Here is a 128,389-nt window from a genome sequence, read left to right on the forward strand (position 1 = left end):
AGTCAACAATATCCACAACTGAAAAGATGAAAGATAGCTCTGAGCGGGTGTTAGTCCACATAGCTTTCAATTACTTCAAATTAGCTACACCAGTGCAGAGCATGCCAAAGACCTTGCCCATTTTTGTTTCCAGCAGCAACAGCCTACAAAAACCCAAATCTTCTGCTGCCCCTCTACTGCATCCTGATGCAAAGACTTGCATCAAGAGCCTGACAGTTGTTGAAGATAAGTTGGCAGTGGTCAATAATTCACATCACCTAAAACCAGTCTTGACACCAAAACTGACGGACAGTACAGGGATACTCTAACATATTATGGATATTAAATTATTTTATGATTTTCATGAAACTTCAGGTCAGCAGTCAGAATATCCCTCATAGCTTCCCAAGTACCCTCCACACATCTCTACTTTTGCTGTGTTGTTCTTTCGTTTCATAAAGCTCATTAAGATACAGTATATATTAGTCTTAGATAGGAGATGATAATTTCATAGAAAGCAGGCAGCCTTCCCAGTATTTGCCAGATAAAGGTATGGTTTGGCTGGAGTTCAATTCCTCAACTGGTGAAGCTCTTCTCTCCTGCCACTGCTGACGACATGCAGCCCTTTGTCCATAACACATCATTCTGCCATGCATCTGGACGACTACAGAATCACAGATTCACTAAGATTGGAACAGACTTCCAAGATCATCCAGTCCAACTGTCCACTTACCAATAATACTTCCCCACTAAACCACGTTCTTTAGTACAACATCCAAATGTTTCTTGAACACCTCCAGAGACTCTACCACCTCCCTGGGCAGCCCATTCCAGCAACCTGACCACCCTTTCAGAGAAGAAATTTTTCCTAAGCATCAGCTTCAGCTTTATTAGGAAACTCTAGCAATATGGGAAGGAAATTCAGGCCCTGTGGTCAGCTCACTGAACTGACACTCTTGTTTTGCTGAGTTCTTCCTCTAACTTGTTGAGTGGTTATGGCCAAATATCTGCAGATGATATTTTTCCTGTGCTTGCAGAGTCAGTACACATTCTGTGACATCCACCAGCACTGAAGGCACTGCCTTTCCAAATCGCAGCTATTTCTCAATCCAGGGACAAACTGTAGATATGTAGTTCCAACAGCGTGAAATCCAGCTTAGGAAATAATAACTGAAATAGCTGTTCAATTGTGGGTGGCTGTCCACAGAGTGCTAATAAAGATGTGATGCGAACTGACAACAAGTTTAAAGAAAGCCTTACTACAAAAGGCTTCTGGAAATTAAATCTACTCAGTTTAGTAAAGGAAAGGGGAAGGATGTAGTAGGGAACCAGCCAAAGAAGGATCCTCAGCCACACAGAGCTAGAAGCTGTCTGTTGCAAGAAGCAGCAACTGCATGCGTGCAGGCTAGGGACATGGCACGTATTTTTAATAGCAAGAAGCGGTCATGAGTGAGACAAATGAGTGAAGCAACAGAGTGAACTCTGCTTTGGAAAATTAGGAGTTTTTTGCAGAGGCAGTTCAAGAGCCTATATTGATTTGAAGAGGAAATGTAAATACCTGTGTAATACGGAGATCGGTCAAAGTGATCATAACCTTTTCTTCTGAACAAAAGAATTCCCATGACTCAGTTAACATTCAAACTTATCAGCTCTGTCTGATTGTGCAATATTTATTCCTCTTTATTGTACAAATGAAACAAAGTAAGCACTCTGTGCTACATCTTAGCACATACAATTACTTCTTAAGATACAACTCAGCTACTCCTGGGGCAGGAAAATCAGATGCTGATTAAAACTTGCTCTTTAGAAACAAATCTTCTGGGGGATATTCCCTGTACTGTCCTGTACGCAATAGAGCAAATAATTCTGAGCCAAACAGGAACATAAGATCTGCCCTCTAGAACTGTATGGGTGTGAGCAAGGAACTGAATCATCCTTGGGCAGAGGAATGGGACAGAGCAATGGCAACCCAACTGGGCAGGTGGCTGGGAGGGTCTTCTCTCATGCAACCCAGAAGAGAACTTGAGAATAAATCTGAATCTCACTCCACTAAAGGGGGAAAACATGGAAGGTCAGTGATGAGAGCAGGGATGGCTGCAGAGGCTAAGTCTTCCCTGTCACCGATGAGCCCAAAAAATCAAATATTCAGGGAAATGCTTGTCCCCCTGTTAATGCCTCTTCTTCTTCTCAAGTTCCTCTTTTCTCCTTTTTTTTTTTTGTCATTTGCCTGAGGAGAAAACATCAGGGTTTCTCCTCTACTTGTAAAGCCAAAGGGGCTGGGGAGTATTTTCCTATTTTCACTACCACTAATGGTGTTTTATAGTTCAAGTGCCCTCTTCTGTGACCAAGCACTGTGAGGAAGGACAGAGACAACAGAGCCTCCTGAGTCTCTGCCAGAGCATTCTGCAGTGAACGTCTCCCAGTCGATAAAGAAGTCACTGCAACCGGGAAGACAGCAAAGGTGCTGGAGCTGAGAAGGCAAGTTACATACTGGCCATCAGCCATCCAGCCAAGACACATGCCACTGACTTTTCAATCTTGTTAAATATTACCTTTAAATGTGCATCATCTCATATCTATCACTCAGTTGAGTGCACGACCCACTTCAGAGAGAGCTGATCCTTTCATGTTTGCCCTGAAGTGATCTTGGGAGTGGACACCGCAGGACCTTAGAAGCGTGACCTCAGGGACACATCTGTTCAAGCCATGGCTAAGGATGCAGTGAAACAACTCACAGGCCACACACAAGAAGGTCTCTTTCTAGTGAATGCTGACTGGCTGAAAAGGGAGCAGGGAGTAGAACAGGAGAAAATAAGTAGTTTGGTATTTGCTCATACTTGCTTCCTTACTAGTGACAGTGTTACCTTTAACCTCCTCACCTCATTCTACAGTCTCTGCTGCAGTTAAATCAGGTTGCTGTTATCAGCCTTGAAAGCTGCACAATGAATTCCCCAAACTTCCCCTCAGACCCAGCTCCACAGGGTGGCATGCAAGGGAACAGTCAAGAGACCAGCCCTCAGATTGTCTTTCTATATTTTTCCCAGGAAAGTTCTTGACTGTGAAGATCATTATCATAGGAAGGTTGAGGCAATATGACATTCACCACATGCAGGGGAAGAATATGAGCAAGGGGGGTGAACTGGATATATTGCATCAGCTTGTTGTGAAATTCAGCTGAGCTTTTTTTTTTTTTTTTTTTGTGGTTCGCATGCTATGGTCTCTAGTCCTCTGGCTGTCTTCCAGCACCACTCACAATCGCATGCCTTGGTGCCTGCAGCCATCATTCTCATGGGCTGTGGTAAGAGGAAAACACACAAGTCATAAGCGTACTTCCTCAAGAGAAGGAAGTGGTCTCACTGTCCACATTTTTGCTGAAGCTCTTTCACTGGTAGAAGAAAAAGGGAATCAGACTACCATCAAGGGTCTAAAATACTTGTCCTTTCCAAGTCTGTATTTCATATGAAACACGAAGGACACTTTAGCACCAATCTTATTTGAAACTCACACAAGTGACAGAAATAACTGTATTTTCTCAATGTACAGGAGCTTCATTTCTCTACACAGCACCTTATGTTCTTTATATAAACCTTATATTCCTAACAAGTTTTCCAAAACATAGAGCATTAGAAAGTGAATTAAGAAATAAAATCTAGATTTTCTTGTTCAGTTCTGTTTTATTAGCAAAAGCAGCTTTCTCATCTATTTAAAAAACAAACAACAAAACAAACACTGCAGGCTTACACCACTAGTACAAAAAATCTGGGAAAAATAATCCAGAAGTGTTATTAATTAAACTACTACTCTTAAGTTTCCCAAACCTCACTTCTCCCTTTTGTTACCTCTGTGACTCCCAGTCTTAAACCAAAGCCCAGATACTTGAGCCTGATCATCTCTGAATATAACAGACACAACTCGGATGTCTCTAAGGTGGAACAGATTATACTTAATTAGTCAAATCCAAGGATCCTTCTTAGAAGCCATCATTTGACCTTTCTCCATAACCTTTATAGAAAGTAGCCTTTTCTTCCCTTCCAGAACAAAAGAAGCTGCCCACAGTGCCCAGCCTTCTCAACAATGAAACTGAGAATAACCACTGCTAAGTCTGTATTTGTTACTGTGCTAAGCAAAACATTTGCCATGCATATCAGTGACAGAAAACTCTTGTGGCAGATGCAGAAACAAACTTTACTAGTTTCATGTAGAAAATATATAGGTACATAAAGGTAAAAAAAATCATTTCCTATAAACCAGATTTTCTCATTTTAGATGAGAAAAGTGACTTCGCTGTAAGAAGGTGATAAAAACTCTTGTCTGTGTTACAGAAATGTTCTGCTTTTACCTTCATCCTGGCTGGGGCATACAAAGTTGCAGTGAAAATATTTAACTTAAGTTTTTAAATCAGATTATAAACACCACACAAACTTGAAAGACTATGAATTCAAGTCCTGAGCATCATCTATTAAAAATAGGAAGCATTTAAAAGATATGACCTGTTTATTGCTCCTGATACTATTTTCATTGAATCAGATGAGCGAAATGAGGATACGAAGACACCCATCTTCATCCACTTTCACTGCTATGTCCAATGGTTTCTTTGTTTTGACTGGGAAAAGGAAAGCTAACACTAATGCAGGTATTGATTCTAAGATTAATACAAAAATCTTGGTGATATAAGCTTGTAACAAATTTGACCTAAGTAGTCGCCAGCTAAACTGTGTGCAAGATTTGTCATAGTTAAATGTGCTTTGAAAGCCAAAATAGAGTAAGGGTCAGCTCTGATGGAGAGAGCATGTTTGTTATTTTACAAATTTCTTAAAGGCCTGTATTGAGAACCATATGTAACAGGAAGCATTCACTGGTTTTATGCTCCGCTGAGCTCTCCCTGTTGCTCAAACAGCAACACTGTTGGGAATGCGATCTGGGGACAGGTAGTAGTAAGGGAGCTTTTTGTTCTTGTTGCGCTCGGTGATGGCACTGATGATCTCATCCAGATTCTTGCGGAATTTTGCCATAGCCTCTTTCACTGGCTTCTCCACAAAATGTTCATCTGGATACATGCCCAGAAACAGCTAGTTGAAAAAAAACAGCAAGAAATCATGCTTTGAGTTAAAAAAGAAAAAAAAAAAAAAGACTGTTCTGTCTCAATGCTATGTCATCCAGCAGAACAACACCCTGAGCTTTAGGAGTGCTACTATTATGCCCAATCAATATTTAAGCTAGCCTACACTATCACTGCCAATGAAAGATGTGTCCTGCCCACCCTCCATCCCTGGCTGCTGCTTCTCATCCATGGATGCTCAAATCAAACACAGCACTACAATCGCATGAGTTAGAGTGGTCCTGCCATAGCTCTCATTATCTCCCTACATCCCCCACTTCCTGGAGAAAGGTCAACTTACTTCATTGTCCTGGAACTGGCTCAAGGCCCAGACAGCTCCCAGATGCCAACAAGAACGTCCTCTGTCTGGCAGACTCTCCACAATCTGCTCGATGGTGACTGTCCCCTTTTCTGTCGGAGGAGGGCAGCGCATTGTTGGTGGGGCATTGGGAATCCAGGAACACCAGTCATACTGCACAAGGCAAGAAAGCACAGTGAAAATCTACAGTGACAGGTATTCAGGAATGTTTCAAAGGAAATGATGAAATTTGGCACTGGGGAGTCTGTTTCTGTAATCGGAATTCCTCAAAATGAGGAGATACTAATGAAACTAAAGGACAGAGAGATGCACTTGTGAAGCACTGCAGGAGGTAAGAAAGTCCCTACTGTCTTTCCCAGGAGGATCTCACAGGGGAGAGAGTGGAGTCACCTCCATAGGAGCAGTTATTCTGCTGACCACAGACACAGATTCACTGGTCAGGCAAAGAATTTAGCTATTTTAATAAGCAAAGATCTCTTCAAAGTTTGAGGTTATCTCTGATAAAACCACTAAAGTGGGTAAATTTTCCTTATCTCCAATTGCTCTATTCTGCAAAACCTGCTCTAAGAACATGCCCATGGTGCTGCAGTAAAAAAAGCTTGCAGTTTTTATTGTGTTTGGAGGATACATTTGCTGTTCTCCAGTCATATTGCATCATTCTTAAATCACCAGATTTGGTGACATTCCATTATTGGGGTTGTAATTCCCTATGCCAGATCTCTAAGCTTGCACGTGCACTTTTTGTTGGGGCATTGTCAAAGGCCTGCATGGCTCTGATACCTCAACAGGCACCCATCAGTGCAAGCCATGGCCACCTGCTAGTATTTCCTTGCCAGGCTGCTGGGTAAAGGTGGTAGGAGAGGCGACTGATGGCAAACATGCCATGTACATGTGGCTCTGGTGAGCACTGGACTGGGAACACAGAGATGTAGTGGGTGTCTGGTCCCTGGAGACATACAAGGTCAGGCTGGATGGGGCTCTGAGCACCTTATTGAGCTGTAGGTGTTCCTGTTCATTGCAGGAGAGTTGGACTAGATGGTCTCTAAGAGTCCCTTCCAATTAAAATAATTCTAACTCAAAATCACTTCTGGGATACTTCAGAGCTGCAGAATGGTGATGCCTCATCTTGCCTCAGTTACCATCCTGAGTTTTGCCACCATCTGAGATGCTGCAGTTACCATTAACCTTTCTTTTCAAAGTAATTTTTCCTTACTTTCATATATATGTCTGCCTATCCTGCCTGATGGATACCTACTAGACACCACAGAGGATCTGGAGCCCATCCTACTGGCTTTAATACAATTTCACCTTGTAGCAGCTTATCTATGCCGCCTCAGAAAGCAGAAGTACAACTCCCACAGGCATGTGTAAGGCAATTTTCAACTTTGGTAAATGCTCTAGCAGGCCAGCTAGATCGCTGTACTGCTGGCACTAAACTGCTGAAACACCCAGCTGAGCCAACTCAAAGACAGACAGCGTACACAGCTACATGTGCTGCAGTCACAGCACCGAGCTGAGATGTATATGCTCCCTAAGCCACATCTGAAGATGGGATATATACTGCTTTGGCACTGCCAAATTTGCACAGCTTACAACAGCAGTTCTTGGTAGTCGCCCATGCACCCATTCGCAGCGAATACAAAGCAAAGCCTTTTAGCATAACTCATTGCATTTTGTTGCAGAATGAGCCACAAACTACCGGCATGTATTCAGGCAGTTCAGGTGATGTCTGGAAGGCATGGGGCTGCGGTATCCAGACTGTGCACCTGATCCCCTCAGCATTACCAAAGTGGGTTTTAGAAACCCATTTAAATGCTTTAAAACAGAATTTTTCCACGTAATAAAATGAATGAAACAAAAATATACAAGGTATAACACCCAAACCCGAGTTTCTGTGCCTATCTAGTATTCAAAATTATTCCAAATGTTTCAAAAATCAGTGTTTCCATAGTCCTCATGGGGATTTGCAGATGACACTGCAGTTAGTTCAGCCAGAAAGAGCAATGTAATGTCTGCTTATCTACCAAACAGCACTTCTCAGACTGTGCCATGGTGGGTACATGTCCCAGCCCAAAAGGATGAACAGAACTTCCTACCTGACCAAAATTCACAGCTGCGTGCTGGGCTGATGCGGTGAATATTATCACTGTGAGATATTCTGCTAGTTTCTCCCTTGTCTTGATCACCTTAGGAAACCCTGAATGAGGGAGAACAAAAGAATAAGTACAAACATGAAACAACACAGTTATCCAGTAGTCATTGGTTGAAGGTGTGAATTGGAGGACCATGCAACAGTCACCGAAGAGCAGGACATTTTCCTTCTGACTCTATTACTAGTTCTGCCATGTGCTCTAACAGCAGTTAATCAAGCTCTGTGTCTTGGCTGTTCAGCCATAAAAGCAGAGTGATCCTGTTTTTACCTCATACAGATTCGTAAGGCATCATCATTGTCTGCAAAGCAAGTGGCATTCCTTAGGAGAAAGGCAAAGCATAATTACACCTTTAAAATATATGGCATGTCTGTCCTCACACCTAACCTGCGGCAAGGAACCCAGAGAGTCCCTTTTTCTTCCGCAATGCAAGCAGGGAAAGTTCACATCAAAGAGCAAATGGCTGTCTGCTTGTATTTATAAATGTCTGAGGCTCAGCAATCAAGTGCGCTGTGAGAACAAGTGCGGGGAGAGCTTATTTGCTGAGACAATAAGTGAGGAAATGAGAACTTCTGAACCAAAAACAACAGAATGAGGAACAGAAATAGTTGAATCCAGCAGTCTTTGAGGGGGAGTAATCACACAGAGCTATTTAAAGAAAGAATAGTCAGGGACAGGGGAAATATTTTATCACCAAAGCACATTTGAGCCTGCATCTTTCCTGCCCCAACATTACAGTCCTGCTTTCCACTCCCTGTCCCTGTCCCAGCCCAGCATGATGACAGGTCCCATGATAACTAGAGATCTGACAGCACCTTGGGGTGAGCTGCCTCTGTGCCAGCCGCTGCCATGTCTGCACCATGAATCTGCTGCAGATGCAAACTCAACCTGGCAGGGGCAAGAAGACATGGTAGCTCTGGTCAAGCACCAAGCCCAAAGAGGAGAGGATACACACCCATTCCTGCACCCTCCTGTCCTCAACACACTGTGCTCATCTTGTAAAGAAACTCAGCATGCTCCTGGTCAGAGCAGTGCTCCCACGGCAGGAGTGGAGACAGCAGGGGAAGGCCAGCTGTCCCCCACTTATGCCCTTCCTATTCTTTACAGATGCAGGTCGTCCTACTTGCTCTGTCCCAGCCCTTGTGGTGACAGCAGTGCAGAGAAGTGACGCAGGCTGGGCAGGTTTTCAGCCCATATGGGCAGTCCATAAAACTGAGTCTCTGGGCCAAGAAGGGAGGAGGTCACCAACAGTTCAAGACGTGCAGTGCACGCAGCCTTGCCATCTCTAGAGACTTGGGAAGCTGCAGAGCTGGCCAGGCCATCATATCTTACCTGAGGCCTTCACGCCCCTCATCCCATACATGTAAATATCTTTGACGAAGGCCTGGAATTCCACATCTTCACACACCACCTCATCACTCTCGTAGTAGATTTGAATCACATCCTCTGCAAAACTGCAGACAGAGGAACAAATGAAAAAAAGAAAACAAAAAGTAAAAAGAAATCTTACTGAAGACCTTCTGCTGAGCTTACAGAGAGAATACACCTCGTGAGGAAGAGTGGGGGGCAAGATCAAGGCTCAACACCCTCCCACAAGCGGTGGGAATGCAATTATTTCTAACTGCAGTATCACTGCTCCACCATCAGAAGTACGTTGGACCACAGTCATAGAAACATAGAATATCCCAAGTTGGAAGGGAGCTAAAAGGACAGGCTGGGGATAGAAGTCATTTCACCAAAGAGCAGATACTGACACTCCTTCAGAGAAAAGTAGGCTGTGGTTACACACATGTGAGTGGGCTCAGGTGTGAGGACACCCAGTGCTCGGAAGGTCACTGCTCACACTATTTATAAACCAAGTACTTACAATGAATCTCTCAGCCAAGTCTGAAGCCGTGTAATATCCTCCTCCAGCTAACACTGACAAACAGTCAAACTCAATTGAGTTTACTATCTGGTATTTGAAAAGATATCCTATCTCAATTAGCACAAGAAAGCACAGGAAAGAAAAGAAGGGCAGGAACAAGCACACACAGGCAGGGAAAATATGTCAAGCAACCACAGAGAAGTAAAAATTTCCTTTTCTCTCAAATGGACACTAACAATTGTAGGAAATATGGAAAGATATTCCCTGCGCCAAAATCATAGGAGACAAAGACATAAACAACATTCTAAACATTAGTCTTGTGTTATAAATACCCTATATTCTGAAAAGGACGTATGTTTCAGTCTTGCAAGACCTCTCCAGACACAAATCTGCTGCCCTTCTTGGCAAAATCTGGTCCTTTCAATTGTAAGGCACTTTAAGAAAGGTTTAGTTCAAATAAGTGCTTCAGTTTACTGGGCTTCAAAACACAGCTCTCTCGTGTGAGCCACATTTAACGTTTCTGCTTCCACAAGACCCCCAGTGAGCTCACGTGGGTGGCTCAGGCTGCTGTGTTCTCTCTCGGTTTGTGCATAGCTTAAAAAGCTAATTAAATTCCCTTTGCAGGGCTAAATTCATAGAATCGTTTGAGTTGAAAGGGCCCATTAAAGGTTTGGATCAACTCTCCTGCATTGAACAGGGACAATTACTGTGAAATCCTACAGATGAATACATACTTATCCAGGGGCTTCTGAAATGTAGAATGAAAGAATATAGGCCTGGAAAGGGCAGGAATCAAACATCTCTGAACAGGAAACCGAGCAGGAGCTGAAAGTTAGTAACTGTTCTTCCAGATGGGTTCACAACACTCTCCTTCACTCATGTGATGGCATTTATTCTCTATGCTAGGTCAGGATCATTTCAATCTATAACACTTGAGGAAATTATTTCTTTTAAATGGTACTGGAAGCCCCCACCCCTGGGGACTCCACAGGCTCTCAAAATGATCTGTTCTATCTATCAAATGGTAATTTGACTAAAGGCTACCCAACATCTTTTTTATTGTAATTTTAGCCTTCGATTTCTTGAAGGCTAAAGAGACTGTGTCTACAGATAAAGGGAAAAATTCTTTCTTTCTGATGAAACATTTTATCTTTCTCAAAACTCCCACCTCTGCCTTCTCTCCTCTACACCTAAACAATGCTAACTCTTGGACAACTTCAGCTCCTGTACCATTGGCCCCAGTCATTCTGAAAACATGCTGTCCAATTCATGATTCAGCCTCATTGCTGACAAGAGAGAGAAGAAGGATCATAAACAAGTTCCACTAGCAGCAGACACATTAGAGGAAACACACAAACCACATACACTAGAGGGGAGCACCAGGCACCGAACAGTATGACTGATCCCCTCCTATCACAAAAATACGCCATGTGATCAAACAGCCCAAGCTGTATTCACAAGAATGTGACGTAGAGCAGAGACAAAACTGAGTGGTGTCTCTGGGACAAAGACTTCTTTGGCCCTTTCCAGAACTACAGCCTCTTACCTCTTTATTGCCTCCCAAACTCTAATGCCATCATCTCTGTAATAGTAGTAGGGGATATCCTCTTTGCTGTCCATCCCCTTAGCTTTGATATCTTCAGGGAAGCAGAGTGAGCTGTAAGTCAGATCCTTCATTGCTTTCTGAACCATTTGCACGTGTCCTCCTCCACCTGTAGCATTTGCCTGCGGGAACAACAGCAAGATATGAGCAGTGGGAGATAAATTAGGCTCACTGTGCCAAGACTGGCTGTCCAAATTCCCAGGAGATGTGTTATTACCAGGAGAAAAAAGCACATCTCCACACAAATAAGTGTTAAACTGCAGAGGTCTACTGCAGTTCTGCATTTTGACCTCAGAGTTTTCACACCTTTTCCATGGACCACAGATAACAGATCCAGATCTCCATGGGCACATCTTATGTATCACCTTGAAATAATATAATGGAACACAGTAATAAAGTAATAGAATTACTGAATGCAGAGCACTTTCTGCCAGCTCCATGCTCCAGAATGAGTGCATGTGTGAAGGAGGGCAGCCAGGAGTCTGTCAGACCAGAGCTCTTGCTAAACCACCAAGTGCTGCTGTGGAGTGGTTTAGGATTGATAATAGGTGGTGGTTAGGATTGGAAGCTACTCTTAGGCACCCTGGGATTTAAGCCAGGACAACAGTCCTGTTGGATGTTTGAGTGGGAAAACACAGCATGTTCACTACAAACAACACTGCAAAATCCTTTAGATAATCACTGCTCAGAAGCTCCCAAATTTTGCTTCGTGGTGCTTGCACTGTAGCAGTATGCAGCTTACACTTACTCTCTCCTGTCTGGCTGTACATTTACACTGAAACCAACAATTCTGGAACTGCATGATCCTCATTAGCAGGTCTTAGCAACACACTCATCCCACATGCATGGGGTACAGATGCTGTCCTTTGACTCAGTCGACAGGAACATCTCCAAGCCTCCACAGTTAGCAGAGGAGCAGAGACGACAAGGAAAGAATCTGCAATTAACTTCTCTTTTCTATGAAGGCAGAAAAACTTTGGAGCATGGAAGTTTTTTGTTTTTTTTTTCCTGGTGCCAGAGGTATATGAGGAACATGTCTTAGTTGCAGCTAGCACATTTCCACAGAGAGGGCAGCTTGCCAACCTGTTGTGGTTCCTAGATGTGGCATGCTGTTTCTGGGGTAGCAAGGAGATGAAGAGCTGTTATCACAGTAAACACTATTACAGTCGGGTTTAGATGTTTGGATATCATACAAACATTCTGAACTGGTTACTTAGAGGTGAAAGATACCATCGTTAGCACAACAGGAAGTGAATTAACTGAAGTCTGTGTCTCAGACGATGCTGTTTATGTTTGTGCTTTAGCAGAAAGTCAAGAAATAACACAGTATGTGACAAATAAAGAATTAAAACACATAGGGACCCATGAAAAATAACAAAGATTTGCAAAGGGGATTACTTACCTTGTCAAAAAGGCCACATTCACAAATGAGCTGTTCTCGAGCTTTGGTGTTGATGGCTATTGTGAATCGCATGTGTGGCACCAACAGCTGCGAAATATGACAAAATAGCAGAGCACAAATTCATTGATTGAATTCAACCATGTGTAGAGTTTCAAGTCCTTGATGAGAGCTAGCTCTACACTGCCTTGCCAGACAGCTGGTCAAACCATTCCAACTGAGCTACCACCAGGATGTACTTTTGGTTTGTCAAGCCAAAAAGAAAACCCCCCTGACTTCCCCAGAACCCCTTCACGGAAAGACCAACCTTGAAGAGGGGATGTACAGCAGGCAGCTGCCGGAACATGGCAATGCTGAACACCTCTGAGACAAGGTGTGTCCTTAAGAGATGGGTCACTGTCTGGTGGATGTGGAAATCAGATGAGCGAACCCAAATTTTGGCCAGCAACCAGTCATAGGTAGCATCTGAAGGAAGGAAAATGGGATTTTCTGGCCCAGGCTTTTGACCAAGCTGAAAGAGATGAAAACAGTACAATCCCCAAATTCATGTGTGTTTACGAGGAGACAATAAGCAATGTGCCCCTTTAAACACTCTGATAGCAAGCTCACCTGGATTGCAATGGGTACTATTTTATTCTCCAGATTCTTGTACAGCAAACAGATGGGTGCAGCCAAGTACTGTATCGTGCATGGGTCTGTCTTATTGGCATCCACGCCATCCAGCAGTTCATAGTCCACAATGAAAATGTTCCCTTGCTGGAAAAAAAGTGAAAAGGGTTTGGTGTGTTTTAACAGACAGAGGGAAAGATGAAAGAACACAGCAAATAGTGTTTGTGGTGGGAAGGACGGAAAAAGAGCAAGGCAGCAGCTAAAAGGCAGATAAGTGAGGAAGAAGACAGCAATTCTGAGAGGTTAAGAAAGAAAAGCAGAAAGGCAGAAGCAGTGAGGCTCAGAACTAAGACTGGGGAGTCTTGGTAAGGGGCTGGTTCATGCCCTGCAGTTACAGATTGCTGCTAGCCCACCCTTGCTCATGGAAGCCCAGAAGTGATGTTCGCCATTGGGACAGCAAGCACCTCCACACAAGCTACCTGACTTGTGTCTGCTGACCCTGACAACAAATCTCTCAGCAGGGAGAGACTATTTGGCATTCATGCAGTGACACTGAGGTGCAAACAAGTTTCACACTATTCCACACCCCATGCTCATTGTAGAGACAAAAGGAATGTACCATCTTCCTAGTCCTTCTTCAGCATTATAGTTCAGCTTTGTGGGTGACAGAGGGTACCGTCCTTCTGGGAAAGGGTAGGATGCTTCCCACTTCTGACACTCCCTATCCTTTGAGACAAAAGCACTGTGAAGGACCCTTCACCTCCAATGGTATCCCTTTAACTGGACCTGGAAAAGGGCCTGGCCTGCAGCTGGAGTTTGGAGATGTGGCTGAAATGTAGCTAGAACAGGGAGTGGAGGTCAGAGAACACAAGGAGGAGCAGATGGAATCCAACTTCACCCCAACCCCTACCTTCACTTCTTCTTCCAGGGTCAAGTTCCTCTCCAGGCTGCATTCTACCATATCCATGGTCACTGGCAACTTCTTGGGAATCTCTGTGCATCGCCGGATCAGCACAGGATTGCAGCCATTCAGGAACTGGTAGCCAAACATAAAATCTTCTTTCCAGTGCTGCATCACATATTCTAAAGGAAAACAAGTTGGCAGCATCAATATCACTGTATTTCAGATTTCTCTGTTTCTCTCCCATTCCTTTTGTTACACTGCACTGAAACATTCAACTTCTATGAAAAATATGCTCTCCAAATGCAAACCACCTCCTTATGTCTTCCATGATATTCTTCAGTCTTAGTCTCCAAATTCCTGGGGTTTGTTATACAGACAGGTAAGCCCCAAAACAGTGGCACAGGCAGGGGAAGGGAAATACCCAAGGTGGGAAGGGAAAAAACAGCAGTGACTGGAGCTAAGTGAGAGGTTCCTGGAGAATGTTGACTTTGGGCTTCTCATTAACACTGCTCGTTGGTTGTTTTTTTTTTATTTCTTTTTTTTTTCTTTTTCCTGTTCATTTTTCAATTGTTAATACAAAGCCAATTAATAACTTCTGAATAAAACAATAGTGTTGGGGACTCCACCTCCTTATTACATCTTTAGTAGTACTGTGTGCTTTCCACACTGCAGTTCTTTGCTTCCTAATATCATTATTGCCACTTCAAACTACAAGTTGAAAGTCAGAAAACATGTGATTAAAGGAAAACAAAACCCCACTGATGCCGACAGGGCAGCTGCATGACTGAAAAACATGAACCTGCTTCTGCCAAGTCTTGCCAATAATCAGATTGAGAGGTGCACTCACAGCTGAGATCCATTCTTATAGTATAAAACTCACAGAATTAGAGCTTTCCTCATGGGTATAAAAATATTATCAATGAAATTAAATGTAGATTATATCTAATCCTTGTGCTTTAGGAAGAAATCTTATTAAATATAACTAATTGATGTAATTAGTTTCTAATAGCTCCAGCCTCCTTATGTGCTTTGCTTCATACTTGAAATCATAGAAATGCCTCCTATTTCTGTTAACTGGTCCTTTTGTCAGCCTAAAGAGGGGCAAAACTCCAGAGCAGGAAGGAAAAATATGTTCCTTTGCAGAGCCAGAATGAGTAAATCTACACATACTTTAGGGGCCACATGCTAACTGAATAATATCATCTGTGTATCTATTATATCCATTACTACAGTAAAATAATATCAAATAATATAACTGCAGGCCACAGTAGCAGGTTAGGTCTGGCTCACAGATCAAAGGCTTCCCAGCCCCACTTTACAGAAATGACTCCATCGCCCCATCTCCATCTGCAACTCTTTTACCTGGCTTTCAAATAACTGCTAAGATTTCACATGAAAAGGATTGAGGAAATAAGAATTCTGTCTTTGTCTTTTAATACTACATGAGTAGAGTTTTTATCAGTACAAAGGATTTTCCAGATACCAAATACTCCAAAGCAAAAAACTGAAACTCAGACTCTTACAGATATATATCTTTTCGTGGTAAGATGTGAGCACCGAATGGTAAACACGTCACCATGTTTACTATAGTGCATATAATAAATTCCAGCATGTTTTTGGAAAGAGATGACATTTGGGATAGATGCTGTGAGCTCTTTTAAGCACTAACTTGCACTCATTCCCAGCAAGAATTACAGTTCCTCCAGTTCTGGTCAGATGGACTACTTTGTCTGCAGCAGGACCAGGTGAAGAAGTTACAGCTCCCAGCTCATTCTCAGTGCCTTTGCAACATGTCCCCAGACTTACCAGCCTGACAGCTTGCAAGTTTTGTCAAAACGACTCATTGCAACAACTTGTGAAACCAAAAACATCCAAGCCATGGGCAGACAATTGGAACTGGAGGGTCTTTAAGGTCCCTTCCAACCCAAGCCATTCTATGTTTCTATTGTAACTTTGCTTTGTGGTCTTGTGGGTTGTTGTATGATCAGCAGTCTAAGATTACTGCCTGTTTATGGTAAATGATGTTCAAGCAGAAGTGTAGGTCAGCCTCTTCCTTCCTAATCAGATATATTCAAGACAGAAAATCGATCATTTGATGATGAAAATGTGAGAAAATGCTGACAAACTCACCAGAGATTGTGTTACTGATTCTCACAAAGATCTTCTCAAAATCTGCAAAGTCACTCCAGGAAGACTGGAACATGTGCATAAAACGGTTGATATAAAGATTCTCCATCCTAAAAACAAAGCCTTATACTGTTACATAAATGGTAGCTTTGTTGTTATTAAATAGAAAACATTTATTTTGAATACATGTCAGTGGATTTAGAATCAGGTTTTCCTTCCACTAGCATCTTCAAATGTACAAAGACATACACTGCACAAAGATGGGGAGAACAGTTAACAGGACAAAGAAATGTCACAGTGTCACAGCAAATCCTCCCAAACAGAATTTAAGGGGGGAATTCCAGAGGACTGCAGCTGTAAATTATAAACTAAGACTGAGAGACCTTAAAATGAACTGTATTAGAAGTGGTCAAAGAGGACAAGAAACCCGCAAAGACAGCAAGTGGCACTGTGAAAGAGGATTCCCATCAGCATAACCAGAAAATCAGACAAGAGACATGTAAAACGGCTGCTTCTGCTGCTGCAGATAGCAGTCAAGATAAGAAGAGGTGCCTTGAGGAAGCATCTTGAGCAATTAGCTAGCCTGGGCCTGGAGACAACCTCTTTGGAGGTCTCATCACCCCTGATGGAGCACAGAAGGATTATACAAGGAGCTCGGAATGGCCTTTCCTGAGTATCAGGAGATGGAGGGAGTATTGGGTAGGACCTCCTGGACAGACAGTAAGTAGCTGAATATCAGATGAACTTCTATAGGAAGCATGATCATGTAAGGTTTCAGCCATGTCAGGTCACTAAATGGACTCAGATAAGAAAGTATTCATTGTTATTAGGAGCTGCAGCTTTCTTAGAATGGCTGTAAAACCTGCTAGTTCTCTTATCAACCTATACTTGATGATATAATCCCCATCTGATCAATGAAACACTGAGAGGAATATCTTTCCAAAAAATGGAGGGACCAGCATGTTATCAGAATCATAGAATCATAGAATTACTCAGGTTGGAAGGGACCTCAAGGATCATCAAGTCCAACCACAGCCTAACCATAGTACCCTAACTCTAACAACCCTCTGCTAAATCATATCTCCGAGCACCACGTCCAAACAGCTCTTAGAGTAATCAGAGTCACAGATGTAGGAACTGTGGATGATCTCAAAGCAGCCTTGCCTCATTTCCTTTTTTCCCACCATTTGATAAAGTATGACATGGCTCAGGCTTGTGAGACAGCTCAGAAGCAGACTCACAGTGCAGAGGTTTTCTCTTCTCCCATTAATTTTGTACTATCCTGCTGGGCAGGATTTTTCAGGCTCACCCAGTGTCTAGGACTGTTTTTTCAGTGACATGTCAAGTTCAGGTGTGATAGTGACTTTGATGTCTGCAGCAGATTACTCTCAGATGTGGTTAACTGATGAACTTAACCTACATTGGATGGGAATAGCTTTTCTTCAGCAGAGTCTCAAATATGCATTGACACCACTTTTTGGTACCTGATTGAAAGGCCTAATTTTCCCTAATAGCCAGAGGAGAGAAGCATCTTCAGGGGGCATCACTGAACACAGCCAGATGCGTAAGGCAGTAGTTGTCAATAACTCTCCTTTCCACGCTTTTCAGAGGTCTTTCCTCATTCTGCCTGCAGCCAAACAGTGTCCAATGAGAATGCAGAGGATCAGCAAGTTCCAAGAGTGAAAAGCTCAAAACATCAATTAAAACAAAACGAAGATATTTTTTCCTTTTTTTTTTTTTTTTTTTCCCTGCTTTGTTTAATCACAGGTGCAGATGAGAGAAAAGACTCCAATTCTGAGATTCAGTGAAACCTATAATGTGGTCACATCCTTATTCTGCACAAAAAAGTTTTTTGCAAATTCCCGAAGCACCACAAACACTCACGCTTTGGAGTAGTTCAGAATGAAGTCGATTCCTTTCTCATTGTCAAACTGGATGTCACGGGGCAGTTCACTGTGACAGTGGGCATCAATGCTCAATGGAAAGCCAGGATGCCACTCCTTCCAGCTGAGAAAAGAGAAGTTGGATCAACCGTATAACTTCACCAGCACAAGAGCTCCATCATTCTTTTACCTATGCTGCTTGCATCAGATTCACTTGGGGCAAAAATACTGACTTATACTACAATAAAACCTACCAGTAACCTACAGCTACATGAAGTAGAACAGAAGGTATCTACTTGGCCAACTACCATCACAAAACTTGAAGTATCTTAATACCTGTGATATTTCCGAATGCCTGTCACAATTGGTTGGAATTGGCAGTAACTACAAATTTACTGGGAAGTGAAACGGGCAGAAAGACAGATGTACAATGCACACTGTTTGGTCACATCAACCTCATTCTTGAGGCTACAGTTCTGCAGAACTAAAACACAGCCATAACTGGGTGAAACAAACAGCCTGAGATTTGGAGTAAACAGCAATGTGGTATCATTTTGTTCATCATATTTGTGCAATGGACAGAGAGAGAAACACAGGTTTTGTAAGTGACTTGCACCCTGTCACAAGTCTCTGGTGTACAAAGGCATGCTCAGACAGCTACCTCCCCAAGGTAAGTGTGCTCTACCCAATTGGCATTGCAGAAGTCACTGGGCAGGAAAACCATCTGTCCCACATTTGCAAAAAATACTGTGAAATTACTAGCAGCTCAAAGTGTCAGGCAAGTGTCTCATTTCCTCCAAAAGCCAATGCTACCAGAGGTGCGTGCAGCCTGAGCTCAGCTCCTGAGCCTGCCTCCTGATGGCCATGGTACTCAAGCTCTGCTATGTATGATCTCCTACGGTACCTCGTTTTTAACTCAAATGAAAAAAAGGCAATTTGTAATGGGGAGAATTTCAGCAGTGTTTCCAAATTGCCTGCCACACACAGACTGCATTGTGCACTATAAGTTAAACATTTGAATTGTAAATTACTATTTTCCTGGAATTAACAATGGTTTTGCCTTCCTTTTTGCATATGTAAACAAGATTTTGTGCCACCTATCTTTTTATCTAGATTTTCCTCTGCTGTTTGCCATTATTTGTGATCAAGATCGTTTCTTAGTCAAATTATATCAACAATACATACGCCAAACCTCAATCTGTCAGTTCTGAATGAAACCTCTGTTATTCTCATCCTCTTTCTCCTGATAAGAAGAGGGAAGCAAGAAAAACTTTCCTCCTTTTAACAGAAAGTATGTTCCTATAAAAAGGAAATGTATGACGTCTTCTGGAATTACCTACTGATAAAAGGTTTTCCTGTTGTGACCTTCTCTTACTTAGGAAAAAGTTTATCACTCTATGGAGATGGATAACACCACTGTGTTTTGATGGTACATTCCAGTCTGCTCAAGCAAGGTCAAATCTTCCACTGCACCCTGGTTCAAGAAGTGACTAAAACTCATTACAGCAGCCACAAAGCTCCAGAATAAGATTACGTGTTGATATCACACTCCAAAACTGGAGTCCAGCTTGTAAAAGACAAACAAAATCTATTTTTTATCTTTTCTTGAAAGCATGCCTGTAGGCCAGAGGAGTCATATAGAGACTGTACCACTGAATTTCACCTTACATCTTCTAGACAGGCTTATCTGGGATTCAAGTATCTTGTAATGCAACCACGTGCAGCAGGATGACCATCATTCACAACGAACCCCATCTAAGTAAAAAAGCACATATAGCCAACACGCAAACTTTCAGTTTTGTTTTACCAGCAGTTCAGTACTTAGAGCAATATGAGTATCTGAACATGCTCTGCCAACTCCTGACCTGAGGACAACAGGCCCTGGACTTTTGGGGAGCTGTGAGGGACTCACCGGTACATTTTTTGACGATTCTCAAGCTCTTTGCGTCTGTGCTGCTTGAGTATCTGGGTCTTGTCATCCCGGGGGAGCTTTGCTATGAATGGGAGAAAGAAACAGGGTCATGAGGTTCCTTTATCATCACCCAGGTCTTGAGAAGGAAACCAGTGTTTCAAAGCCTTCCAACTTCTGTCCTAAACCTTTACAAAATTTCTGTGGGAAAAGCTCACGCAATCCAGTTTAGTACCTTCAGCTTCTAATGTGGTGCCTCAAGGAGAAAACTGGTTAAGCTAAGAGCAACTATCTCATCTCTATAGAAAACCTGAGTTCCTAAGGTAGACACTTGGAGTTAGATGGCCTCAGTAGGGTCATGGGACTTAATTTTATTTTTCAGCATCTAGAAGAATTTTCATCAATCAAAGAAATAATAGTATTGCCTTGGACAATGTTGTAAGTTAAACTACAACACTAGGAAATATCTCCCATCCTCTCTCCTTGAGCTGTACTCTCCCCTGCCAGCCGGAGGCAATAAGCACATTTTCCTGCCACGAGAGCAGAAAAACAACACAGTGAGGCTTCAGTTCCAGACAACTTGCTCTCCTGACCACGTACACACCATAATGCTAAATAACAGAGACCTCCTTAGTGATGAAGAGAAAGCACAAGGTACGTGACTTGCTTTACATAGGCAAATAGAAAGGCAGATAAAGCTAGCAGGAGTTTTACGGGAATAGCTATTTTGGGTTGGAAATACTGGAGGTAATACAACCAATTATATATATATATATATATGGCTAACAGTTTCCAGCTGGCTGTGTTTACGGTACCAACATTGTTTCACTTGCTTTTATCCTTTATCTGACCATATTCTGAATATGGTCATGGAAGTCTGGGATGTACACAGGGAAAGAGGAAGGAGAGGTGGGAGAATTCTAGCTGCTGCACAGGATGTTTCTTATGGCGCTCACCTCTTCCATCTCGAAGGACAACTTCTTTTTCATCTGTAATCCAACGGTAACATGGGAATTCCAGATAATCGCCCAGTGGTGTTTTGACAGTGACGTGCTTAAGGTACCAGTCATCTTGGTACCAATATTTTCGTTTCTCAATTTTTATTAGCTGAATTTCTCCAAGGTCTTCTTCCACCGTCACATCATAGGAGTCAACCTACAGAGCAGAAATAGTCACTGATACACTGCACTTGTGGAAAGCAAAGCCAGCACTGTACAAGGACACCTGGCCTTCCTTGTAGCCAGTATGGCATGGGTGCATAAAGTAGTTTCCTGCTTCCAGTGAGGGACAAGTACAAGGAGAACGACAAGGTCAGAAGAGAATTATATGATTGCAGTACAACTGAAAGGTAAATGAAATAAATGAGACCATGTAAAGCACTACAAAAATGGGGAAATATTTTGTATCTAATCCAAAGATGGTATCACCCCTTGAAATGTTTGCAAATCTGAGAAAAATCTGCAGCCCATGATAGCTTTTGCTACTGCAATAGCCCATAAAGAGGTATTGATTCAGCAAACCTATTCACACTGCTGCACCGGAAGGATAATCATAGGTTAACACACTGGATGGTGAACTCTTGACTCAAGGATGGATACTTCAGTCCCCTCACAAGGCTGGGGCTAACCTTTCAGTGACCTGTGTGATCTCCTGCTGCATGCAAGAACAGCACTGAGCAAGCTGCAGTTCTGGTGGTAATTGCACTACTAGGTAATATCAGAACAGGAAGAAATGAATAATCATTCTGCACATGGCCAGTAAGGCACAGTGCAGTGCTAAGCAACTCAGGGAAACTGACTCTCAATTTCTAACAATGCAAACAGTTCAGGGCAAAGGAGAGCAGTCAGGCGCTCACTGTAAAAGCTGAACTGCCACAAAAATCCTGAGAGCAGCAGCCACAGCCTGCTCAGATGATCCTGCTAAGCATAAGATGGTTACAAAAAGAGACTGTATTCTCTTGTGGTTTTTCTCAGCACAGACAACAACCGTAGAAACACTAAGTAGCTGCTGATACCCGGAGGGTGAGATTCACTTCCACTATATGCTACAGTGTCTGCAAGACCCTCCTGCCCAGGTGAGTCTCCTCATTAGGCTCCTGGCCCAGACATCACACCCTGCTTGATGTCTTCAGGAGCGCTCCCCAGCCTATTGCTATATATCCACTGTTACTGTCTTATTTGCTAGGGAGAAAAAAAAAAAAAAAAAAAAAGCTATTTCAAATAAGGACCAAAACTGAAAAGTGAAGCAAGATTAAATTCTGGAGAGGTAGAAGGAAAAAAGTACGGAGCTTGAAATGCCTCTGGATGGCACCTATTAACCTCAACAATTACAAAAGAAAGATACATAGCAACTTGCATCTATATGATTAGAAGAACACATACGCTAAGAAGGATCCCTGAGTATTTCTTTTTTTCCCATTTCAATACCAGCTTCCTATGTTATTAGCACAAAGTACCCTTTCCACAAGCTATGCATGTGATGATCATTTTAGGATCTTAGGCACTTATGTCCACCAGAGCTTGTGATGACAGGCTGAAACTACCACCTTTCATGTCTCATCTAATTGACTCATACAAGTGAGAGAAAAAAGAAGAAGGAAAGAAACAAAGAAAGACTTTGAAATCCATGCTGCAGATAACAAAACCTTGCCTTCGCCCATCTTTCCCCATGATGTTCATCAATCAACTTTGAAACTGTTCAGGCTATGCATCTCCAATGAGGTTACTTCATATCAACAAAGACAGAGGGATTTCTTCTAACATTCACCCTAACTTCACTTAAACTCAAATATTTAAAATCAGTCTTGGCATCACTTACTTTGATTCACTGAGACTTAACAGACTAATCTCAGCCTGAGCTATATTCTTTCCTACACTGTTCTTTCCTATATACTTTCCTACTAAAGCCAAAGCCATTGAACAGTTTCTATCAAAAAGGAGACTCATCCAGTCTTAAACCAGAATTTGCAATGCTGATGTCAACAGCATACCTATCCATACAAGGTGGTAGCACATGGGGGAACTGTGCTTCACAAAAACAGCACGGCTGTTTTTGGCAAGCCTGGCATGACAGCATCTGCCTGCCAGACAGGAGCTGGGAGATGAAAATCACATAGCTAAGATTTCAACTGACATATTAAAATGGTGTCTCTGACTTTTCCTTGCATAGCCAAGCAGAACAGAAGTAGTTCGCTCAGTAGAGCCAATACATACACTCATTTTGAGAGTTTACGCTGCTGAATCTTCAACCCTCCCACCCCCCTCACTCACAGTATCCCAGAACAGCTAGAAGGATGATGTACACATGTAAATTCATTCCCTCGGTGTTTCAAAAGTTTGGATCAGCTCTGGAGACTGAAAAAACACCGACTAGCTTTTCCCAGAGATCACCACAGTAGTGTTGTGAGCCTCCACTATGGCAGACAGTGACTGTAGGATGTAATCTGTGATCTTGCCCAACATGCCTGACTATATTTTAAAATTTCTCTTCTTCAAACGTTTAGCTAGCTTCCATTAAAAAAAAAATATATATCAAAATCCTCATTTACACATATCTATTTATACTGTTTCTATAATTTACAAAACCTTACTTTACACAAACTGACATAAATATATCTAGAATTAGAGGCAGTGAAGGTGCAGTAAAGGTGTGGCAAGCTGTGCAGATGGTGCCAGGTTCAAAGCAGCAGGTTATTTTTTGTTGTTGTTGCTCAATGGTTTTGTTGCATTCATGTTAGGAGGCATCCTGTTAAACTACACTGCACCCCAGTGTCTGTGCAGTAAACCATAGAAGCTGGGAGTTTTTAAATAATTGGCTTCAGGGGGAGAGAACAGAGTGAATGAAGGCCGTAAGACTGTCCAAAGTCCCTTAGCATCCCGTCTGAGCGATTTACCCTTCTGCAAAACCCAAGCTCTTTCCGGCAGAGGAGCACCTCCTACTGACCAGCCTGATGCTGCAAAAGGAGCAACAAACCAGCACGTTCTGCACGCACAGAGCCCAAAGCCACACACAACTGTTTTCCTTCTGGAAGTACTGTTGAGTGCGTTTCAGCAAAAAGCAGATGGAAGGGTAACAGGAAGCAGACAGAGAACTGAGGGACACCGTGCACTCACATTGAAATTGCTTTGCACCAACAGGAACTTACTCAAAAGATAGTGAGTGAAGAAAAGCAGCTCCAGCTTTCTAAATTGCCCATGTCCAGTGCTTGGAGTATGTCAGACTGAAACTAAAAGTACACTGCCATTGTGAAAGCTCCTTCTGGTTTTCCCACATCCCTTCCCTTCTATCAATATTTGGCACGCAGATCTGCTCAGAGCTGGCTGGAACCCTCATCCAGCATATCTAGGAAAACTCACCATTTGCATTAATTCAAATGAAGCCATTCCCAGGATAATGGCACTACTGAAACCAGCCCAACATTTAGTAAAGAAACTGGGAAGTGACAAAGCCTTATAAAATAGTACTGTGGAATTCTGGTTATCTGTGAAAAAAGTACTTTATTATTATTATTATTTTTAAAATGTGATCACATTAATTATTTGGAAGAAAAAGAAAATTATAGGGATGCTATCAAAATGCCAGAGGCAAAACTGGCTTCAACTGTCACATTTTACAAAGCAACCAACCTGAAAGTCTTACAGTGAGCTTCAGTATTATTTGCTGGTTTGCTTTTTGTTCCATATCACTACTTTTTCTTCTCTTTCCTTCTTTGCACAGTGCATCAGTGAGACCCATGGTGTTCTGGGCACAGTGTTACCTGAACAGTGCCTGGAGGAATGCACGGCACTGCCCAAGGAAACACTGCCTGCAACAGCACAACACACACATCAAACATCCCTAAGGCAGCCATCTTACAGAACGCACTACGGAAGGACTGCATATGGAAATAATTTGGATAGTAGAAAAAGTCAAGAATTAGTCACGGATTTTTGCACCTGGAAAAAAGTTTGACAAAAAAGAGAAAAAAAGAGATTGTCCGTGTCTCAGCTTGCTTACCTAATAATACATTTTGTATAGAATATTGGTCAAGCTATTCGTACAGGTAAAGACTTTCAGATCCACCTAGAAGCTGCATTCCTAAGGAATATGTGCTTCCAGGTGCACATATTGCCTGCTGCAGGGCTGCTGCGCTGCACAAAGCCCGGCTCCTCCCGCTCTCATCCAGCAGAGCCCAGCACTCTGGACCCCCATTTGCAGCCTGAGGATGGGAGCAGGGTGCCCAAGCACTGGAAATCTGGAGCCAAACAGGGCCCTGTCCTCCTAGGAGCACAGTCTCAACCTGAGCAATGCAGAACACCCTGAGGTTTTCTTCCATCACTCTCACTAACGTTGTTAAGATTTGCTTATATTCACCAGATAAAATAAGAAGAGGGGGGTTGGACCTTGATGATCTTCAAGGTCCCTTCCAACTTAAGCCATTCTATGATTCCACAAAGAAGGTGTGGATGCCCTTTAGGGAGATCAAGGGTGACGAGATCTCTGTGCAACTAATGCTTAATCATGAAAGAAAGTAATTTCAACAGCAGCAACAGGGAGGAACCCACACCTCTGAAATTGCTTTTCTCAGGATGTTTATCCACACATATTTGGGGGCCATATCTGCACACACCATCAACACTAATTTAAAATGCTGTCATCTGCAAACCATATCTGAGATGCCCTATCAAGGAAGGCCGGATAGCTGGCTCAGGCTGTGCACCCCATGGGTAAAATTACCCATAGGCAAGGCAGCACTGTGATGGTGGAGCCCATCTCCAAAGTGAGTTAAGGGCGCTTATAAAAAACTTTTAAAGTCCCTTAAATCTCCTTAGGTCTCTTGGGAGCTGTGAGTTAGGGCTACAAATAAAATACACATTAAAAAAATATATATATCAGAGTCTATTATTTTGAAGTCGGACAATAAACAAATGAGCACCGTGCTGAAAGGGTGGTCGGCATACAGGAGATGATAGCAGCTGGACGGCCTGGGCACAGCACAGTGCACGCGACGGGGTGAGCCCGAGCAGCTCCGCTGACAGCCCAGCCCAGCCCTGCGCCTGGTGCTGTTTCCCAGCTACCACTTAAAGTTGCGATGGAGAGCTCCGAGCCCCGGCTCGCCTGCCCCAATGCCCACCCCCAGCCCGGCAGCAGCGGGACGGGCACTGCCGGCTGAGCGGGGACCGTGATGGCACTCACCGCGCCGCGCTCAAAGTCGTTGTAGAAGGGTTTGTCCAGGAGGTGCCTCTCGCTGCAGCCCGCAGTGCCCTCCAGGCTCAGGTACACATAGTCGTCGGTGCCCGCGAACCACTGGCTGCCCGTAGCCACGGTGACGGTGTAGGACGGCATGGTCCCACCGGCACGGCACGACACGGCCGAGCCCCACCGCTAAGCCTTGCCCGGTCCCCGCCGAGCACCGCCCCGCTGCCCGGCCCGACCCAGCCCTGCCCACCCGCGCTGTTCCTCTTTATTACTGAATCTCTCCGATCTTGTCAGGCCCCCGCTGCCTTCGCACAGCCGCCTGCAACACGAACTGCGCGCACACACACACACACACACACACACACACACACACACACAGCGTTTCCACCAAGCACCGTAAGGATCCCACTTTTTCACACTCCCCACCCTGAGTGCAGCGAGTGCCGAACCTGTTTTAATAAAGATGCTAACGCTCAGATAAGATCTGCCAGTGCTTCTCTCACTCTCAGCCTACCCCAAGGAGAAGAGCCCCAGAGCACTGATGCTATACATGGCACCAATGCAACAAGCCCACCAATGGCACACTCCCGTATTTTCATTAGGCACAAAGCAGGCCCCCCCTTAACTCTGTCACACTGCTGCACAGCCCCAGATTGGAAAGAGCCAGGATGGGGCTTCTGCAGATCCCACTGTACAGCTGCAAAGTTGTTATCTGAGGCTCTGCTTCAGCCTCTAACACTACACCTGCCTGTGATGGGTTGTGGCTTGTTCGGTGTGGTCATTGGTGGTGACAGCCTGCAACATCCTCCTCTTTCTCAGAAGCATGGCAATACTCATCAGCACTCACTCAGTCTCATTGGAGGTCTCCTGTGTCTCTTCTGTACAGAGACAGCTGCTTGCTATTCTGTGACACCATCAGATATCGAGGCTCCCCCCACATTCAAGATATGTATTTACATACAGGCGTATAGAAAGTGCCTTCATTGGCTCTGCAGAATTGCTCAGCACAAGTCTCCAGCCTGCTGCTGCTTTTTAAATAGCACCAGCAGCGCAATGCTGCTGCTGCTGCAAGGCACACCCGCGGCAGCTGAGCTCCAATCTGCCATCCTGAGGCTCAGCCTGCAAAGGGCCTTCCTGCCACCCCTCCCAGGGACACTCACCCCACAAAAATCCACTGCAAACTCTTAACCCCTTCCTTGTTCTTGCTTTTTCCTTTTGAAAAGCCACCTGTTTCAGATGGCAACAAATTTATGCTCATACACCTTTCACTGCAAGAGTTACCTGAAACCTGTTTAGGCAGTGGTGCTTCACCTGTCAGACACAGGGCCACCTTCTGGGCCCCTTCTGTTTTGCTGCAGGTATAGAGCAAAGCACTGTGTAAACCTCACTTGGTGGTTTTCCACGTCTCTTTGTGAATCAGTTCCTTCATCCTGCTCCCCTGGATGTGCAGCTCTGTCTCCTGCTGGGCAGTTCCCTGCAGCACAGCGACTCTTCTTACCAACTCACTAAAGAAAAGGCTCAGTAAGCTCAGTGCTGGACACGACACTTGTAGGAGTGTCCTCCTTCCAGCCCTTTCACAACTCACCCTATTTTTAGTCTATTCCTTTAGTACCTTTTGATTTTACCTTGACTTCCACCTTCCAGTGATTTATTGCTAATGGTATTTAATATTGGTGGAATTATCAGATGCTTCATATCAGGAACCTGCCAAACAAAACAGAGCCTTTTTCCAAGAAAAGAAAAAAATCCACAACAAAAACCAACCAACCAACCAAAAAAAAAAAACCAAAAAACAAAAAACCCCACAACCCCCCCCCCCCCCAAAACCAAAAAAACAACCCAACCCCAAACAGCCCTTTTACTAAGGGACTACATTACTTCTACCTGTGCCTGGAAGTCTTGTTCTTGAAAGCCAGGGAAATTGCCTGGAAATGTGAAATAAAAGAAGGAGGGAGCTACCATGATGGACTTAGCGGCTCCAGTGGGTTCAGAGAATGGGCTGAGGGAGGAGGGCACAGGGTGCCATGGGACAGGATGGTTATTCACAGGTCCCCTCCCTCTAGGCACTGCTCATGTTCACTGCACTGAACTTGTCAGGGGAAGGCCACTGCCATCCCTCTCAACCTCCTCACTATGCCAGTGACAAGCAAGGTTATGCTGTGAGGATGTCGCATCCCTTACAGCTCCCCTGAGGCTACAGATGATTTGGATAGGCAGATGGCTCCTGGAGTATGCTAATAAAGGATCAGGGATGGAGAGTAATGATGTAACATGGTAATTACCAGCAATGGAGTTGATTAGCAAAGCCTACAGAATTTTCCAGGCTACATAAATAATCTAAGGGACACGGTCTTGATAGCTGAGAACATATGGGTGCTAATTGTGGCCTCTCCAGCAGAGCAGAAAGCAGCAGCTCCTTACTTGCAGACCTGCTGCCATCCCTGCTTGGAGGGTCCACAGATCTCCAGGAGCATGAAGCTGAGCACAGTGCCCTCGCTCTGCCAGCCAGGAGAAGCAGTAAGGGACAGACATTTGCCTGGTGAAAATGCCCCAAACCCTGGCTGCATGGGCAGAGTTTGTGCAGCATCAGCTCCAATCTGAAGCCAAGCAGGTCCAAATTCATCCCTGAAGTAACACCTTTAACTTTTGCCACCACTTGTTTTGACTCAGCTTTGCCAGAAGGCTGATGAAGAGTTGGATTTAATCTTCATCTGATTTTGCTGGTGTGTATCAACTGCTCAGGAGTGGCCACAAATGTTGCATGGTCCTGAAAGCACTCTTTGGGGATAAAACAAACTGCTCTTGCTGGCAGGAGAAACACTGACTTAAGTAATCCTGTAGTCCTGGAAAAGAATCAGTTTCCTTTAGCACAGCACATTCAGAAGCAGGAAGTTAAGCACAAGGACAAGACAAGGGGTAAGCCAGATTCCAGGGGAACCTCAGTGCATCCTCAAGAAGGGAACAACAGTGCTTTGTGAGTTAATTTGGGGTGCACAGGAATAAGGCACATGCGAAACACTTCATACATTGCCTAAAGCAGTTGTGCTTTTCCAGTTGGGATCAAGTCTTCAGCCAGAGACATTTCCTACTCTCTCCAAACCCATATGATAACCATTCCCCTTGAAAAGGTAAGCGCTGTTCCCAGTGATGAATTCTCCTAAGCTTGCCTGGCCTGCCCTGTTTGCAGGTGGCCTTTGAGGAAAGGAGAATGAGAGCAAACCAGCACGGCAAGGGGTTCCCATCAAAAATGACTGGGAGGTTAATTTTAGTGAAGTCTTAAAATGTTAGGAATAGCCAGCCTGATTCCTTGAGCCTCAGAGATTTAGCAAGCACACCCTGAGAAGCAATCTCCCTCCTCTGCTCAGTGCAGCCTCCTGGTTGTTTTATTCTGTTACTTCAAATCCTCTGATGTTAAAGCCTTTGAGACAACTTCATTCAGTCCCTTAGCCCTCTCAGCTGAGGTCTCCTCTCTATTTCCAGCTACCAATGCCTCTGTTGCCAACCTTGCCTTTTCCCTAGAATACACTTTAAAAGAGTATTCTTGAGATTTGCCACCACTTGACCCTCTCTGAGCAATGTTACATTTCCAATTATTCTGCCTTGAGTAATGCACTGAACTTGGTCCATTTCTTTTATCCAGGGCCCTACTGATTTTTTATTTTTACTTTTTCAAACATTCCCTGCCTCCCTCCTGAATTACGTCCAACCCCTGACCCCTGTTTTCGGGTATGATTAATTATTTTCTTTTTCTGTTTGATTCTTATTCTATAATGAGATATTCTTGTCTGATTTTCTGATGTCATCCACGCCCCCCCAATGCTGTGAATAAACATCTTCTGACTGTTTTGTGGTAACACTGTACCCCATAAATCCCAAAACATCCTACACATCAGAGAATGTAGCCAGATACAAGATTTCCAGGAAAAATTGGGATGGCAGGTTGACACTGAGCTTTAATTGCACAGTGTCAGGTTTGGATATTTCCACAGTCATCTTTATGAATCACACAGTGGTATATAATTCAGTTCCTCCCAGCTCAGTCTTCTCTGTTCTGTCTTGCCAGAGGCAAACTGAACACTGAGAAAACAATGACAACAGTCAAAGGGAAGGTGTGAAGAGAAGATGGACATTTGGGTTCCATTTGGTAGAGTGAATGGGAAGAGGCACGATGGGTGAACAGGCAGAGGATGGACAAATGTGGTGAGTGGCCCACAGGGCAGCTGTGGGAAGAGGGCTGCTGGAGGAGGCACAGTCCCTGCACAGTGGGCAATACATTGTGCTTCTCATAGCTACTGGTTATATGTGGTCTTTAAAGGCCTGTGCCTGCAGCAGGCTTCATCCTTGGGGAAGCTCAGCCTCAAGCCCTCTGTGCTATGCTACCAGCCTCCCCAAGAGCCTACCTGCTATTTCCATGCAATGTAGGGCTCCTTCTCTACAACCTCCCCTCGGCTGTGGACTCCAAAGGCCTGGACACAGCCACCACCATCACAGCTCCCTCCCCTGGATTCCTGATGCTGCCCTTACAGAGAAGTGATCTCCTCTTCATCCTGTGGGCCCACACATCTGACACCTCCATTGCCTCCAGAAGGCACCCAGTGGATCTTACAACTCCTGCTGCTGCCCTCCTGCCTTGTGCAGCCTCTCATTCCCGGTCCAGCCCACCACATGACAGTAGCTACTCACCTCATTGCTTCAGCTGCTGGAGTCGGCTAGAAAATTCAGCTCCTGGAGTCACAGCTGTGCCATCTGCATTAAGCCCGGCTCTGCCTCAAGATGGATACTTCATATGGTGACAGCAAGACTCCCTCAGAGCAAAGTGACGTTTGCAAGAGGGAACAAGCTATTTCATAATTAACTTGAGATGCCTGAACCCAAGATGAGGAACAGTTTTTAACCAGAGGCCAGACAGTTCTACAGTCTCTGTTTATCAAGTAGCCTGTCAACGTTCCATCCCAGAGTGTCAAATAGCAGGCCCTGGAAATCATCTTACCATCTCTCCAGGAAGGTATTTTTGTATGCAGGTCCTGCTGGTGCACTTAGCAAGCTTTATACAAATACCTTTGTGTATTACAACCAGGCTTCCTTCACTAAGAAATAGCTTTTTCACTTTGCATTGGAAACACCTCCCTGTGGTCGCAGTATTAAAATTCCCTCCCATTTCCTACCTGAATTAAAATTCAAAACTAGTTACTTACTAAAAATAAAGATAAAAGAGCTTCTTTGAGACCCACTGTGTCTGCTGCAGACAACTTTGCAGATCTTATTTGCTCTTTAGCGTTCACACGTTTGTTACAAGCTGTCTCACAGCAGTGCAGATAGCAGTTTTCTTTGATTTATTGGTGGTAGAAATCTGTTTATGAAAAACTACTGAAGTCTTCACATGCTGGGGCTCAGCCCTGGAATGGAAGCACATGTAACGCTATAATCATGCTTAGCAGGCAGCAATGAAGGGTTATCGTAGTTGCACTGCTCCGCACTTACACAAAATTAGTTTTTCTTAGACATCAATCAGTGTAATGAGCATCATGTGCTCTACACCAATGCCCTGAGAAATGCCAACATCAGACATGAAGCGTTCAAGGCAACACTCAGCATCGATGCAAGAAACTCCATGCATTTCAAGGCCTATGGGAATCTTCTCTGCACTTCCTGCATGGCACAAGCCCCAAACCTCTCCCATGATTCCCACACCTGACCCCAAAGCACCTGCACAAAGTCATGTCTTCTCACTGCAATGATAGAATCACCCACTTATTCTTCATGGTTAACTACTCCTTTATGATTCATGACATCAAATTGTCACGGATCCTACTGTGTGTTGGCATGCTACACTGAAGAGCCATGCAGTCCCGTGTTTACTCCAGTAAAAGTAACTTGCTTTATTTGATCATCCCACTATGGGGAGCTCAGCTTTTCTCCAGACTGGGCCACTAACACCTTCTGAAACAAAATGGATACTATGCTGCTTTTGTTTTGTTCCATTTTTTTATAGAAACACTTTATTGCTGCAGTCAATAACCCTGTGTATCACACACAAATAACCAATTACAGTTTAAGAAACTAAAAATAATTCTGCAAGTGGTAATACTGAGAATAATAACATACATGAAAGGATACAAAACTATACATTTAAGTTACTAGAAATTTACTAACTAAAAAATCCTGCAGAACTGTGAAGTGTCTTGTATAAACTATACAACACATGCCAGTGTAAAGTTGTTTAACGTTATACAATTACCTATCTACAAATGTTTTACCTAAATACAAGATCAGCTGCAATTTTTAAACAGTTATCTTCTATACAAAGACAAGTGCTTTCAGTACTTCATTGGAATATACACACACCGCAATACCTCCAAACTAAAAAATAATCACAAAATAGAAGTCTTGTTTAGAAGTTTTCTTTGCATATCCAATATAATGCAGTGAAAACCCAGCCAGCAATAGCTGTGCTTTTGTATTTGCCCTGTTTCACCCCGTATTTGCAAGGGACCCAACCCAGACTCACAGACCTCCTTTTCAGCACTGACCACGACCTACACCAGAAACCTCTGTTAATATGCCCCAGCCTAGGGGAAATTTGGATCGGAGTCTCACTTTTAACATACTTAGCCGGCCAAACGCAGGGCAGAGGAACTTGCTGCTGATGCAGTACCAGCACACAAGATCAGGTGCTCTGATCAGTGCAGGGAAGTGGCAGGAGGGATGGACGAGTTACCTCTGTACCTCTGTGTAACCTCTGTTGAATCCCTCCTGCTGAAGCAAAGCCAACCTCAATGACATTCAACCCGATGACTCTGTCTCCAGGTCTGGCCACCTCTTCAGTCAGAATATCGGTTTATGGTCAAAAAAGTCCTGAGAATTCATAGGAATTTAACATCTCATGATCTCTTAGAGTGGAGCAATCTTCTGCAGCACATGCTGTGCTTCTAACATAACGCATGGTCATGACCTGGCAGATGCACTGAAGGGAGATTTCCTTGACATAATCAGTGCTTTTCTGGACAGGATGTAAGTCCATAGCATGGGAGTTTGGTCAAATCTCTAGAGCAAAGACTCTGGCAATCTACAGAAAGGGCTATGGTAGCTGGTACTAAGTCCATATTCCCTCCTATTTTAATTCTTGTCCCAGAAAAGTGCCAGGTAATCTAAACTAATGTTGGCCAAGGTACAAGGACCAAAACAAGCCACACTTTGTTTCAGTCATTGCAAAAGCTGCCAAAAGGAAGTTCTGGAATGTGATGGGAATGGTGTTTTCCATTACCAACATCCAGGTGGGCAGCACGGAGCTCACCCAAGCTAGCACACGTGCCTTGCAGCTGGAAGCTGAGCACAAGTCAACAGAATCTCCTTAGAGAAACAAGAAGGAAAAAGCACCATTCAGCCTTCTTATACCATTTGATAGCACCATGTAGGAGCAGAGGACTGAAGCTCCAGAAGCTCCCTGTTAACATTAAGCTAGAATCAGCTCAAGTATGACCAGCTTAAATGACAAGTCCTGGCAGATGCATCTCTTCTGCAGCCCTTCCTGGTATGAGCAATCCTCACCAGTTAAGAGAATTTAAGTACTAGGCATTATTTTCATTCGGGTAAGAGCTACTGGAGAAAGGGGATGGTTAGTAGTAGCACTGGCTAAAACAGTTTTATCTGCAATTATTTTTCCCCAGATGATTTTAATAGAGATGTTTTTTCTTCCTAGGATACACAGGGCCACAGCAAAAACATTCAGTGTCCTGAATATACTGAACACAAATTGGTATATACTGCACAGACCTTCCAAAATGCCAAATGAGATTTCACAATATTTCATCAAGAATCATTTATGACAGTGATTAAAACAGGACAAGCATGTTACAATATGCCTAAGTGGCACTGTCAGAACACCAGTCAGACACCACTGCCTGTCAGATGCAAACTGCAGCACAAACAGGTTTCATACCAGGACTTGTCCACTTCCATTTCCTCCAGTCCACAGACCAGATGAGAATGCATACAGCTGATTCTGTGCATCTTGCAGACATGAAAGCCTTGTGCACTGGGCATTTCAGAACAAAATTATGAAGGTACATAAGACCTGATATTAACCTACCTGAGTTTATCCAATAAATCTTTTTCACAGATCAAAAAAAGAAAACAAAACAAGACTGAATGTTATCCGGGTTCTCAGAACAGGATTATTCATAGCAAAGGGTCTTAGTAATTGCACTTTAAAACATGGCAGGCGTAGACAACAAGCTCTACACACATATGGTCATGAAGACTGCTGTCCAGTAAGGTGTGCAGGGCTTGTCTGCCTACGTCACATAAGCATGGTATGTCCTGACAACTAGCACAGCATGCAAACCCATACCAGTGCAGCTTTGCTAAGACTGCCTAGAGGTCTGTTTTTCAAGAACAAGGTACTGTGTTGTTCACAAAGAACACAGCCAGGAAGCTTCAAACATGAGACCATACAGAGGCATGCATGCACACTCTACTATCAACAACTCATCGAGTGTGTTCTCTTACCTTAGTTCCACCTCAGGCATTTTTCAAAAAGATTAACACAGAAATAAATAAATAGTATATTATCAGAAAAAAAAAAAAAAAGGAAAAATCAATGATCTCTTATTTTTTGGGATACATTAAAGCAACCACTTTTATTACAAAAAGGTCATGCCCAGTGATGTTGTACTTGAAAAGGATAAAGTAAAACCTGAACTGGACCTAGGGATTTAATTCAGCATCTCAACAAGTAAGTAGAGGCTTTTACGTAGCAGAGAAGTCCGGGAGATTCCTACCAACATCATTCAGAAAATTATCACTGACTTTACAGAGATTCAGACTGGGCTCAGGTAGAGAAAGTTAGCATTCATACACAGAAGCCCCATGTACTGAGTTTCAGTGGGACTTTTTGTCCACCCCAGTCACATTGATGTGAGACTTTGGTTGAACAAGAGCTTGAAGCTGGACAGTGAAGCAAACTGGTCAAGTGAATTGACAGCAGACATCCCAGGCTTTGGGCAACTCTGTCTAAAGCTCTGCAAACAGATTTTAAAATTGTCCCTCTTTTCATTAAGGCTGACAGATTAAATAGCCAGTCCCAAATTCAAAGCAACAGACAAAACTATTCTCTGACCATGTAATGCATCACATCAGGACTAAAACAGGCAAGTATTTTTTTTAATTCATCCGCTTAATGCAATACTTACTTCCTAAATTTTGATCTTAGCACCTCCTCTCACAATGTCAAATTCTTGGGTAATTCACACAATGACACAGTACTAAAGAAAGAAAACCAATTTCAGCTGTATTGACTAAATATCTTTCTTCCACAACAGCTCACATTTTCACCAGTATACCAGCAAACCTTTTACCAACGATCTGGAATGACAGTTACATTAGGTATACATATGGAGATTTGTTGATGGTCTGACCTGTTCAAAACAAAACAAAAAAGCAAAACCAATCCCTAAAATAGAGCATTGAAACCCTTGTTCATTGAAAATGAACACTGTACACATCCACATGTCACAAGTGCAATATTCTTCAAAAAGAATTGCTCCTCAAAGGAAACCCAAAGAGGCAGATTTTTAGTGTTATGTTTAGTAGGATAATGTGGGCATGTGTTGAAAATCATGCATTGGAATTTGTTTATTTTTATTTTTTAAATAAGGCAAGAGGCTTACGTTCTAGTAGAATGGATGGGTTAAAGAACGAAGAAATGTTCTGCAAATGACACATTCTTTCAAGTTTCATTCTCATTGGACATACACATTATAAAATAAAGATTTTTAAAAGTGCTATATGCCTTGTGAGTCTCATCACAATATGTAAAGCGTAATGTTACACCTGCTGCCTAAGACAAAATGTTAGTGGCAGTGTTAGCAGTAGATTAGACTCTAGCTCTCTCATTTCCTGCAGCGTCTGGGACAACCTCCTTCATTATGCTTAAGAAAAACAAACAAACAAACAAAACCAACCGAACCATACTCTACATGTCTTCCACAATCATTCAGAGTCATATTCTAAAGTAACAGACTCCATATGCAGTTGATGACAGTCCACTAGTGGCTTGCTTGATACCACAACCGAGGTTCGTTCTACCCAGCTACTGTGGCTCTTTGATCAGCCAGCATGTGAGACACAATGTTGAGAGGTATGCAACCATGATAACATTGACAGATATGCTGAAGGGGTTTTAAAAAATTCCAACGAAACACAAATGTAAAAAAAGTCATCCGCCAGCCCTCAGCAGTTAGCCGATTTTAAAAAGGTAGAGCAGCTTGCAGTAAACAATGATATTTTAAATCTTCAAGGACATACAGAATCACTCCTCCCACCCAGTAATCAGACGTGAAGGATTTCTGCAGCACAGTCTTCTGGCTCTGTGTAATGTGAAGAGTTTGTATCTGAATGGTGAACCCCAAGCATTTCCTTACTTTCGAAGTTTGGCTCCATTAGTGCAGGTTTTTCAAAAATGTTCTTTTTACTAGTTTCTGGACAGTTTTGTACATATATTACTCGGTTATAAGCTTTAAGTCTCTTCCACAGCTGTACGTACACTTTGCATTGTACATACATGAACAGAAGTCCTCCAGTGAAACCAATAGCCACAACAACCAGCTTAGTCCAAAATGGCCATTCTAGAATCCCTGGAAGAAAGGGAAGAAAAAAAAAAAGGAATAGAGAAAATGTCAGGTCAATACTGAGTCTCTTAAGAACACCCCTTAAAAGTTCTTACTTTGCTGTTTTTCTTGTTCTCCCTTTTTTTCTCCCTTCAGGTTTAACACAAGTAGACTTCTAAACTTGTTGAGTTCACATAACATATCGCTCCTCAAAGAGAAAAAAACCCACAAAAACACTTGATCCTTTATGACTGAGCTGTTGTGCAGCACAATCAAGGCAACAGCCAGTAATAAACTTTAAGTCCTTTTATACCTGTTTTTAAAAGAAAATTAATCAGATTATGAATGGACTTCTATGGCATGCTTTCCTCTTGATAGTAAGATATTCAGAGACCTGTTCCACTCCGTGATCACGCAGTACACACAGCCATAATCTTTGAAGGGAACCATTGTCACCATTCAGCTTGAGACATTCCTGACACAAAACTGACAATTTGATTACCTGCATGAGACCCAGTAGCTCGTAGTTGAACTACAGCATCTCTTCTGATGCAAAGTGGCAAGTGTTGGAGATGCTGAAGCATTCTGGCAAACTCATTTAACGTGTGTCAAAAATGACCACCACTACTTTTCCTGAATATGCCAGATTTGAACTCCTAGCCACTGGATCTCGTTACATCCCTATAACCTACTTTTAAATGAGAAATGACTAATTTTATACATCTTCTGCTTATAAACATCCTTTATCCATCCAGTCTCTCTCCTTTTGAAAGATAACCATCCCAAGATGGATATGAAATCATGCTGAACTACTCCCTTTCAGGTTTCTCAGAGAATTAGCAGTGCAACAGAATCATAGCTAAGTCTTCAAAGTTTTCACAAGATACAGGCCACTGTTCTTTTGGAAATGCACAGCAGTGTAGGACAAATGAAAATATTTTAGTCTCCAAGCCCAAAGAGCACTGCAACATGACTACTGATGAAATCCCACTACTGATGAATACCTGAACCTCTGATTCACAGGGGAGCTATCTGATGCCATCTGGAGGCAGCAATAGCCTACGCTTTGCTGTGCAGACGTGAGTGCATAAACACATGCACGCTCCATACATGCACTCCAGCTCCTCAGAGCATCCCTCAGATTTAGAATCCAAATGAAGGAAGCAAAGAAAGCAGAGTAACAAGTATTGTGCAGTCATGCTATTCTTAGTCGTGTTCATCAAACGTATTGAATAAAATAACGAGGATACGATAAATCTTTGAGAACAAGTGCTTTTCTTTATCATATGGAAACCTTACACTGAAAGAACAATTTGCACCATACATTCCACACACAGAAAAGATGGTGTTGGATGGAACAGAAACTACAAACTTTCATTCACAGCAGCTTCCTGACTGAAACTATGAACAATCACAACACAGCTAAACTGAACAAATGACAGCAAAGCTGTCTGAAGTGTGACTCTGCTCTACAGAGACTGTAAGAGCTCTGTGGATTTGCAGGTTTATAGATGCTCAACTCTTCAAACCCAAGCCAAACATTTCCCAACTGCATATGAGGTTGGCATTCAGTGCTCTGCTCTGTGAGTAAGGACAGTCTGCCTTAAAACTCAGCCTAGGTGCACAGCCTGTTACTCCAATCCCCACCTTCAGGGGGAGCTCAGCTGCCTGAAAAAAAAGTTCTGCAAGAGCTGCAAATTCACAGCCCGGCACTCCAAAGTCAACCCATTTCAACTTGGTAAGCTCACAGAGCTCACAGCTGGCACACTGAAGGAAACCTGCTACCCTGGAAGTTAAGACATTCGTGTAGTGGGGTGGCAACCACTGCATCAATTGCAGTGCACCTCATCTCGGCTGTGCGAATTGGAATTCTAAGAATGAACCTGAATTTCTCTGCTCCCTGCACAACCACTCTAATTTCTGCAGTCAAACGTGTTTCCCGCAGAAAAGTTGTGCTAATGTGTCTCAAAGATAGCTGAATAGAAAAAATAATCCTGTTAGTTTAGCTCAGAGGTTTGGATTTTGGTTCCTCTTCCTTCTTTTCTTTTTTTAAATTGTTCTCTTTCTACACAGCTAAAGGTAGTCATAGCAGCAAACAAATGCTTACATGCTTGTCATCTCAGTAAGTGTTCCAGCTTAGAACTAAATTAGCAAAGCCAGTGCAATTTTGTGTTTGGCTACAGTGGCTTCCTCTTGTATCTGTGCATTTCGCAAGTGCAAAATTGACATGTAATAGACTTAAAAGCACCCACAGACAAATTTACACCAATTTAACTAAATCACTTTAGAACTGTTCTTTTAAACCAACTCAATCTCTGCCTAAAGCTGACTGATCTAAGAAAAAGCATTACCTGCACTCTCAGGCTTTGCATCCTCTCTGCATTCAGGATAAAGAATAATTCCAAATGAGTAAGTAGGAAGATAACCAAGTAACGTACCAGTAGTCTGTCCCTGTTTAATCTCTTCAGCAGTCCTGTCTATGAGGACATACAGAGACCACACAACGCAGGTGATGGCAATGATATGGAATGTTACAGAGCACATGATCTTCCTTCTCTCGCTGGCTGTCATCTGCAGCTTCTCCCACTGGCAAGAAACCCAGAAGCAGAACAAGAAATTAAGTGTTTATCACAGTTACCAGAGAGTATAAAGAGAAAACACCAATCAAAACCAAAAGTAGGCAAAGAACCAGTTTCCCCCTAAGTTTTGTAAGTCACACTATTCTTTCTCTGACCACAGTGCATGCAGCTGGCAGCTTGCTCTGCCACAATGGGTGAAATCACTCCTGGTGCAGGGGGGGATAACAGCACTCAGCTCCATCCAGAGCTGCAGCACCGAGTTATCCCACAGGGATCCTAGCACAGCACAAGCAAGTCTATTCTTTAGTGTATTCGCAAAGCAATGAACAGCAAGCACCCACAGTCAGAAATGAGCATCATGAAGGGCAAAAGGGTGCCATTGCTCAGGCAGCCATTCAGTAACACACTGCAGTAGGAGTGGTGCACAATCCAATCGCCCAGTATGTGTATGGCATCTCACTGTGGGCCGTTAGAGTACCCCAGTGTGCAGTCAGAGCTGTTTAGCACTCAGCTCAAGGCTGTTTAGTTCTCACCTCCCACCTCTGGAAGCTTCATTCAATCTTCACGTATATTTAGCAATACTTAGCAGCAACATGGATTTTATTTTCAGTATTTCAAGTACACTTAAATACGTGCCCTAAGAGTATACAGCAGAACGGGGATGACAGCTTTTACAATTGAAAGGATGTAGCAAATTAAACCCCCAGACCTGCACCTGTCATAATGTTTATACAGCCCCAGGAGAAACCACAACATCAGGTCACTGTTGTTTAAAAAGGTCACAAAGAAAGTAGACAGTTATTACAGGTGCTTCAAGTATACAGGGAATTTTTCAGAATCAGCTTTTCTTTACTTTTCTACCAATGGCACCAGGAAATTGTTGGGCTTTTTTTCTTTTTCTTTTTGTTTCCAAAGCAATTTATCTGTACGAAGAAAACTTTTGCAGGTGTGTTACACATCCCTCATCATATTTGCATGAAACAGTGTTAAGACAAGCTTTTCCTGTATTTCCACAAACTGCATACAGGGGCACATCAGCTTCTCATACATACCCAAGTGTTTTAGAGAGGTGCATTTGGTGTCACCTAGAATAACTTGCAGAAAAAGTTGACTTTGAAAAGGAGAAAAAGTGTGGAAGATAATGAGGATGACCTTAATGAAATCACTCATCAGGTTGAATCATTGTTACCACTGCTGCAAACCAACAAGAATGGTTGAACCACAAAACAGAGATTCTGTGATGTTCTCTGTCTTGCCAACAAGCAATCTCTTCGGCAAGTCAAAGCCACATTTCTGTATCAGTGGACATCTAAATCTCATCATGGCAGAAGAACAGAAGATTTCCAACAGTGATATACCAGACACACATCATGCTATAAAACAACACACTTTCAATTATTGTTACAAAAAGACTGGAGAAAACTTTTGCTTTGGATAATATGTTTTAAATAGGAAATGGATTTTGCATCCAAATAATGATGTTCATTATCTACAGAAAATACAATTTGATTCATTTATTCTGTCAAAGTGTAAGCCACGTGTGAATATTCTTACAGGGCCACAAGGACTTGCATTTTGACTGTATTCCTCTTTTCTGTTTTGCAGCTAGAGATCTTCCACTGGACTCTTACTTCTCTTATTATATGCTGGCATCGCAGCTGCCAAACCATCCCATACCATTTCATCTTTCCAAAGACAGGAGTGCATGGCAGAAAAGCTATCCTGCTACTTTGATTCTGTCCTAGCCCAGAGAGGAAACCAGAATCCAGAGATCCCTGCTGCATTCTTCTTATGACACAGCAAGCAACATTTCACAATAAAAAAAGCCAGCATTTCTATTAAATCCACAGAATTTTTAGGTTTTATTTCTTTGTTTTGTTTTCATTTGAATTATAAAACGGAGACCCCCTCTCTTGTCTCCCCTCATTTCCACTTGTACTGTGATGCGGTTTGCTCCTTACTTTCTTCCCCTCATAACTTAGCATTTGACCATACGACAGGACAATATGCAGTGATGCAATTCAGCCTTAAGACGTTGAGGATGCTAAATTTCATTTCTGCCCTGCAGACAAGCACAAGTCCTATTATTTGTTCCATCCTGTTCGTAATCACCAGTTCCAGACTGTTTTGTCCTGACTGACAGGATATGATAAAGGATGAGCTGAAGACACAGCATGTCTTCTGGCTGTAGCTGAACCTCTAAAGGACCCTTCAGACATGTTTGAAAGGTAAATTCCTTCTTATCCTTCTACTTATGGCTCAGCCCCCACCTCCTGGCATCTGGTCTCTCTCCCATGGATGACCTTCAGATATAACTATTGATGCCAAATGACTCATTTCTGAAGGTGCCCAACAGCTTTTTCTCACCGCGTACCAAAATGCAGGAAATGCTTCCCACCCACTCCAGACAGGGTGAGCACGGAAAAGTCAGCAGCTAACCATCACCTATGGCAACTCTTTTTATTTGGGCTCCTCCAATTTCTTTCACATCCTACAGATGGGCCGTGCAGATCTGGCTGTGTGATAGCAGAGCCTATGGCAGCCATAACTGCAGATCTGAGCTACTATGCTCTGTGCTAAGAGGTTACCAAAGAAAAAGCTACAGCTCTTAGATGGCAATGCTTCTCTGCTGTCATAAGCAGAGGTTGTGCTGTCAACATGACATCCTCTACTATATACTTTGTGGACTGTAGATCTCCATTAAGAAAAAATAAATAAATCAAAACCAACAGAGAGTTTGAAATCTGCTCTTATTTCTGTCAGGATTCAGTTTTAGAAGTCAGAAAAGTTCTCATAGCAGCTTTCAGATGGCTGCAGTCTGGACTTCCCATCCCTTGTCATTTAGGATAATCATATTTGAATGTTTCTCAATTATTCTAGTTCTAGACTGAAATTATTGCTATGAACCTCTTCCACAGCAAGATTTGTCTGTGGTAAGAACACCAGAATTTCACCTCAGAATCCTGATGGTAAGGACCAACTGAATTTGAAAGCCTGGCAAACGTGGGAGAATAAAACTTGTCTTTATCAGTTTAGATATCTAAGTTCTAAATGGCCAGACTTGGGAAAGGTAATTTGTTTATAAAATGAAAACTGCTTATAGCAACCCAAAGTACTAAAACCTGATCATACAGAATCTAAGAAAAGGTAAAAGTGAAAAATTTATCAGTGAACATCCTTCTACTTACACTAAAATAGGTATGCTCCTTAAAAAAAATAAATAAATAAAAATTCAATCAATTTACATTCAGAACGTATGTTTTAAACTAAGTTTAAACTGAGATCTTCATATTTTCAAGAGACTTTAAAAGTCATGTGGATCTCAGCATAGCAAACCAAAGCAGACAGCAGTAATACAAAACACAGTATTTCCAGAGAAACAGCATGGATAACTGGAAAGCAAATGCCTTTGTGAAAACCAACTGTGAAAAAATCAGGCTGCTGCATGCACATGCATGAGTGTGAGTGTACATGAGTGCAATTACGGAGAGCACTGCTGGGCTGTACTAAATCTATATTTTTTCTCCTGTTACAAGTAGGGCAATGTAAAGGGATGAAGGACTGAGACTCATTTCTCGCTTGGGCAGTTGATGAATTCTTGAAGCAGAATTATCCTGACAATGGTTAGAGCAGGAAAATACCACCTCTCAGAGCTGGACTTCATTGATGTTGAATTTATGAAGCTGAGCGTTAGACAACTGAAATCCTTCAGCACCTATACAAAACTGACCAGAATTACTAAGGAGCCACCAAATTCTGTGGGACTGTGGGCAATGACAACCTCTTTTCAGCACAGATGTATGTTTAACAAAGCCTACCTTTCGCAAAGGCTTCAGCTTTGTCTCCATGATGAACTCATACTTGCAGAGTTCACAGCATCGTGTATCTGAGCTCTTGATCCACTGCTGCAAGCAGGCTTGGTGCACAAAATGAAGACTTCCCGTGCAGTGACAAGGGGTAATCAAAGGGCTCTCATCATCTCCTTCACAGTGACATATCCTGAATCAGAAGCAAAGCTGCTCATTAGAAGAAGAGGAAGCAGAAAGCATGCGGAAGAGGTATGTAATATCTGTGATCACACAAGGCTGTCTGTTGAGGATCTTAGGACATATGTATCAAAGGAATGTATTCTATAAAGGAGCTAAAACTAAAGAACTCCCTTGCTACACAAGCACATACACATACACAAAATAACTGAGCACAGACACTGCTAACTAGACAGCTGCCTTCTAACAGATGAGACGGACACACAGAGCCTGACAGAAATTTAGTACCCAAAAGAAAAAATAAAAAGTGTGAGAAATCACAATCCTTCATCTACTAGAACAATAGCACTTAACTGAAAACAGCATTTAAACAGATCGGACAGCACTTTCCAAGACAAAATATGCACAGAGAGGTACAGTTACTCATGGATTACTATTTAACACAGAAGACAAAACAAAATTCCCAAAGGAAGTCTGAACCAGCCCAACCCAGTATCATGGAGAGTTAATTTGGTCCAAATTTTGCACAAGGGAAATGATTATTTCTAGTGCCAAATACTACGAGACAGAACCACCCTGCAAAGATACAGCATCCATTTTCCCCCAATACACCTACTCTAAAAGGACTAATGGCTTTGCTCTTCCCATTCCTTTTTTGCAAGAGCTGCTAAGGAAGCACCAGCTCTGCAAAATCCCCAGCTTCCCTCACCATCTAACTGCAAACAGCAAGGCCACCTGATACAGTGCCACTGCCAGGTGCTAGCATTTGATTTCCAGCTTCAATTTACGCACAGCACTTGGGCTGCATCAGACATCACTAAGTCCTTCTAACCATGTGGAAGAGGTCAGGAACTGAAAGGGGGATGGTAAGGAGCTCAGGGAATGAATATAAGTTACTAAGCATATGTGAAGCACATCCTGGCATGCTGCCATCACTGTCTGTTATTGAAATCTCTCACTGATGTGTAGCATCTTGTCTCTTGTGACCTTGCTGATAGCTGGCAAGTGGGACTGAAAGAATGGGTGGATTAAAAGACCATCTTGTTGATGACAAGCAAGTAACGAACTAGATTTTGCTGGTAATGGGATACTGAGGAAATAAAAAATTACTGGCAGGTATTAACAAAGTCAGCTTCGAAAAGCAGTGTCAAAGAGGAGAAAGATTAAGATAGGAAAACGCTTTGTAGAAGGATGTGACAGTTACTCCTGTGCTTGGCATCTCCTGCTCCTCAGACTTATTCAGACTTAATCAATGGGGCAGGCCTGCAGACAATTTACCACAAATGACAGTCCAGAGCTGCACGTTCCTTTCACCTGCATAAATAGCTAATCCCCTGTAGGTGGAACAAGGAGATCCCATCCTTTTTGGACCTCACACTACTTATTAATCATCACTAATAACCAATGCTTAGTTCTCCCTTTCATCTTAACCATCTAGAAATGGGGAAGTAAAGGTTAAGAAAAAACCTTAGGCTATATTGACCAGATCTCTAAACCAACGTTCAGTTGCCTACCCTCTGACACAACTCAGCAGTGGCTGTCTGGAAAACACATTGCTCATTAAAAGCTAAGAAATTTTCAGCTTGGTTTTTACTATGTGTAACTGATTCTCTCATAATATTCCCAGTTTGGGCAAGGATGAAAGAAAAATGTGATCTCAGAACCCCAAGTCTGAAACGAATTGCAGAAGAATTTATTTGACTCCCAAGGATATGCTTTTGCTTAGTAGACTTGTTAAGTGCGTCAGAGGGATGCAGGAAAGCAGAGAGAAGGTTGCATGCTTCACATTGCACATATTAAAGCAAGGTGACAGGGTGAAAAAAAAAGACAAACAGCACAAAGGCAGGGAAAGCAGAATGGTCACCACTGCACACAGGAGGGCTCGAAGGTAGGCGGTTCTCCGATGCACCAACCTGCAAGTATCCCCCGATGCAGACACCGGGGAGAGAGGGGGGAATTTTTCTGAGAGGGGGGAAGGGCAGTCAAGGTCACTGTCCTTCTCAACTGAACAGAGCGGTGCCCGCTGCTCTTTTGTTCTCAGTTTCATTGAGGTGCTGTCCTCAAAGACGTCATCGTCCCCCATGTCCTCAGAGCAGAAGTCTGTGCTTTCCACCAGCATGCTGGAGGATTTCTCAGCTTGGAAGTGACTGGAATAGCTCTCCAGTTCGTGGAACTTATGCAGGCTGCTGGTGCTGGAGGTGTGGGAGAAGGAAAAAAGGTAACGCAACAGTTTTTTGCTTCTTGAGGTGTCATGGTCCACTCTGTCCTCCAGCAAGGGGATATGTACAGCGCTGCGGTTTTCTGCTCCTCCTGATGCACTCGAATAGTTGGAGAGGGAAGGGATGTAGGAGTGTTTAGAATTGCTAAAAGAAAGAGGCCTGAGATTCAGCGATTTCCTCTCTTTAAGATGAAATTTGTTAATCCTCAAACACTGCTCTTGAGTCGGGGTCAATTTGCCTTCTGAGCATGTTCGCTCCACGTAGTCAAAGCACTCACCAGTGCTCTGTGCCTTCTGGTCCACGTCATTGAGGGACTTGGAGAATTTCAGAGTGCGGGTGGGCTTTACATTCTTAGCAGACCTGAGTGCCTGGCCCCGATCCTGCCCACGGGAGTTTCTCTTTGCTGCATGTAACGTGTCCTGACAGATTACTGTCACAGTGACCCCTTGTGTCAGAGAGCTCTGGCAGTGAGGATTTTTCAAGACAACAGCAGACTGCACTGGATTGTGATGACAACATTCAGAAAACACTGCACTGGAACTGCATGCAGAACAGTGGAATAAAAAGCACAGAAAGTAAAAAAAACAATTACATAAGAGAACACATATAATTAAAAGTGAAGAAATGAGAATTACAGCTAGTGTGGGAATGGCAAACATAGCGGGCCAGTCAGTGGGATTCAATGAAGCAGTGTTAGACAGCAGTCGAGTCAAACAAATGGAATGCTTCAGACCAGAACCCCGTGTTGCTTATTTCCCCATCCACATGCTTTTTCAGTATTGGTTTTTCTTAAACGAACCTTGCACGAGCCTCACTGTAGCTATGCAAACAGGACAATTTACCTGCAGATGTCCTGGTTGGATGGCGTAACAGAAGTCCGAGAGAAGCTATGAGGAGCTGTGATAGAGGTTGGACTTCCAGCCTGCAGTGACATAAAAATAAAGGGGAAAAAAAACCACAAAAAAAAGCAAGTCAGAAGTTGGAAGAGTTCTGTAGGCACAGCAGTCACCTTCAGAGTTGAATACAGCATATGGAGTCAGATATCACTCTACATCAGATATTCAAGGGCTGGTTGTAAGAAAGCGAGGTGTCATTGTCAAGTACTAAGAAGGAAGGTTGTCACAGCCTCATCCTTGCAAAAACAGAGATCAGAACAGAAACATTTTTCCCCAAGGTCAGATGCAGCCATCTCTGGAGCGGAACCTGCCAGCTGTCAGACATTGCACAGAACAATCGCTCAGGAAATGAGCAATGCTACAGTAATTAGCATAATTAGATGGAGGTGTGCATGCAGACTAGTTGTAATTTAGCTACCACCTAATAGCTAATCCTTCCACTTACAACAATGACAAGAGATTAGGGGCTTTTTTTTTTCCCTCTTTTTTTCTCTTTTTTTCCACAAGACACAGAGGCTATTTATAGAGGAGGTAGTTTCAGTGAGAGATTTCAGTACCTCTATATGCGTAGCATATACACATGAGCACCATCTGCCAAACCAGACCCTTCCCTGAAGTACTCTTTGTATTTCACAAGGCCTTTCCTCCTGCTCCTACCTCAACAGGGCCTTCCACCTCCTTGCAGGAAAGCTGTAATGGCAGCCACATTCATGGCTGCACAGTGCGAAATCGAATTGGTGTAGAATTCAGAATTCAGCTGAAATCAAAAAAGCTACGCTCTTTGGCTTATGCAGCACTTAAGAAACAAGCCTCTAAAGTCAACATGGTAATAACCATCTTGACAGCCTACTATTACAGGCCTTTTTGCTGCTTTGTATGTTGTGAGTGTCAAACTGAAACTTCAGAACACTTCCCAAAGGTTTTAGTGAGGAGAGATATGTTGATAACCCCTTAATGGGCAGAGAATCTCTAAACCCATTTCTCCCACACACTACAGCTGTTGGATATGCCGTGCAGCTCACTTGCTCCTGCAAAACATTGCTCCATTTCCCAATTCAAACCAAGGTTTACGGTTCTTCTGATCAGTCAAGTAAAGCTTGCAAACCATGAAGGTCCTCCAACAGCAGCGAAGAGAGCAACCTGCCTGGTATTGCATCAGGGTATCTCAGGTGCGTGAGTATGAAAAACCAGGTATCCACTTACAGCCGAGCCAACGGGGGCCAGGGGTGAGGCTCAAACACACACCTCTCAACCTGCAGCAAGGCACTGTGGCTTGTTTCCCATCCCAGCCAGCTAGGTTTTTATATAGAATAAAAAACAGGATAACCTTGCTCCAAAAAGCAAACTGAACAATGTCACGACTGACAAAACAAATTAAACATGTAAAGATTGGTTTGAGCTTCATCCTGGAAAGCATCATTCTTACATTTTACACCACTTGTGCATGCTAATGATATAGGACTGATCATACAGTGAGGTGAATTCAGCTATTATTTGGAATTTTTCTTCTTGCTGTTTAACCTATCCTAAAAGCAGGCACATCTCTGACTAAAACCCACCGCTTAAAAAGAGTGCAGTAATTACTTTTTTAAAAAGAAAGACAGGTTAGTGAAAGAGCTGACACTATAATCTGCTGCTATAATTATGCAAATGAAAATTAATATGACTTAAGTAATGAATTATTTAAAAAGACATATTTAGCAATCTGCTAAAAACAAAATATTGAACCAGTAAAAAAAACCACGTTATATTCTGCCATGGAAACAGAGCAATATATTGCTGGAACTGCAGTCACAAATCAGTTAATACATCTGTCTCAGGTTTTCTGTTACAAGCAAATCACAGAAGGTATTCTGCTTTATAAAGAATCCGCTTTTTTACTGTTTCATTTCAGAAATGAAGCATTCCAAAAAAGACAGACGTGCATACAATGTGACAGTCTAATAGCAGATAACTAGATCCAATGAACCAAAATTTCCTTCTGAACCCACATTACTGGTTTCTTGATCCAACCGCCTGGCACCAAGACAGCATGTCAAAGTCTCATTGCTTGGAATATCAAAAAGCTGGGACAAGGAAGAAACAGTGAAATTGCATTTGTGTTTCAAAATCACTGTGTCTAGATGCCAGCACTGCTCAGACAGCTTGCACAGAAGTAAAAAAATAATTATAAAATCATCTGAAGCAACTTTCCTCTTTCTCTCACCTTCCTGTTTCTTGTATACAAGAGGTCTTTTACGCCAACTCTAGACTAAATGCAAATGCAACCAAAAAATGAAAACCAGTTAACACACGTGAAAAGGCAGCACAAAGTAGAAGAATAAAATGCTGGAGGAAGCTATGCCCCATCCTCAGATGAAGCTGATGTCAGTTGTGGCTACCACTAACAGCCATGGTTCAACTCACCTCTTCTCATACCTCCCACTCTCTGCTCCTCCCATGCTTTTCCTTGTGAATCTATTTACACAGCTGTGTTGCAGATCAAATAGGATACTGAGGTGAGACAGAACAAAGCACTTATTTTCTTGAGCTTGTTTAATGTCAGTCATTTCCCTAGCTGCATTTGCCAGAGGACATTAGCTGGTTACAGCAATGAGCCTCTAATGGTGAGACACAGCTTGTCAACAAGAGAAGAATGCAGTAAAATGCAAGCTGTTGCCCAGAACCCAACAAGCAAAAAAAGCCACGAAAAGAAGAAAGGAAGAAATATTGGCAGTCTAGGGCCAGAACATGACAAAGAGGTGATGTGATGGTTGAATGTAGCAGAGATCTCACTTGGGAGTCCTGACTGTTCTCCCGTGAAGGCTCAGCTCCAAAGAGGCTGGGAAAATGAGCAATCAAAGCCTTTACCACCATCCATACTGCTCCAGTAGCAGCCTCACAAGTAGTAGCACCTTTGGGTAAGCTCCTTATGATGCTGACAGCAGTCATAGGTTTTAGAGCAGTCCTTATCATAGGGGGTTTCTGCTATTGTTAACTGACAGACCGCCTAAGCTTGAATTCAACTCTTCTAACCTCAGAATCACTCATTAAATCTCTGTGGATATTCATGCCCTTCACTACTCTGGATGACTATTACCTCTAACAAGAAGTCCTAGGAGCTACAAGCCAGTGAATTACTCTGTACAGCCAGACTGGTGGCCTAAAATAGCTCAGAACTAAAGGTCAATAGTTAGTTAATTGTTTCCACTGACATTCCCATCTAATGCAATTCAGTCAGGTCACAGTGTGGCCCTCCCCTCTGGTTCTCAGATAATCACAAGAAGCCCACAACTCTCTACAGTGCTGCCATCAAGATACGTATATGAACGTGTGTTTATGCTGGTATAGCTGGTTGTTCTCATTCTCTCCTCACTCTGCAAACTGTGATCCCTTGGTAAAAGAACTCGGTCTCTTCCAATGGTCTACTGCTGACTACCTGCAGCACACCTGAAAACAAAAATACCCACCCTGCCTCAAAAAATGATATCATCTTTGAAGTAAGCCACAGTGAACGTCGTTGGCTTGAGCCTATTGCAAAATAACCTGCTCATCTGAGATGGTGCTTCTGGGTTTATCTTCTGTCGTCTTTGTTTCAGCTGTGCTTCAGTATAAGTAATTACACATCTTCTTAAAGAGCAGGGCCTGAGACATTTTAACAACCTTATTACATTTCCTCCACTGATGGGAAGTCCGGAGGAAGTGAAGAAAGTTTTTCCTCAACACAGAATCACAAACCTTACCCTTTCTAGATGCCACATAAGTAGGACCAACACTGTGGCCCTAATATCTGGGCTGCAAAAACATCTAGAAGTCTCAGCTAGGGACCTGGTGACTAACATACTTTGCACTATACATATATTATAATAGAGCACACCTCTTCTTTGCCATACAACTGACATTAAGGCAGACAAAGAGTTAGAGACAGCATAATTTTAAGCCTTTTACTTGGGAGGAAGTACAGCACAAGAAGCTTCAAAGAACTACGAAAGTAACAATAATGCAAGCAGTTAAACACAACACAACCCAGATTTCAACATGGAATTCTGATTATTGGTTTGCCTTAATTTTACACAGTGATGAACCTCTTTCAAAACTAGTCACTTTTGCTGAACTTAAAAAAAAAAAAAAAAAAAAAAAAAGAAAGCTTAAGAAGGTAGTTGCATGTGCTGTCAAACAGGCTGATGGTACAAGGTGTGCGGTGTACCAACAGACCATGGCAGCAGTTTGTCTGCCCCCTTCCTGTAAGAACAGTAGAAGTACAGCGACCGCCTTTGCTGAGCCAACTCTAACTAGAAGCAGACCCTCAGGGGGCTTAAAGAGACACAGGTAATCACTGCAGGTGTTGGCTAAGGGGAGACATCTACCACCACTGCTTTGGAGTCATCTATCCTCCAAGAACAGTCAGGGACCAAGCCCACCCCAATGACCCAGAGGCTGTGATGCTTCTCAGCATGCAGCGCTCAGGTCTGTGATAGGCCGCTGGGAGTTCTGTTTGAATCCAATTCATCTCTGCTGGCATTAACACATCACAATGATGAATGTGGTAGAAACACAGAGGAAAGACAGAGGGATGGTTATCACACTGTATTTCAGAAGAACTCATTACTGAAAAGTTGTTTTATCTGTCTCGCACAGACCCCACTTAAAAATGTATTAGAAAAAGGCAGGGCTGCCGCTAGACGTGGACATGACTGACACTTATCTTGCATACTGCATCTCCAGAGGCAGTGAAATCCTCAGGCTCTGCTGCCTCCATAGTTTACACCATGGAAACCAGGAACAATCATCCCACATCTGTTCCCTGGCAGGATCTAGGAACAGTCAGTAAAGTCAGGAGAGAAAACAGAAGTGGGGACTTGGTGAAAAAGAAGCACTAAGTGCCACTGTAGGGTACTCCATAGCTAACTGGGCAATTCTTCAGGTACTTGAACAACTACTGAGAGTCACAGGGAATGTGACTATTGTTCTTCAAGGAGGAGACATTATTTTGCATGCCACACGACTGCTGGATGTGGGCCACTTCTACACCATTCTCCCGCTCCAGCCGTCCACCTTCACAAGGATGCAATGCATTTGTATTTTTATGTTTCCAGCAAGAGCTGTACACTCTGACTGAAGGCTCCTGCACTGCAGCTGTGGCCTCCAACAATTACAAGTGGTCTCCAGAGCAGGCCTCCAGCTGGACCGGCATGCTCGAGAACAATGGGGCAATGACAGCAACTAGTTGTGTGGCCAAGCTGGCACTTGAAATGGCTGAAGAGGCCGTGTATGTTGCAGACTGGACATCATGAAAGGCAGACAGCCCCAGCTGACAGGCTTTTTCTAAATTGCAGCATGGCAGGATCAAATATCAGTACATTCTAGCCTACACAATTCCTCCCTACCGGATGCGTGCCACGTTGTCTTCCAGTGTGCACTGATATCAAGTTTCTTTGTCTGAAATATGATGCATTATTAGAATGGAGAATGGTAAGAAAAAATATTGGGGAAAAAAAAACACCAAAACAAAGATCACAACAGTTCATCAATGATGTTTGATAAAACCATGACTTTGACTGCCAAAGAAAAAAGAGTTCCTAAGTTTGTTCCAAATGCTCTGTTGTATGAGCATCTTAGATTAAAAGAGCATTTTTTTCTTCAACAAGGATGAAATGTAGGTACAGGACATAGGAGGAAACACTGTATATGAAGATGTGGGAAACAGATATCTGATATTTTCAGGATGATCTACTCCATCAAATAGTTCTGAAAACAATTTGACAGGAACTGCAGCTGGCTCCTTGAAGAACTTTATTCTATACTCTGCATACCATACATGACAACAATTAAAATTACATCTAGAAACTAAGAGTGAAAGTCCTCCCTATCGCACTGTGCCTTTCTGAGTGGGGAAAAGTGCATCCCTTCACCTTCACACTACGCAGTCTTGTTTTTCCAGAGCATCTCACTTGTATCAGAATTTATTTTGTTTAAGCAACTTCTCTTTCCCCATTCCCTTTTCCTCTAGATTCATGTACCTGGGCAGAACACCTCTGAGCAGCCGACCTTCACAGTGAGCCTGGTCATCTGATAGACTACAGGACAGCTCAGCTCAGCAACTAAAAAACCTGGACAGCTTTTCTATGGACGAATGCTCACTGAATCCATCAAAGCTTCAGGCAACAGTGGATGTGTGTATTCATATGCTTTTCTAAATCTGTTCCAAGCTGATGAACAGCCTAAATGGATTTTAAATTTCATAGCAAGCTTAGGCTACCACTTTGCATCTGCACTGGCTGCCATTCAGTCCAAGAATAATTTAATACTTTACTATGTGCTCCTGCTCAAAAGATAAAGCTGTGCTGGCCTTCAGAAAAGACAAAGCATTTACATTTTTTAAGCAGTACACTTTTGATTTCTTTGCTGCGATCTCAGTATTAGCATTTTCAAAGTTTACCTCTCAGAGGCCTAAGAAAATAAGACGAAAAGGTACTTCCCCTGAACACTAAAATCAGCCCTCCAGAGAAACCAAATGACAGGAACAGTACACAGATGACCTAAAGATATTTCCCTACATCACATCATCAGTTTACTAGACACTTTAATGCTAAACAATATCACTAATTTGAGGATAACTATTTACAGATCAGCTTTGTCAGGACCACCATTTAATTTGCTTGTTAGCAGAATTTCTTTATTTAAGAGCAGAGGATGTGAATTATCAATACTATGAAAATCCTCTTTTTAGCTACTCTCAGTGACTGGCTGTGCTTTTGGGTCAATTTTATCTATATAGGGAGGACGAAGCTTATAAAGGTTAATTATTTCTGTATGGCTTGTATGATGAAGGCACTTACTAATGAATGGTGGCTTCTTGGTAACAACGCTGGCTTAGGGCATAGAACTGAGATGTGAATTCAGCCTGTATAGTTCTGTCTAAGTCAGAAATGTTCCAATCAGTGTCACTGGTCTTGAACATGGTGTTTGGAACTGGGTCTAGTCTGAGTCCTATGGCTAAATCAATTCAATCTCCCTCCAACACTTTTTTTTTGTTTTTTTTTCATTTTAAAACAAATACAGAAAAGATTCTATAAATTCATATATGTTTTTTTGTGGAGCAGATTTAAAAGGAGTGTTTGAAATATACTCGCCAAAAAAGCAAAGAAGGGCCTGGAGGAATGCCACATCCCCCAGCGTGCAACAGACTGCACAAAATCTAATAGCACCACAAGAAGATCCTCCTACATCTTATTCCCTACTTCTTTTTCTGCTACTGCTGGCCATCATCCCCAGCCAAATGTTCACATTCTTATTTCTTGGCCTGGCCACATGTATCAGCATCTCTTCAGCCTCTCTTGGCAACTGCTCTTGAAGGACTGCCTTTTTTGCCCCTTTTGCTCCACATGGCCCCAGCACTTAGGGTCTATGCTCAGAGAGGCCCCGCTACCTTCATCAGCTGATCTCATTTTAGTGATGCCATCTGCCTGCCTCCCTCCTTGACCACTTTGAGCCCTACGGCATCAGCTCCTTTCCTCGGTCAGACCGAATAACACAGCATCCTCTCTTGGCTAGAGGCTGAGTTCTGACTCAATCCTTTCCACTCACGTTGTACTGTACAACTGAGAACAGTGGAAAGACACACAGTAATAATCACAGCAGGTTCATAATGACATATCAGCACCAGAAAGGGCTTTGAATCAAGTGCCAGCACCAAGTGTTTGTAGCAGCTATACTGTAAGCTAGATCTGAGTGGAAAAAAAATAGCTGCAACAGTCATTTGCAGAAAGTGTGATCATTGCTTCTGTAAACACACACACACACACCAACAAATCTGGAAAAGCAGCACATAGCTGATTAAACTCAACTTTAGTTACATAGCTCCTCTTAGAACAGTGCAATGACAGAAAGCTCTGAGGACTGCAGAAAGGGCTATACAGGCAGCCAAGCACTTCCTTACGTTTTCCTTTACATGCATTCAATCCACCTTATTGGCCAGGTCATTACACTATTCTAGATAGACATAAAAGGTACTTTCCTATTAAACTTCAGAATGAACAACATTTTCTATGTACTCAAGCTTCTATGCAGTATCCTGCTACCTATAATCTTTCCTGGTTTGCCCTAGAAATTGGTTGTGACAGCCATCCCACTTGTGGACTGCAATATAAATTGTTGCAGTTTAGCACCAAATTGTCTGGATGCACAAGGCAGCATGCAGGTGAATGAGGTAAATCTCTGACTAATTTCACCAGAGGGACTTCCACCTCTTGTCCTTGCTAGGAGCAATCTCCAGAACGAAGCAGCAGCACAGAATGGATCAGATGCAGGTGACAGAGGGACATAAGAACATTTGTACCTCTGGGAAACTCATGTTTGGAACCAACAATTCTCACAAGTTGAACTGGCAAAGCTGACTTCTGCTCCCCTGGAGAACTTTAGCTTTTGCAACACACAGCAATCACTTTGAACATTTCAGTGTTTCAAGAAGAATGCAAATCTTGGTGTCTCACTTGCCAGCACTCCCAGGGAGAGCTCTGCCAGAAAGCCAGGTCCTTCCCACTGCACCAACAGCTCTTGATGAATTAAGAATGAACTGTGCAGCCAGCTTTATGTATGCTGCTTCTGCTGGGATAGGGCTCCTCTGTGAGAACAACAGAGGGAATAGGAATGAAACGGCTGCTGCAGAAAGGCATCTTGTGTTGAATTTTGCACACTCTGGGAAAAGTACAATGATACTTGATAAAAATTGCCATTTCTTTTGAACAATGCCCGAAAATCCAAGAGAAAGTCCTAGGAAGAGAAGAGCAAGGGCAAGAAGGAATAGGTACAGTCCTGTTTTGCGAGAGGATGAATCAGAAGTTATACGCACATTATGTTTACTTCAAAACCCTTTGTGTGAATACATTTTTTCTGAAGCTGAACACAAAAGATAATGCTGCACTGCTCCATGATAATACCACTTTCTGCTTGGTCAATGCCTTAAGCAATGGAAGTTGCCCTACTTGTTATTTAAGACATCCAGTAATCTTGTCTTTCTGCTCCAAAGTGAAAGTCATCTGAGCCCATATACACCATAAAGAGTAGCCACTGTTTCCTCTGCTGGAAATAGGCACAAATAACTTCATGTATCCTGAAGTACCCAAAATGGAATAAAGTGACTTGAGCTTGTCACAGACACAATGACTCACTCTGTCATTAGAAGTCATTATCACCAGTAGCAATAAACTTGAAAAAGACAGGCTAAGGCTCACGCACCCCATGAAAAATACTAGCCAGCCAGCACAGTGTTGCTTGCAGAAAGCCTTCAAAAAATTGTACCTGTGTAATCAACAAGGTATGCTGAAAGCACATTAGATTTCAGCTAATTAAAAGTCTGGTAAGAAGTATATTCTTGCAACAAGTTGTTTTGGAAGGTTTATTTATTTTTTTTTCTGATGACATAAACCGATTGTGATTTTGATGTGTCCATTTGTTAAACTGAAGTATTAGAATAGGCAGTTCATCATGCTTCCCTTACAAGATCAGACTTTGTAGTATAAAACACTTTAGAATACTTACATAGCCATGCCCTAATAACACTGCACTTCATGACACTACCAATATTATTCAAATGAGGTGACAATAAAACAATATTTAAGTATGTATCTGATACACATTATGGATGCATGGTTATATCCATCTCACATTAAACTGGACAGTTTATGGGGAGAAAAAAAAAAAGAACATACTTGAGTGATGGTTTTGGAGCACTTTTTTCCCAAGATACAATCTCAGGCATCTGTCATCTATCTCGCTCCTATCAAGCAAAGGAGGCTGACAGTGTGAAAGAGAAAACCTACTGTAGCTTCCATTTCATTTGACCTGTAAAGACAATCTGCATAACACCAGAGAATTCTAATGTTTCAGCAGGGTGACTATCAATTACAGACAGCCATGAGCAGCATTTTCTACTGGTCACACTGTGACGTCTATCACTTCAAATTTGAAATGAAAGAAATCCCATTATCCCCCAAATTTATCAAAGACTGAGTTATATCAAGGAACATACCTTTGAGATGTTACTAGAGCGGCTCACAGAATGCCCCAAAGCTTTCTCATTCTGAAAGAGGAAGAATAAGATTATTGCAAGAGTAAATCAGTTATGAGAGTATTTTAAAGCCGGTATTATAAACCGAGTATGGAGAACATGTTAGAGCTGTGACTTTTGGGGATGTTGCTTCTATTGACATCAGTCTGATTTGACACATTTACTAAGCTGTTTTGTTTGCTTAACTACACATTACACTGCTGAAAATCAAATAGGCAAGACAAGTACAAACTGAGAAATAGTAGAACAATGACCTCTCTATCACTACTGCAAAGCCCTTTCCTCAGATGCCACCTGTTTTGGAAAGGATATTTCTCAGTTCTGCCTCGGTGACATCCAAAGTCAAACATCCAATCACTAAAACCAACAGCTCTTGTTTCAAGGAAACAGTGATGTAAAGAAAAGTATCCCAGTGATGTCCTGAAACAATTCCGAATAACCACATGTATGTCATTTCAGGAAATGAAGCGGAGTTACTGAGCAACTTCCTATCTACCACAGAACTCAGAATTAAACTGGAAATATCACACAGGATGGAAATAGAAAAGCTGAAATTCCTGAAACTGAAATCAGTGATGAATGTATCTGCTACTTTTCAGCTGACTGATAAGGATGACAATCTTAACTACTACCAAAATAAACTGTAGGTTTCGCCATGATGTTTCATCATTTACTGGCTCCTGCTTTCTGAACATCCATGTACCATAAATGCTACTGGACATGATTGTTCCAGTGGTAAAACCTGGAAACTTATCTGCAAAGGCTTGTTTGCTTTTCTGAATAAAACCCAACAAGAAACAAATTCTTCAAAAAACTATTTCAAACAGAACAAGTCCTAATGTTTGGTTACATATCTATATCACTGTTTCTCTACATCTGTGAAGCTGGGAGACAAATTTGTTCGAGACTTAAACACCTGAAACAGGGCATATTTACTACTTTTTCCTATGGGCTCCATGCTGGGTAATAGTCCTAGAAGCGCACCCTTCCATCTGGCATTCCAGCAACCTAACAGAGATGCTTTGATAGCACCCCCTTCCAGGTCTCATTGGCACCAACTAATCAGACAGAACCTGAGAACAGAATTCCTGCATACATAACAAATGGGGACATAAAAGAAAGAAACATAATTAAAAAAAAAAAAAAAAAACCCCAAAAACAATCGACTTGCAATTACTTCTAGATCAGCTTAGATACAATGCTTTTGGTTTTAGACCTTATGTCTGTGGTTTGTTACAATTCAGGAGACTTTCAGCTACCAAAGCCCACATCAAGGCAGCCTGGGTGGCCAGGCACCTAGGCACTACACCCGCACTTTGGGATCCCTGTTCTCCCAGACATTCCTTCTTTCAGCACGCTCCTTGATCAGCTTGAGAGCTCTGTACTGAGAAAAGAGAAGGCAAGGAAAAATTTGAGCATATGCTCACAAAACCAGGCAGGCTCTTCCTTCTAAAACAGTCACGGGCACTGCCTTGGCCGATGGATATAAATTGCACTTTCTTCTTTAAAAATTTGAGGAAGCAAATACGGTATTCTGAGATCCTCCCTATGTAGGAGTTTGAGTACCTAAAAGGCAGTGAAACAGTCTTTCAAAAGAACAGAGGAGATGTAGCAAAGGAACCCCCACAAATTCTGACTGATGGCCAAATAAAAAATCAGCAAGGATCTACATAAGGCCTGGAACAGCTAAATTACCTTCAACTTGAATGCCAGATTTGCATCTACAAGGCTGAGTCTGATTTTAGAGATGACTATGAGCTTTTATTATGTGGGTATCAGTATTTCTGGAAGAGAAACAAACACCTAGAGACCCTCAAAGAATATGGGCATGATACTTCTGCGATGACTAACACTAGACTGGGCTACTGCCAAAAAAAGCCTGGCCAAGAATCGACTCCAACTGTAAGGGAAGGGCCCAGCTAATTTCATCAGACACTGTAACTATAGCAACAGGAAAAAGTTCATTGAAGCTACAGAATAGAGAAAAGAAAAAAGGGGGCAGGGACATGTTCTTAAGCTATGACGAAGAGAGAGCAACACAAGTTGGCAAGCACAGCCACTTGTCACTGTGGATGTGCGAGGTGTGGGGGAAGCGGGCTATGCTCTCCGGGCCTTGCGGGGATGTGTGGGAGGTAAACAAAGCTCGGCTCTGTGGGACAAGGGAAATGGTGGTGAGGAGAGAGACCTGCGGGCAAGGAGTTCGCCTGAAGTAGCACACAGCCCCACGCAGATGGCAGTCCCAAATGCAGCCCTAGACATCAAAGACTTTCAGGCGAAATTCCTGAAGACAAAATTAAACAGAGTAGAGGTTCTTCACATTAATTCAACACTTCCCAGTACTGCTGTCTAGCTGAAGAAGATGCCTGCGAGGCAGCATGACTGAACTTACGCAGGTACCTGTGTTGAAAAGGATGTGCTAAAATTCAATAACTGAAGAGGCTGGAGAACAAGAGCTGTATTTACACAACACAGAGCAAATACACTCTCAGCCACGCCACAGAAACTAGTCTTCCTGCTCCCAGGGCTGTGATCTTATCTGGTGGATGCCAGCAGCGAGAGAGAGACAGACGCTTGTATCATCTTCATTGATCTGTTGTTGGGAATGTACCTATCTGAGGTTCCCGTCAGTACATCATTGCGAACAGCTGAATTTGTTACTGAAAGAGTGATCATTTCTAAACAGAAAGTGCTCTTAGAAAATATTCTGTATATACAGAGAGCGCGTGCACACACATTAAAGTGTGTGTGACATTTCTAAATTACTCAGCCACATAAATGTTTTTACATTCCTGTTCCTTTACCCCATAAAACTGCTATGTCCGTAAAGCCAACAGGAAATTGTCCAACACTGGCCAAATTCTGTCCTCGTAATGGCTACTTGAGCCATAGAATCACAAAATCATTAAAGGCTGGAAAAAACCACTGAGCTCATCTAGTCCAGCCATCAACCTATCCCCACCATACCCACTAACCATGTCCCTCAGTGCCACATCTCACGTTTCCCTCCCAGGATGCTGACTCCACCTTCTCCCTGGGCAGCCAAACTAACAAACAGGAAGAGCATCAGCTCATGTCCACGTTCAAGTAGCGACAACTGACACAATAGCAACTACCAGATCCAAAACAGATTTGCAATTACACACACATAGTTTTCTTCAGTTTGGTTGGCCTTTCCAACTATCAAGCAACTCCCACCACCTTGTTGAAATTGTTTCGGCCTTTGGTCACTTTGGACCCTATCTTTGCATGCTTTCTAATCAGAAACGTTCTTCTGAAACAGCAGCTCCAAGTCTCAGCTTACATGCAGGCTTTAAAATGTGGTGGGTAGAAAACAGATAAACAACTGAGTTGCGTTGTGCAACAGCAATTTCCAGTTAAGTGTGGCTACTCTAGTAGCATCCTTGCTGAAAGCACTTATCATGCTTTTTTGCAAGCTTCTGCAAAGGACAAAAAAAATTATTTTGTAATCAATAAACTGCAACAGAAACAACTCCAAGTGATATATGAGGGCTGCTCCAAAAGTAACACCTCCTATTTTATTATGTACACCCACAACATCAGAGGCAGATGTTGGTGATATAGCTGTAGAGGCAAGTCACTGAATTCCTCCATGAGAAAAAAATGCCATTCATGACATTCATTAACACTTGCTGAGCACTTATGGAGACTGAACAGTGGATGTGAGCACAGTGATGGGGTGGGTGGTGCATTTAAGCAGGGGTGACTGTGACAGTGGGTCACCTCCACTGGCTGCAGATTGTTATGAGTGTGGCATGCAGGTACTTATTCACTGCTGCATACCTAAGGGTGGTGGCTATGATGAAAAATAGCACCTTGTACCAGAGAATTTGCTTTATCAGACAGTGTTACTGTGCTCTTTGTATCTGTTGTAGTTTCCATGGTAATAAATAGAAGGCATTACTGTTTGAGCAGCCTACATGTTTCATGATGTCTAGTTGTGCAATTTAGTTCTCTTATACAAATGAAAATAATAAGAATCTATACTTAAGAGAATAAAAATACTGTGGAAAACGTTAAATAAAGACAGCACTGGATGGTGTTTTCAGTGTTGCAGTAGGATACTGTATGCTTTCTGGTCATTAAGCTAGAAAAGAACTGCAAAGCCACAGAAAGAAACCTTCTGGAATAGATGCATATGAATGGCAGACACAGTGCAAACAAACAAAAGCTCACTTTTCACACTATATTCATCACCAGGACATTTATCATATAATCTACTAGGTCATTCACAAGTTGACATTGAGTTGGGAGTGGAAAGGCAAAGACTCCACTGCAGTACATCCAGTACCCAACAAACAAAGGGGCTCAGAAACTATTTTTAGTATGTTCTCATTGCACAGTAAGATGTATTCTGGTCCAGTAATTACAGCTCTAAACAAGCTCTCCTTCCTTCTTGCAAAAGCATTAGACTTTGCACTTCAATGGAAAGGTCAAGACAAATGCAACACCTGTCAGCATGGACCACACAATATCATCACTTAAAGCAAGCATGGCTCTCCTTTAGCAAATCAGTATTTCTGCATGGGATAATGGGAATCCTACCTTTCAAAAATCACCCTACTCAACTAGAATCACTGGGCAAGAACTCCAAAAAAATAGTAATAAAAAAAAAAACAAACAGAAAAAGCTTCTAAGTGCAGCAGGACTTAACTTCTCCCCAGTCACTCACTGCCATCTCCTGCTCCGATGCCCTGTCAGATCCTGGCTTAGGGAAACAACATGGAAGGCAGGAGGGGGAAAATGATTTAAAAAAAGCAAAACTGCTACCAGTTCCTACTGTAGCACACGTGTTTCTAAATTCTGGATGTAATTGCTTGCTATTGCTTGAATCCCCCTCCCAACTTACTTTCCCTATTCTTTGAATTTGCTCTCTACCATGATGGCAGAGCACCGTCCTTCCTTCAGCAACTGCATCAGCTGCTCCCTGAAGAGCTCTCCAGCTTGCCCTCCCCACCTTGCCAGCTCTCTTCCCTCCTGCCACCACTCCTGTTACCCTCACATAATAGCTCTCGCCTCCTCAATTCAGAGATCTCCCACTTGACACCTCCCTTCCACCTTCCCACTCACCTTAGTCTTCCATATTCAGAACTTCAAGTTATTTTATCCTTGCTTCCCCACCAAAAGATACCCCTTTCCCACTAAGTCCACGCGAACCCCAAACCACCCGTTCCTACTGCCTGAGCCAGGGGTGCTGTCAATCCATTGACAGCAGTTCTGGTAGCCAAAAGTGCTCTCATGCACTCACAAAACCAAGGTAGTATGCCACCCTGCCTCCAAACTCAGCTGTAGTGTTAACGCAGCCTTACCAAGAGGGCACCCTGAAGAAACACGACTTGCATGTTCTCGCCAGGATGGAAGGAAGAGAAAAATACCTTGGTGAAATAGTTTGGATTTTGTTTCTGTATCACTCAGGACTGAGCTGCCACGCTGCAGCTGCAAGTCAGTGCAGAGTGAAACTTGGTTCTTCCTGAGCCCCATCATGAGAGCACAAATGCTTGGCTGCTCTGCAGACATGCAGCCGCACACACCCAGGTATTGTTTCGGGTTTCATAACTTTGATCAGATTTCCAAACAACCTCTTCTCAGAGCTTATGTAAATCTTTCCCTTGCACTGCAATTCCATACCTGAAATGTAGAAAGTGAAAAGAACATATGCTTTTAGTTCAGGCAGGGAGGTTGTTATTGTTGACAGTATCAGTACTGTCAACATGAAATGAACTTAATTGTCCAGAGTGACTTGTATGAGGGGAAAAAATGGGAAATGGCTTTGTCAATTACTTTCTTTGTCTCCCAGCACCATTGGATTGTTAAAATACAAAGGTTCTGTCACTGACAGAACCCAACATTTCATTATTTCAGCAGGAAATGCTATTTAGCATCTTATCAAGTGAATGTAGTCTTTATTTCTTTGGCAGTCAAGGGGCCCTCATAGAAGAGCAATACACTAACGGTTACAAAGCCAGTGCTTTGCAAATGTCTTGGATCTTACTCCTTTCAATGTTTCATCCACAAAATACCACCATATATCATCAAGATTCATCAATGAGCATGCAGCTAGAAGACTCAGGCAAGGACAAGTAATGACATCTAATCAAAGAACAGGAACTGCATCTGAGCCTTGCATCTCTGTTTGTTCATAGTATCTACCTCCAGACAGTATTGCTGCTGAGCTGGGGCTGCGAGGCCTGCAAACGCAAGCTTTCCTTTCAAAACTGGTACAAAACCAGTTGCCTGGCACATTTCACTAACACTGCATCCATTTGCACACTTACATATTCATGTGCCATGTGCCCAATTCATAACAAAAAGTAAACTGCAAAGACTTTGGCATCTAAGATGTTCTATGGAAGTTCTTATCTTGCTGTTGCCAGACAACCTAAAATGGATGCACACCTATGGGATGCAACACATAAAGATGAATCCTTTCCTTGGTGAACAAATTATATGAGCTACAAAGGTCATTATTCAAAACCATACCACTTTCTTGGTAATGGAAGCAGTATACATTAAGCTTACCTGTGTGAAAATGCCATTTCAAACCATTTTATGTGTTTAACGGCAGAAAGAAGGCTATGAACAAGGAAGCCAGCAATTATGAACAGATTAATAGGAATAACATTCTGCCTTTTGTAGAGTAAACGCATTTAATGCAACTGCTGGAATTCTCATGGTACACTACACATGTCAATATGCCAAAGCAATTGACTATTTTAAACATTCACAGATTAAAACTCCCTTTAGGCAAGTGGTAATTTGGAATTTCTCAAGCTGCCAACAGACACTGGGAGCCTACAGCCCAGATAACTCTCGGTGGAGCCGGACTTTCTCAGTCCACACAACTTGCACGTTCAGCTGTCTACAGGAAGAACAGACTGCATGCTATCACATGTCCCTTGTGCTTGGTTGCACGGTTTGCTAATTCTGTGGAATCTCCCGAAGTGACACTGGGAAAGCATTCAGTGTATTTTTAGTAACATTTAACACGATATGGTCAAAGTAACATGACAAAAAAGCTCTTGAAAGAGTACCAATAAGTATCAGCCCTGTTAAGTAATACCCACTCACTGCATACCAGTGTGGTTTTATCTCAGATTTCATCCTCCCATTTTTAACTGTACAAATTGCAAATTATTCTGACGCATAGCATTTAAAACTCAGTATTAAACAACCACACAAATTCAGCTAAATGAGGAATCAGGCCCCAGATAACTCATTAAAGTTACACAGCCGAACCAGTTAGAGCAAGATCCTTGTAAAAATCTGAGCTCTGATGTTCTGGAGAATTTTAAGAACATTGTTTTTAACAAAAATAAACCATAAGGTTAGAGAGTACACAAGGAGTGATTTCTAAGAAGCAGCAATACATTCTGCTGTTCTTCCATAAGTAAACCAACCTAAGTGATGAAAAACACTGTTCTGGGAGGAAATATGTGTAAGCTAAGAGTGCAGCTGGTCTCACATGGGTCTTTGACATGTGTGCTATGAGGAGGCGACCCAGGAACAGGCAGAGGAGAAGCCATGGCAGCACATCATTCCTGAGCACCTGCCTTTGCCAACAGTCCTGTCTGTGAAACAGTGACTCAAGCCACATCATTTCTCACTGTCAAATTATCATTTGCACAGTGATAAACACTGCAAAATCCCTAAACATTGGGGATTTAATATGCTCTAAATGTACTTGCTCCTGTAGCCTAAAAATCTGTAGTCATTTACTTCAAAGCCACAGTCAGGGTGTTCTACTTTAAAGATCAACATGTTTACTAACTTTAAGGGAACTGAGATTGCTGAGTTCCCAAGAGTCACGAACAAACAAGTTTCAGAAACTGCGAAACTAAGAAATACAGCATTGTTCATCTGCAAAATATTCTGGCACTCAGTCATGCAAGGAATGCTTAGGCTCTGTTACTTATAGGAGTAAATCCTGCTGGCTCTGGTTACCTTCCACCGATACAGCAGGGACAGGGAGCATACAGCACTACACATCTGAGACAGCAACGGGAAAAGAATGAAAATGCAGGGAAAGAAAAGGACAGAAGCAGAAATTTAATGTGTTCTGTTTTTCTCTCCCGTATATCACTAATTAAGTGCATCCCTGATACAGGAACAGAATTTAGCATCTATCTGTCCGCCTAACAGCTGATGTGATCTAATATACAGATACTGATCAGTGTGATATGCACACATCACGTTCCCGCCTTCTCTACTGTGTCTGTCACAATAGCTTATGCCCACAAATAAAATTGATTTCAGAAATCTTTCTGAGAGAAGACAAGCACTCAGAATATTTAAATTCTTTAAATTTTTGATACTTTGCCTCCTCTTATACTAATCTTTTCTGAGTAGGAAAACAGGCTGAAAACAAAATCCTACAGATTTATGCTAGTTTAGGATGATCACTTTAACTTTTTATTTAAAGAAGTTACTAAAGGAAAAAAAAAAAAGATCGTATGGCCATAGAGGATAATGGGAAAATCTTCCACAAAGACATGAAAAGCAAAATGATCAGCCCCATTCTGACAGGGGCATCTGTTTTAGTTCTGTATTCAGCAGTAGTGCTTCTTGAAAAGGAGACCTTACCAGATCTTTTCTGTCTTCAAAATATAACAGCAGTCAACAATGCCAACAAAATGCCAACACAGAAAAGGATTGGGTGGAAATGAATACTGAAACAGTACAAAAGCCAAGGGTAAATCAATGGCTTTTGCATATGGTATCTAGAGATTAAATCCTGACTTTTTAGAAGTTGGGGGAATTTCACCAAGAAATCAATCACATCAGGAGATCAGCCTCTGTTAACAGCAGATAGGGCAGAAATGCACAAATACAACAACATAAAGAAGCCTTTATACGTGGACAGTTGAAGCAGCACATCATTTATTTACTTTTTCTTTCAATGAAGTGAAGAAAATACATGTAGCTAGGTAAGGTACCTTCACAGCTGTGTCCCACACCTTCAAAAGAACACCCAGAAGCATGAGATGCAAGCCAGTTACTGCAGGCTAAGTCACTGACCTTGCTTGATCTTATCTACCATTATTTCCTGGAGGAAGCAATAAACCAACTCTCTGTGTAGCTATAGCAGCCCCACTGAAGCCAACAAGAAATCCCACTGGGTTCAGGGAGACTCAGACTGAGCCACAACATACATCCTAACCCTAAAAAAACATTTCAGGAACTGCAACTAGGCACATTTTAGCAGATTGGGACCTAGAGAATTTATAAAAATACTGACTTTTCTTACAGCATGAGAAACAGAGAAAAAAAAGAAATTGCAATAAAAGCTTGCTACAAAAACACATTCCCCTTGCACATGGACATATACATCTGCCTGATGTTCAGCAGGGAGTAGGAACCCCATGCAGGAACACAGCATGAGCAACATGCAGCCAATGGATCTGTGCAAGCTGAATAAAGCAGGGATGAGCCCAATGACCTGAGCACAGTAGGGCTGACAACATAATGGCCAGAAAACAGCAAGAAAAAGAATGATGTTTTAGGAGCAGGTGGTGTGAACACACTGAGCATGGTGCTCAGAGCACCTCCAAGCACACTCCTGTCCAGGGCTGTCATGACTGAAAAGGGCTTCTGGTAGGCATCCTCATCTCTCTCATCCTAAAATTGTGTCAGATTACAGGAAGAGCATCAGAGGCAATCAGAGCGGAGACTAACAAGACTTCCTGGCTGCAGAAGAGCATTCCAAAGAGCACAGCTCTTCACCTAGCTGGGAACCTTCACAGCAGCCACAGTCTAACAGGAGGGTTGAAGTTTTTGTGTGCCTGAACAAGCTAAATGCCAGCAGCTGTGTAAGAACTAAATTTATCACTGCAGTCCTGGGAATGCCTGCATTTTCTGCTAAAACAAAATCTCAGGGCCATTAGCCTATTGAAACAGAAGCTTTTCCACTTATCTGATGACATTCACTCATTCTCTTTCCTCAACTCTCATGCACCAGTTCCAGTAAAATCCTGCTTGGTTTTAGAAATTTTTATGGAAAGACATGCACATCAGCTGAAAAATACTGATATTATGTCACTAATATTAAACAATTCACTTCACTGGGTTGCTCTGTCTCTCGCATTTATGCATATGAAACAGAAAATAAGCTGCAGCTGTCAGAGCACTGCCTGACCTATTGGAGACTGCGCTGCATTCTTGCATGTGCTGACATAGCATTCTCTAAAGTTTGTTTCCCAAGGGGAAAGGTTTATAAATAAGTCCCATATTCACAGTAAATCTCCTGTCCTTCATTCCCTACAGCTTTGAGCTAGGGCAGTTTTTGTCACAGGAAATTGCATCAAAGGTTTCAGAAAAAGTGTATTAGCTTATTTGATTCGCTTCTGTCAAACAGCCTTTAAAATTACCCCCACCAAGGCTGGATTTAAAAAACTCACTTCTCTTCTTCCCTTTGTTCACTGCTGTACATGTTCATTATCTGTGGAAATCATATTGCATATCTGTGAAATCTGTGGATGCTTCAGAAAATAACGGATTTTATCAAAATACATTTTATAGCTTTTAAAACTCACTTCTAAAAAACCTCAGAGAACTGCTACATGATTATGTATTTTCAGAAGGCATTCAGAAATACCTGTAAAGTCAGACCTCTGGGGAGGCAACGTCTTCTCTTAGGCTCTACGCTTGTAATGGAGCTGATGAGAGGCTAAAATGATAGAAGAAAGAGCTCCCCATGGGCTCTGGAGTCCAGCAGAGAGGATTCACTCAAAGGGAAGGATCCTTGGATTGTAGGATTTTATGCCCCAGGGATCACATTGTCAGTGTTTGCTGATCCCATTACAACAAGGTTCTGATCCAGAACTAGAACTACTTTTTTTTTTTTTTCTCTTTAAAACATCTACTTCTGATTCCTTTACTTTTGAAAATGCAAACAATAATGTAGTGCAGCAGAATGGTAAATTACAAAAGCAGCACTTTAAGAACACAATCAAGAAAAAAAGTAACACTTCTGAGGTTCCTTAATTACATCTGCTACTAGTACCTTGGAGGACAGAGGAGAGCATACTGAGAAGAGGATGTAAAATTGGAAGAACCTCTTGTAAGACAAATATACATTTAAGTAACACACTCAAATCATCACTGAAAATAAGGCTGTATCAAAGGTCTGAAACTTCGGCACAGAATGAACAAACTTCTTGTTTAACATCTTTCCTATGAACCGCTATTGTCCATTCCAAGTGGAATACTGTAGTTGGTTCGTGCTCAACAGCATTAGGCAGCAGCTCAAAATATGAACTCAACATGAACTGTAAGAGGGAAAAGATGAGGCCAGTTTGCAACTTACAGACCCTTGCAGCATACGCTGCTGACCTTCTACACCGGTATCCTGAAGTAGGCGAATTTGATCATCAATAGGCAGATGAGAAACCTGAAGTAAACAGAAATTATGTTGCCCTCAGAAATTCAGCCTTTCTTGTCCTACACTGACACATAGAGATTCTCTCGTATGGCTCAATACTGCATGTGTTTTTGCACAATACTTTTACACAAGGTGAGTTTCACATTCATTATGCCAGAGCCAGGAAACCATCATTGAGATCTTACCCTTCCATTTTTCTCAGTAGTAGAACATGACTCTCCAACCTGGAATCTGTCAGTGCACTGATTTTCATACGGACTATCAGACTTTGTGATCAACCTGAAGAGCTGCCATCTGGTAAAGCACAGCTACATTTGAGTAAGCTCTTCCTTGAAGTTGGAAGAACATCACATTCATCCAGTCTCCCTCCTTGAAACTTTACTGTCAGGTCCCCTTTACTTGTAAATGTGGTCCCCAATCCTCCTTGCACATCCCTGGCTGTGCAGTGAATGACCTTTGGATCTGTAAGTTTGATGACTCATGAGAAAAACTATCACGGCACCATAGTATAAGGCATCTACAGGGTTTTAAAAAAAATTGGGATTTAGGATTAAGACTAACACACACTACTTTAGGTAATAGTTCTTTGGAAAATCCTGGCATGTTGATATTTTGATTTTTTCAGCCTTTGGCAGAAAGAAACCTTGCTGCCCACGCTCCCAAGCACACATACATAAGTACTGTAACCGTGGAACTGAAGTAAGAGGATTACATTTCAGGAGGGACATGTTTTGGTGAGAGACTAGAGGCTTAAGGGGATTAAAAGATAGGAGCTGCTTCTGAGAGTGACAGGGTGAGAAACAGCAAAGCCCACACATAAACATTGCCTGGAAGTAAGCATCGTTTTGTATCATTCCACAGCAATGAGATACAGCAAGAAGAAAAACAAAAGAACCAGGGACCACATCAATTGCACCTTCAGCCTCCTCCACTGTCCCCACACCATCTTATCCCATATCATGCTTGCTTTTTCTCTGTCTCCTCATGCCTTTTATCACCCTTATTTCTTAGCTGCAGCTTTGACCACATGAATCAGCTATTTTCTTCCACCTTTGTACTATCTATATTGGTTTTTCTGCATCATTTCCTATCACAATAGGAAAATAATCTGGAAATACTTTTTGGAGGCTTCTATATCAAGAAACTTGAATGGATAGAAACACAGCTGATCTAATCCTGGGTACAAGGGAAGTCCTGCAAGCTGTAGCAAAAATGACTGTAATCATTTTTAAATCCAAGAGGATTTTATTTTATGCTAGCCAACAGCCTTCAGAGGTGAAGCATTAGATTTGGCTTCCAGTTAAATACACTCTTCTAACAAATACTACCACAGCAGGATTTTTGTTCCCTGAAAGATATGGAGTTAAATGCACTAACAAGAGTTACAAACACCAGAGGGTTCCAGCAGGACTGGAACATCCTATCTGGATGCCATTTAAAAATCAGAACACTGTGCCAAATTCAACTGATGTTTTCAAGAAAGAACAGAATTCAAGAGCAGGTCTCTGTGGTGATAAACATTATAAAATGTGTCAAAAGGCCGGAGTTCCTTCAGAAAGCTAATGACCCAAGAAAAATAATACAAAGATGACTACAGCAATCAGACAACAAACACTGGAGAGGGATGGAAATTAGTGTACTAGATATGAGTAAAAGCAGCCAGGGATACTTAATGTCAAATGCATTAAAATAAATGCATATATGTGTGTCTACATACATATATTCATACATGTATATAGTATGTAGATAAACCTACAACCTGCATTTTTATTTAATTTAATGGAGAAAAATCCTGAACTGAACAGGGCTGAATCCCAAAGGATGCAGTACAGTATAAGCCCAAGAACTCTCTCACAAGAGACGTCCTGCAATGACTGCTGAATTGCAAGGATGGGGCAGTTGATCTCATTTGTGTTACTGACAGCATCCTAGAATAAGAGCAAAAGTTAGGATGAACACTGAGCCACAGGCTTGGGATGCAGGATATGTATTCCTGTGCTCAGATCTTTATGGCCTTTGATACAAAACTTTTGCAAATCTGTTTTTCCATTTGAAAAGAATGGCATAGGATATTTTCACTCCAGAAAAGTGCTGACTATAAAACTGGTTCATGTCTGTAAATGGTAAAGAAGCCTCTGTTACAGAGGACAACTTGCAAAAATGCTAGCATTAAGATGAACATACTTAAATTCTCCTCCCACTGCTCTTCAGAACCTTATGTTTTCTCTTTGTTAAATTCAGACTTCTTGAGGTTGCAGATGATCTGTTTTCATTTCAAATATAACTGTATTCACCCTTCTTTTCCTCTTGGTGAAAAGTATGTTAACTTCTTCCCTGGAGTCAGATATGTGAGAATGCTTCCGCTTCTGCTTCCACAAATCAAAAGCAGCTGCTACATGACATAGCATGGCAGAAGAGAAAGCTCTTAAATAATAAAAAAAAAGAAGACAGAAGAGCAAAAGGTGAAGGGAGGATAGAACAAGTAATAAGCAAGATAGCCTGCAATATAACTAAGGAGAAAAACAAAGGAAACAATTCCCCCTCTGTTGTTTTTTTTAAGGGCAAGACGACATGAATTTCTTTGTTGAATTTTGGATGAAAAATGTAGGTCTTCTGATGAAAGACAAGTTGCAGAAACTATTAATGGTTTGAAGCACCAAAGAAAAGTGGACTCACAGGCCTGCCTCATACTATTCTTCATAGGCTCGGGGAAAATATCTAATAACAAAGAACAATGTGTAACTCCCTTTCCAACTGTTCCCACCCAAAGAATGTCCTTGTCCCTGCTGTATTTTGCCCGCTTTCAAGATAATGGACTACAAAAGTGGGAACATTAATATCCATCCTACAGCTATTGCTTTTCAGGAATCCTTTGGCAAAAGAATCCCAGCTCCCACCACTCTTCCAGAATGAGTTTCTGGAATATGCATCAAAGTTCCTTAGTTCATCAATTAACACATTAAAATGCCTTAAAAAACCAAAAAAAAAAAAAACCCAAAAAAAACAAAAACAAAAAAAAAAAGAGGAAAAAAAGTCTGTTCTTGGGTCAGAATATCACTGCATGTACCTAGTTTGATTTTTTAATAGCATTACATTAATTTAGCCTTTTTTCTACTAGTATTTTTTCAAAGGCTAGCTTTATTTTGCTTCTTAAATTAACATCAACATTTCTTTAGCCCTGCTTCTCTCCACCCAGGAGAGCTAGAGTGACTTAGACTGGTTCTGTATGTATCCTGGAGATAGCCACAGTCTTACCTTTATAAGGGGTTGCCCCAGTATATCTGAGGGAAACAGAAGAGAAGTTTATAGAAAGCAACTCAGCTTGTAATGAATTCTTATGCTCAGTTACATGTAAGTGAAGGCTAATTTACTTAAGAACTGGATTGGTCCTGACATCACTCCTAGAACGACAGAATCATTAAGGTTGGAAAAGACCTCTAAGAATACCAACCATCAATCCACCCCCACCATGCTCACTAACCATGTCTCTCAGTGCTACATCTACACATTTCTTGAACACCTCCAGGGATGGTGACTCCACCACCTCAGCCTGCAACAGTGCCTCACTGCTCTTTCTGAGAAGTTGTTTTTCCTAATATCCAACCCAAACCTCCCCTGGTACAAATTTAAGCCATTAGGTCTCGTCCTAATGCTGTTGCCTGGGAAAAAGAGACCTCTGACACTCACCTTGTTACAGCCTCCTTTCAGGCAGTTGTAGAGAGCAATAAGGACTCCCCTGAGCTTCCTCTTCTCCATACTGAACCATCCCAGTTCCCTCAGCTGCTCCCCATAACACTTGTGATCCTTCACAGGTTTTTTTGCCTTTCCCTGCATACACTCCAGGGCCTTGGTGTCTTTCACTTCCCCTTCGCATTTAACAGCAGTTCTGGGCAGAAAAGATAATGCCCAATGTGTAATAAAGAACTGGGATAAGACTAACTTGTTTAAACATCACAGGTATGGCAGGAAAAAAATATGGCATAACAGGAACTTACACAAAACTCCCTGTACTGGGCAGCCAATATTAGTTTCATGTTAAATTGTGAACCTTAGAAGTCAGGTTTTTAGCTCCCTCACCCTTAGAATTATAAGAAAAGGGTAAAAAGTCTTACCACTGTGAAAATGCTTCCAGTTGAAATACACGGGCAGCTTGAACCAGCTGATCAATGGGGGCAAGCTGTTCAGCCAAAATGCTGATGTGGCAATGACAGTATAGCAACAATTGTGTGTCACCAAAGTTCATTACTTCAAGGTTGGTGAATATCAAGACGTTCACTTGTGAACAGTTTCACCTCCAAGGCCAGCATCTCTCAAGCTTTTCCATTCAATAAGCCATTTCAGGGATGCTGGCTGCAGCTCTGCTCATCATTGGTTAATTTAAGAGCTTCTGTCCAACTGTAAAAGGTACATCAGCTACCAAACAGACAGCGAGTCAATTCCTACTCTGGTATCTGACCTGGGAAATGGGAAGCCAACAGAAGTCAGGAGATTAACTTGATTTGAAACAAAGGTTATTTTTAGGATAACAATGTATAGTTGACGCTCTCATGTAAATTGGAATGGGTGCACAATAATGAGACAAGAAAATATTACAAAAATGTTTTAGCAGAAACATGGTTCCTTGATAAAGCAGGGAGAGGGAACACAAAGATTATTACTACAACAGTGATGGCCCAACCTGGATTTGAAAGTAGAATTGGTGCCTCGAATAGCCTAAGGTATTGCATCTGGTTTTCCAAACCAATCTGACCCCTTTGAGACAAGCAAACACTTCCTTGGAGAAGAACAGTTATTGTGTTTCAAAGCCATAATGCTAACCAATCAATGACAATCAAGACAAAACAAGCACCCCAGTGAGTCATAAAATGCTAATTTTCCATTAGACAGCAAAAGAGAAACTGATAACAAAAAAACCCCAACAAAATTGGCTATTAACAGAAGCCAGATGGAATGGCAAAAACAATTCAAAGAGAACTATTAAGCTAATATCAAGAGAAAAAAGTAACAGCGTGTAGTAACCACAAAATGTCTCAATATGAAGACCAGCCAACCATCAAGGTCAACATAAGAGAGCTTAAATTGGTTGTTTTGAGCGAGCTTCCTGTTACGCTAGGTTAGCCTGACATTAAATTAGCTAGGAAGAAAAGAAAGCAACCCTCAAACAAGAGAAATACAAAAATCCGTGTGGACTGCAACCTACTTGCCCAACAGAAGGCGCAGAAACCAGGTCCTGGTAGAACATCTTAAAGACATTTCTTACTCTTCCCAACACTTCCCCGCTACCTCAGTACCACCTTTCTCATATGAACTACAACAATCTACCACTGGTGAACTTTATCTCACTAAAATTAAAAGATTCCAGCATCTCCACAGATTAGAACCTAGGATAAGATTTAATAGGAATATGCCAATTCATGTCACTGAAGTGCCACTGAAGTACTGCTGGATGTAGTACATAGGAGTTAAACTGTTCCCCACTCTTTACAACAGTTCAACGTTGTGAACCTCTGATACATACAAAATATGACTCAAATTTCAAAGTCATAAAATTTCTTTAAAAGACATAAAAACAAGTATGAGCACATCCACAATCACAGAGGCTGAGTGCACCAAAATACACATGATAAAAATAAGTCAGCAATATTGCCTGGTAACTGCAGAAGACAGGAAACATATTAAAAATGCATGTTTCAAGCATTTACTGAAAGAAAAAAAAAGATAAAAAACAAATGTACCTTGATCTTCACTAGCTTTCTTTCAGTTGTATGCAGGGTGGATGCATGGGTTTGGTACTTCCATGCTCATTCCCAAGATAAAATTACCATTTCTTTTAATATAATCATTTCAATTTCAGTAAGGATGTTTAAATTATGCTTTTAGAAGTGCTTAATGTCATGAAGAAGCAATAATACATACAGTTTTTATTTTTAAGCAAGTATCACCATTTTCTTTAGTAGGACTGAAATTTAGGATTTTTTTTTTTTACCAAATGAGGCTGCCATTCACAGAGGCGTGGCTATCTGTTTGAAGTTAGCACCCTGCCAATAGGCTGAAGGCATCCTGTCCCGTGCAGTCCCTCAACAATGGCATACGGAAGGAGGTAAGAGATGAAACAGAAAAGGAAAAAGAAAAGAAAACCATGCCTGTGTAGTTGGGTCCTTCTGATTTTCTCAGAGCTATCTTCATAAAGAAAGCACTGTGAAGCAATACTAGGGAAGACAATTACTATTTCCTTCAAACCCATTGTGCAATTAGTCTTGCATGAAACCAAATGACTTAAACGAGAGAAGAAGGTGATACGAATCTCACAGGTTTTCATCATAGGGGCAGTAGAAAAAATCCACAACAAAGTCTTCAGGCTGCCACTTTAACTCATCGAAGTCACTAAATCCTAGTTCCTAAGAGCACTGGCAAGGCACTGATGGCTTGGCAGTTCTTGATCATGTATGCTTAAGGCAAGCAAGGTTCCCACACATCTGTAACAGCCAACAAGCATATGCATCCAGCAACATTTGTTATTTGGTAAGTTTGAAATCAAGGTAACAAAGTCCCTAATCATGATCTTTGTCTATCATCCACATATAGCAACCAGATGAGAAAGGGATGTTGCTAAGAAAGAAACACATGGATTCTAACTAAGACATGTTACAAAAGAGTATTTTTAGTAAATGTAACCATAAAAAGAAGTGTGCAGCTTTAGCAACAAGTGAAAAGAATCCATGAGTGAAAACAACACATCCAGAAGAAGTGATGTCTAACAAAAATTAAATGCTAATGTCAAAAACACATGAAAGAGAAGGAGAGCAAGCCACAAAAAGACATCAAAAAGGAGAGGTGGCAGCAAGAACAGCATAATCTGAAATTCTCTCTGTTCCTTACCGATTTATGATTGTTAAAGATCCAGATTTTTTTTTTTCTTTTTTCGTGGGGTCCTGTTTTTTTCTCAGCAAACCCATATTGTATTAACTTGGAAAAGTTTAGCTATGTTCTGTAGCTTCACCTAAACAGTCCTGACTACTTCTGTCCTCTAAATGCTCTTCTAACATTGTCAAACAGGGTTTCCTCATTGAGACCAACTGATTTCTATTGCAGTCTAAGTGACAGAGCACACTGAGAATCACAGTGGTCATGGAGAAACAAGTAGGAAACAATCCTCCTTCTCTCCAGTAGAAGAATTGAGGCCATCCAATGACATGAGCCATTCAAAACAAAAAAAAAAGAGATAATTCTTTTCACAATCCATAATTAACAATGGGACTCTGATCCAGCTGATTGTAGATTCTTAATATTTTATTTGGGTTCAAAAAATAATTTGGAGAGATCAGTGGAGAGAAATCTACTAAGAACTATTAAATAGAAATATAGAAAAGACCTTTGGCTATACATCAGTGGGGGTTGGGAAGGTATCACTGGGAAGGCTGGGGAGGCATCACTATATGCTGGATGATATATCTACTTTCAGACCTATTACACAATTATATGCCTGTTTTTATCTAGTCCCCAGGCATAAACTTTTGCATACTGCCATAAAGTGCTTTGGTCTAACCTGGAACAGCATTTTTAGTGTTCTCAATTCTAACTATGATTTTGACTTTGTTGACAACTTTAGCATTCCTGCTATTGTGAGCATAAGGGACCATCTGGATCTTTGAGTCAGTTCTCTGGAATAATCATCATTCATGAGACATGAATCTAGTTCAAACAGGTTCAAGAGAACACTATTCTCTCAACTGGGAGACAGGTCTCTCCTGCAATTGAGCAGGAAAACAAGATTTCACCACCAGTGATTCAGATATCTGTAGTGCAGTGACTTGGTTAGATAAACATACCCTAGGACAATCCTATAAGGAGGACAAGAAAACAAAAACATCTTCCCCAAATACCAAACTGCAAATAGCTACTGTCAATTCCTTCCTGACTTCCATGTTCTCAGTGTCTTTCAAGCCACCAGCCTTCACTATCTTCACACAAACTCTTCCAGAAATACAGGAAAGGCACAGTGCCTGCAGCTCCTGGCAAAGTTCAATACTGCAGTGGTTGAACTTGGAGAGGTATGCAGCTCCCAACTGGCCTATCTGAATTCACTGTGTTGTATCTAAGCCCAAGGCCACAAACATCCATATACCAACATTTGCAAACTGTGCTGAAATGTATTTCAAGCTTGGATGCCGAGTGAGTCTACAGTCACCTCATCCAAGGACAAAGTTCTTTAAACACTACGGAGAGGCAAATGTAAGACTGGGGGGGCATCCCTTCACCCTCCTGCACCAGAGTGAGATACTGAGACCTTCTGCGGCCCCACCAAGGGCAGCTCCAGCACTTTAGAGAGAAGAAGTTGTTTAATTTTGTACTACGAAAGACTTGATTTTGAGTCTAAACCTATTCTTCATGCATTTTTAAATCCCCCCAAACACCCCACTAAACAACAAAACAAACATATCTGCTCTCACCATAGGTCCACCTTTAAGATTTCTTGTCAGCTTAGAAATATAGAACAAAGTTTCTCCACGACTTGATAGGTCCAAAAAAAGTCCACATCTCATCTGTTTTTCTCTCTTTTTCCAAGGACATCACAACTGCAACCATTTTATTTAGATGCTGTTACAGTAAGATACTACCCTTGTATTGCAAAACTAGTTGATACCATTTATTACTCCACCAACATAAGCATACTTTTCATTTTGGTTTGTGTTGTGTCTTGCTGCTGCCAAATATTGAACACTTTGTTGTATTTCCTACTCTACCATTAGGAGTTGTTATACTCCTTTACAGAGAGTTGCTGAGGTAAGAGAGGAAATGCGTAAGGAATTCTATCAAGTATGTCTCAGCCCTTTTTCCTGGCCTCAGTCAGAACACAGAGAAGCAAGTTTCCCACTTTGGTTTGATTTCAGCTCTTCATAGAGATCGGCAGAAGAATTAGCCAAAAAAAAAAAAAAAAAAAAAAAGACTAGAGCTCTAGAACTTTGGGAACTTTTGCTGATATTTTGCTCCAAATGTGTGAAAGCTCCTCATCTTATTATTGTTATTCTTAATAACAATGACAGAATTAGAGAATAGCAAGCCAATAAAGTCACCTCCTCTCCTCACAAAGGTTTTATGCTCTGCAGTGTCACGGTCCATCCAGGTCCCTTATGGCAGAGCTGCAGAAGGATTCTGAGGAATTTCTGCAGCACAGGCATAAACCTGAGCACTTTCAGAGGGCACAAAAATGACACTCTTCTCTGGGCCCAAGCTGATTTAAGCCAGAGGTGAACACTCTTGAGTTCTCCCTGAGCCAATAAGGCTGTAATTACCATTTTGTTCTAGAATGACAGTAGTAAATCTTGATTATTTATTGGAAAATAAAAATCAGGCAAAACCTGAACGTTGATAGCTGAAAATGAAAAACACAGAGATGCTTCTAGAAACTCTTGATGCACCAGCCCAGTGCATTACATGAGAAAATGCAGAAATAACTCTTCCTTCTCTATACCCCGATGACAAACAGGGTAACTCTGGACTACAGGTGTAACCAAGGAGTGCAGCAGTAAAATATGCTATCAGTGTAAAACAAAATGAAACTTTTAGTTTTAAATAGCGGAATCACAAATCTTCTTCTCAATCAAGTAATTGAATGCCTGGAATCCACAAAGCTCAAGAAATCAAAGAATCGTGGTTGTGAATTTCCACAAAACAAGCATTTATGCACTGAATGGTCACAGTGTTTTAAAAAAGAGCACTAGATCGTCCTCTCCGCATCTTACAAAAATAATGAAGCACCTGCATAATTCAAGATTCTCACTGTATGTACAACGTATTTCAAGAACATTTCAAGAACTTTAACATACTAAATCCACAGGAACAGTAAGTTTTTAAGAAGTCAGGATTTGAAGTTATTTAGGAGTCCCACAAGTATTGATGAGCCCCATCCAACAAGACCACAGACTGATTACACGTGTGACAAGATACAGTCCCTCCCAGCTGTTAGCAAAAAGGTGAACAGAAATGTGCAAAAGAATACGATATTTAGTGACATGCAAGTTCTGCTCAGGTGATCAAGTCATCTTGGAAGAAAACACACTACCAAGGCAACATACACTGAACCTCACCAAAAGCACGTGATCATTAATCTCCTCCCTAGAAGATTTCACATAGAGCCGGACAAATTCTGCTGTCACCAGTAGTGCTTATTTACTAAACAGTGAATCAGACTTAAGCTACAATTTTTAAAAGAAAACGACTTGTCTGCACAACAGTGCACACTGTTTTGTACTAATTATCTAGCGGGCCTTCGGTCTTTGCACTTTCAAGTTTTCAGCAGCCCATCTCTGAATGGAAACAAACAAAACACCTCCATAAAAAGCTGCCCCTAAATCAAACCAAATCCCCAGACAGGGCAGGCAGGACGCACATGGACCGGTGTGCTTAGCAGCCAGTAGCATACAGACTTCAGACGCACAAAACAAAAAGCATTTGAACATTCTTGCCACATGGCATTACATGTTTGTATTCCTCTCTTTCTCACGCATGCACAAACCCACACATTACAGAGAAAATAATGCTCACAGAATAGAACAAAGACCCTTTGTTATTAGAGAATCACAGAATCACAGAATTGCAGGGGCTGGAAGGGATCTCAAGAGTTATTGTTCCATAAGGTTTTGGAAAATCCCCTTCTTTGTCTAAAACTAAACCAAATAGTGCTGCTTGAGTCACAATAATTTAAATACACAAAGCTTGTACTGAAAAGAAATACCAATTTCTTTTAGAACTCATATCGTTAGAAAATACAGACAAGCTTTCGGGAGCACAAGACCCAATTTCCAAGCATCTTTATTCAGGGAAAAAAAAAAGTAGTAAATACAGCATCCATTCAAACGCACACACTCTGAAAGGACACAATTGGAGCTTAAGGCTTATCGCACCCAGCTGTGTTACAGCAGCACCTCTCATGGTTACCTCCCCCCAAATAAAAGTGCTAATACTAACACAATTAAAAAGCAAGCTTAAATTAAAAACAAACAAACAAACTCAAACCAACACCAAATACAGCAACAGAAGGAAAACAAACAAACAAAATAACAACCAGCAAAACACAGCAGGCTGTCTCTGCTTACGACAGAATGAATGAAGGAAAGATGCTTGACAACAAAAACACGCAGCTTCACAATTAGGAAGGAACAAAGTACCAGACCAAAGGGATCATTCACCGAGCACTCTCACGAGGAGTCCCTGCAGCAGCCTCTCCTAATAAGCTGCCCAAACGCATATTTATTCTGCAAGGCTTAACAGCATCCCTACAATAAACTGCAAGCCACAATATACTCTGCTGACAAGGCATTTGCCTACCTGAAGCTTCATTTTCCAGCACGAATGCATGTACGTATCTCCAGCGTAGCGTCCCTTGGTTGCATGACTCCTGTTAGCCAGCCTAAAGAGATGGAGCCGTGTAAGCAGAGCTGCTGACTGCCCTACATTTGCCTGCAGATGAAGAGAAAGAGTTGCTTCTGTACTTGCCTGGGCTTGTTTAAGCCCCTTAAATGTAGTACTAGTGTAGCTCAAACTAGACTAACTACTTCCTCCAGCTGATCCAAGTGAAAGGAGCTCGTGATGAATAATGCATGAGAGCTCCCAGAAAAGCTCATTCGTTGCTGCAGCTGATGTCCACCTCTCCCCGCTTCCCAAAAACAATCCCTAGCAATTTCTGTGCTGTGAAGCATAGCAATTCTCTCTGTATCCAAAAAGCAAGGAGGATGTCCCTCCTAGATCCGTTTTCTTTCCTCTACTTACTAATAGATCTGGTGATTATATTATGAATTCTAATACGAAAAGTCCACACAGCTAGAAGTCAAAGAAAAAATGGTAACCACAAGACCGTATCTCTAGAATATCTGATACCAGTAAATTCAGCCAGTTGCTCAGAAATTAATGTTTCTTACTCCTAAGGGAATAGGAGAACACATGTAAAGATGAACACTAAAGGCAGAGAAAGAATGGGACAGACTGGAAAACAATACCACAGAAAGAAGGTGGTAAATAAAAAGCCTGCTGCAGCTGGCAGGTTCAGTTGGCTGTTACAGACAAAACACATTGTTTAGGGGAACTTTGTGGGTGGAAGAATATGGGAGATAAATTCACACAGTTCTTCTCTTGAGCAATAAATTCCGTTCCTCACTACAACTCCACAAGCTAACTACAAAGATCTTTTACTATTCGATATCCTTCCAGACTGAACAAATACAGGACTAATTTGCAAATACTTTATTTGCAATTACTGCAGTAGGCATATGTCAATGCATGCCACTTACAGATTCCATTCTATTTCCCAGAACTGTTTTGTTTTGCTTTGATTTCTGTCAGAGACACAAGTTATCTGGCATCTGTTTATCAGTTATCTGCTGCAGTCCAAATGACAGAGCCATCTCAACACGCTATGGCGGCTCTCTCAAGTGGTTAGTTTCCTGTAAATGAAACGTAGCTTTAATGTATCATGCACCAAAGGCAGTATCTGTGCATGAACCCAGTCTTGCACATCACGTCCTACCAGCTAAGCAATTGGGCTGAACACAACAGAGACAGGAAGACTGCTTTATAGACAGATCCTCTGTTTCTGCAAAGGAAGCCGAAAGGAATACACCTTGTCAGGGATAAAAGAGTCATGTGGCATACTGAGAGCCTGCACTATAACCAGACAGTAGCAGATTAAGCAGCTGAAATTAATCATTCTAAGTGCAACACACTTATAAGTTGTGGAACGTTATCGTCTGTTCACTTCTATCTACCTGACTTGATTTTGTATATTCTAGCAAGTGGTAAATTTAAACTTCAAAATTAGCTCTATCAGTGGCAGGGTCCAAAACCTGTCCATTCTCAAACTGCATTTTGATTAAACATCAGAACCTTCTTCTCCCAGTGCCAGCCCTGCAGACTCCTGCAGGCACACAGAATCACGGCTAACAAGGATTTTGCAGTCAAAATTTCTGCCTGGACACCTGCACTGCCATGAACTCACACTCTAGATGTCTGCTTTAATATCTGTGCTTACAGCATGGAAACTAGAGTCAAGTTCTGAGGTTGTTTTTCAGGCTCTGAGTTACTGGGGCTAACAGGATTACTGGAGGGGGTGAGGGGGAGGGGAATCTGTCATTAACATACAGTTGTCAGGCTTTGTAGACCATCAAGGCTTAGTTAAGAACATTTGCCCTTTTCTACAGCAATACAGCACTCCAGAATGTTAGGTCAGAGGTTATGAAGGTTGGTTTCTAAACTCAGTCGATAAGAAAGAAAGGGACAGACTCTTGAGCAAGGTCTGTTATGACAGAACAAGAGGAAATGGCTTCAAACTAAAAAAGAGGAGATTTAGACTGGATATTAGGAGAAAATTCTTTGTGATAAGGTGGTGAGGCACTGGCACAGGTGTCCCAGAGAAGTGGTGGATGTCCCACCGTTGGAGACATCCACAGTCAGGCTGGATGGGTCTCTGAGGAACATGATCAAGATATAGGTGGCCTTGTTCATTGCAGGGGAGTTGGACAAGATGACCTTTAAGAGTTCCTTTCAACTCAAACAATTCTAAACACAGCAAGCTGGAAAAGAAATCCGGTTTAATCACATTCTGCGCCAGCATTACAGTGAAGGGCTGCCCCAGAGCCATGCATGCACGTGGCCCATGGGGCTGCTCCCACAGCTTCGGTTGGCAGCAGTGTATTTCTGGGAGAAACAAACCAGAGCACAGACAGATGAACATAAGGGTAATTAAATGCTGTTAATTATTTCAGACAGTTCTTTCCATTGTGTATTTCAATTTAAAACTTAGCATGAGAGAATTCAGTCCTATCTTCCTGTTGGAAATGGTCTTTTATCAGAGAGATTTAAATTAAAAAAGCACTTTCCAAACTTTTTAAAGAATAATGAACACAGATTTTCCTAAAACAATCATTTCAACTAACTAAACATTTAATCAAAAACCCACTCATACACAAACCCCCCAATTTCAAGGTGCTTCAGAACTGGGGGGGAAAAATTGGAATCATATATGGAAAGCGTAAGGCCACATGGCAAACAATTCCAAATTGCCATGAATTAATGGATTTCTGAAGCAGTTTGTGATTTCTTGTGATTCTTATGTATAGGAGGCTAGAAAGGTCAGTTTAAAAATTAAAGGGGTTCAGTTGAACGGTTTTCCATTTTATTTAAAATGAAGAGCATTTTGTAGCATTCTCTTGCATGCCTGAACAATGATATTGCAGCTGTGAAGGAAGAGATGCAGGAGTGGCCTCTCCACAACAAGAACTGTGCAGAGCAGAGTCATCTTTCATTCATGTGCACTTACTAGGTGAAACTTGAAATAATGTGCGCAGTGTCAGCTGAAAGACACATCACTTCATTACATGCTTATGCTAGAGGCCAAGCTGAATCATGCTGGTTAAGTACTCAGCAACTGGCTGGCCAGTTCATTTTACAGTCAAATTTTGTACAGTCTGTTAAGTTTCTCCCGTTTCTAAATAACTGCCACCTCTCGGGGAAATTCTCTAGTAGACCATCTGCTCATTTCCTATAAAACCTTTTCTCAGACATTACCCAAATTTCCGCTGCCAATCCAAACTTCTTTGATGTACAGGAGGTGGTGGCAATGAAATAAAAAAATATAATAATTAAAAACTACTCTGAACTGAAGCCTGTAGTGCAAAAAGGCACGTGGTATCCAGGAGATAACAATAGAAAGGCAGTTGTTTCTCTGCAGTGCATCTCAGCCAGCAAAGAAACATTTCTGATCCTTCCTGGTCACGGGTTAGGAGACAACAGTCATCATCCAGAGGCAGCTCATCTTGCATTTTTAACTTGGTATATTTCTGCCTGAGTCGCTGCACAGCCTTGGAGGGCAGTGCAGGGGCCACCTGCAAGCATTTCTCCATCTTCTTGGTTGCTGCCACACTTCCTCCAACCTCAAGCCTACCCTGCGGCTCCCAGCTGGTGGACATTCCTTGGTCCAAACCAAAGGAAGGTGGAGGAAAGGAAGAACCAATGTGGATGGCACAAGGATAAGGAGGGAAAGAGTAAGTAAGGAGATGCTAAATATCAGGAAGTGTTTCCTGCCTGTGAAATTGCATGAGATGGTAGTTGTTGAGAGGCTTCTCTCTTTTTCATGAAATGCTGTAGGCTGCACAGATGCAATGTGAGACTGCTTCCAAATAAACAAGGCTGGAAGGAGCTTCTGCAATCAGGGGACACACTGAGGAGCTAACAGACTTTGATACGGCAGATGTTTCTCCCAGTCTGTGCGAATTTCACAGTGGAAAAATGCGAGGATTTTACATCTATTTTTAATGAAATTAGCATCAGTACTCAAACTCTTTACCCAGCATTCACAAATACCACACAAAATCCCATTCTCCCATGCAGCAGGCAGAAAGACAGCAGCACCTGCGGGTAGCGGCTGACTTGGCTCTACTGTTTGTGCCCAATTCAAGTACCTGTCACTGTGACACTTCTACAGAGCAACATAAAGGTGCTTACCCAAGCGCTGTGGGTGTCACTAATGCAGCTACAAAATAAGAGTGGGATAAAACAATATTGCCTGTAGAATTTTTTTTTAAGAAGAATTAAAAGATGGAAGGAAAAAAACACACATACAAAAAGCACTTTACATTAGAGAAAATTGGGTGATTGAACATGAAATGAAAAGGCCAAACTTCCCCTCATATCTACAGCTTTGGCTCCTTGTTCTGCTTTTTCGCCTTGGTAGATATAGCTGACTTCAGAATGGTGGACAGCACACAAGTTCTGCCCAGCAAACCACACATGTGGGAACTAGTTAGGACCTTTCACAAACCTTTGAGAAATCTAAGAAGAAAACCAAAACCCAGAACTTTCTTATAAGGAGGAACTGCAAGAGCTTCCTCAGAAATTCTTCTGAAAGGAAAAACAAACAAACAAAAAAATAGATTCAAATCCAGCAATAGCTAAAATCCACCTAAGTGTTGTACAAGGTTTTGACAGAACAGATGCAACAGACCTGGGGTTAGGGCTCTGCATTAAACATCTCAAAAATCCTGGTTCTAAATCAGAACATCAGACTTCATAGTTACTCATCTAAATAACTGAACAGAAAAAACAGCAGTGCCATAAAATCAGCTGAACTCATCTGCTTCCCTTCACCTTGTAATCCCCGGAGGCTGACTGCCTCAGCCAGATTTACCACAGGTAGCAAGACTGAAGTAAGCCTTCAGCCGTCTGCTCTCTGTGTTCCTGCTGGCTACCCCACACCATCCTGTGGATGTGGCAGGGACACCAGGGCCTGCAGCCCACCCACAGCAGCTGGCCACATCTGCACTGCTCCTGGGATGCTGGGCCCAGGGCCTGGTCCTCACCTTGCAGCACCTGGATGCTCTGCCAGGTGCATTTCATCCCCACCGGTTCTGCCCATCTCATGGAGGGATGGCTTTCCAGTGGCTTTACTACACTGTTTTCAAGTATTTAATGCTGTGGTAGACTCTGGCCCTCAGTGAAATCAGGGTTACACGGTATAAACCCAAGCAAGTAACAGGCAGTAACTTGGAGATAAGTATGCGGAAGGCTTCCCTGGCATCCTGAATAATCCCAGAGACCTAAATACAGCTCCATCTGGAGGGTAGGGACAGCAGGAGGGCTGCTGGCAGTTCAGGGGTAGAAAGAGGGCTACAACAGAGAATGTTTTCAGGCAGCAAGCAGCTGACACCATCCTGACATGGGGGAGGTAGGGGGGGGTTCATGGATCCACAAGCAACAGCAGTGTTTCATGATCTTTGCTGCATCTGCATTCAAAAGGAAACAGTTTATGGATGATGAGGGGTTAAAAAAAAACCAAACCAACAAAACAGCACAACACAGACACAATGCTGTGGGAACCAAGACTTGGGAGGGGAACAGCGTGGCCCAAACATGCAGGATGTGCCTGAGCTCCTGCCTGCTTGCTCCCTAGCCTCATTAATAGAAAATGCAAGGACACTTTAATTAGTTAATTCTAGTAACTACTAAAAAGTATCTTTCCAAACAGCACTATTCTTCAGATTCCATGGAATAAGCGGACTCCAACACTGAAGTGTGTTGACTGCTCCAGAAGCCCTCCTGAAGCAAGGACACCACAGGGAGTGAGGACTATTTTGCTGGAAATGTGCTCTCCCCATCTGCTTGTCTGCCAGCCTCTTGTCTGTCAATAACTTTCCCTAGCAGTCTTTTCTAGAACACCAAAACTCCCACCTTTACTATGTCTGCAGTGGTGGAGTGTTTCATCTCATTCACACTACGCAAACTACAGTACAGTCTCAAGTCAGTTGCTTCCCAGTGTAAAACAAAGCATAGTGTTTTTTTGCAGTCTTTGCTTTAATGATGTGCTATTCCCATATATCTGCAAATACTATGAGATAGGAAAAGTGCTTTCTCCAACTATCAGCATGAATTAATAAGGTTCCATTTGACAAGAGTCATAAGGAAGCCCTAAGTGTTACTGGAAGTATTTTCCAAGGTAGATGAAAGGATTTGATTTGCTGTATTCAAGGTAAAGAATATCTCCTTAGGAAGAAGAGTAATTGAGTCCACGGCTTTTGTGAAACTCATACTTATCAGTAAGTCTGTCTTGATTTGTATTCAGTCCAGATCACCATTTTTTGTGAGACTTTGACTTGATTTCCTAAAAGCCTTTGGGGGTGCCTGATGACCCTATGTAAAGGATGTAAAACAGCTAAGCTCTGAATTAGCGCAAGTCATTGCTCTGCAGCTGAGCAAAGGGGCACTCACTGGTCACAGGCGTAAGTGACTTCACATAAGGATGGTGAGGGGAAGTGTTATCAAGTGATCCCCACTTCCTTCTTTTAAGCTACGAATGTTTTGAATGCAGCTAGTTTCACCAAGTAGAAATTTGCAACTGTCTTAAATGATGTTATTTTTCCATCTAAAAGTCAAGCAATACTAATAGAAAACCTAAATGCTTATGAGCAAATTGCTAGCAGATTCAAAGTTGGCCTTGTCAATACATAATCAAATGTAGATGTTCCTACTGGTTCCAAAAGATTAGCATTAAGCCTGGCATTAGTCAATATTTTCAATAATCATGTGAAAATGAATAAAAAAATTACAGAAAAGTCTTTAAGTCTTTGCCAGCTACATTTACAGATGACAAAGCTTAGCAGGGTGGTAAAAATGAAGAGGCTGACAGGCATTTCACAGACATCAAGTAATCAAAATTGATTTTTGGGGAAAAAAATTAACTCAAACTGTGCTTTACTTTGAGCAAGTCCAAGTGACACCAACTGCAACTGCAGGCTATAGAGGATTCAGCCCACGAAGCAGGAGCGCAGTGAAGGATTCAGGAAGTTGCAGTAAGGTGACAACTGGAGATGAGAACCTGATCATTGCAATTTGCCACTGTGTTACAGCAAAGAGAGATCAGCTTTCCCTCTGAAATACAGCACCACCAAAGGGAAGCACTGGAGAATTAAGGGACAACAGCAGCAGCAACAAAGTACTGACAGCAAAGAAGCGCAGCTCGCTTTGTAATTGAGATACTTGTATTCACCTCCACTGTCCCAATCTTTCCTTCCAAATAAGAGAGATGGGAGGAAAGGTTTTCCTTCCATGCCCCCAAGCATTTTCAAGACTGCTGGAAACACACTGGGAGAGATTTAAGAACTTTATCTGTAAGTTTCTCTAAAAAAGAGGATGACAACTTGTTTGCAATATGTTGAGTGGTCCATGAGCACCACTGAAGAGCCTGTTTCAATTAATAGAGAAAGAGGCACCAACAACCAGCTGCTGGGAGCTGAAGGTAGACAAACTCAGAATTAAGCTGTGGTTTCTGTAAACTAAAACTGTTTGGCATGGAAACAAACTATTAACCAAACTTGAACATCTACCCCTTGTCTTCAGCTCAAGGCTGGAGATTTGGCTATAGTGCATCTCGTACAGTTAAGGACTTACTTGCATCATAACAGAGGTGAGTGCAAGTCAGATGTGACCATCCCTCCTGGCCTTCAACATCACAAACTTCAAATGAACCACAAAAATAAAACAAGGCATTCTCAGCCTGACTAATGGGAAAGGATTTGGGGATGGAAGGTCCTGCAGACTTAGTTTAGAGAGCAATCAGCCTTTTATTATTAATACCTACAAATACATAAATATAATTCTATTTTATATAGCTATGCCCCACTTTACCTAGTAAAAATTTCATACAACAAAAAAATCTGTACTCCAGCACGTCTCTCTCTCTTCTGTGTAAAACAACATATGTCATCATTATGTGATTATCAAGACTTTTAATATGGTGACTTGAAGCAATGTAAGCACAACAGTCAAGGTTTTTATATTAATCTCAGAACAGAACCAGTTCTGTAATGGGGGAGGGTATTTTATATGAGTTTAAGCACAATGTAACACTGGAAGTACACAGGATCTAATTTGCAAATGTTTCCATGAACACTTCCCTTTTAAGAGCTTAACTTAAATAGCTATGGTTTAAAGCTTATAGGTACTCAGTAGCTGTGCTTCCCTTTTCCCAAGAGCCCTAACCTTGGTGTCTAAGAACAGAATATCATATGCCAGGGGGTCTCTTCAACATTTCTGCCTGTGGATGTTTCAGTAACTCAAATGGCTCTGCAGTACGCAATGCTTGTAGGCAGCCAAAGGAAAAGTTACACTGCAGCATTTCATGTGGAATGAATCTATTTAACTGCTGTTATATTAACCAGCTCAGAAAAATTAAGATGCAAAAATTAGTGAATGTTTCACTTGGTTGCATACAAGCCTGCCTTGCAATCTTTACCCAAATAATGTGCTCTCTGCCATCTGCAGTACAATAAACATAACTAAAGAGGACTGGGGAGGGTGGAGGGAGAGGGGAAAAAAAAAAAAAGCCCTACCAATGCCCATTCTTTGGAGTCAACCAAATGGTTCCACTGTTGTGAATAAAATCTCAAGCCAAAAAACATACACATAAGCAAATTGCTGAGGAAAATGTACACTGCTTTTTTCAAATTGATCAGTCCAGAAACCACCTCCTCTCACATCTACTGGTTGAGAATAATGACTAGAAATATACACGCAGACAATTACCAGAAAAAAACTTTAAGACTGATGAGGGTTTTGTGTATCTAGTCAGTCCTTCTCTGAAGCCTTCAATTCAGAAAAATCTAGTAATTTATGATAAAAGGCTGTTCCTTGACTGCTTTCATGAAGAAAAAAAATAAAAAAATCAATTAATCACTTGCCATTCATAAAAAGCCAGATGCAGCCTCCACACTTTCTAACTGTCTTTTTTGGGGCTCCTGTCTCCAATTCCTAGAAAAGGATAATCTCATAAACAATTCAATGCCAATCTGTAATTCTGAACAACATATGGTTGTGACATTTAAAGTATAGTATAGGAGGAAGAAAGAAAAAAAAGACTAGTCACTTCCCTGGACTATATAGTCAAATCTGACATTAACACATGCAGGAGAAGTAAGATAAAACTTGCCTTGTGTGACTCTTATTTCCATAGGGCTTCAGAGGACTTGCAGACATGCCCATTTACATTGGGCCTGGAAAGGTAGCACTGAACTGTGGGACATACAACGTCCTCTCTCCTTACTACTCCCCAAATGCTAGAAAATGCATCTGAGGTATGTACCTGCCACTGGTTTCTAGCAAGCATCTTTACCATTTTTTAAGGGATGTCAACATCCTCCCACAGAGGAGTACAAGCCTGGTGTGGGAAATACCTCACAACAGATCAGACTTGGCAGCCAACTCTGAAAGGAGTCCTCTTACTGTCTGAAAAGCTCTCTTGAAATAGCATGGAAGCACAGGATGCCATTATTTTAAGTCATTTATTACTTTCAAAGTAACTAGAGAGGAAAGACTAATACTGTCTCTGAAAATCACTGAACAAATAACCCGAATCCACACAGATTTGCAGTATAGCATGGACAAGCTTTTAATGTCCACTTTTGCCAGCTCTACAGAAACAAACTGATTAGTGCAATGGCTCCTGCAAAGCTCCACCATCATAAGAAAGGTCAAACTACTTTGTTCCAAAAAAGATTCCTATGATTAATGGAAGGTCAAGGAAAACACATCCACATCTGAGCATCAGCATACATAGAATCACTGAATCATTAAGGTTGGAGAAGACCTCTGAGATCATCTATTCCAATCATCAACCCACCCCACCATGCCCACTAACCATGTCCCTCAGCACCACATCTCCACATTTCTTGAACACCTCCAAAGGACTGTGCCTCCACCATTCTCCCTGGGCAGCCTGTTCCAATAATTAACCACTCTTTTGAAGAAGAAATTTTTCACTAAAATCCTATCTGAACCTCCCCTGGCACGACTTGAAGCCATTCCTTCTCATCCTGTCTCTGCTACCCAGAAGAGGCTGACTCCCACCTCACCACAAGCTCCTTTCAGCGAGTTGTAGAGGACAATAAGGTCTCCCCTGAGCCTCCTCTTCTGCAGTCTGAACAATTCCAGTTTCCTCAGCTGCTCTCCATTATACTTGTGCTCTGGACTCTTCACAGCTTCTTTGCCCTTTCTCTGGCCACACTTCAGGGCCTTGTTGTCTTTCTTGTAGTGAGGGGTCCAAAAGCACAGTACTCAAGGTGTGGCCTCACCAGAGCTGAGTACAGGGGTATGATCACCTACACTCCTTCTGATACAAGACAGGATGCCACTGGCCTTCTTGGTCACCTGGGCACACTGCTAGCTTATGTTCAGCCAGCTGTGAGCTAGCAGTCCCAGATCCTTTTCTTCTGTGCAGCTGCCAGCCACTCTGCCCCAAGCCTGTAGCACTGCATGGGGTTGCTGTAACTGAAGTGCAGGGGACAACACATCCTTCTACTGCACACAACCTCTCCTTCCAGAACCTATTTTCTTCACCAGCCTCATGAATCAGGTGAGCTTTAATCACGCTTATAGGGATTACAGCCAACTAATCAGCATTCCCAAGAGCTATGATCTCAGGCATGTGGAGGTGTTTTTAGTTTCTGGGTTCTCCCTTCCCTTCCCCTTATGCTTGCCACTTGGGAGCTCCCCTCCTCTGAGCAGGCCCTGTGGCACTTGGAACTCAGCCCTCCGCACCTATCCAGCTCACCTCTGAGCTACACACTGAAAAGCACACCTGAGCTGAGAATAGCACTTCAAGGGCTTCTTCCATATACTGCCTGTTCTGCAAGTTGCCTCCCTACTAGATGTCACCCACCTGTGACCTTGTGTCCTCAGGCAGGCCAGGAATCTGGTCCATCCTGGAGCAGCAGACAATCTTGTGGGAATACATAGTGAGTGTTGGGGGGAGGTATTTGATCATAAGTTGCCTCACTTCCTGGCAATAGTGAAGTTTATCCAAGAAGGCTGGGATGAAGGGTAAACACAGCACAATTAGAAATGATCCTAGACAAATATGGCAAAAGTGACTGAAATTAGCTAACGTGCAAAGTAATGCAAATTTTTCTTCAGGGTAGTGAAGCACATTAAGAATCCGTATCTCCCAACTGCCTTTGATATAGATTCAAGGAGGTCATACAGAAAAGCAAGATGTATGTTATAAATGTAACCATGAGGTCTCTGAAAAACCCAAAACGTAAGATACAAACTTACTGCTGAAAATGTTCTAACATTAAAAAAAATTAAAAAAAACAGTTTGAACACTCAGATTTTGCATATATGAATATCCAAGCAAACACACACACTTGCAGTTGCATAATGTTCAATACATTTAGTTGCTTGGTCTCATAGTGTTGCTGCTAGGAGCACCACACACTTTGCACCCCTGAAGAATACACTGGGAGCACGCAGTGTGCATGTAGCACAAGAACTAGACCAAATTCTGCAGATTTGAGGACAATCCTCTCCATGATCAACAAAGCCACCCGTTGTTAGGTTCACAAGGAATACAATACATCCTACAGTCAAGAATATGAAAAAAAATACAAAAAGGCCACTCCCACTCATTTTCATTAACATGAAGTGCGCTCATTTATAAAAGTAGGGAATTGGGTTGAAAATAAACTTAAATATCAGCAAATACATTTTCCTATTTTTCCCTTTATCTTTGAAAATAGCAGAATTCTGTTCTCAAATGCTTGAAAATGAAGTTCTGAATTCCAGCCACTAACCCCATAAAAAGGCATTTGGGATTGTTCAGCAATAAAAAAAAACTTTGGTTTGTGGGTGTCATGAAATCTCCATAAGTGACTTTCTAAAACAGCAGCAACATAAACCAAACCAGCAAAGAGAATTTCATAGGCAGATGAGTAACCATCACTTCTGGGACCAAGAGAAGCTGAATGGATCACAAAGGTAGATTTTGTTTCTAGGTATGAGGACTACCAACTCAGAATGCTGTAGTCCTAACTGCTTAGATTTCTGCAGTGGGCAGAGAAGCAGTTTCTAAAGAACACAAAGACCTCTTCCCTTGTCAGCAAAATTTCTTCATGAACAGTGTAAAGGCTATGAAAAATTACTTAAGTTCAGAGGTGCTCATCTAAGGCTACATATATCTTTTTAGAAAATAAGGGTAAGGAGTATAATGGAAAATCAGCAATTTGAATGCCGAACACAGCTTTGAAAAATTTAAAGTACAGACACCATAAGGATGCTACACCACTACATTTCCCCCACACAGAATTTTTAGTCTTTCTTCTTAACAGGGAAAAAAAAAAATCCCCAAACAATACAAAACTCAACCAAGTAAATAAATGAAGACACTCACCAAGCATCAATGCACGATGCTTAGCATGAAGGAGAAAAAAAATATATCCCTGCACTTCTAGTCTCTCTTTCATTTACAGAAATTACCTTTAATTAACAAAGCTTTAAAAATCAGTTTGCAGGAAGTCTGACAGCATCACTTTCAAGAAACAGTACAGCCATGGATGATGGGAATCCCTGAAAAGTATGGCCTTGACCCATATCTCTGTGGAGCTGCAGTGATTTCAGCATCACCCTGCTCTGACACAGACATTTATACGCAGATACAGCTCAGTGTGGGATCCTGACTGACACACTGTTCTTAGAAAGCAAATGAGCATGCATGGTTTTGCCAGGATAGAAAAATGCCAGGATCACAAAACAGAAACACATCTACAAACCACAAAGGAAACGCACTCAGCTATCACACAATTAAACAGTGCCAGCACTTCTTTTAAAAAATTTTGTTTTTCTAAGAATTATACTCAGCTTGTTCACATGAACTGCTAACGAAAACTAGACAGATTGTGTTAATATCAGAGAGGTGGTTTAAGGATTCAGGTTAATGCAACAGCTATGGATCATAATAATTAACTACAGGTTTCTGGCGCTGAGACTCCAAAGCAAGGAGTTCACATGCAATAAGCATACAAATAATCAAGACAGAAGCTGTATGAGTCTGATTACAAGCAAACAGCAAAACCTTAAACTTCAATAGTTTCTTTTCTGAAGCACTGATATATGAAAAAAATAAGTTCCACTGCTGTATCAACTGCTGTTAGCTTCTGAAATGTTTACTGCATTTTTAAAATTCAAGGTTTTCTCCTCTTCTCCTTCAAATCCCTTTCAGAAAGCACTTCCATAATTCATCTCCACTCAGAAGCCACCTGCTCCTCTCCTCCCTCACACATGCTGCACACACTCCAAGACAAATGCAACACAGAACCAAATAGTGTGATCCAACTTTCTTTGTTACAACTGCTCAAGCAGGAGCAGCTCCCCCTGGCCCTTCCCTCCCCTCCCACTTCCCATTTCCTCTCTTCCTCCTCTGCCATTGATGTTTCTGGGAAACAACGTGCTCCTGCATTTGGCTTCCGAGAGCGGGGCTGGAGAGGACAAGCTTCTCAGCCTGCATTTGACACAACAAGAGCAGAGTACATTCATGCAGATCTGGGAAGGTCATAGTCAAAATGGATTCCTCAGTGGATCTGGTGACAAATGCTTCTGGCTCCTCATCTTTTGTGTGTAGACCTGAAACCCTTTACAATGCTTCAATCAGTAGTGCCTGCCCACTTTCACAGGTGAAGGAAAGACAGCATCAGCACTAAAAGGACTTGTCCAGTAGTGGGCAGGAAGAGACAAATCCCAAATTCCAAACCAGTGGTTTAATTCAGGCCAGGCTGCGCTCGGTGTGCTTGTCAGCCTTCCAGGTAGCACACTGAAGAGAGAGGTCAGTGGTGCTCTTGCCAACATCCTGTGGGAGAGCAGGAAGAAGCCCTGAAGCTGGCAGCGGATGGCAGGACTGCTATGTGCCTATGGAGAGTGCAGGAGGAGTGCCTCAGGCCACCAGACACCAAGGTGTCTGTGGTAGTGAAGAGATACTCAGCACCCTGATGTCTGCAGGGCTTGGCTGAAACGACAGCTAAGCCATCATGACAAGCACAAGAAGGTCTCTCCTAATAACCAAAGGGAGAGATTGCAAGAAGGGTGGTGCTGAAGCACAAACAAGTGCACTCCTGGAGGGATCTGGTGTCAAGCAACTTCTCAAGCAATTTTCCCGTAGTGCTCCTCACTAAACTGTTTACCTGCTGAAGGTAATCTGAGCGGGAGCACATTCATCACATGCTCCTATGTAAACACACACTAAAATGTCAGAAGTGAGTATAGAAATCAGCCAAGGAAACCTTGCTCTCAGCATGACAGCATCACTGCAGGGCTACGATTCACAAGGCTCTTACAACTGCCTTCCGTCATCCACGGTGTTCTCAGTGTTCCTACCTGGTCACAGACAACAGGAGAAGGAGCATTTTCCCTGCAGTTCCTCAGAGGTGCTTCTGTTGCCTGTTCTGTCAACAAAAATTTGCCTAATTGCTGCTTCGCAAAAAGCAGGAAGTGTGAGATCAGCTTTTTCCAAGAAGCACTTTATGATCCGGTGAAAAACACGGTAGGTAAAAGCCAAAGTTCATATTGTCAGGAAAGGATTTTGCAATTCCCATTTTGAGGCTAAACCTATAAGCAGTACAGCAAATAAGACATCTGCTTCCCACAGACGAGTTACAGGATACTTGGACAAAAATTCTTCCATAGTTAACCAGTTTCTATACAAAGTGAATTTAATAAAGGAAAGATGCCAGACAGTGTTAATATAGTACATAGCTACACACGAACACATAAGCCTCAGTATAAAAATAATAAGGGGATAAACTCTAAGGGGATTCACAGCCTGTTTGCTTAACGGCTGGTTTGGTTCAATGGACAAGCAAAGCCACACGCGCTGCTTTATAAATGTACAAGCATTTCAATCAAGTTCAGTCAGTCAGAGCCCACAGACACAGCTCAAAGTCCAAAAAGTAAACTGAAGAGGTCAGAGAGTGCTTTTATACCTTAAGAACAACGTAATACCTCTCAAGGCATTACACTGGATTCAACAATAGAATGCATTCACCGTTATATCACACTACTGATCTGTGATTAAAAATTCTTGCAAGTGCATCTATTGCTTTTTTTCTTCCTTTTTTTAAAGTCCTGCTTTTTCCAGTAAGACATGGCTTGTACGAGTTAACATGCTACAGTATCTTTCCTGTTACAGAATGCAAGAGATCACTAAGAAGGCAGAAGTTTAGCAAGATGCAGCACAATGCACTTCTTTCACCACAGTTTCATCCAGACAAATCAGGCAGTCATAGTACCGCCAAGACAGTACCTGAAGATGTACGAGATTGTTATAAAATCTCTGCTGAGCACATAGCAGCCAATAATTACTTAACAGCACTTAGACACAAGAAGGCAGTTGCTCTAGAACAGAGAGCAGAAGAGTTTCAGTCAGTGAAATAAAATTGTTTAAATTTGACTGGAATGTTTATCTGCTTTTGCAATATATGATCTTTGCTATACGCTCTTTGAGAAGAACTCAGTATCACTTCCCACATCCAGGCCCCTGTGTGCCCAAAGTGGTTTGTACCAGCATGCTATGATCTCCCATTCACACCTGATCAGCCCACCCATGATCTGCCTATGAGATCTGCAGAACTCACAGCACAGGTGGCTTTTACAGGTGGTGTAAAAGCTTTGATTAAGGAGCTTCACTCACCATACTAACTTATAGAAACAAGCTGTGGGGCACAAACCTCTCAAACAAATAACATCCTGTCACAGAACGACAGCAGAACAACACCTTAACCACATGCCAGCATCACTGCCTCATTTCCACTACAGGTGCTGAGGGCTGCCTGTTGGATATGGTAGGAAACATCACTGTCAGCAGGATAGCCTCCAAAAGGTCAGAGTCTGTTGCACCTCACAAACAATAGAGCAACTCTTCCTTAAGGCAGGTAAGTATGAGGCTATTCCTAGTGAAGGATAAGTAAGAAGCTAATGATGGTTATTAATAGCTCTTAAAGCTAACAGTTCATCTGAGTTAAACACAAGAGTAATAATCCCTTTATGACCTTCCCCATTCTTGCTGTGAAAATGGACAAAGTTTCATCAGAGACTGTTGGTAACCACAGTTTTCAACTATTTCAAACCTTGAAAATCACACTAACATGAATGAGGACCTACCAGGCTCCACTAATAAATATCACTGACTTCTGAGGACCTAAAATAGGAATGGCAGGCAGGTGTTGTGCACCTTACCACCTTTTCAAATGCAGTAGGATTTCTGCCACAGGCTTCCACACGCATTGAAACTACATGAGACGTGCCCAAGGATTACAGATTATCTGCTTTGATAAATTATTGTGTAATAATGGTGGTAAGGATTTCTTGCTGTTTTTCACAGTTAGTCCTAAACCACTAGTCCAGAAAACTTGCTGTTGTGGCAAAGAAAACTATTACTAAAACCAGTCAAGCCTTAACTTGAAATATCAAAGCTACATCTTGACCAGAAGCAAGAAAGAGCGCAAATACAGATCTGAACTATTCAGCTGGAGAAAATTCTCTCTGCTCTTCTTATAAACATAATGTGGAAAATTAAACACATCTGTATTCACAAAAGATAGGAGAATGAGAAATAAAACATCTTCCTTCTGGGGAAGAAATCAAAAACTAACTTTCCTCAGACTGGCAAAGTTCCCTCTTTAGGCACATTGGTGCTTCACTTTTTGCTGTTGTGTTTCTTGAGCTCATTCTCTGAATGGCTTATGCAGGCACAGACAAGTTAATGGTCTAGTTTGAAATATCAAGTTCCCAAAGGAAAAGTAAACCAAAACAAGAATAAAAGAAAGCCAAACTTTGATCTGTTAGCTGACATTCAACTTTCATACACTTTGGTTTTAGCCAAGTTTGGTAATAAACAAGGCAGATGTGTACAGAGTCAACTCAGTCTACAAAGCACACACCTGGAGATGCCCTTGGTCTAAGAACCTGCTATTATACACTAAACCTCCATATTATCTTTTAAAAGGTAATATTGGCTTTGATTGTTATTTGGGGTTTGTTTGATTTTGTTCAGATTGGCAAGTGGCTCTGTACAACTCAAAACCTTTTAAGACCACAGTGTACACAATGGCTTGAGGCGCTTACTGCCATTAGGAGGAGTACTTTTTTATACAGAAAAGGAAAGGTAAGAAAATTGAAGTACTTCAATCAAACTATAAAATGCTCCACTCGCTCCTAAAAATCCATTACATATTTTTGTAGAAATCCATGCAAGAATGGTGTCCAGGCCAGTCACAACACAGAGAAGTAACTACAAGGTGTGCTGCATAATGGAAAATTACAATACGGAAAGAGAGAAGCACTGAAGCTAAAATGAATTTGTACTGAACTTACAAAACTGAAGTGCAAATACTTTCTTTCTTACTTTTACCTAGTGTCTTTCTCTGGAACTGCAGATGTTACCCAAGGCAGGAAAAACATCTGCAACCGCTAAGCAAATTTGCTCAATAGAGAATTGTACTTTTTATCTTGCAGTGATATCTACCTCATACACAGTACAAGTGGTCTGAAATGACTGAAAATACGCCGGTAATGTTCTACAGTTTCTTCCTCTCCCACCTTATATCTGAAGTTGCTGTGTCAGAAACAAAAGAAAAGGCTTAGAAAGAGACTTGGGACTCTCACTTCTGGGCTCAATGCATGGTCAAACAGTTACCACAGGTCGTTCTAATCTGATCGGCCTCCTAATTCACATGACCTAACTGGAGAGTAGCCCATTCAGAGAACTGTCATATATTCACAGGGGAACTGTTTCGTGCTCTCTCAGAGCATACTGTTTCTCTATGGGAGGAGTCCAAAAGAAGCAACAAAAAAGTCCTTTTACCCAGAGAGCTGCCCAGCACATTTGTGGACTGCTGTTACTTGCTATAGGTTAGGATGCGAGAGATTCCAGCAGACTTCTGAGACAAGATGCCTCAATGACTTAAAGCACCTCAGCTATGGAGACAACTTGCCTGGTTCCAGCAAGCAAAACTAGTGCCAGGTCAGTCTACCTGGATTCAGGAATCCAGGAAATTAATTACTGGTTTAAGAATGTGAAGGACTACAATCCATTTTAAGCTTTAAATGAGATGAAGACTCCAAAAACACAACTATGAGACAATAGATTTCTTGCTGACAAAGCACACAATCACGTAGGCGCAGTCTGGTCAGATGACGGGTGAAGGGCTAGTCTGAGCAGAATTTCCTAAAACATCAGAAACAACTTTTTCTTTTTTTTTTCAATCCTACCTAAAGTTAGTCTCAGTGAATCCTTTTCTATAACATGACAGTGCCTTTGCAGTCCCTTATATTTCAGATGCGCCCAACCTGTAAGAGTGCTGCTCTGCAACTCCTGAGAATCTGACCACGGCTGAATACATGTTCCTAGCTCACAGAACAAGCCTGCCCTTGAAGTTGCTCCATAACATGACTGCTCTCTTGAACTGCTTTTATGCTAGGGTAAAGCTAAAAAACATGAAATGGTTTTTGTGGAACTGGCAGATAAAGCAAAATTCAATGCAGCTTTAGCATAAACTAAAACACGATGCACACAAAGACCTTTTGGCTTGACCAGAGACTCAGCCCAGAGTCTAAATAAGATTGATACCCAAAGACCAGCCACATTATGTCCTTAATAATTATTTTTTAATCAGCCTATTAATTAAATTATCTTAAGTTTGAAATCGTTAGATACTTCAGATATTTTTTGCATTCCATTTCTCATTAGTACCAGAAGACCCCCAAAAATTTCACTCACACATTTGCTCCCAAGTGAAGAATACAAGCCTTATCTTCAGGAAAATACACCTGCTACAACTTTCATGACAATGTGTTTTGCAGCCATCTGCTTTGCAATGGCAAATATTAGACCGCTAGTTAGAAATAATTAGGTTTACATTCATTTTCCCTTAGAGCAGCAATCATGCAAGGAGTTGGGTCTTTGGATCAGAATCACATATAATTTGGTAACCCCTACCATTTTACCTTCAGATAACTTCCTGTGAAAATTGAATTTATCTGTCATTACCTGTTCTTCTTTTTCTTTGGTCTTGCTCCTGGAGACTCTGGAAGAGGTAACATCCTGAGCTGGAATGACAGAGATTTGATGCAGTGGCATGTTCATCACACCGCCTTGTTTGGTCCTATCACTTACAGGAAGGAGGCTTGAAGGCAGCACTCATTCAGTGCCATTGTCAGGCCTTGCACCTAAAAAAAAAAAAAAAAAAAAAAAAAAGTAAAATAAAAAACCCATGAAGTATTTTGAAATGCAATTATTTCCAAAACTAAGCCATCAGTTAGACCAAGGTGCCTCTTGCCTCCCCTCTGCTTTCTGAACAAGAAAGAGTTCTGGTTGGGTGAAAAAAGACTTTTCAAGAGCTACAGCCAGACAGACCAGAGCGCAGTTTATGCAAAGAAATAAGTAAGTTATCAACAGTTTGGGAAGTGGTCCAACAGCAGGACAGAGGGCAGGGCTGTGTGGGTAGACAGGAGGAGGTGGATGAGCAGCTCTTCATGCTGAGCAGCAGGAGAGTGCTAGGTGCAGAGAGCAAGGCTGGTGCAGGGAGTTTCTTACACTGCCTCAGGTACAGTCCTCAGCCTGGCTGAGTGCTGTGTGTTTTTGGCTCCAATCATTAATCCAAACGTGTACTAACAGTAGGAAAACACATCACGTGAGCTTTTCCTTTCTTAAGGCAACTGGAGACTATTGTAATCAAAATCTCTTGCTGGGAATCAGGAATTCACCAGGCTACACGCACTTTATCCTTCTGCATTACACATAGAAAAGACAGTAATAGATATAAATTAGCCAAATTTGGCAACTAATCTGAAAGACAGCCATAATTAGCCATACCTGCTATTAGATTAAAAGCTTTTTGAAACATGTACACTCATAGAGCATTTAGTTGGAACATAACCTTGCAAATTAGACACAATCAATTGTGTTTAAGGAAAGGATTAGAGAGGAATTACCCAGCAGAGCCTAATTGGGGCAACTGCATTGTTCTTACATTTCCATAACATACCACCTTTTGATTTGTTTTTTCATCTACCACGCAAAAGCAAGGACTAGATAGATGTCTTACATGTTACGCTGCTAACAATTTGGAAGTGGTAGCACTGCGTACCGTTAACATAGACTGCATACATTGTTTTTTGAATATTTAATTAATTGGAAGTTTTAAAGATAGGCCAAGTTTCCTAGGTTGATTACGCAAAAGATGCTGCTGTGGTCCTATTTCTACCAAGCTCCACAGAAGTGCTACAGGATCTTTGACTGCTTTTGATTAAATAGGGGGAAAAAAAAAAAAAAAAAAAAAAGGCCTATCCCAAGACATTTTATGCAAGTATCCTCTTTCTACTGAGGGGGAAAAGAATTGTCAGAGGTCATACAGCACATCATTGGCAAAAACAAAACCAACAGCAATGCCTTCTGCTTCCCAAGGATGCTGGCTGCCCATTAGGGTGCTCAGTCTAATTCAAGAGTGTTGCTGACACCTAGTCAGGATTTATATTACTTTCATCAATGCCAAGACAGCATACCATAGGGCAATACCTCCATAATTTCCAGACACCACTGATATTAAAAAAAAAAAAAAAAACTACAAGTGTGAACAAGCAACAGCAAGGACACTTCCTTATTGAAGGACAGAGGCAAACATGGGACTTACCGGCACTACTGAAATGCAACTCTAGCCCAAAGAAAAAGAACCCTGAACTTCTGCAAGTCCTCCACACCTATTTAGCTTCATCCTCTAAAGGAGCCAAGCTGTAAGTGCCAGAAGAGAGATAAGCATGGGCTGAGATAGGAATAACAAACTGCAATAAACAAAGCAGGAATGAAAGGTATTTTCCCAAGCAAACATAAATGCAATCCGGGGAGCGTCAAGCTCCAATGAAACTCAGGCAGGTAATATGTCCTGTGCTAATGCCAGCAATGGCTGAGCCAAGGGGCGTGGAGACAGAGCCCAGTCTGCAGCCCTCAGAAAGGGTTGTGGGCTTGCAGATGGGGGCATTTTACTGCTGTAAGGAGAACAAGGAAAATTATTAGAAAACACAGCTAAATCCTTCTGATTACAACAAACAAATCAGACCAGTTTTTCTGCAGGTACTTTACAGATAGCATGTTAGAATTCTTTGAAAGATATAATCCAATTAGATTTTCAAAGACAATGTAAAATAGCCTTCCTCTGGTAGAGCAGCTGGGCAGACACTCAATAAAGCCTGCCTTTGTTCAAGAGCAGCTTAAGAAAAGCTCTGAACTTACCCCAGATGCCACACTGTATGCCTCCAGCCTCCAACAACCACACATTCAAGGCCTGCCAGTCCCAACCTGAAGCACCTTAGTTCCACAGCACTAATTAAAGAATAAATTTACACAGGTCAACCACCTGCAATACCAAGCACATACTGACAAGGATGCCAGAAAAGCAATGCCTCTTTGTAAAAAACTAATTGCAACAATATCTGTGGGACTTTTTCCACAGCTGAATTAACACTGTGGGCTCCTGATCCATGGTGAAGAGTTGAGCACATGGGAATCACAGAATGGCTTAGGTAGGAAGGGACCTCAAGGATCCATCAAGCTCCAACCCACCTGCCACAGGCAGGGCTGCCAGCCTCTGTATCTAATACCAAGCCGTCCAGGGCCCCATCTAATCTGGCCCTGAACATCTCCATAGATGGGGAGAACAAAGATCTAAGAAAGCTTCGAGCACATCAAACCAGGGGCCTGCCAGAAAGGCTTTTCAGCAGGCAATGCTAAGGCAAGGGGCCAGCTCCTAGGTGCTCCCTTCTACTCAGGATTTGTAGCCATAAATCATAGTGCATAGTTAGATGTGTACGTCCTCCCTCATATAAAGTGAGCAATCCTACTGCCAAAGCATCTCTCCCCATTGACACAACAGTTGAACACACCTTGGAGGTAGCAGATAAGAGCTCAACTTCCTCCTCCTCGTGCAAGATTCAGTCTGTGAACCCCACACACAAGAGAAGCCTCGTGACCACTGGTATGGATGCTGACCCACTTGCAGAGGAAGGACTCTCCAGCTCCACTTTGCCTGGAAAGTTGATGCAATCACGGGATGGCAGGGAAGTGAGACAGAGTGCATGTGTGTGAACCAGATGCCACAAGCAGGGCAGTCGTTTGTCTGTGAAGGATAAGGGATCCTCTTACCCTGCCCTCCTGGCTGCTCACATACTCTTCACTAGAGAAAAATACTTAAAGAAAACCTATATGGAGTTTGGGCATTCACCAAAAGATAATGAGCTGAACCTGTTTTCATAGATGGAACCTTCAGAGATTTCTGGCACACCCCTGAAACCACATCAGCTGTAACATCAGACCACAGTTATGTCAGAACCACACAGCCACAGCAACATCAGCAAGATTCACAGGGAATTAGACAAACTGTCTTTTACAGTACTCAAGGAGGAAAGGCAAACGTGTGACTGGGGCCTGATGTTGGGGCATTCCCCTGAGCACTGTGTCTCCTGACAGCAACAGAAAATCAGATTCCCTTGGGTCATCAGCATCGACTACACAAGGGGGAACAACGGACATCAACAGGTAAACTTACCACAGCAAAAACAGCTGGGGGAGACTGTTTGCAATCCCATTTCCATCACCCACCCCACCAGGCCTCACTGAGGAAACCAGGATGTGTGTCAGCCATGAGGGGAGCCTAACACTTGGTGAACTGCTGGCGTGCTCCACGAGCTGCGCCACTGGAAGGACCAAGGCACAGGAAGGCATGCTGCTGCCTCCACATGCCACTCACTGCAGCTTTTCCGTCCATCACACGTTCCAAAATAAAGGCTAACCGAAGATTTAGATCTAGAGATCTGTATCTAGATCAAAGAGAGATCTAGGTCTAGATCAAAGATCTAGACTGAGACGAATGAACACAAATTATGGTTTCCTGTCTGTAGTTTGGTATCTAAAGGAATCTAAAAATATGGAGTATGAACTGCAAATTTTATTAGGTTATTTAAACTTCACCACATTCCCATTTTACAGAGCACATGGTCGAAAAGTCCTGCAGAAGTTCTTGAGCTGTACTGGCACCGGCTGCATAGATAGACCACACCAAAAGGAAAGCATCCTGTGGACATATGTATGTGCATGCACATGCTTTGCGTTGCCCAGAGGAGGAGAAAAAAAAAGCCAAATATCTCAGCTGTTTTCCTATTTAAAGAATAGAGTCCCTGGATTACAAAAGAATCTGCCTTCGTGTGCATGAAAGATAAACCTTTTAACCTCTGGCATAAGCAAGAGGATAACCACTAACATGAGAACTGAAACAAATTTCACCTGTGAGTTATTCCTGTCTGCGTCGAGGTTTCTTACACTTCTCTTCGATTCCCCTAGTTCCCATTGATATGAATAGCAAGTCGTAACACATAGATCAATCTTCTGGGGGACGTGCAAGTTAAAAATAAAGACACAGATCACTGCAGTCCAGATAATCCATTCACTGTAGTGCTGTGCAATACCATGAATACCCTGAAGTGGAGCTGATGGAGTCGGTGGAGCTCAGGGCATGCACCAGCTGCAGGGTAGGAAGAATTGCCCTGAAGGCTGGTAGAACGCTGCTGTGAGTGGCTGGAACTCCCTCCCTACACAGCATGAAACACAACCCAAACAGGAATAGAAACCTTCTGAAAAACATGCTGCTCAAAGATGGTGTACTGCTTATTTTCTCTAAGTGAGATTCAAAATAATCTATTAATGCAGCTTTGGAATCTGTTTTTCTGCCGGCAGCTTTAATGTAAAGTCTCAAAGTCCCATGAGTATAAAAATCTCTTTTTGTGTATGTGTGTGCATGGGTGTGTTCAAATTTAGCAGAAGCACTCATGCAGTACTCAGCAAACCTCTGTGTGCACCTTACTTGCTTACCTGCCCTGACATTCAAACTGGCCTGTGCATACATCCTATTCTACTTTCTGTACACTACATATTTCATATTTGCAAATATCTCCAATCCTATTAGCTTGTGTAGGCACCAGTTTGAAGCTTTCGTTTATTTTATTTTGAGCTTGTCAGGACTCCTCCCCTACTAATGTAGCTTACATAATCCTTTTCTAGAGATGACAGATGTGCATTTTCAAAAAGAGGATCCTGCATCTGTGCTTCATTTTGTTTTACTAAAGCTTAATCAGTACTTTGTTAACAGCACTATTTAAGAGATGTCATCAAGGCTTATGCACTTCACATGCATTTGTTAACTTGACAAATCTAATCAAGAGAACTAAAGTTGAGAATGGAGAGAAACTGACACTACTTTCCTTACAGAACCTTTAGCATTTCAGGGTTAGTTCAATGCCGTAAGCGAAAAGAACTGTTGGACTTAGACCTTGCTCTACACAGATCCATTTCTGAATTATTGCTATTTACAGCTATGCCTATGTACGTATATCTTACAGTGTTTACTAACTCTGCTGCAACTTCTTACTTTATTATCTCAGTTCCTCCTTTCTTCCACCTGCAAGCGTACTAAAAATAATGCGCTTCAAGACAAAAATGTTTTTCTTCTGATTTCTTTTTTAAAATTATGTTGTTACTTAGCTGAAAAGGAAGAGTTAGAAAGGGGATAAGAGATTCTTTTGCATATTCCAGATGTTCCTTTAGAAAGCTTCTCAGAACACAGGAACATACAGCTGCAGATTACACACAGCATAAAGAAAGAAGGGTATCTGTCAGCTCTGACTGACTCCTCTCCAAATACAAATATGATTATTTCTACAAACATTTCTACATAATGGAACTAGACAAGAAAGCTGTTAAATTGCAGGATCAGTAAATAATGGTCCCAGAGCTCTTATCAATCCCTTCTCTTGTCTTCAGCAGAAGATGAGCATGATTTGCACCTCAGAAACAGAGGTTATTGCAGGGACAGTCTCTAACTGCAACAAGAAAAAAGATGCAGAGGTAAAGCTGAAGTTTCATTCTCCTTTTGCTGTGAACCCTTGAGGGTGAGGAGACTGAAAGGGCAACAGCCAGTGCTGCTGTGCTCCAGGTCAGCAAGCAGTGCTCCCTGCATGGCTGCAGTTCACAGCCATTTGTACTGGGGGTGTCACTTCTTGTACTGCCCAGGCTATCACCATTTCACCTCACCCCCTCATGTTAAACACATCTTCCTGCCCTGAGGTGCTTCCCAACAGAACAGGTCTGGCACGTGGATCATGCAGCAATCTGCAAGTCTCCATGGCTCTGCTCCAGGCAGGATGCAGTATCACAGCACGCACAGGGCTTGCCTTGTTATCACTCCTGGCCACGATCCCCTTAACTCCCACACAGTAACCAGAAGTTGGCTTTCTGAAAAATTCATGTCCTCCTCCAGAGAAGACATCCCTCCCTCTGAATCAGCACTGAATCCACACTTCAGAGTGGAATCTGGTTGCTTTGATCACATGGCTCAAACTAATATTTTCTTTATTATAGGAATGATGACTTTCTTCTTCATAATATTCAGTCTGATAACAACATGTAACAGCACCACACCTACTCCTGCAGTTTTTGAAAAATATAAACACATATTCAGACCAGTGAGAGAAGTCTGCACCAAAATACAATGGCAAGTCTACTTGATGTAAGGAAACACCCATAACTTGTGATCAACTCCATTCTCAACCGCAATTACTTTGGGGTTCACAAAACTCAGTTCTGATATCCAGGGAAAAATTGCCCCGTATCTTTATCTACAAAATTAATAAAGACTATTAACTCAAATGCATAAATTTACATATGGACAATGAAAGCCTGTGTTTCTCAAACAGTGTAAATATTTACAACACAAGATAGTGAAGAAACAAAACAGTTTCATTATTGTTCAGTGAGGACATTGCTCACATTTTGTATTATGCATGGATAACAATGATGTATTTCTAGGAAAATCCTGTGTTACATCACTTATTTTCCAGTACATCAGAGGATAACATTTGTGAAAGCTATTTATGAACAACAGGCGCCTAAGCAACGTTTTTCACTATTGTTTAATTGCTGCTAGGCTAACCATTGCTCCTAAGCCAGAGTAAAAAGAACACAGCATTTACTAAATGACTCTGTATTTTGAAGTATGAAATCACTGCCTCTTTGTTCCTCGGCAAATAAGAAATTTCCAAATTGGTGCACATAAGAATGTATTTCTTTTGAATGATTCATGAGTTAAATCTCAGATAACTTGAGCCTGGTAAATAAAGAGTTACAACATATCTTTACTCTGAAAATCTCAAAAATAAATCTAGATTTTTGCATCATTATGACACACTGTTAAGCTCCTTCTAAGGAAATAGCAAAAATTACATTCCTTAGAACTTGCACAAAATGGAAATCAGAGAGCTCCAAACCAGACTTCAAGAGCTCAAGCGTGAAGCAAAAAGGACAGTGTTCTGAGCATTCTCTACTTGATTCTTTCACAAACATGCATGAAGCCACTAAGTTCTGTTTTCAACCACATTTTCCCACATTTAGAAATAACCTGACCTTCTGATGCAAAAATAGCTACCTGAAGTCATTTGCTTTCCCCTGAAGTTAAGAGAGTTAAACTGTAAATAAATGTTAAATCCAGAGGAATACTGCATACAGGTCATTGAACCGCAACAGCTTTCAGTGAGATATTCTTATTGGAAATGTAGACGCCCTATGCCTGAACATTTTATGGCTTTTTCAGTCTTTTTCCATACTAATGCCTTCCCTATACATTTGCTAACATCAAACAAGAGTCTCCCTTTTCAGAGGGAGGACCAGCTCCAGAGAGAATAACAAGCTGTGGAATTCACTGTCCCCATATGCACAAGTGCTCACCTTTTCTTCCCCTAAATATCAGCAATAAAAGAGGTGCCCTCACAGCTGGGGTTCAGGAAGTCAAAGCATTTAAGTTCTTTACTTGACCCCTCTGTGAAACGGCAGGGTAACAGTACTGGGTAACAGTACTTCCCTTTGCCCACTTTCCATCTGCTTCACACACACACATAACTTCTGTGGTGCTGGCACTGCTCCTTACTGTAGCAGTAAATTGTATCTGGTAACACCACAACCCCAGGTGCTGCATTCAGACCAGTGATAACAGCAGGACAGGTGTTAATCACTCCCCAGGTTTACACCTGCATGGTCACAATCACCAGATTCTTGATTTGAGAGAGCAGCTAGAGAAAAAAATATAGCATTTCTCATCAATTCCAATGTGACAGTTGTGCTATGAAGGGCATATTTAGGTTAGATATAAGGTCTTTTACAGTGAGGGTGGTGAGGCACTGGAACAGGTTGCCCAGAGTTGTGGTGGGTGCCCCGTCCCTGGGGACTTTCAAGGCTGGAGGCTGGATCAGGCCCTGGGCAACCAGATCAAGCTGTGGATGTCCCTGTTCATTGCAGGGGAGCTGGACTAGCTGATCTTTAAAGGTCCCTTCCAACTCTAAAGATTCTATAAGAACGCCTGTGTAACAGCATTATCATTAAATAGCAAAGCTGTGTAAAGCCTACAGAGAGGGTCCAGGTCTGAACAGAATTCATTCCCCTCCAGCACCAGAACAAGATGGTCTCTTCCAGCTGCAACCTCATCACAGTGCAGGCGGTGACATTAAAAAGGCTGCATGTTCTCTTCTTATCTCAAGTATCCTTGGTGCAGTTTAAAGACCAGGCAGCCAATTTCAGTGGGCTGACAAACAGTCAACCTTCCCATGCCCCAGCTCCCCATGCAACACAGGGCTGACACCAACACACACTGGCAGCACCGAAGTGTCAGCAAAAACAGTTTCCTTTCATTAGCCAGTTATTTCATGCAAGTGTGCTGCAAGGCGTGTGTCAAGTCTGCGTGTCCTCCCCCGCAGCCGCACTCTGCCACCAGAAAAGAAGGAGCTGGCATCACTGAGCCCGCAGACAAGGCACTCCTTACCATGATTTATAAAAGCCCATTCATCCCCCCTGTACCTAAAATAGCTTCTTGATGCAATCATGAGCTGAATACACGACTGTGGATTCCTTTCTTACACTTACAAGAAACCAAGTGTCCACTGGTTACTTCCTCACCCTCTGCCCTTGTTCTTTGTTCTGCAATCGAGTGTTGACCCTTTCTGTCCCATTCCATATTAGACCTTGTACTTCTTCAAACAAACATCTTACAAGGAATTTGGAGAAACACTATGAAACTCCACCTATGCACTTACATGCTCTGTATGCAATCCTATGAAATCCTATTGCAGCTGTCTATCACCAGCATTAAAGTAGGATTTCTAAAGCCTGTGAACTACAGGCAGCTGCAGAAAAGCTGAAAAGACTAAGCCTAGCGTCCAGGTAAACAGAAATGATGCCTGTTTGTAAGAATTACACAGATTTGTTTCTTGCAGTTTGGGTGACTCACAACACTCCAATGCTCTTCCACATAAAGGACTCCTTGTTTTTTTCTCCAGAAGATGCTCAGAGCAATTTTCAGGTATCTAGGTGGTGAGAAGCTTAGGCCATTAGAGAGCTATGGATTGGCACACAAAACAAGGTTACTACCAATTTCCTTCTGAGCCAGGCCCTGAGAGAGTTCCTGGGTATATGCATAAGGCAAGTGAAGTCGATATGGGAAGTTGTCCATACAGGGAAACGTTTAAAACAAATTCAGGATCGTGACCACATCACCAATATCAATCGACATGTCACATCTTCCAACCTTATCACATTTATAAGAGGCTTTTCTGTCTTCTTCCCTAATGGATGTGCTTTCCTTTAAATTAGTTTAGACAGGAGCCAGCGCGACGAGCCAAGTGTGCTGAATAAGGCCCATGAAATTCTGGTGTACATGCGCACTATTTTGAAATCTGAAACATTCATGAGGACAAAAACTAGAAGGAACAGCAGTTTCTATCAGGTATTTGTTGAAATGTTGAGTGGAAGGCAAGAAGAAAAAGGTCATTTTTTTAGCTGAAATTTCATTAATTCTGGAAGAAAGTATAATGTTGGAAAGAGGGGAGCATTGAGCCTGATGAGGTCAAACAAAGAGTAGTATTACTACAGAATCATAATACAAATGTCTTCTGAACTAGCATAATAGAGAAATAAGGGCATATTTCTTTATCAATCAGTTTAAAATGACAAATACAAGAAAAAAAAAAGAAAAAAGAAAAGTATGCTCTATTCCAAGGGCAAGAGATGATGCCAGACAATCAAGAGAAAATCCCCGGTTTTCTGCTCGCTGAAGACAGTTGGTATGTCTACTCCAGAGATAGTCCCATCTTTGGTACGAGCTGCCCAGCACTGGCTTGACAACAGCACCAAGACTTCCATACAGTATTTAAAGATGAAGGGTATGGACTCTGATATTTCAGAAATGACGGAACCCACAAGTGACCAAAACATTTATGATTTCTCTTTGGAGAACTCAACCATTTCCCTTCAGTCTCTGGGTGCCAGAGGAAGCATCTCAGACACTGTCCTCTCTGTATCATAAGTGACCCGGCGCCTCACACACTTCTGCACTACCTGCGCTCTCTGTTAACGAGGCACAAAACCTCAGTCCTGTAGGGAGTCACACTCCTGTTTACAGGAACAGCTGCTATTCACTGAATAGCAGCAGCTGGCAATGGCAAAAATTCCTCTGTCACAAGCTTCCTTTGCCATCCTCTGTCAAAGAAGTAAATTGGTGCAATCCCACACCCGCTGCGTTTTCTGCAAAGCTAACAGAAGTGTCACACTTCAGCAAGGTCAGCTCAGCTCTCACTGCAGCATTACAGAGGACAGCACCTAGCTAACTTAGAAACTATCTCATAAAGAGGCTACAAAGTAAGCCAAGACCAACCTTATGAGATGCTAAACAACAGCTGAAAAGACTCCTTTTTACTTGCTGCCAAAACACGCTGCTTCTACTGTAAAACCAGACAGCTGCCTTTATAGCACTAAGCCAGTGCTACTGAACAGTTTGAAGCAGGAGACAAAAAGTATGCCACAGGCACACAGTGTGGAAGGGTTTGTTTGCACAGTCAGTGTTTCAGGGACAACAAAGAATTTTCTCTAGGACATCGTACCAAGAAAGGTGAAAAAAGGCATGCTGACAAAACAGCACCCTACAGCATCTGGCTGGGGAAAAGATTCAGCAGGAGCTCAGGGCAAAGCCAGTGTCATCACTCTGAGCTAGTCTCCCCCCAGAATGCCCCCTCCAAACACCAACTCTCCTAATTAGCAAACCAGAGATTTCACTTCAATCTCTGATCTAGCCCTATCTGCAGATTATAAATTAGAATACTTCTCCAATTAGAGATCAACGGTGGAATTAGAAGGTGGGTTATTTTTAGCAGCCATCTGATTGAGCCAGTGCCACCGAGTTATAAGTGAGTTACTGCCTTTCTTAGAACTATGTTTTAGGCACCAACTTCCAATGAAACATTTAGTATCTCTTCAAAAGCCATCATCTATCAGTCATCTTTGCCGGGAACAGAGAAGAGGGAAAGCAGCTATCACTCAGCCCAGAAGAGACTTCTTAAGAGCTGCAGGATTCTCGCGCAAAGCCTAGAAGGAATTGCAAGGAGAGATAAAGACGTCTAGGAAAGGCACAGCTATCTTCACACAGCAGCAAAGGCAGCTACATGCTGAGCAACGTGTCCCTCTGACAGCTGCTATGCTGCAGTGGCATATTCTAAACAGGGCGTCTCAGTAGGGCCAGCAGCAGCACACTGCACTGTGTCACTGCTCACCGAGCTAAATGACTTGGCCTCCCAGTGATTTTCTTCCTCTTTTTTGGCACATTCCAGTAAAGGAAGAAGAAAGAGCACATAAAGGACTCTGCACAGAAACTCACCAGCTCTGCCCTGGCTCCCAGACGCCGCTGAGAGCAAACCACACTTGGGAGAAGTTGGCCTGTGCCTCTGTGTGTCCATGGTCTGGCCTCGGTGGGATGTGATGCACTGTCATGCTGCTTTCCATTCCCATCCTCTGCTGACACGAACCACTTTCAGACTTGAAACTCAATGGCTTCCTCATCTTATTAAATTCCCTATTGTGATTCAGATGTCTCTTATGTACATTAGTTAGATTACATCAATCACAAGGAGCGCCCATGAGGTTCACAGGATATGGCTCAAAGGACGACAGTCAGAGTTGGATGATCAGCTTGGAGTTTCCTTCCCTTCTTTGCAGAAGAAATAATGTCAATTACAACCACGTGACCAGGGATAAATATATCTCTCACAGGGTCTTGGGGAAAGCATGATAACACTGAATTACCAAGGTACAACTGGCAAACACACCTACCCTGAACAAAGCGACTGCCCTGGAGCAGGGCCATACCTGCAGCCTCCCACAGGCCCTGAAGCAGGCACAGCCTGTTAACAGAGGCTCTGCCAGACCCATGTGGGACTCGAGCTTACATATGGCAGCTATGACAGACCTGAAAAGTCAGCTTGCAGGAGCCAGCCAGCAGGATGCCTCCTGGCATCACAGGCTCACCAAGTCCAAGTGAAGCACCCATAACACTGCACAGTGTGAAAATGCAGATGGAAAAAAGCGGGCATTCCCAGTGGGCATTCAGAGATGGTGCATGTCCCACGTGACAAGTAGAACTCAAGTAAACAGAGAAAGCAGGCAACCATAATAAACATCTAACACACACACAACAGGAGACCACAGTCAAGAGACACATGCATGATGGATGCTCCTGTATAAAGAACTGGTCCTGACTCTGTTTCCTCGTGCTCAGACTCTCAGTCAGCTGGACTGCAAAATGCTGTGCTTGCTTCTTGCCAGGGTATCACTGAGCAAAGATTTCTTATTCCTTTCTCTTAGTGCTGTACTTGGAGAAGCTGATATCAACACCACTGGTGAACAAAAGCCTATGCCTGGTGCAGATACAAGTGTCTTAGGGTCCCCAAAACACTACACGCTGACCATGGGAGACTCACATCTGAGGAAGAAGAAAATGAACAAAAGACTACACAGCATATATCAGACCAACCCACACTGTACCATGAGCATCTGAGAAGTGCTACTGAGGAGTAAAAAGCAAGAGGCACTTAGGCAACCCTGGTACATGGCATAGAGCTCTGGCAGGGCGACTCCCGCTGCTTTGAACAAGGAGCTTTGAAGATGCAGCTCTAGTCTTTCACTTGCACAGTGTCTACTTAGAAGCAAAGCCATGTACCTCTTTTTAAAAAAGTAACTGGATGGATCATGAAAGGTGAAAGAAGAATAATTTTGAACTTCCAGCCATTTGATAAATACAACAGGGTCTTGAAAACCTCACTTGCTCAGAAATTTGCCTGGGAAACTCCACACTGCAGTTCTCTTTCCCTCTCAGAAAGATATGTAAAAAAGCATCTCATCTCTAAAATGCCTCAGAGCTGCAGAGCTCTTCAGGTGTAGCAGAGCATGGCTCTTTCTCACCCACCTGCCAAAGCATGTAGCAGCTTGTACAGAACAACACAGGGCCCATTCAAGCCTTGCAGTTTTATAACAAAAGCAACTTGGTGAATGTTTTCACAACATTTGAAAGACTTAACTCCAGGGGTCTTGCTCAGAGGTTATCCTGTCCTTTCAGGTCTGAGCCTAGAACAAAGGGTACAAAATAGTTGACCACCAATGTTATGTGAATCACAAAAATAAAATACACTTCTCATGCAAAGAAACTGCTGAACAGCAATTACATAGAGTTTTCACACACCAAAGCAGAGATATTTCAACAATATAGCATTAACACACTACATAAGGACACCAATCCTGTCAGAAGGCTGAAATCTGATCTCCTTTATTGGCTTCTGCTTTGTTTTGTCAAGAGCAAAGTTAAACCCCCTTTCAATTTTTTTTTTTAATCAAACATGCTTCTTCTTTCTTGTTACCTCTCAAGATCAAGCCAGCCTGACAAGCCTCCTGCAATTTTACAACTGAACCTCTCCTCCTTCCACCCCCTTATGTTATCAAACATTAATTTTGTGAAGAGGCTGCTGCACAGCACCAATTCTAATTCAGCAGCAATTCTTAAGCTTTTCCCCCAAGCTTTCAAAACACCTCGCAAAGAAAGGCAGCTACCCAGCGGGCGGAAGGATTGGCTCACTGACAGCTTGCATTTTGATGTCCTGCGGTTGCAGCATGCCAAGTGTCACCCACTCACATGGACTGCACTGTGTCTCAAAAAGTGCTACCTCCGTGAGCTTTGGTGCAGGGTGAGGCTGCAGCCTTTGGCTGTGACACTGCAGCTTACTTTCCCTTCCTCTTGTAATGCCTGCTGTTTCAGCAAATATCTGACATTTGGCCATCAGGTTCAGAAGTTACTAGCAGTGTGATTGCATAAGCACATTTCCTACCGAGAAGTGGGCTAAAAACCAGTCATTAAAAAAACCCCAAGAGCATTACAATAAGTGGGCCAGATGATACCTGAGCTGTCAGAGATGTACAGTAGGCACAGGTGAGGTGGCCTGAACCAGAAAATACAGGCTGAAAGCAGGAACAAGACTCAGATTTCCTGTCTCTTGCGACAAACCTTCAGCTGCAAAGTGAACTTCCTTCTTCCTTAGAGAGCTGTGCAGACTTGTGTTCTCATTGCAGCAAGACACCATTTAGTTGTGCATGCATTTATGCCACTTGGAACAAGAGAATCCTCTCTCTGAGAGTTTCTTTTCAGTATCAAAGATCAGCAGTTCTCTGTAAGTTTGTAGTCTACTTGTTTTATTATATATTACACATGTATATGAATGCACATACATATATACACACTTCTTACACTGAAACAGTTTGAATATAAATGACTGGTTACGGACTGAGCTAGAGGAAAACCACTGACAGCAAGTGTCCCTTCTAGTCCTGGCACCTCTAGCTGAGATTTGGCAGGTAGGCTTTATACAAAAATGACTCTGAAGCTATGATGATGATAATCACACTCAAATGGACAACACTTTGGACGCAGATCTACAGGGAAAACTCATTTCACTTAACAGAAAGGAAGGAAAAATCAAAAACTTCTGATAACCCTCCTAGGCTGTTCCCAAGTACTGTTATCATGTACTGTAAACTACATCATCATGCTCCTCACGTTGCTCTGAAATGTCAGACTTTACTGGGCTCATTAAGAACAGAAAAGCCACCGCCAACTTTCACTTTCTATCTGCCATAACAGAGGTCATCAAGCTGTTCAGCGTAAGTCCCTCAAGAGCAGTCTGCTGAAGGCGACCATGAGAGAGAAAGGCACAAAATGACACTCAGAGATGGCAAGATGAGGCATCTGCAAGAATCCCATGCTATAACATGGCCCATGGTATGAAAGCACAGCAGAGCTCTACAGTGCTTAATGACTTCATGTTCTACTCCATCCATCCATCTTTCCATATTATGTAACACAAATATGCCACATTTTTCATTAGCCTTCCTCTTCTGACTGATGCATTTGCAGTTACAAGAGATTATAACAAGGATTGGCCTAATAGTGAATCATCCTCAATAGCACACTGCGCTTTTACAACTAGAAATAGAGGGATCAGAGAGATTAATCCTCTGTCCTGGATGACATGAGGAGCCAGTGGCAGTGAAAGCAAATATAAACAGTCACAGGAGGGCCTTCATCCCACAGCCCCCTGGGCTTTGAAGCAGGAGATGCTTTACAAAGTCATTGGGAAGGACATTCAAGAAAGGAATTCATGCAGCTATCAGAAGAGGCACTCTCATTAACAGTCCATGTGACATCACCTGCCCACAGGAAGGTAGAGGCCAGGTTCACACCCACTACCACGTGAAGCTCTCTACCATAGTAAGAGTTGTCTGAACATTTCCTCAAAGTTTAATTACTGATATAAAGCAATTTGTACACGGGGAACCTGTTGCTTCCTGTTCTATTGTTATCATTCAAATGGTCCTCTAAAGGCAAAATTCTTCTGTCAAAAAGTAGACCCATCAAGAAGGGAATACAGTGATGCGTGGATCCCCACTACTGCACCTGTGCACATTCCTGGGTAACAGGAGACCGGAACCCAAAACCCAGCTCTGAACAGCAGCACATTCCCATCCTCAAGCTGCACCGACGGCACAGAGCTATTAGCAGCAAGTGAGTCAGAGTGACAAATTATTCTGGCCATTAGAACCAGCAAATCAGACCCAGGGGAAGACTATGTCTGTTAAGAATTGCCATCCTTATTCCTATAGATACTCTTCCCCGCTGTACGCACAATTAAGCAGAACTGAAAAGCCTGTTGGAAACAAAGTAGGTGAGAAGAAGGGAAGCTACAAGTATTGGTTTACTTTTCTAAAAAGTAGCAACATTGTGTGTAACCTTGTATCCACATACACACTTCTGGTCTGTCACCCTGGTTCCTTCTGTCCTTCCTCCTTTCCTCTCTGTGCCTTATCGAACTGACCTCCTTGATTCAAAGAGAAGTGGTTCCTGACCTACGTTCAGAACAGGGCAGAAGGCAAACTACCTGCTCAGGGAAGAACAGCTGGGCAAATTTTGTTCCTTGGAATGAACCTCTTATCCTTTGCAGTGTGCAAACTCAGTGAAGCCACAGCCAAAGCTGGGGGGAAAGCTGCCCTCAGCCGTTCTCAGTCATCTGTTAAATGAGATTCCTAAATTCAATGCCTCTTTTATTGAAAAGAAAACTGGCACAGCTGTCCACGAGCAGCCCCACCTGCACACTGGGCCGCTGACATGCATCTGCCCTCCTGGTGCCCTTTAAGGACAGAAACTTTGGGGGCAGATATCAAGGCATACAGAAGTGAAACACAGGAGTTATCCACCACAATATACACAATCTTTATGTTCTGCATCAATTCCGGCTGCTTGCTCTGCAAGGTTTAAAACTGAGATCCTTTAATGCTGTAAAGTGCTCATCTTAACAGTTGACTGTGCATCTCATTGCATGAAGAAAAAAAAGTAGGAAAATCTCAGCCACGGTTTCTAGAATCTGTTAATAACTTGTGACCTAGCAGACAAACACCTGGCATCAGAAATTCCAACAGTGCTTTCAATAAGCTGTGACATTCTGTCAGGTCTCTGGCTGAATTCAAGATGTGCTGCCAATCTCCCTCACCTGTCTGGAGGTCTCTCAGGCAAACTCCAGAGAGGAATCTATTTTAGAAGGCAAGCAGTTGAACTGCCATTTGCATGCATCTTTCCCCTGCAGCAGCCCAACTCTGCTGGCCAGCTGGGCACAGAGGGAAGGCCAGCATTCCCCATTCTCTGGAAAAAGAAACTGCAAGCACTGGAAACTCTTGATGGTTGAGATCTCTGCGGCTGTTTGTGAACTGTCTGGTGATTAATTACATTTAGGAATAACACGGCTCTTAAAGTCTATTGTTAATTGCATTGAACAGCTGAAAAACAAACAAAACAAAACCAACCAAAAAAACCACCCAGGGCTTGGAAAGACTTTGCAAGGGCATCTCATCCACTCACCTACCACAGAATCAATAAACACAGTGTAAGCTGTTAAGTGGTTGTTCAGTGCTTCACAGGAAAGCAGTTACATGTTACATTCCTTGATAAAAGACCTGTAAAAGTATTGTGGTAAGCATTAAAGGAGAATCTTCCTTGGAAATGAGTTCTTTGGCCAATTGGTCTTCTCAGGAAAGGCCAAAGGACAGAAATAGTAACACTGGCCCTGACTCAGTAAAGAAGCAAAAATCTGGAGGAGCAGAACTTCACTACCAGCAAATCTCACCCAGCAAGTTTAACACAGGCTCTGCCTCGCCGTGTAGGCTGCCACCAGACCACAGAACATCCTGAGTTGAAAGGGACCCAGAAGGACCACGGAGTCCAACTACAGACCTCTGAGGCCAACACACAAGTCAGTAAAACAGAAGTCACAGTAAGCTCTGCACAACTTCCATGAGCACGGCTGTTTCCATATCTCACTACAGAAATTCCTTTGCTGAATTAGATGTGTGGTTTATGTGGTTTGCTTGTGCTGTTCCTGCAGCAGCTCGCACTACATCTTTCAGAAATGAAAGCAGCGGAGCAGACAGTGACACCACAGCTTGTTCCCCAGGAAAATTTCCCCTTTAATACCTCATGGTCTACACTTTCCCAGATTTTCAGTTTTCCATTCTTTAGAGCTTTCTACAGTTTTGCTAATCACTATTTATATACACAAATGTGGTGGGTTAAGTTAATTTAGCATATCCTGAAGTGATAAAAATGCCATTTTCCATAGAAGTGACCACAAACTCAACACATGTTATTTTAAAAAAAACCTTGCCTGACCAAGTCTTACTCTGAAAAACCTTACGTTGCCTGGAGCACACTGCCCAATTAGACAAATTAATATCCCATTTGTTTTAGACACAAGGGAGGAAGCAGTGGGTGTGAAATCCAGACGAGAGCAATCACTTGGAATTACAGGAAGTTCCTTATTCTCCAGTATGCAAACCCATGAGAGCATGAGGAAACAGCTATCCAGGAACAGATAACATCTTCGGGTCCTACAAACCAATCAAATAAAACGCAGGGCCAGAGATGACCTATTTTCCTAAGCAGTGTTTCAAAAGAGGATGAGCAGTTCAAGGGTCTCAGAGGCCAGAACAGCCATAATTAAGAAAACAAGACAGTATTTCCACAAGGGGATTTGGCTGAATTTGCTGAGTGTCTTACATTCTGCTTTGCTGCTTGCAGAAGTTCTGGATGGCCAAACCTTTCTATGCAAACAGATACTGCGATTAAAGTTTTGGGAGTCAGTTTTCAGAGACACAGATGATATTAACTTTCTCTGAAATCTGATGGAATTTGGGCATTTGAACCGTTTCCTATGCATTTCTTTAGAACGTAGTAGAAAAACACACCATGCATTTTGGAATGTACAGCAAGAATCAGGCAAAAAAAAAAAAAAAAAAAGCAGAAGAGACTTTTCCTAAAAGGGCCATGACAAAAATGCAGTGCACTTGAAACAACAGCTCTCTACCTACAAATAAGTTATACTTCTTCCTGCCTCTGTTCCACCTCTCTCTGCAGCAGAGGGGAAGGATCTCCCCATCTTGCCAACTACATTTAAACTCCTGTAAAGTGCTGAGCTCTGCCACAAGCAGACAGCACAAATGGCACCCAGGTTCCTTCAAGCTCTGCCCATCGCAGCCTATTCATTTGGCAGAGGAGCTCAGCAACCACCTCTTAAGAATACTCATGAGACACTTCTACAGGACCAAGAGCTCCTTATACAAAACTTACACAAAGCAAAATAAAAATTATAAACACAGAACGATACAGTCATTCCTATCTGCACATCTCATAGCAAATGGTGATTCTCACTCGAGTCTCCAACAGCCATTTATGAAGCTGGCTATCAGTCACCTCAGGGCTGACTGTTTTTGACAGCTATGATGGGAAAGACTAAGAGCAGAAGACTCATTTTCCTCATGCTGCAGAAACTGTAAGGAGAACCTGCCACTCCTCTCCTGGTCAGTACTACTGGGAGCAGCCACACTCCCGCACCGATCTGCTTCCTCCACTAATAACGGTGCTTGGAACAGCAGTGAGGAAACCAGGCTGGCAGAGAAGAGAGTATGGCGTGCTGCCAAAGCAGGTGCTGACAGCCTCAGCAGATGGACTCCTTTCACCATTGGACATGGGAGAGTTGCCTGTCCAAAGGCTTAGACTGCAATAACAGAAATTAAAAATCCCTCATCCTGTAGGAAGCAGTACTTCCTCATGACAGTTCAGACTGGGCTAAATCAGCCAGAGGACAGGTGGATTTCCCAGTGCTAGAATGATAACTGCTCCATTTAGGTACCTCCACCAGCCCTGACTGGTTAGTTACGGAAAACGTTACAGCTTTTATTCCGACCCATCAGCCCATAACAGAAACCTGGCCCTTTCCCACCAGCTTACCTCTATGAGCACACCTGCTGACTAGAGCTAGCAGAAAGTCAAGTTGAAGAAACATCCCTAAACACCACCACCACAACAAACAACCAGCAAATTCTGAACTTTTTAGGTTCCCACTGGATGTAACTAGAGTTACACGAAGTCCCCAGTGAAGAGACAGTTGCTCAGTCTTCATTAGTCCTATCAGTCTCAGCAGCTGCAGCACAGTGACATCCCAGGGAAGGTCTGGCTCTGACAGCACAGTGCCAGGCTTGCCCCGGGCAGCCTGGCACCAACAGCTGGGTCACAGCTCCCGACATTCCACAGCAGGCACACATCCTTAAGCCAGGACCCTTGGTGTTCCCAGCTGTCCCGCTCCAGATGCGAACTCAACACAACACAACACATCAACAGGAATTCACGGTCATTGACAGGTATCAAAGGAAACAACATAGGCTTGATAAATAAGTATTTTCCAAAGAAAATTTTCCTCTGCTAATCCGTGGCAGGTTTAACCCCAGCCTGGCCTGACACTGCTCAAACTAAAGGCAGATGTTCTCAAAGCGAGCTGCTGTTGCTGCCAGAGCAGCTCCCTACCGAGCCGTTGCAGCGGGTTGCTGCGGGCTGGCTCCGCTCAGGGCTCACGCACTTTGCCCGTTCCAAAGGCGGTGCCGCTTGCGTTGTCACACTGCAGCCCGAAGCTCGCTTCGTACGTTCTGCTTTTAGCCCGAATCGCACTCCGGGCGTGCTGAAGTTCGCGTTACGCTCGAGAACAACCCGAGGAGTACTTTATCTGCTCACCAGCTCCTGGAGGCATGAAAGAATTCGGGCTATTTCCCCGCCTGTCACGCAGCCGCAAGGCTCCGTACGGTCGGGTTATGACAGCACACCTTGCGTAAAGTTTTCACTCCGATCGCCTCCATTCCACATCGCTACCCGAACGCAAATTCGCGTCCTCTCCCGAGACAAACGCAGCGCAAAACCAGCGCCTCCACCCAGCTGATCGGCTCTCGTTTCCTCCCAAGCACCGCTAATACCTCCAGCGCCAACGCGCCGCGAGACGAGGTCAGGCAGAACAGACAAAGCCGGCGGCAGCGGGGAAAGCCTCTTACGGCCGCACCTGGAGCCGCTCCCGGCAGCGCCCCGCTCCGAGGGCCGCCGCCTGTTGCTCGCCGCCACCTGCGGGCGGAGGGCGCTGCCGCGGAGCCACGGTGCCCGCGGGCGTGGGACGAGCGGCCCGGCCCCCCCCCCAAGCCGGAGCCCGGAGGAAGCGGCGGCTCCCCGCGGTCGGGGCGGCGGCCGAGCCTACCTTGGTGCCCCGCGCAGGGCCCGGGCCGGCGGCTCCTCCTCCGGCTGCGGCGGCGGCTGCTGCTGCCCATGCCCGGGCCGGCAGGCGGCGAGCCGCGGCTCCGACGGGCCGGGAGCGGCCGGGCTCCCGCGGGGCTGGGGCAGCCCCGGCTCCCTCGCCCGCTGTTTATGGCGGTTCCGCGGCTGGCCGGGCTGCCCGTCACCGCTCCGCCCCGCCCCGGCCCGCCTCCGCCGCCATGGCCCGGAGGAGGACGGGGAAGCGGGGCGGGACGGGGCGCGCCGCTCAGCCCCCGCGGGCGGGGGTCGCCTCGCGGCTCCAGGCGGGGCTGCCCGGCACCTGTCTGCAGCGGAGCGGCACCGCCGCGGGAGCGAGGGCGGAGCGGAGCCGGGAGGCCGAGGGCAGCGGGCGGCCGCGGCAGCTATTTTGTACTTCTGTTGTGTGCGTTTCGTCATTTCTTCCCGGAGACAGAAGCGGATAACGAACGTCTGCTTGTTATGTGCTGGAACAGGTGAACGACGCGTAGAAAAAAAAGTAAAATGAGGGTTTGCGACGAAGTGCTGAGGGACGGATCTTCTCTGCCCAGGCTTAGTGGGAATAAGCGAGAAACCGAATAAGGCAGCGGCAGTGCCCCACCTCCTGCCTGCAGCACAGCGGAGACACACCTGGCAGCAAACAAGAGCACAAGTTCATTCCCTGAACCTTGTCAAAGTTTTTCATCCGTCTGCACTTGTTCACATCGAATCTACAGGGCTCCAAAGAGACAACACTTACCCTTTGAGTGCAATGAGAAGGTGTACAGAGTGAGCAGGGCAGCCCCTTCCGATGCCGAGCACAACCACCCCCAACACGTTGTCACTGTCTCTGCTTTAGGGCCAGCACCCCACGCAGGGGAGGAGCGAGGTGCTGCACCTACAGAGCTCGCAGTGCATTGTCCTGAGAGGAGTGCCTGCAGCTCCCGTTCAGTCCTATGCAGACAGAAGAAAGAAGGCAGACCTAGCTTACATCGCCTTAGAAGACAGGGATGTTTCTGCGTGATGATAACCACGTCCTGTCAGCAGGCAGTGTAGTACAGTCCTGCCTTGTAACGAGATCCACTCTCTGCTGTGCCACTGGCTTACCTGGAGGCTGCAAGGAAATCTTAGAGGAGGCTGTTCGCTTCCCTCAGCCGTTCAGTCCTTTTTGCTTGAATCATTTTCCAGGCTAGGAGTATATCTGTGGGTGTACCTTGTGCCATGTGCCAGACTAGGACAGGAGCTTGTTGGCACAGCCCAATGGGAGCAGAAATTAAACTGAGGTACAGCTGTACAGAGGGCAGACCTTCCAGGATACACAATAACGAATGCTCGGGCCTGAACTGAAAGAAGCCACCACAAGCCATCAGCAAAAAAACCTTAATTGCCAACAGAAGCAAAGTGCCTGAATTCCTTTACAGACAGATCTAAGCTTTCCCTATATTTTGTGATTTCTATGTTTTCCCTAACCCTGCCTAGTACAGTAAGCACACTGCTGTTCCAGAGGTGAAAACTCTGCAATAATGCCCAGACAGCAGCCCTGCACAGCCAGGACCAACCTCCATGCTAAGGAGCACTACTAGGAACACCTTCCTGCAGGCCTGACAGAATCACAGAATCACTGAAGTTGGAAAAGACCTCTGAGATCATCTAGTACAACCATCAGCCCCTCAACACCATGCTCACTAACCATGTCCCTTGGTGCCACATCTCTACGTTTCTTGAACACCTCTTGAACACCTCCAAGGTCTGTGCCTCCACCATTCTCCCTAGGTAGCTTCTTCCCATATTCGGCCACTCTTGGAGAACAATTTTTTCTTAAAATCCAACCTGAACCTCCCCTGGCACAACCTGAGGCCATTCCTATCACTGTTACCTGGGAGAAGAGGCCGACCCCCATCTCACTACAGCCTCCTCTCAGGGAATTGTAGAGAGCAGTAATGTCTCCCTCTTCCGAAGACTGAAAAATACCAGTTCCCTCAGCTGCTCTCCATTGCATTGTGCTCCAGACCCTGCACAGCTTCCCTGCCCTTCTCTAGACTCACTCCTGGCCTCTATGTCTTTCTTGTAGTGAGGGGCGCAAAGCTGAACACAATACTGGAGGTGTGGCCTCACCAGGGCTGAGTACAGCCCTAGCAGAAAGTGCAAGTATTTTCCTCCAAATTTACAACTTATTAAAAAAATAATTATAAGGAAGAAAGAATAAATTTAAGTTGAACTCTGTTATTAAATGGAAAGCTTACATTTTTCCCTCTAGCCTTGCTGACAGACCCAGAAGGACACAGATGTTTTCAAAACAAACAAATACACACACACACAAAGAAAGAGAATACCTCCAACTCAGCTGCTGGAGTATCACTGGCACAGGTAAAATTGTAGCAGAGCAACACAGGCCTCCAAATGCATGTCAAACTTAGCTGGGAGAGCAACAGGTCTGCAGGAGAAGCTGCTCTGACGTCCTGCAGACAGGACGTGCACTGTGAGCACACAGATGAGGTCTTTATAAAATGTCTGCCATTGACAGTAAGCACAGTTTGTTAAGTCACAATCACAGAATTGTCCCTGTGCCCACCAGGCTCTGGTTCCCTCAGGAGCAGCACGGCTCTGACACGCAGCTCTTACTGCTTTTCAGAGTACTTTCACTTCTTTCAGCAGAGACCCCGAATGCTAAAAAATACACACTGTGCGTTCTTCTTTGTCTTCAGTTAGGACAATACAGACAGTACTTCTTATGTGGAAAAGCGTCACTGCTTTTTCCTAGATAATTATAAATGATCTTTTTATTCCATGATCTTGGCTTGAGCACCTGCATGTTCCCATAGCAACTCCTCATGACTTAAGGGATTACTTCAGAATTCCACCGTGGTTTGGGTCTCCAAAGTTATTCAGATTTTCTGGGGAAAAGCTGTTTCCTGACACAAACTAAAATTATTGCTACCATATATTTAATGAGCTATACGAGTCAGCTGTGTTATTATCTTAAGAAACTGAAATATTTTCTTCCATTGTTCTACACAAAAACATGCCATACTGCAGCAATAATTGCAGTGATATAGCCATCAGGGACTCGGGGCTGGAAGCAGCCCCAGACATCTTGCAGAGGATTACACAAACTGATGGGGGGCTAATTCCCATCAATCCTTCTGGCCACCTCAGACCCAAAAGACCCCTTGCAAAGAACAGGCAGGTGTAAGCCCCCTCCATGCACTCATACATGCTCATTCAATTCACTCTCATGTCCACCTCCTCTCCCATCAGTGGCAATTAATGTTACACGTAGAGAAGTAGATTTAGTAGACTGTATAACAACACCTGATGAATAGGAAGCCTTAAACCCAGACAGCATCCTGTCAGGCTGCTAGGAACACGCATGCTCATGTACTTGCATGTGCAAATATGACACACATGCAGATCATAGAATAACTTGATTTGGAAGGGATCCCAAAGATCATCAAGGTCCCATGCCCCTGCCACAGGGGGTGGGCACCAATCTCCAGATCTGGTACTAGACCAGGCTACCCAGGGTACCATCCACCCTAGTCTTGAACAGGGATGGAGCATCCACAGCCTCTCTGGGCAGCCTCTTCCAGAACCTCACCACTCTCTCTGTAAAGAACTTCCCCCTGACATCCAATCTAATCCAGATGAGACAGGATATACTCCCAAGTTTTACTTACCTCTCTGACATCTGGAATCACTTAAAATCTCCTTCCAATGTGTATTACACAGCAGATTTTTAGTCTGTTCCGCAGGATAGAAGAGTGTATTTTTTGCTGTTCTCTCCCTTAGAACGTCAAGAAAACTAGACGCACCTTTCTTGCCAATTGTAAGATGAAAATTCTCTGCTAACATCATTTCAAGAGTACAGAAAGAATTTTCCGACTCCTTAAGGAACAGGAAAGGAAGAGCTACTGCTCCCTTTCTTTGCCAGCCCAGAACATCAGTGTTAGAACCAGGAGTGTTCAGACACACAATAACTCAGAGATGCTCACTGAAACCTGTTCTGCTCCAGTAAAGGGCAACAGCTTAGAAATGAAAGAATTTAGACGATACATGAAAATTGCACGGCAGGCATCTGAAAGATACCACACTCTGAACAAGCACCATAGCATTAAAGCACTGATCCTCTATGAGAAAAAAGAGGAAGTCAAGAGATGAAGCCACTAATGCAATACACACAGGCAACATACCCAAAGAGTGGCAGTTGCAGCTAAGCGAACCATTTTTCTTTCTTATGTTATTGTTTATATGATCTGCAAAAAGTGACCCAGCAGAATGGACCAAAGTCTGTTTACAGCAGGACTGCTGTGCAGCTTTAGTCAGTGAAGCCCTTGATTTCAAGGCTCGTATCACCTTTTAATGAAAACACCACCAGAACTCCAAGGAGAGTATTTGCAGACATCTGCACAAGCGTATTCCCTAAGTGCCTGAAACTTACCAGACTGTCTTCTGTCTCAGATGCAGGATGTAAATTAGAAGTACAGTAATGTGCTTCAGTAAAACCTGCCCTTGGAAAATCGCTAGGGTGAGATCATTTGAAATCCATCTCTGAGACTGAGTGGCATCAGCTCTTAAAGTCTCACTAGGAAAGCAACCAGAAAAAAAGACATTCCTGTCTGCAAACTAGATCATAACCTTTCTCTCAGAAGGGAGTTGAAAGCCCTCATACATCGTGCACGCAGCAGACAATGGCTACAGCTGCCCAACACACAGCAGGATTAGGCTGGCACAACACATGATAGACACACAGCTATGTACCCCAGCAGACTTCAGCAAGTCCTTATAGCCATTTGAGGGTGCCTTTGTAGAGTGACAAGATTGGATACAGCTCTGAACCTGTCTCAGAGCAGATAAGCTGCTGTGGTCATAAAGCCTAACTGGGGCCTCATAAATGTTACCCCTCTGTAGGAGTGGGTAGGGATTTTATTGTTACTGAAATTTATTATTACAAAAAACTAAGGAAAATGCTTTCAAGTGCAACAAACTGACCTTATGGCAATTTCTCTAGGCAAAATTGGTCATCTAGTTATGGGTGAACTGGCTCTAGAGCAATCCAATAAACACTGTTACAGCATCACACTTGATTAAGACTTATTGCACTGTAAGTCATCTGGTATCCAGAAAAAAAAGAAAGAAGAAATCTGTGCATTAGTCTCTTTTTCATACCCCAATAAATGCAATGCTTTGTTCACAGGCAGGATATGCACCAGTTAAGAAGAAAAAAAAAGTGAAGCTCACTGAGAACTGATGCATCTCCAGAGGCCAGGTGGTACTGCAGCTAGGACAACAGCTCATCTTCTTCTTCCTTTACTTTGCAAAAAGCAAAATAAGTTCCATTCTCTACTGATCAGAAATTGGAAAAAGGACCTGACTGTTCTGCTGCACCTCCAGGTTTGTTAGACCACTGAGGAGCGTAGAAAGTTATGCCAGCTCACCCCTCCCAGCACTGAACATACAGTGGAAAGACATTTGTCCTTGCTGAGCCTCTCCCTTCACAGTCGTTTTCAGATTCAGCTTTCCTGCTGCCATAAAGATCACGTGCATCCAGCACATGCATGTGGTGAAGGAATAAAAATAGGCAGCCTGTTTCTGTGCAACAAAATCCAGACATCATCTTCCTCATAAGCACAGTTATTGTGCTGATCTCAGCTAGATGTTCCTCTTACAGAACTTGCCTACATTCTCTCCTAATACTGTTGTACTATTTATGTCCTGTTCTATCCAGAAGTAATAGATTAATACTAAGCATTTCTATAGGACCTCTCCATGAAGAACTCTGGGTAAACTTCCTGTTTTACCAGATATTATTTGAATCATGTTTTTTGAAGTTTCCAATGTACCAGTATCTAGTAGGTAGCAGTCACTACCATGAGCAACCTAAAGCTTCGTATACAAGACAGAAAAATGGTCACTGGGAAACTGAAGTAGACAGAAGGATTTCTCAAAGTATTAGCAAAATCAGAGAAGATTCAGAGGACAGTGAGTACAATGAAGGCAATGGAACAACAAAGAGACAAATGGTACCATAAAAAAAGATGAGCAAGAGGAGATATGATACAAACAGAACAAACTGATTTAGGAGACCAATTCTTTCCTATTCTCATAATACTAGCCCAAATTCAATTCAATTAAAAAAAAAAAAGGTAGGAAATTCAAAACTGCAGTGAAAGAAAATGCATTTCACACTACACATAATTAGCACTGAGATCATGAACCTAACAAGATTCAAAAATAGTTTCAGACTTTTATAGGCCTCCAAATTAATATCACACTGCACACATAGTTCTTCACAATTCAGACCAGTCACTACCACAGGAGATAAGATCCAGCATTGAAAACAGGTTCTTGCACATTTGGTAACTAAAGAATTGTTGAACCCTCTTCTCTGTTACCTTCTATTCCTTGAGACAGACACTGGGCTGGAGGGATGTCAAGCTGACTCTGCCTATTTTGATGGGTCTTCTGTTTCCACTGAAGCAAACCATCTAAGATGATTGGCAAGGCGCAACTCTATATTTCAAGACTACATTTAAAATCAGAGATATTTCATTATACATCACTGTATTGTAGCCTTGCACAGGCCAGCATGGGAGTTTACAGAAACTATTACTATAGCCCAACTACGGCCCATTGTGGGCAACAGTTTCAGCATTCAATATTAAGGACAAATTTAGCTTAATGAAAAAAAATATAGCATTCAAAAAGCTTTGATTCAAGTTAAATAAAAAGACTGTCTCCAAATAAAGTTTATGGAGATAAAAAAAAACACTTGCTATTTTTCAATCATATGTAAAGAAATAGAGAGGAAAAAGAAGAGGCTGTTCTGAAATCCTTGATTTTTCTTCTTAAGAAAACCCTAGCATTTTTATACTCAACTCATTAACACTCTTTATCACAAAGCATGCAAATCATACTCTTTTAGTAATCATGTATTGTTTTGAATTTCTGATGCCAGATAGAACACTAATTTCATAAACCATTCACCATCTAGTTATCAGTATTCATAATCCTTACATAGAGATGCAGTCGCCAGCCATATGAAGACAGGCTTAAAAAGAATTGAAAACAACCTGAAATTTGATTTAGGAAAAAACTCCTGTTGTTGAAGACCTGTACAACTTCTTGCTTGCAAGGCCAGAAACAACATGTAGCAAGGGGTGGTCAGAGCTCACCTGAGCAGTTCCTGGTGTACACTACTCATATTCCACTGAATTTATTTTTTCCTATTCTTATCTCATATCCAACAGCAATATTTATCTCCTTACAGAATGAAATTATGGGGACAGGTAATATTTTTAATTGTGCATATAGTGCCCTGCAAAGCTCAGCTAGCAGACACTGCTAAAATTTACACGTGTAAGGTTAGCAGGGAGAAACAGAGGAGGATTCTCTATTCTGCAATACATTAAGTTCATGTAATAGTTTTCACCATTAAAAAAAGAACATTCAAGCATATTTTGGTGGCATTCTTTCATTTGCTTCAGAGCATTTTTGAAACACTTTGGAATTAGGCCAAGGCAAGTACTCTCCTCAGATCTGCTGAGAGTGGGCTGAATGAGGATCATAAAGAAACAATGCTTTCTTACCTATGGTTTTCTTCGTGAAACTCACAGGTCGAAACTAAAACTTTCCCCGTTCTGAAATGCCTCCAGTGCCCCCTGGTGTCTGCCTTCTGCAGCTTCATACAGAAAGCCAGCAGCGTGCTCTCTGCCAGGCAGCCCTCACTTAAGAGGAAAGTTATAGCACAGATTAGCATGCTAGACACTGTTCGTTTGCATGCTTATAATTATTTCTGAAAAAGATCAAGTTACTACTTCATTCCAATAAGATACCGAGGAATAAAGAAAACAGATGTCTCATTGCCAGCCCAGATTACCCCAAATTAGCAGAGTTCCAACAGATGAACCTGAACTGCGCTGACGATGACATAGAGTAACCCGGGAAATAGCCGTTTCCTCTTTTCTGCAGACTTTTGCAGATATGCTATTAAATAGCTGCTGATGCAAGGGTTTTTTTTTTTTTTTTTTTTTTTTTCTTTTCTAAAGAACTGTTTAATGGGAAAGGTAAAAAATTACCTAAGCCAAAATATTTTCCACAATATGTACAGAATAGCCATAAAAACATAGAGGAATAAAATGATGTTGTTGCACTGACATGACTGATAAAAACCAAACATATTGACTTATTTACAGACTGACTCTGATTAAAAAGATTAGAACCACCAAGACTGAAACACAGAAGAGCTGAAAACACATCATCTCCAAGTGATCAAGTGTGTGGTGGAGCACAAGGCAAGCATCCAGCCTACTGTACACAGAGCAACAGGGCTCTGGACAAAGACCACCTCACTGAAATACTTTTCCAAGACAGCCTGCTGATCAAGGAATCTATGTTCCACCAATGAAGAAATAACATCCCATGGCTGAAACACAACATTCTACCTTTCAGAACAATTCTCTTTTTGGCAAAATGGATGGGAAAGCGTTTCTGACTAACTGAAAAACTTTTCGCTTCTGTATTTTGTCAGCGCGGGTATGGAAAAGGAGAATCAAAACTAATACCAGGAAGAAGGATATCCCTTTACTTATGTACAGATATACTTGTAATGCTCAGTGGTACTCATGAAACATTAGGAAAATAGAATCTAATGTAGAAACTAAATAGAGCTAAAGAAAAGAGGAGACTGTTTTGGGAAAACTCAGCAGAGAAAGTGAAGAACTGCAGTTTTCTAAATTAAGAACAAAGCATCACTGCCTACAAAATCCCAGCGGCTCTAATCACACCTGCTGCACAGGGAACAGCCTAAGTTCATCTTTCTATTGAGAACATCTTCTGATTTCAGTAGACAATAATCTTAAACAGGACAATAACCACAGTAAAGAAATAACTTTCTTCCACTTCCCCCCCCCCTTCTCACTGCCCATCCACTGCAAACATTGCAAGCTCAGCCCAAACTAAAAGGTGAAGAACTACCTTGCACGAGTAGTGAAGGCTCACACAACTGTCCTGTAGCTGTGTATGACTTCCTTAGTCAGAAGAACATTCTCAAATGAGTAACTGTGGCTCGCTATTAACTAGGGAAAATATCAAATGCATTTCAAGATGAATCCAAGTTGCAGAAAATAAGAAAAGCCTTCCCCAACACAAAGGCAAGGTGAAAGGAAATCCCCGCAGGTACAAGTGACTCCAAGCCCACAGCTCAGCCCCAGGAGATGGTGCCCCATTACAAACGTTGGAAGCGCT

General features: G+C 42.6%; 2 protein-coding genes across 12 annotated transcripts; both read right to left on the minus strand.

Annotated features, from left to right (window-relative positions):
• Positions 1–3,633: 3,633 nt before the first annotated feature.
• On the minus strand, positions 3,634–26,784 carry ALOX5 (arachidonate 5-lipoxygenase). The gene is made up of 14 exons (XM_031607699.2): positions 26,022–26,784; positions 20,804–21,002; positions 19,851–19,932; positions 17,940–18,062; positions 16,059–16,165; positions 13,935–14,107; positions 13,025–13,171; positions 12,723–12,926; positions 12,419–12,505; positions 10,960–11,138; positions 8,879–9,000; positions 7,493–7,593; positions 5,379–5,549; positions 3,634–5,048 (listed from the first exon to the last, which is right to left on the minus strand). Exons 1-14 carry the CDS (start codon positions 26,169–26,171, stop codon positions 4,869–4,871), a joined length of 2,025 nt encoding a protein of 674 aa, XP_031463559.2. The 5' UTR covers positions 26,172–26,784; the 3' UTR covers positions 3,634–4,868.
• An 8,504-nt stretch (positions 26,785–35,288) lies between these two features.
• On the minus strand, positions 35,289–120,077 carry MARCHF8 (membrane associated ring-CH-type finger 8). 11 transcript variants are annotated; one of them, XM_090145154.1, is made up of 9 exons: positions 119,907–120,077; positions 98,107–98,285; positions 79,083–79,214; positions 56,321–56,371; positions 46,258–46,337; positions 45,110–45,955; positions 43,029–43,209; positions 39,070–39,217; positions 35,289–36,658 (listed from the first exon to the last, which is right to left on the minus strand). In XM_090145154.1, the coding sequence occupies exons 2-9, from the start codon at positions 98,200–98,202 to the stop codon at positions 36,354–36,356; spliced, it is 1,839 nt and encodes a 612-aa protein (XP_090001280.1). In that variant the 5' UTR covers positions 98,203–98,285; positions 119,907–120,077; the 3' UTR covers positions 35,289–36,353. The 11 variants fall into 11 exon arrangements, with proteins under 11 accessions (XP_090001280.1, XP_090001276.1, XP_090001278.1 ...); XM_090145150.1 differs by lacking the exon at positions 119,907–120,077 and adding an exon at positions 119,136–119,278; XM_090145152.1 differs by lacking the exon at positions 119,907–120,077 and adding an exon at positions 118,864–119,004.
• Positions 120,078–128,389: the final 8,312 nt, after the last annotated feature.

The sequence above is a fragment of the Phasianus colchicus genome, chromosome 8 (genome assembly GCF_987193195.1).
Source record: "Phasianus colchicus chromosome 8, bPhaCol1.hap1.1, whole genome shotgun sequence".
Lineage (NCBI taxonomy): Eukaryota > Metazoa > Chordata > Aves > Galliformes > Phasianidae > Phasianus > Phasianus colchicus.

Excerpts from the sequence above, each read along its gene's own strand:
- MARCHF8 (XM_090145154.1), bottom strand. The coding sequence starts at position 98,202 with ATGAACATGCCACTGCATCAAATCTCTGTCATTCCAGCTCAGGATGTT. Across the intron at positions 79,215-98,106 it reads CCAAAGAAAAAGAAGAACAG|GCAAATGTAGGGCAGTCAGC; the intron begins GTAATGACAGAT and ends CTTCATCTGCAG. Across the intron at positions 45,956-46,257 it reads TCCAACCAGGACATCTGCAG|TTCCAGTGCAGTGTTTTCTG; the intron begins GTAAATTGTCCT and ends TTCTGCATGCAG.
- ALOX5 (XM_031607699.2), bottom strand. The coding sequence starts at position 26,171 with ATGCCGTCCTACACCGTCACCGTGGCTACGGGCAGCCAGTGGTTCGCG. Across the intron at positions 21,003-26,021 it reads ACGACTTTGAGCGCGGCGCG|GTTGACTCCTATGATGTGAC; the intron begins GTGAGTGCCATC and ends TCTGCTCTGTAG. Across the intron at positions 13,172-13,934 it reads CCCTGGAAGAAGAAGTGAAG|CAAGGGAACATTTTCATTGT; the intron begins GTAGGGGTTGGG and ends CTTTTTTTCCAG.